Here is a 140,238-nt window from a genome sequence, read left to right as displayed (position 1 = left end):
CAGGGGTTCTGACCGAAACTGGGTCCACCCTGTCTCTGGAGCTGACCCCACTTCCCCTGCTCTGCTGAGGTCCCCATCTCCAAGGGGAACATGCCAGGAGGAAGCGCATCAAGGGACCTCACTTCCCTTGTCCCCTGCAGCCGAGAAGGTCAAGGTCAAGGAGAACATCCTGGGCTGCTGGACTTGGAAGCCAGGGGAGGTCTGGGGTCTCCAGAGTGGAGTGCCAGGTCCCCTCCAACATCAGCGTGCTTTTCCTGGCCTGACTCCGTGCCAGCCCACTGCTCCTACCTCCATCCCCGGTGGGGAAGAGAGCTGATGTGGCTGCCACATGTCAGAGGCCACCTCACAGCCAGTAGGCGCTCCCACCAGGGTAAGCTCTCGGGACTCCGGCCCGTGGTGCAGCCTCCCAACACATGGGCTCTGCCTCTTTCCCGTGGGGGAAGAACCAGGAGCCTGGAACTCCATCCAGGCCTCACACATGGGTGAGGGGCCCAAGCACAGCATCATCTTCTACCGGTTTCCCAGGTGCACCAGCAGGCAGCTGATCAGAACTGGGGCAGCTCGGAGTTGGACAGATGTCCACATGGGGTGGTGGAAATCCAGGCAACAACTCAACTTGCTGTGCCACATTTGTCATGGACACAATTAATCACACTTCCTGTAATCCCAACCTGTCTGCCCTGTCTGCCCTGCCTGCCCAGGCCCAGTCTCTGCACTGTGTAAGACTTGGCTCATGACCTCATCATGCAGGGTAAGCTGTGGCCATGACAGAGGTACAAGGACATCACACTGTCCACCCGTGTCCACTTGGCCAGGCCAGGAACTGGGCGGTGGGGCCTACAGTGTCAGGGTCTGGGCAGTGCCAGACTATGGCTGGAGCAAGACACACCACTAGGTTCCTGGAGCGGGCGTCACCACCAGCTTGGGGAAGGGCCGGCTCCTGTAACCTGAGGTTCAAGGAGACAGCGTGTCTTAGCACTGAGGAAGATGGGCACAATGCAGCCACTGGCCTGGGGGCCAGGCTCTCAGAGCCAGAGCTCCACAGGGCTTGGTCCACAGCCAGCGGGCACCCAGCTGGCCCAAAGCACCCAATCCAGTCTCCCTTTTCTGGCCCTGAGATGCCCGAGGGGCAGCCTCACACTCAGCCAGCTCTTGCCCTGGAGAGCCCTCCAAGCACCTGACCAGCTCTTAAACTTCCTTCTCCTAGGAAGCCTCCAGAAGGACACACGGTGCACCTGCTTCCCCCAGGCCTCCTCCAGGCTCGGGGTCCTCAGACCCCAGCTGGGACTCCTCATGCTCCCTGCAAGCTCCCAGGCTCACCCAGGAAACCCAGCTCAGGACATCACAGCACGGACTCAACAGCCACACTGCCCACTCAGGGTGGTCCTCTCAGCCGGTCCCCCAGGTCTGCTCAGACTGGGACCAACAGGCCTGGCAGGAGCGGCTCAGCACGCTCTTGAGCCTTCTGGGTCATTCCAGGCCTGCAGGAAGAATGCAAGGCCTCCTCCCCCAGCGCCCAGAACACAGACAAGCTCATTAGCGGTTTCTGGAGAGCCCAGCTGGTGTGGGCTGCCTCGGGGGACCAAGCGCTGGGAGCAGGTATGTGGGAGCAGGTACCGAGCCGCTACTTGAAGGCTGAGTCTGTGTGGCTCAGAGCAGTTCTCGCAATTTGAAAGGCACAAAGGGACTAATTGGAGGGGAGACAAATCCTGGCAGTGTCCAGCTCACTGTGGAATGATCGCCCATGGGTGCTTGGTAGGGAACCCTTGCAGGCGTCAGCCCACCCCCTCCGAAACTAGCTCTGGACGCCAGGGAGCAGACCAGGCACGGCTGGTCATGGGGTCCTCGGGGTGATGGCTAGACTAGAGTCACCCCTACTCCATCCTCCCTGAATTTCCCATCCCCACTCAGCTGACTGACGATCCCCACCAGAGCTCTGTCCAAGACCTCTGAGCAACGAGAAAGGCACAGCCACCCAGCTTGGAGGTCGCCTCCTTGGGAGCCTCCAACGGTTGGCCCCAGGGAGCTGTGGTCCACACACGCTCCACACGGGCTTGGGGCATCTCGCACGCAGGAGTCGAGGGTCCCTCCTGGAAGCCAAGTCCTGCTCAGCCCCTAGGGGCCACCTGCCCGGCTCACGTGCTCGGCCCACCTGTGCCTCAGGAGGCCTCACATGCAGTTTGGTATCCATTGGCTCCTGCAGCTCTTCATGCTTCTTGAACAGGTTGACGCAGGCACACTGGCAATGATCCCTGCTCACCAGCGACCTGGGTTCTGACAGTAACCACTCAGGCTGAGGGGCACCGTGCCCTGTGTCTGCGGGGTACCAGACCGTGCCCTGTGGGGTACCATGCCGAGGCACCGCTAGACCCTCCCCCTTGGGCCTCGCTGAGGGAGTCAGGCCCTGTCAGGGTGCAGCCAGGGCTGGCAGCCAGGGGGCAAGGGAGGCGGCATGGCTGTCCAGGTTGGAAGTCAGCTCCAGGCCTTCAGTCTCCCATGCTTTTACTTCCGTCTCTTGTTCCTGTGCCCCGTGAATGGCAGGAGAGCACAGTTTCCTGGAAAACCAACCACCTTCCACCTCGCTATCCTGCCTTCCCTCTGGCAATCACCCTACAAGTTTGTTCCCAGGACCCCAGGAGAAAAAGCCGTGCCAGTCCGGGGGGCCTGCCCACGCCATGTCCTGGAAACCCAGAGCCTTGAGCTAGAAGGTGAGTCACGGGCCATGGCAGCAAGGACCTTAGGATGGACAGCAAGGACCTTAGGATGGACAGCAAGGACCTTAGGATGGACAGCAAGGACCTTAGGATGGACAGGTTCCTGACGTGTGCAGTCCTGGGTTTGACATTGCGGAGACCAAGATGAAAGTCAAGGTTGGGAGACTCAGACCCTTCACCTACACACCCACAGTACCCCACGGAGCAGGCCCACGCAGCCCTGCACGCCCACAGTACCCCACGGAGCAGGCCCACGCAGCCCTGCACACCCACAATACCCCACGGAGCAGGCCCACACCAGCCAGCGCCCTTTCCATGGACGTGGTACAAGCGCTGGTCTGTGGTACTCGGACCAGCTGGCATCCCTGGCTGAAGCCCTGGGCAGGAAATGCCAGGAAATGGAAAGTCAACGTTGAACCAGAGCTCAGCTCCCCAGTGCCCTGGAAGGGAGGGGCATGGGCTTTTCACCGCAGGGGAGCAGCCAACGCAGGTCTGGGGATCTTGCCAGGCCAGAGGGCACCCGGTCACTGAGGGAAGCACTGGGTCTCCAGACGCCCCACAGTGTTTGCCTTCACTGGGCTCAACCACTGGCCCCAACTCCGACTGACAGGAGGCAGGTGGCAGGGTTCCCCTCCTCCACAGTGTGGGGGTGGGGGTGCAGGGTGCAGGGCAGAGGGGCTCCCAGCATCCCCTGCTGAAGAAAGAGGTGCCATAGAGAAGGTGGCCAGGTGGGGCGCCTCTCGGCCAACACCGCCAGCTCCCGCTGGAACCACCAGGGGTGCCCAGGCGGAGTGGCCCTCCGTGCTCTGGGAATCTTCAAGAGGATTTGAGGAGCGGCTCTGAGTCCGGCTGGTCCAACACGCAGGCCAGCCCAGCAGCTCGGGACACAGCGCTTCTCTTGCAGGCCGGGAAGGGAAGATGTCAGTAAAGCCCAGGTGAGTGGGGTTGACCGTGTGGCCTGGTGGCCTCTGCGCAGGAGGACCTCAGGCCTGAGTTAGGGGGTGGGCTCAGAAGGTAGGGGTGTGGTGTGTCACTGTTGTGCCTGAGTGTGTGGGTGGCTGTGTGTGGAATTGTGTGCTTGTGAATGTCTTCAGGTGTTACGCGTGTAGGGTGGATGTACAGGTGTGCCTGTATACCTGGGTGTGTCGGGGCAGAGGTGTGGACAGGAGACAAGCCCCTGCCCTCCGGCTGGAGGAGCCCACCTTTGAAAGCCTTCACAGGCCATGTCGAGCCCTGGGGCCAAACTGTGTGGGCAGGGGGCAGGGGAGGAGGTTTCCTGTGCCCACGGCAGTGTGGTGAGTTCCTGCCTATCCAGAGCTCAGAGCCAGCTGCGGCACCCCATCCTACCCACATCCTGGCAGAATGGCACACTCCTCAAATTTGCCAAATTACTACAAATCAGCCCATAATCACTTCTGTCTGCATTCCCAATTACACAGGAAGTGAGTTCCACCTACGAGAGTCAGAACTGCCCCGGAGCAAGGTCCTTGGCTGGCCTGTCTTACCCTCTGAGAGACCCAGGGCCAGCTGCTGCAGTCTGGGCTCTGCATCCCCGGGCCACAGGCGGCGGAATGAGGCCTCAGTTTCCCACAGGAACACTGGCTCCCTCTCGGGCCGGGCCACTGTAGCACCACCTCACGCCGGTGGACAGTGCCACCTTGCCCCCAGAACCCCTCAAGTCTCCCACTTTGGCTGCAAGTCCCTGTCTCGCCCCTGGCACCCGTGAGCCCTGCTGCCACCTGTGCACCTAGGAGCCCATTAGTGCCCAGCCTGGCACATCAACCACCCCGAGAGCCCCGGTGGTCCCTGTGTGCCCTTCTGCAGGAAGACCTGAGGATGGGCCAACCTGGACCAGCTCTTGGGGTGCTACTCACAGGAACTGCTTGTTTTCCCATTCTGCAGGTCAGAAGTTCAAAGCCAAGGGCTTGTTCCCCCAAGGGCCCCGGAGACGCCCTGCCTCTTGCCTGCTGTCTGGGCTTCTGGCAGTGCCTGGCCTTCCTGGCATAGCACTCATCCTGGGAAAGGCTGCCTAAGGAATACACATATTCCTTACGGGACCCCAGCCAGCCACTCTGCTCCATCGCAGCCCAGGCCCTCTGCAGCCCCCTCATGTGGAGGGGACAGTGTGCCCATTCCAGGCCAAGAGACTACTATGAGCCAAGGTTAGTGCCTCATTGTCCCCGTGCCACCAGCAGGTCCCACTGCAGAACCCACCCCCAATGGCACCACTGTGAGCCTCGGGGTCCCTAAGCCCAACTACCAGCACCCACTGCCCCTGCTCTGCTTGGCCTGCCAGGAGCCCAGATGCCCCAGGGTGGGGATGCAGGAGCCAGTGCTGGGAAGGTGCCGGGTGACAGACACTGCCTCCCCGCTCAGGCACACAGAACTGTTGCTGCAGGGAACGCTCCGGGCCCGGGGGCTCTGCACGAGCTGTCTGCCTCTGCCTGAGTCGGCAGCTCCTCCCCAAAAGCTTCTACCTCCCCTTCGCTGGCCTCCCCATTCATGGTGATGACAAACTCCTCGACCCTTGTGCCAACAGCTGTGCCAGACCTGAGCTTCTCACCTCCTCCGAGCCGGCTGAGCCCCGAGGGGCCCAGTTCCCGAGCTCTGCAAACCTCCTTTGGGGGCCTGGAGCCGAGACTCCCTCCAAGGTGCACCTGCAGCGTCTCAGAGGTCAGACAGCCAGGGCAGGTGTGCTAAAGTCAGGGAGGGGCCTTCTCCACGCTCCCCACCGGCTGGAGAGGCCCCAGCAGACTGTGCCCGAGTGCAGCTGACAGGGACAGGTAGCCTCCCGGGCTGGCCGCTCCCCAGTCGTGTCCATGTCACAGTAATGAGCAGGAGAGCCACGTGCAGCGGCGGCAGCGCTAATGGGCGTCCAGAGCCGCCCGCGCCGGGTGGACTGACTCTGCTCTTCTTCTGGTTACTGAGAAAATTTCCCTCTTAAAAAATTAAGAGTTGAAGGGAATTTGTCAAAAGCCATTACCTGCCGACATTTCCACCCAGCTGCCAGCCTGAGCGCTTGTGCATAATTAATTAGCAGGCACGGCACTTACTGTCCCCGCATAAAAGTTAAAAACCCATTTCACCGTGTTCCACGTCTGCTGCTCAGCATCACTGTCAGGCGCACGTCAAGGGAGACAGGCATTTGCATACAGTGCCAAGCTGGGGTTGCCATAGCAACAGGCTGCCACCCCCCACCCCTGCTGGATCCAGCCAATGGGCTTAGTCCTCACTTGGAGGTTCCGCCCCCACGTGAGGGTGGGGGTTGTTGCAGGGGGACCTGCCAGGAACCTTCCAGCACCTGCAGCTGCTGTGTCAGCGGCTGCCGACGTGAAAACAAACAAGGAGGTGTTCCTGGCTTTGGGCTAAGCAAGCCAAAGGAAGGAGCAGGAAGAGAGAGGAGGAGGAGGAGGAGGAGGAGGAGGAGGAGGAGGCAGCTCCTCTGACCTCCTGGCCAAGGAGATGGACGGCAGCCTTTCCTTTACCACTCCTCCGATGTGCAGGGGTGAGGCGGGGCTGAGGCGGGGGTGAGGGGAGGCGACTATGATGCTTGCCCCCACTCCAAGATGGGCAGGTGCTGGAGTCTCGGATCAGAGTAAAGGGGGAACCGATCCAATCCTGAGCCACGGAGCATGCCTGCAGGGCCAGGCTGGGAGCAGGGACCCCGGGGCCTCCCGGAGCATGAGGTAGGGGCCAGGCAGGCCCCTGGGAAGTGTGTGTCAGAGTCTGGACAGAGAGGGCCAGAGACAGGCTCTGTCCTGGGCACTCTCTCAGAGGTCCCACAGAAAGAGGATAGTGAGAAGAGAAACGCGTGGGCGCTGTCCAACCTTGGAAGCAGAGGGGCAGAACTAAATGCAACTCTGCCTTGCCACCTTGGAAACCCGCGGCACGCAAGCTGCTGCTGTGTCACGCGGTGCTGAGCACGGGGGCCGGAGCATCAGGAAACGAAGGGGAAGAAACGCCTTCCATGTACAGGCTACGTGCAGTTCACCAAAGAGCCAACGCACTCCCAAGGTCCCCTAAGCTCTCCCACAGTCAGGAGCTTCCTGAAGTGGGGGCTACACTGCACTTTCACAAGCGGCCGTGTCAAGCTCCAGAGGATGGACTGACTGCCCTCCACCACACGGCCTTCCCTGGCCTCACTGGCGCCAACTCTCCACCTTGAAGGCTAAATTCAGAGTTGATTCAAAACGCCAAGGTCAGCCAAGGTCACTGGACAATGTTACAAGAAGGGGCTCCAAAGCTCGGGGACTGCAGGCTGCCCTAGCAGTTCGCTGACTGAGGGCACAGGCTCCCACGCACCTGCTGCACACACCTCAGCAGAGTCCCTGGGAGGAGGGCAGGGAGACTGGCTGCTGGGCCAGCCCTGCCCCCGGCCCTCACCCAAGTGCCCAGGAATAACTGAGGGGCTCTCCGGACACCCCAGGACCCACGATAAATAGGAATTAGCTGGAACGTTCTGGGCTCCATGTGTGGGCTTCCAAGACAGGAAGTTTGGCAACACTTGCCTAACAAGGAGGGGGGCGCCAAAGTATCAAACCAAGGGTGGGCAGCACTGTGGGTCCCTGAGCACCGGTGCAGGCGGGACAGGTGCAGACACTGTTCCATGCGTCCTGGCAGCCCACCTGGGCTATGGGGGCAGCCTGCGGGCTCCTGCCTGCCTATGGCTGGTCCTGTTTAGTGCCGTGGAGTGTGCCAGGGCTCTGGCTCACCGAACCCCGCGGATAGCAGAATAGGGCCTGGAGAAATGGAAGCTTACGGTACCCAGCCCTGCAACATGGTATACGGTGCGTACACAGACCAGGCTGGTGTGGCCGGCCCAGGGGTGAGTGTGTGAGCACTAGGTGTGTGGCTAGTGAGTGTTTATTTTATGACACATCCAGGACACAGCCCATAACTTGATGGAAGTCCCTCTCCAACACACTGACCACCTCCTCACCCCTAAGATGTCCGCTCTTGACCTTCCCCGGGGAGCACTGCGCATGTCCAGCGTGTAGGGGCTGGGCGGCTGCGACCCTGAGGATGGGAGCATCAGCCCCCGCAGAGAGCTCTGGTCCCAGTCGCCACCGAGCTCGCTGTGAAAACACTCGGCACGCCTTTCAGATTCACTTGGAAACGCATTTGCAGGAAAATGGAATTGAAAGACAATTTTGTTTTGAAATCCACATGTGTCCTTTTCTATGAATTCTGATTTCAAATATCTGGAACTTTGTCTCAGTGTCTACGCATGACTACATCCAAGGGCAACCTGCCCAGACATGGTTCACGACGCTACATCCAACCCAGGTCATGTGAAGGAGGCGTGCCCTGCCTCTACCCACGTCACAGATCCACACCCACATTATGCAAATGTGGACACAGGTACAGACATGAGACCAAAGGCAGGTGTAGACAGAGGTGTGGAGGCCAGGGGGAGGTGTGGACGGAGGCGTGGAGGCCAGGGAGACATGTAGACAGAGGTGAAGAGGCCAGCGGGAGGTGTGGACGGAGGTGTGGAGGCCAGGGGGAGGTGTGGACGGAGGTGTGGAGGCCAGGGGGAGGTGTGGACGGAGGTGAGGAGGCCAGGGGGAGGTGTGGACGGAGGTGTGGAGGCCAGGGGGAGGTGTGGACAGAGGTGAGGAGGCCAGCGGGAGGTGTGGACGGAGGTGTGGAGGCCAGGGGGAGGTGTAGACAGAGGTGAGGAGGCCAGGGGGAGGTGTGGACGGAGGTGAGGAGGCCAGCGGGAGGTGTGGACGGAGGTGTGGAGGCCAGGGGGAGGTGTGGATGGAGGTGTGGAGGCCAGGGGGAGGTGTAGACAGAGGTGAGGAGGCCAGGGGGAGGTGTGGACGGAGGCGTGGAGGCCAGGGGGACATGTAGACAGAGGTGAGGAGGCCAGCGGGAGGTGTGGACGGAGGTGTGGAGGCCAGGGGGAGGTGTAGACAGAGGTGAGGAGGCCAGGGGGAGGTGTGGACGGAGGTGTGGAGGCCAGGGGGAGGTGTGGACAGACAGAGGTGTGTTCTCAGATACCCTGGCCAGATTAGCAGCCAGATCATGCCAGACCGTGCCAACCCCTTCAGTTGGAAGGCCGTGGGTGTGACCACCTCCTTGTGCCCTGGCAATGCCTTTGTCACTGCAAAAGCAGCATTAGTTGTTGAATGAAGCCCCAGGCCTGCCGGGGTCTGCAGGGGACCCTGCATATGGAGCCTGGGTGGTGGTCAGCAGGCAACAGCAGAACCAGCCCCTGTGTCCTGGCAGGAGGAAGTTGTCATGCTAGTTTGTAAGCAGGCAGGAGTTGGGGGTGAGGGACGCCCCAACTGCCACCAGTGTCAGTAAGACCCCACAGCAGGCCCAGGCCCCTATTGGTCAGTGCGTGAGTGGCAAGGAGCATGGTAGGCGGGAGGCCATGGCTGTGAACGGGTTCTGTCCACGCACTGTGCGGCCAAGCCCCAGCCCTCACGGATGCGTCCAGCAGGAAGGCCGTGGGTGTGGACGGAGGTCAGTGGAATGTGCTCAGGTTGGCCACACCCATTCTACACCCAGAGCCGGCCCGGTGGGGGCTGTGGCTCTGCAGTCCCCATCCCGCCCAGCCCCGGGAGGCACGGCTTGCATGCCTCGGTCAGCAAGCTCCCCAGGTGACACAGACGCCATGTCACAGCCCACTCCTCACATGTCAGGGTGAGGCTCTGAGGCAGGGCCTTGATTTTTTTTTTTCTTCATGGAAAGGAAGATTGGAAAATGCAGGGCATCAGTCCTGAAGGGCCTGTGGTGACAGTCCTGGGGCCTGTGGTGACAAGCCGCTTTCTCTCCATGCTTGATTGGTTGAGGCTGGGGTGGGAAACGTGCTGCTGGCGACTCTCCCAGCACCTTTTGAATGTCACACTGATGGCACCCACGGAGTATAGGAAGGGAATTTGACCCCAGTTTGGCCCCTGGGCCAGGAGAGTGGCATAGGGGGAGGGTGGCCGTGAGTTCAGAGCTTGCTCAGCAAGGAGGTGCTGATCTCAAAGGAGCTGCTGGTACCCCCGGGGCCAGGTATGCAGGGGCCTGGGAAAGGATCGCTTCCAAGTGTTCTTGCAGGGTTGTGGTGCCACCCCTGGGTTCACTGATCCCCCTGTGGAGAAAAGTGTTGGAGTCTGAAGAGAGAGGGAGCTGCGGGTTGACCCCGGGAGAGGACGTGACCGGGGAAGGTGCGGCCTGAGACTGGGCTGACTCGAGCAAGACGTGCAGTGCTGCTTGCTCCGAATGAGTGCATGAGCGAATGAATGAGGAGCGATTATTCCTAACTCAAGCTCAGGGAGGCATGAAATCCCATACGGTTACCGCATGCTGGGATCTGCTCTTGGCCGAGCCACTGCCGTACTTCCCTGGGTCCATTTCCCAGGCCAGTGAGGCAGAGCTGCGTCCCAGTCACAGATAAGAACGCAGGCGCCAGCTGTGACCTGACTTCCCTGCAGGAGCCGCTGGCTTGAAGTCCAGAGCCTGCGCCCCCACCTCCCCACCATGTGGTCCCCGTGGCCTAATTCCCGGAGGCGCGCTCCCAGGACACAAGCCAGGTGGCAAAGCAGGGAGCTGCCCTGCCATTGATCCTGACGCCTGCTGAGCCCCACAGCTCAGAGCAAACTGATGGGGGCTCCCCAACAGGAAGGCAGGCTCCAGGGAGCCAGACACGGTGGCACTCGTCAGCTGGAGAGTTCGGGGCGCAAGGTGTCTTTGTGGTTCACAGGATGATGGTGTGACGGCAGGAGGCGGTGAACCAGCACAGGTGCTGTAGTTCCCACCTGAGCACCTGAGCTGCTGACGGAGAAGAAGAACCGGCCCCCAACGTGTGTGGTGGAGCCCACACACAGCTAGCCGTGAGGACTGTGAGTCAGCGGGCAGGGGGTCTGCCCCTCCTTCTCGCTAGACCCAGGTGCTGTGCCAGAGCTAAGAATAGCCCCTGACCGTTCCACCTGCCCGGTGAGGCCCTTGAGCCCCCTGGCGAGCTTGCATGAGGCTCCTGCTCTGCCCTGTGCCCTTGGCCTGTACGTGTCTCCTGAGGCCTCACATCTCTCCCAGACAGGAAGCCTAGAGAGGTTTAGACTTGCCCCGGGACGCAGAGCAGGGACTCAGCTCAGGGAATCACCAGGAACTTGAGCTTCGGGCCCACACACAGCTAGATTCCCCCAAGGCAGTGCGGTCAGGGAGCAAGTGTCGGGCCATGCAGAAAACAACACTCACGTGTTCTCCCTCTCAGCCTCGTGTGAAGGCCTGGAGCTGTGTCCCCATGCAGCCAGCCCGAGAGGACAGCTGGCCCAGCCCGGTGCCTGCTGACGGTGGGACGCCGGAGCCGCGGCGAACATGCCGGGAACTGCACTTGCTCTCTCGGTTACAGTTCCGCCTTCAGCTGAACACAGCCCAAGATTCCCCCTCACACGAGCCAATGCATTCCTATTTTTTGCTTAAGACAGTTTGTGTCAAGTTTTGTCACTCTCAAAAAGAAGAAACATAACTGCTTCAATGTGTACTCGCTTTCTGCGACTTAAATAGAATGTAAAATCCAAAGATAAAGTCGGCATTTCAGAAAATCCAGAGACGCTGCGAATAAAGCAGCAAAGCTCTGTCAGCGGTTCCTCGCGGCCTTTCCCGTGTCAGAGGGAGGCAGTGAGCTGGCCACCAGTCTTGTGCTGGTGCTACGCCTTTGCCTCGGGTGTCAGCTTTGGGCCACCCCAGGTGGTGACACATCCCCGAGGCGGGATCCCCTGGACCCTCTCTGCTTCCAAGTTGAACTCTGTAACTTTCCACAGCATGGCACCTGAGAGGAACAGCTTTGGGCTTAGATGTGAGCAGGAGGCTGGGATAAATGAGAACTAGGCATCAAACATCGGCGCCGTGTGCAAGAGCCGAGCAGGTGCCAGCTATGAGGCTGTCCTGCCTCGAGGCAGCCAGGCCAGGCTGCCTGCTCCTAGCCACAGCTGCCAGCTGCCCCCCGCCCCCACCCAACCCGGGTGATGTGGTCTCGCAATGCGTTCATCCACAGCTGTTGAATGCGTTCTAGAATCTCCCTGACTCTCCACACAGATGAATGGATTTGCGCATTACAAGGCTCCTGCTCTCAGCAACTGCGACATCACATTTGTTTTACTTCATTGATTTAAATTAGAGATGGTCGCCCTCCAAGAACCTCGATTACTCCAAGAAAAATCATTTGAAAAGCTATTTATCTTAATGTCGATGAAGACGCGCTAATGAGACATAACTTTAGGGGTCTGGACTGGCTGAGCTGTAGCCCCAGGGGTCCGCCTTAGATGGGTTCTGAGTTTGGAGGGCCAGGAAGCAGGAGGAAGGAGCGTACACGCGCCCAGGCAGACCCCACCGCCCTCGGTGCAGGTGCATCGCCTTAGACCGGCTCATCTCTCTTCCTTGCTGTGACGTTGTCTTGTTCTGGCCACAGGCACACACGCAAGGAACCACGCTGCGACCTGATCCCGTGGGCCAGGCAGCAGGCCTGCCACTGGCCGGAGTGTTCATGCCACTTAAAAGAAAAAAAAGATTTATTTATTTTCATTTGAAAGTCAGATTTACAGAGAGGAAAGGCAGAGGAATTTTTCACCTGCAACAGCCAGAGCTGAGCTCAAGCCAGGAGCCAGGAGCCAGGAGCCAGGAGCGTCTTCTGGGCCTCCCCTATGGGGACAGGGCCTCAAGGCTTTGGGACGTCCTCCACTCCTTTCCCAGGCCACAAGCAGGGAGCTTGATCAAAAGCTGAACAGCCTGGACACAAACCTACGCCCATATGGGATGCTGGCACTTGCAAGTAGAGGCTCATTAACCAAATGAGCCACCGTGGCAACCTCCATTCACATCACCTTCAAACCCAGAGCCAACCTCTCCTTCCTGTGCAGGACAGGGTCTTGCAAGAGCCACTGTCAGCCCCTAGTCCCAGCAGAGCCCGCCTTCCCCTGAAGCCCTTGCTTCCCATGTCCACTGCCAGCCTCTCCCCTGCTGGAGCAGGGTCGTGAGGTGCAATCTGACTCTCCTGTGGAGAGCCCAGTGACCTTGTCTGTGAGGCCAGGGCCATGGTGCCGGCTGGGGAGGCTTTGGGAACCCCCAGGGGAATGCATGGGGAGACACGCAAGACCGAGGAGTGCACCCCACGTGGGAGTGTGATGGGCTCCACGGCAGGTGGAATGTGGATGAGGCCCAGTTCAGGTCCCTAACCTCTGAGTCAGTCAAAGGGGAGAGTGTGTTCAGTTGGTCTAGATAACAAGTAGGTGGGTGATAGGTAGATCGTAGAAAAGATGGTAGCTATGAAGACATGGTAGGGTTGGGCAGAGGACAGGAGCTGGACATAGAGCTACAGAGAGAATGCTAGGTAAGTACATTGATGGGCGGAGAAGAGGGTGCATAGGCAGAAAGGTAGGTGGTGGCTCTGTGGATTGGCAGAGGTGACAGCTGCCCAGACCATGCAGACAGACATCGGTGAGTTTACTGCAAACCAGCCTGCTACACCGTGTGTCAGCCTCCCGTAGTGGCATAAAAAGTTACTACCAACATGATCTGTTGTGTTGGCATCGAATCAACACTTCCTATAAGTGGGGAGGATGGTACAGTAGCTGCCTGGGGTCCCTACCAGGTCCCATGATGCCCCACAAACATTGTTGAGCTCATGCCTCCCCGAGGCCTGCCGTCGCCACACAGCTGGGAGAGGCCCAGTTCCTGCCCTAGTGGGCAGGGCATGGAGCAGTGGGAGCTGGCACAGCTTGCGGCCCACATCCGCGCTGTGACACTCAGCAGCCCCAGGACATGCACTGTGGCAGCAGAGAGGTGTGTGGACGTGCTGGCAGACCCTCCTCGTTCTACCAGACTGCGGAAAGGCAGTGCCGGGGAGGGCGCTGTGCACAGCTGATGCCCACAACCTGTGTCTGAGTGCCAGCGGTTGGTGCTGGCACAGCTGATGCCTATGGTCTGTGTCTGAGTGCCAGGCCCGAGTCCCGGCTGCATTTCCAATCCGGCTTCCTGCTAAGGCACCTGGGAGGCAGCAGAAGACAGGTCAAAGGCTTGGGTTTTTGTGAGATCTGGATGGAGATCGGGCTGTCAGCTTCGGCCTGACCCATGCCAACAGGTGCGGGCATCGCTGATGAACCAGTAGCTTTAAAGTAAAATGAAAAGGAATGAATGAACTTTCTTGAAAAGGAAGCAGGCTGGCTTTCTGTGGCATGTGCGGTTCCTCACTCCGAGGCCTCGTAGTGTGGCTGGCTGCCTTGTGCAGGTCCCCACTTCACAGATACACACACACACACACACACACACGCACACACACACACATGCACACAGCCCGGGGCAGCTGTGGGAGGGACTGGGGCTGCAGCTTCACGCACATCTGACTCAGTGGGACCAGTGTGGGCATGGCGGCCTGAGGGTGGGCTCACTCGGACCCGCCTCGGCTCCTTCTGCAAGATTCGCAGGGAGCTCAGGGTCCCCCTGCTCCCTACCTGTGTCTGCACCCCTGCATCCCAGCCGCCCCTGAACCCCTGCAGCCCTGCACCCCTGGCCTGCACCCCTGCATCCCGGCCACCGCTGCACCCTGGCCACCCCCGCACCCCTGGCCTACACCCCGCACTACCATTCTGCAGCCGATTTCCCAGGGCAGAGCCTGGTGCCGGGCCAGTGGTGCACACAGACAGATCCAGCTGAGCTCAGTGGCTGCCGGGCCATGGCCTTGCAGGTTGGCCGGCTACTGGCTTAGGGAAGGCGCCACTCACCCTCTTTGGCTCACACACCTTTTCCTCCTTCCCAGGCAGAGAGGGCTTCCCATGGGCAGGTGGGGGTGAAGGTGAAAGCACTCTCTCTCTCTCTGTCTCTCCCTCTCTCTCTGTCTCTCTCTCTCTCTCTCGCTCTCGCTCTCGCTCTCGCTCTCCTCTCCTCTCCTCTCCCTCTCTCACCTCCTATGAACTCCTGTGAAGGCAAGGGGAGTTGTCGGGTTCTCAACCTGACACCTTCAGATTCTTCTCTGTTAAGAACTTACAAAGGTATGCAAATGCTGTTCCAAGGCCAGGCTCACTGGTTCTGAAGGCAGTTTGCCACAATGTAACATCCTCTCCTAGGCTGCAGCCTGTCCCGGGGCACCAGCCTGGCTTCCACCCGTGCTGGGAGACAGCGGGTGGGCGGAGGCTCGTGGGCGAGGTGCCTTGACAGGTGCAATGTCCCAGCAGCTCTTCCCAGCAGCAGCCCACCCACCCACCCACCCAGCCGCCTGCTGGGGCAGCCCCGGGACCCAGTGCTGCAGTCACCCCTCGGCTTGCAGAGCGGACCTGCTTAGCAACTGCTGACCACAGTTCACGTGTCCACCCACTTGCAGCAGCACATACACAAGTGGCACACACTTGCCCGTGCTGTGTCCCTGCCCCTGTTCTCACGTCAGCCCCCAGTGTCACTGATAGGTGTCACCAAGCACGGCCTCCTGGCATGTCAAGGCTTCTGTGCAAGGGAAGGGCTCCCAGCTGCCCAGCTGCCTTGCTCCTCCCCCTCACTCTCACTCCCTCCTTTCCAGCCCCCCATCCACCCACCCCCTCCGTCCACATGCTCCTCCCCTTTCTCGCCCTCCTTCCTTCCTTTCACCTCCCCCTCCTCCTGTGTCTTCATTTCCACCTACCGCAACCTCTTCCAAGTGGGAGGGGGCCCAAGCTAACTCCATCCCCCCATGGGGGAAGCTGCCGCAGCCCCGGGCCCCTGAACACCGGAGGGTGTGCCTGACCCCTGGTCTGCGGCCTCCAGCTTTCCCCTGAAACCCATGTAAGGATCGAATTCTTTGCAAAGGCTGTGCCTGCATCAGAGATGTTCAAGGTCCAGAGCCTGGGGGTACCTAGCAGCTCTGTGCAAAGCTGCGTTCTCCTTGAACTCGGAGGATGAAATCCCAGACCTCTGGGTGATGCTGGGAGGTAATTAGGGCAGCTGTGGAGCCTCACAGACGGGGCCATGTGGAAACCAACCCCGGAAAGCAGCATTTCTCCCAGCAGCAAACAGGAAGTGATGTCACCCATAAGCCAGGAGCTAGGCCTCCCTGCTGGCATGTGGTTCTTTTTTTATGTGAAAGGGAAAGACAGAGAGAGAGAGAGAGAGAGAGAGAGAGCTGTGTCCACATGCTGATTCACTCCCCAGACCCTCTCGGGAGTCATCCATCACTGTATCCATGTGGGTAGCAGGAGCCAAAGTGCCTGACAGCCACCTGCTGCCTCGTGCATCTGCGAGCAGGAAGCTGCAGCCAGGCGATGCCGGAGACTGGACACAGACGCTGCCCGTAAGGGTGGCATGGGATCAAGCAGCATCATAATGACTAGGCCAAACGCACTGCTAATCCTAACCCTGACCCTAACCCTGACACTGACCCTAGCCCTAACCATAAACCCTAGCCCTCCAGCCTCCAGAATAATAAGAAATACACTGGGGCTTCTGTGACACCCCCAGTCATCGGTGTTCAGCATGCAGACTGGGCACAGAGAATGAACACTCACAATCATTTCTTAAGATCCCCCGGAAACAAGCCCAGCTTCTGCGCAGTGGATGTGGGTGTGTGTGGGGGTGAGGGGTTCTCACCAGATACGGATCTGCAAGGGGCACGGGGAGCCTGGCTCCTGCCAGCGGGCAGGGGGCCACAGGTGCAATGGTTCAGCCTTTCCCTGACACAGTGTTAATGACTCCTCTCCTTGTGCCCCCAGTCACAGGGGTGGAGCGACAGTGTGAAGGCGACAGACGCACGCTCCCACCCTCACAAGCTCAGCCTGCCTGGCAGCAGGACTTGCTCGGCAGAGCCTGTGCCAGGGGAGATCAGAGCAGGGAAGGGCCTCGGGGGAGCCCGAGGAGGGACGGGGGCCACCCAGGCTGGTCCAGGCAAACTTCCCGAGGGGTGCCATTGCAGGGGAGATGCCCTGAATCTCAGGACAGGGCTGCTGCCCCTGCCACTGGGGGTGTCCTTGCCTCCAGGCTCAGCCATTGGGCTGCTTTGAGCAACTGTGGCCAGAGCAGCCAAGACCATGGCTCTGCAAACCACTGTGCCCAGATGCAGCCTGGTGCTGTGGACACGGCTTCTCAGCTCCTGGCCTGCTGGAGGCTTTCTGCCATCTGCCTGATGCCAGGCAAATGTGGGCACTGGAGCGGCACAGCCAGACAGAGCCACCATGCCAGCAGTACGACAGGCAGAATGACAGAGAGCAGCTAGGGAGAGGACAAGGGTAGCAGATGCAGACAAGGTCCGGGAGGCCCCCTGGATGGCAAGGGCTCGAGCATTTGGTGCCCCCGGGGGGTATTAGCAGCGAGCTAGGTCAGAAGCCACGTAGCTGCACTTGAACCAATGCTTGGAGCCTTGCAAGCAGTGACTCGCCCGCTGGGCCACAGGTGCAACCCTTTCGCCTGCCTCGGATGCTCGAGTGCTCTTTGGAATGGCTCAGGCAACGGGTGCTGCAGCAGAGGAAGAAGCAGTGCCCTAGGGTGCACCCTGGGCGGCCCTTGCCTGCCTCTGGGGGGCCACACTTCTGGTGGCAAGCGAGGGCCCGGGATGAGAGTGTGCACACTGCAGCCCGCCCTGTTCCATCGATGGAGAAATCCAGGAGCCGCAGAGCAGTTAGACGACAGCCCCGTGCCATGTGGCTGGTCAACAGCAAGGGCGGGAACTGAGCCCTGGACCTACGGCCCGTGATCCTGGTGGTCAAGGCAGCCCCGGGCCCTGCAGCATGGCTGTCTGCCCCTCACTGTTGTCTGCAGACCCACGGGGCACTACCGGGACTCCCACAGGCGCTGTGGCCTGCAGACTCGCCATGGAGCTGGCCGAACACTGAGCTGGACTTGGAGATGAGTCCCTGGGGAAGTTGCTCCTTTTCACCCACTCAATGTCCTTGTCTGTGAGGCGCAGATGAAACAGCCTATATCTTGTGGTGCTTAGCTCGGCGATATAGGGTCATGCCAAGGAGGGCCTGGGGTGGCCTGCCTTGGGCAGAGTGGGTGACAGGCAGGTGACAGGCACTCCCCAGGGGCGGCTTCCTAGACACGCTGCCTGAGCAGCCACAGAGCCCCGCCCTGGGAAGCTGTGGCGAGAGTCTGTTGGCTGCTGTCATCGCTCTGAAATCATGATCTATCTGCACGAGGGGGCCGCTGCTGCTCCCCACCCCGGAACAACCTCCCAGGGAAAGGACGCCCGTGGCCCTCACAGCCATCGCCACTGTTGTCCCCAGCCTCGCCCAGGGCCGTGAAGATGTGGCTGAGGGGAAGGGGGCAGACCAAAAGAGCTGGGGGCACCGCTCCCCCACAGGAGGACGCGCTAAGGAGTGGGGAAGGGACGTGGCCGGTGAATGTTTGATTGTTTGGCTGTTGCGAGAGGCATGGCGCCTCCCGTGGGGCCAGCTGCTCAGGTAGGCAGCAGCGTTGGCCCCGATCAGCCTGGTGCATACAATACAGTAGCATGGGTGACTATTAGGGTGTCCAAGTCATAAATGCAGCGAGGGGAGCTCAGCCCCGACACCCAGTCCCGAGGCTGAGCCCACGTCGGCCACATGCAGGCCAGATCCCCATCTGCCCAGGATGGCACCGGCCTCTGTAAGGAGCAGCCTCAGCCCCCGCGGCACTCTGCAGAGAGAAAACCGTGGAAAAATAGGAACAAATTGAAAAGCCAGAAACCCCGAGCACTCATCGGAGAGGACTCCCAACACCTGATCCGGCCCTGCTCTCCTCCCCAAGGGCTTTGGAAGAGAGAGCGTGAGACAGTAGGAACAGACGTCGCTGCCGGTGCTAGGCGTTCACTCGGGAGACGTGTGACAGCTTCTTGGGGATGTTCACTGGCAGGATTATTTGAATCGGCTGGGATCGGAGAGCTGTCACGGAGACAGGAGGATGGCTGGTCGCCTGGGAATTCAGGTCCTGAGAGGTGGCCAGGGAGTGCCTTGTGGGTGCCGCGCTGGGAGCTGTGTGGGTGAGAGCAGCACAGCCTGGGGGAGTCAAGCCGTCTCACCGCTCCTCCCCCAGGGGCAGAACCCCAAACTTAGCCCCCACTCCTCCACACCTTCTCCCATCTCTCAGTAGCCACAGGTGCCGCTTGGGCTGCAGGTGGCAGTTTGCAGATGACCACACGGGATGTTGGTTGCACCTTCCTCCCGTCCAGGGGCAACCCTGGGCTCTGCCTTGGGGTCGCTGAGTGAGGGTTGAGCTGGGCCACTGTGGCTGGTCTCCACATGTGGCACTCTACTCGCCTTCCCAAACATAGCACGAATGGTGTCTAGAGGTGGTCTCACTGCCCAGGGCGCCTGCTCCCCAACGGCGTGACCGCAACATCAAGGCCTGTACAGTGTGCCTGTGGTCAGCAGCCCTGGAAGGACGTGTGCGGGAAGGCAGGCAGCTGCAGGTACATTCCAGCGGCGGCAGAGTGTGTGAAGCAGTGGGGGATGGGAGGCTCATTCGGAAGCGCTGAGTGTGTGGCCACAGCCACGCTGTGTGCTGTGTGCTGAGTGTGTGGTCGCAGCCACGCTGTGTGCTGTGTGCTGAATGTGTGGTCGCAGCCACGCTGTGTGCTGTGTGCTGAGTGTGTGGTCGCAGCCACGCTGTGTAATCAGCTCTTAGGATGTGTGTGTCACAGGGGCACAGACCATGGCAGGACCCCATCAGAACACCCAACTGCGACATCTCAGGACTTACACGGTTCCATATGTTGGATGAGGCCTGGGTACCCTTTGACGCCTCTCGTCTCGAGCCCCGCCTGGCCACCAGCAGCCCCTCGGCCACCGAGCTTTGCACTCCCCTGTGAACTAGTGCATGCCGTGGCAGGTTATTTGATCGCACAGGAATATTGCTCCACCAAACAGCAGAACTGTGCTGAGACATTGTTTTGTTATTAGTCATTAAAGCTCCCGCAGCATTAGGGGCCGTGTTAAAATTCTCACACACGAGAAAGAAGACCTCGACCAAAGGGAGATGCTGGCATTGTCCCTTGGGGGGATTCAGGGCCTGTGCAGTGATCTCTGGTAACGAATCAACTGCTCACTGTAGCTGCGATCCTGGGCTTGTCTCTGCCTTGTGATCCCAGGGCCCTGGCACTGGGTGTGTTTCTTGGCCCTGCCGTGGCTGGGAAAGGGCCCGTGGGCTCCAGGCTCTGCCGGTGAATGTGCCCATGGGGCTCTCCCCTGATCCAGCTGGGAGAGGGGCAGTGCGCTGTCTGCAGTGGGGCCTCCCAGCAGCACGCGCCACTGTGCAGGTTGGCAGGGGTGGGCGAGGGGCTGACTCCAGGCTCCAAGGGAGCGCAGGCCAGGGTGCTCACACAGGTCCTCGCGCTGCAGCCTTGTCCAGGGAGTCCAGGCCCCGCCTGCCTGTGCTCTAAGAACGTGTTCTGCTCCTGTCTCCGGCACCTCCTCTGGGGACGACAACTGCCAGGGTGACTTTTGTGGAAGGCACAGAAAGCCCAGGGCAGGGCTGCCACTTCCCGCTCCGTGGGCCTTCCCTGGGGCTCCACTTGCTGCCATTAAGCCCTGATGTCCTATTATCATGCAAATATGTTAATAGAATAACATTTCTACCACCAGGAACCATTAACAGGAGCTCATCTACCGAGTCAGAATGAGAAATGAGCAGGGCTGAGTCCTCTGGGAATAGCCCGACTTCTGAGAGGGCGAAACCCAGCCGGGCTGCCTCCCTGCGCCAGCCAGCTCAGCCCCTAACAAGCACTGTGGGGATCTGCTTCTTGCTTTCCGTCCACAGTGAGCTTGGGGCACCCTGGCTGGAGAGGTAGCCTGAGGCTCTGCACACCTCTCATCCAGGGTGGGCTCCCTCGGCCTCTCCCTGCACGCCTCTCATCCAGGGTGGGCCCCCTCGGCCTCGCCCCTGCACGCCTCTCATCCAGGGTGGGCTCCCTCGGCCTCTCCCCTGCACTGCAGTCCTTTTACTCTCCTAAGGACTGACTGCCCGGCTTCCCTTTCTGATGCCAGCTGCATCCTGCTAGGAGAGGCCTCGTCCTCTGCTGGTCTCCTGCCCAGCTGTGGGCACGGCCACCGGTTCACCCAGCTTGGTGTCTTCTCCATGAGGCACTGGCTCAGGCCGACACCTGGGCACTGTGTTTTTCCTTTTAGTTTTTTTTTAACATTTTTTTTTATTAGAAAGGCAGATTTTTACAGAGAAAAGGAGAGACAAAAAGATCTTCTATCCACTGGTTCACTCCCCAAGTGGCCACAACAGACAAAGCTGAGCCGATCCAAAGCTAGGAGTTTCTTGTGGATCACCCACAGGTGTGCAGGGTCCCAAGGACCTGGACCATCCTCCTCTGCTTTCCCAGGCCACCCCAGAGAGCTGGATGGGAAGTGGAGCAGCTGGGACCGGCTCTCATAAGGGAACCCAGCACACCCAAGTCAAGGAATTAACCATCAGTCCCCTTTCTTTGATTTTGCAAGAATTTATTTATGTATTTGCAAGTCAGAGTTACAGGAAGGAGAGAGGGAGAGGTTCTGCCGCTGGTTCACTCTCCAGCACGGACACAGGCTGAAGCCAGCAGCTTCCTCTGGGTCTCCCTCTCGGTGGCAGGGTCTGGGTACCTAGGCCGTCTTCTGCTGCTTTCCCAGGGGCGTTAACAGGGGAGTAGGTTGGAAGCGAAGCAAGCAGGACACTAACCGGTGCCCGTGCGGGGTGTGGGTGCCGCAGGCAGCCCCTGGCCTGCAGTGTCCCTGCCTCCATGCTGGCGTCGTTGGTGACTCCTGTGTCGTGGCCACGTGCAGCCTGACAGGTGGTTCTGTGCAAGTTCCTCCTTGCCTTGTTACTGGACACAGTTGTCAGGGCCAGGGGCTGGAGAGGGGTAGGGGGGCTAGAAAGAGTACAGCTAGGAGATGGAGGAGCAGGCAACATGCCAGGCCAGTTTCATGTCAGATGACGAAAACGGTGTCCCTGCCGGGGGGACAACAGAGAGTGGACTCAGGCAGACGGTCACCTTGACCAACGTGCCCACGGGCCTTTGCTTCTCTGTCCCTGCCCCTTCCTGGGGTGGGACCCCTCCCAGAACTTCCTAACAGGGCAGGTCGGAGTCCCATGTGCTGCCAAGGGCGGGGGCTGGGCCTTCCTGCCAGCAGGTGCCTGGACTTCCGGCTGGTGAACACCCTTCTGCTCCCCCAGCTGGCTCCCTGCTTCAGTCACACAGACACACCCACTCGCAAAGAATTCACATTTTCTTCGGCCCCACGGGCTTGCATGGGCTTATGTCTTAACCAGTTGCCTTCCCAGCGCGACCGCACTCCTGTTGCCAAGATCTTTTCCTCAAGTTAGGGAAGCACCCAATGCCTCCCTGCTCAGGTAGACATGCGCTCGGCTCCAAGGCACGAGCTCCCATCACCACCAGGCCGTGCAAACGTGGGGTGCTTCCAGACCTCGGCAGCTGTGCTCCCGTCCAAGATGTGCCTGGGAGTGAGTCAGCAGGCCTCAGGGGACCGAGGGCTGGTGTCGTGTCAGCGTGAGTGACTGTCACATCACTGCCTGGTTCTCCCACTCTGTCGGTGACATCAGCAGTGTGGGCCAGGGTGGTTTTCCAAAGCGCAGGTGCAGGGACGGGCTCTAGTTGGCGACACAGTGACATGAGCACACGCCCCCCACTTGCTGCTGGTCACACCTGACCCCCAGGGGATGCCCATGCTTTAAGGGACGGTTCACCTCCTCAAACCCTTCACCTCACCCTGTCCTATCTTCCTCAGGCTTGCTTACTCTCGCCCTGGGAACAAATCAATTTCTAAACCCACTCCGCTTCGGCTCGGCCTGATTTTTCTCAGCTCGTCCAACTTTTCTGTCCCTTTGGGTTCACTTCACCTCCGGGTCTCCTCGGTGGCCCCATCCGGCTCGTCACAAGTGCCAGACACAAGGACGGACAGCCGACTCAGCATTTAGTCCCTGCTGGAGAACCTTGCTAGCCAGTGCATCTGGGCTCTTGCCATCCGCTCTGCAGTGTGTCCTGCCACCTCTAACCCCCGGGCTCAGCAGGCTGCTGCCCCTGCAGGCGTGTGCCACGCACCAGGTGTAACAGGAATACCACTCACATCTGTGGAGTCAGTTGTGTAAGGGTTAATTCACAGCCAACCATTAGCCACTTCAAGTGTGGTCTTGCGTGAGTTTTGACAAGTAATCAGATGTGTGCCAGCTGTGGCCATACAACTCAGAAAGTACCCATTACTGCAGAATGAGGCTTTGGGCACCCTCGCTCCCAACCCCTGGCACCAGCAGGTTCTGATATGTCTGTGTTGTCCATGCAAGCCGAGGCCTCGGGTGCGCGTGCGCCCTGGGCTCCATGTTATTTTGCGGGACCGTGTTTGTTGTCTGCACACAGATCCCTTGCCCTGCGGTGTTCATGCTCACCCATGGGTGGGCACCTGGGCCTCCCCGGACGGCCCGGGTAGCCATGCGCTTTCATGCTGCCCAGTTGGTGCCTTGGGATGGGTGCTGGGTCGCACACCCAGCTCCCCGCCTTGTTTGCCTTCCTGGGCAACGACAAAGCTGCCTGCGACAGAGTTGGTTCCCACCGGTGACCAGGACTGGGCATGCTCACCGCTTCACATTCTCACCACACTTGATGTGCGCTCTTCCCTTCTCTGGAGTTGGGGGTGCCAGTGACCCTTGCCCATCCCCACGGGCAGTCATCCAATCTCTTACGTGAGCTGAGGGTTCAAATATTTTGCCATTTCTAAAACCAAGTTGTTTGCCTTCTATTCTTGAGTGGCTAAAACCAAACTTTACTGTCATGAAAACAAAACTTTTTCTTTGCCATGGTACGGGGCCACAGGAAGACGTGCGCTTGATGGACGGGGCATGTCTGCCACACGCCACGTGAGCTCTAAGCTGACCCAAGTGGTCTTGCGCGGAGAAGATGCGCACATGCCCCTCTGGACATATATCGGGGTGGACTTCAGCTGGGTTGTCGGGGTGATGGGGCGGGCACTCAGGGATGCCCTCCGACACTGGAGCCTAGGCCAAGTGCTCCGGGAAGGAAGCAGCCAGCGGAGTGCAGCCTCCTGCGGCCTAGGCTCCCAACAGGTGCGTGACTTCAAGCATCTGAGCAGGCAGGAATCCCAAGGCACACTTCCTTCAGTGCCCAACAAACAGAACTCCACTCACCGCCTCCCCACAACAGCATCTTCCACTAACTTCCTGAGGAACCCCCGTGGTCGGGGTGCAGCCGCCAAGGTCAGCCTCTCAGAGATGGGGTCTGACCCCACCTTCCCGTCAGCAGGTGCCCCGCCAAGCCACCCAGTAGATCGCTTGTTCCCACACCCGCAGAGCACGCCCCCTTTGCGGCACCTGAGACAAGCTGGGGCCAAGTTCCTCGTCAGGAACATCTGCTCTGTATTTTTCTCTCCACAGCTGACTGGACTTGTTTTTTATTTCAAGAATTTTTTTTTCAAACAGAATTTTTTGATGTTGAATCAAGTTCAGTTTGGAGCACGTCTTCTGGGGCCCCGTGAATCTTTGCTGACTTCCGGGTCATGAAGAGTTTTCCCACATCTTCTCAGAGATCAAACACTCAGCTCCCGCGTGTCAGTCTCGTACCGTCTCCAGCGGTTTCCCTGCACGCTGCTCAGCTCCCATGTGTCAGTCTCGTACCCGTCTCCAGCGGTTTCCCTGCTGCGTGGGAAGGACCAAAGTTCCCCGGTTTAGTTTGGGTATGTGGCAACGGGTGCAGTTGCTCCGCTTTTAAGGACCACCCTGACACCTTTGCCAAAAACGAAGTGTTGGACTCCACATAAGGGACACAAAATGTCCACGGTGGCTCTGGGGCACTCTGCATGCCAGGCAGCAGGGAAGCCCACTGTGGTGCCGTCCCAAAGGGACGGGACGCAGCTCAGCGTCCCTCTAGCCATCAGGCAGCTTAGCGGTTCCATATCACCTCGGCAGTTCTTAGCACCACTAAAATGCACCTACTTTGCTACCTCCGGAGCTGGCGAAGTCATTATGTCATTCCCTGGAGGCCCGGCTCCCCTCCCAACTCCAGCTTCCGGTTAGGACACAGCCTCGGAGACGCTTTGGTGCCAGCCACTACACTTCGCGGGGGCTCCTGGCTCAGGATGTCAGCTTGGCCAGGGTGCCAGCCACAACACTTCGCAGGCTTTATTATGCAAGGAGAAGTCCGTTCCTGGGGCGAAGGGGCCGGAGAAGCCAGCGAGGGCAGGTGCTGGTCTATTCTGAATTAGCTGAGCCGCTTTTAGCATTGCTTCATCCCCGTCTCAGCTGTGCCTGCTCATTTTACCCTCTGTTGATGCAGGATTGCCACAGGCATCCTGACTCATTCTAGTCGGACTTCAGCTAACATTCACTGTTCTTGGTGTGTCTTCGTAACCATCACTCACACATTTACAGCTCCTGCTCCCAGCATGTGTCGTCACGGCCATGTGTTTTACTGCTGCGGTTGTTAATTCCGCGGAAAGGGAGCGTCCTTGTCTTGAAGCGGAAGCGCCCGAGGGCAGATCCCACTGGGCACGGACTCCTGCTGAGCCGACCCTGGCCGCTCCTGCGTTGTTGGCTGCACGTGCAGCTCCTTTCCACTGCCGTTTTCGGCTTGGCAGAAGCACTGGAGGGTTCCGTGGTGTGGTTTCCCGGCCTGAATCAGTGAGCCGGCACAGCTCTGCCGTGTCTATAAAGTGCCCGCTCTGTGAGCAGAGGATGCTGGGCGAAGGCTGCTTCCTTCGGAATCATGACCACAGTGTCTCCCTGTCCCCGTCTCTGACTGCCCTAGTGAGACGCGGACATTGACGCTCGTCTATCTCCTGCCGGATGGCAGGTGTCCTTCCTGGTTCGGAGCATCCGTGAAGACTCCGTCTTGACTGCATGTGACCTCGGGTGGTTTTCAGTCTGCTTCTCCCGGTGGGTTCTGTTAAGATTTAAGTGTCACCGTTTTAGCCAACCAGACCTGCTCTGTTCAAGTCCTGTCTGTCGTGCTTGCAGGGCCTCCGGTTCCACCTGCGCCACAGGCTTGGCCTTGACCCTGTTGGCCACGAAGGCTTTCTAACTCTCATCACAGTTCTTTTCTCCGTCTGTCCGCATGCTTTGGGCAGGTTCTGCTTCTGTGCCTTCAAGTTCATGGACCTTCTCTTCAGCACGCCTCCTCTGCTGCTGAGCTGGGGGCAGGAATTCTTTCCTTCAGACACTTTATGTTTCAGAGTGCCTCCATGTCATCATTCTGCGACGTGTTTCCCTTTAAATGCTTGAGGTTTTCTGCTTGTCTGTTATCGGGCCTCTGTTAGCAAGCCTCCTTCAAAGGGCATCAGGATTGTCCTGGCTCCAGGTCAACGACTCCGGCTGACCTGCCTGGAATCTGTGACGTGTCTGATGACCAGTCTAACACCTCAAGCCTGTGGCTGGGGCCCGTGTGCCCCGAGGGTGCCAGCCTCATGTCAGCTCCTGCTCCCGCAGGTTCTTCACCACGCCTGGCAGTTGCACCCTGGGCCAGAGTCCTCGTCGGCCCCACGCGAACCTCCGGATCTCTTTCTGCAGCACGCCTCTCACTCTGCTCCGTGTTAGAGCCCAGTATGTCCGCCTCCGTTTCCCCAGGCTCTAGTCACTGTGCCTCGTGTCAGTGCTGCCGTCGGCTGGGTGCCTCCCTCTGAGTCACAGCACCAGTTGGGGACTGCCCGTCTGTGCTGCCCGCTGTCTGGCGCGTGGCCTCGCTCATCCCCACATGATGGACGCACAGGTCTCATTTCCTGCTGGCTTGGAGTAAGTGCAGCCCAGCGTCTCACTCACTGCCTGCATCTCCTGGGTAATTACCCAGAGGGCACTTCCTGTCCTGCTATTATCTCTGAGTCACTGTGGGCCTGCGAGAACCCCCTCCCCTGCCATTAGTTCTTCCTCCTGTCCCCCATGGCGGTCAAGCACAAACTCCTGATCATCTTTAAGCCCTAACTTAATTGTCCACCTGCTCTGTTTAGTCTAGTCTGCCTTGCGCAGCCTTGAACTCCACATCCTTCCCTCCGTGTCTTCCACCACCACACCCCCCTCTCGCTGGGATGGGTCCCAGACATGCTAGCAGCTTTCCAAGTGGGGGACAGTGGAGGAAGTCGGGCTGACAGCAAACACATGAGAGGCAGGAGAGAGCTCCCTGCCCAGCTGGCCACCCCACATCCTGTGCCTGCCGCGACCCGCAGCCTGTCTTCCTTCGCTTTCCGGTCCTAACCTGAGAACACGCTTTCTCCCTGCAGCCCCCCGTCAAGCCTGCCCCCTTGTCCCACCCAGCGGGCAGCCTCTCACTGCGGGTCCTGACCCTCCACCTCACCCAGCCTGAGGATCCTGCACCCACATGTTCACGGTGTCGCTACCATCACCATCCCTTCACCTTACACAGGCCCCAGCACACGCGGGATGCTGAGCGAGGAATGTCCCGACAAGGAAGTGAGGCTGGTGTGAACAGGGGTTCACACAAAGCCACACGCTTACAGGAAGTCACGGTGAGAAGACAAGGTTGATCAGCCTCATCATTCGCCTCGTGCAGACACATGCACGGCCAGCCAAGGCCAATGTCAGCCGTCCGCATCAGCGCCTCCACTGAGCAGGGACCTGCAGTCAGGAGTAACCCCTGATCCTCTCTCGCACACTCTGAGTGTAGGACACACACCCTGAGTACGGGGTTGGTCTCCCTCACGCACCCCAGGTGCGGGGCTGGTGTTTCCTCTGAACTGTGAGGACACGTGCCTCACAACACTGTCCCAAGCCTCTGGACAGAAACAATGGTGCTCACAGCGTCACCAGACACGAGGGGACATCAGGGGATTCCTTGTCCCCTCGTGTCAGACAGTGGTCCTGAGTGACAGCCCGTGGTGTTGTCATCCTGGAGGGGGACCCAGAGCGATGGTCTGCGTGTCTACGGTGCAGGCTGAGACCCAGGGCCCATCTCAGGAGGCCAGCCCTGGCCGCCACGTGGCTGCCCCGAAGGACTGTGTCCAGGGAGAGCCACCCAGGACAGCCCAGTCCACTCAGGGAAGAGCTGGAGACGAGCGACAAAGCAGTTGTCTTTATTTGAAGCCAAATTTGAGATGACTTATGAGCGGGAGCTGCCAGGAGGCCACCAGCCTGGTCTCACACTGTCCATTCATACAGGCCAGCTTGGGGAGCTGTAGGAGGTGACTCCACGGTGGCAGGCGACCCAGAGGCCACAGGAAGGGGGACCTACAGGAGAACCTCATCCCGTCAAGCGGACACAGGCGCCCCAAGAAGGACTCAGGTCCTCCATGCCACAGCCACGTCCACCTTTGCCTGGCTCCTTCGTTGTGCTGTGTGCAAACCCAGCCTGCCCAGGGGAGTTGAGAAAGCAGCAGGAGGCTTGGCCCGGCCACTGGAAGAGCTTCTGCGGAAAACATTTGGGGTCAGCAAGTGGGCCGAGAGAGAGGCGGTGCAGGTGGCCCAGACGCGGTCAGCGTGCCCTGTGTCTCTGTCCCTCTGCACTGGTGTGCGACCCCACAGCCCAGGTGACGGTCCCCCTTAGAGCGGCGAAGCTGGGAGGCCAAAACAAAAAGCCAGCACCTGCTCCCTGGGCAGGCCTGTGGCCAACTCTAAGGGAAGAAGGCAGAGGGGCAGGTACAGTGGGCTTGTACCACAGGAGGCAGAGGAGCAAAAGAGCCACTCCACTCCAGGGAGCCCCTCCAACCAGTGGGGGTGGGGGTAGTGAGACAGCAGCAGGGTGGGCTTCCTATGCTGGGCATCTCTCCAAAGGCCGCCTCCTAACACCCCCACGGTGAGGGCGCTGCTTCAGCTGATGGAGCAGGCAGAGGTGTTGGAGCCCTAGCCACGCAGGAGTGGCGAGGGAGGGAGAAGGGGCTAGAGTCACCACCCCACTGGTGCCTTGACTCCGGCTCCTGTTCCTCCACATTCATTCACCAGAAGCCACCTCCGAGGCCTCTGTACGCCCTAGCATGCGGCCCCACTCCCTCTCCTGCCACCTGCCTGCTTGGGTGGCTGCTGGTGTGCAATGGGTGTGGCCAGAGGAGGACACTCCCAGCCACTGTACTCCCCCAGCTCGCAGCGTGAGCCCATGGCCGCTGCCCAGCCCTGCTGTCACACCCACCACCTGCCCATTACGGGCATGCCCTGGCTGGGAGCAGCCACGTGTGGGTATTCACTTGACTCGTCAGAGAACACGCACTGAATTCTTCCCCCATGGGTCCTGCCCTCGGCCTCTGGCCGCCCCCAGTAGCTCACAGCGTGGCCGGCGGGACCCAGGCCTCTTCTGCAGACTCTGCTTTAGCGTTCTGTGTCCTCTCTCGCTTGCGCACAGACCCTGTCCACGACGTCCTTGTGCTCAGCCACACCGCTCCAGTCCAGCAGCCCCTTCTCCAGGCCGGGGCCAAACGACGGCTCCCTCAAGTGCAGGTTGAATTTGGCAGGAAAGCTAATCCATTTGTGTCCAGGAAAGCTAAAAATAACTGTGGAAATTGGGTTAGAGGAGCTCCATCTGTCACCTCTGCGTAGAGTCCTGTGCAAGGACGACAGGCAGCGGGGGAGCCGTGGGTGGTGGGCCCACGCCCCTCGGCCACCTTGCGGACACCTTCATCCCCAGGCATGGTGAGAACCGTGGAGGGAAGCCCTCACCTGGGACACTCGGTCCTTGGGGTGGGGAGATACTAGATTGCACTGGTCCGCCAAGGACCTGGGGGTGGCCATGGCCCCTCTGGAACTCGTGGAAGAGCTGCTGTCCCTGGCCCAGCAGGAAGAGGCAGGAGGTGACCTCTGGGAAGGGCAGGGATTGTGTGGGGGATGTCCTTCCCAATTCCTTCACTGCTCTCGGCCCTTGGGGAGACACCTCCAGAGACATCACATGACCCCTCCGCCACCAAGACCTGTGGACTTCCCCTGCACGGCCCCTCCAGCTCGCCTTGCTCTGGAGTTTAAATGCAGAGATAACCAACATCTGTCTTCCCAAGCGACTCCAGGATGAGGTGTTCATCTGCTCTTTGAAACCAGCGCTCAGCATCACCTCTCTCACTCCAGATAAACCGCAGGGTGTGGAGTGGGTGCCGGCTTACATTTCACTAAGAGGCACCTGCTTTCCCCGGCAAGCCCTAGGCTGCCCAGCTGAAAAGCCATCCCTCTCCACAAGCCCTGTGCTCCACCAGGCTGAGTGACATGGCAACACAAGCTTGGTCTCAGTCACGTCTCTCTGGGGATCTCATTGTGTATCTGTACAATGCTGTCACATGTAAGCTCTAGCCTGCACCCACGGTTCGTCTGATGTCACAACCAAACCTCACTCCCTATCTGATGACTTCAGATGTTACCATGTGCTTGAGCCATTGTCAGTCGTGCAGACCTGGAGACTTGATAAACTCATCAGGAAGTGCAGATATTGCTTCCAGAAAGAGTGAGAGAACAGTCTGCCCCTTCAGCACCAAGGAGAGCTCCGAGGGCCTGCGCCTTCGCCTGGGCGGCGCTGTGTGGGAGCAGGCAGACCAGGCCCTGCTGCCCTGCCTAACTCCCTCGTTTGCCTCACTTTTGCCTCCAGATTTGGGCCTTTAGCCTAACTCCCAGAAATGCCACAGGTCTGGAGAAGTCCAGGAAGTGGGGAGAGATTTGGAGACTTAGTGCACAGCAAATTAAACTACTGCCTGCAGTGCTCACATCCCGTCAGAGCGCAGTGGGTAAGCTGGCTGCTCGGCTTCCAATCCAGCTCCCTGCTGATGCTCCCAGGGAGGAGGCAGAAGAGGGCTAGAGTGCTTGGGTCCCCAGCACCTTCATGGGAGCCCTGGACGAAGTCCCCACCTCCTGCGTGGGAGCCCTGGACGGAGTCCCCACCTTCTGCCTGGGAGCCCTGGATGGAGTCTCCACCTCCTGCGTGGGAGCCCTGGACGGAGTCCCAGGAACCTGCGTGGGAGCCCTGGATGGAGTCCCTGGCACCTGCCTTTGGTCTGGTCTAGCCCTGGCCATTGAGGTCATCTGAGGAATGAACCAGCGGATGGGAGACCTCTCTCTCTCTGCCTTTCAAGTAAAGAATCACTAAATTTTTAAAGCTAAGAAAGGGACACGTGGGCACAGACACACCGAGAATGGTTGCCAGGGGCAACTGGCATCAGGAGGAGCAGCAGGACACTCCCCGGAGCAGGATCTTTCAGGGACAGCACTGGAGACACTCAGCACTGGGTCCGGCTTGTGGCGGGGCTGATCTGTGCTCGGGGACACACTTAGCCGCCTGCCTGGACTCCCCATCCCCAAGCCAGGAGCAGGAGCTGCTCTCCCCGGCCCTTCCCCGCCGCCTTCAACAACCTCAAGTGTCTGCAGATAGTGCCAGCTTGTGTGGGCAGAGGAGAGCCAGGGGCAAAGTGGCATCTGAGGCCTGCTGTGCTGCAGGCTCCCACAGCCACCCTGGCTCCCACAGCCACCCTGGCGGACTCTGTGGTCACCACCCATCAGCAGCTATGGAGAGCCTGCTTCTGTTACAGGCTCAGCAGCCAGCCTGCTCCGGGGCCTAGGCTCCAGCAGGCACAGCAGCCCTGTCCACTCCGGGGCCTAGGCTCCAGCAGGCACAGCAGCCCTGTCCACTCCGGGGCCTAGGCTCCAGCAGGCACAGCAGCCCTGTCCACTCCAGGGCCTAGGCTCCAGCAGTTTCCAGTCCACCCTGTGTTCCCTCCCCACAGCTCCCTTCAGCCTTGCTAGTTTCAGCCAATGTAGCCACTGGAGAGAGCCCAGAATATGTTCTAGCAGCCGCACTGGTTGCTGTAACAGGACCCCGGAGGCAGGCTTCTTTACGGAGAAGAGAGGTCTGTTTCGGATCCTGGTTCTGGAACTTGGAGGTGCAAACAGCAGGGTGCGTGTTTCGATGAGGGGCGCTCCCTGCTGTGCCCGTCCTGTGGCTGTGTCTGCATCCCTGTCCCGCCTCCTTACAAAGGCACTGCTACTCATTCGCACCCTGCCAATGCCCCAATCTCACTGAATTTCTGCCCGAATTCCCTACCAGTGAACTTCTCACCCACCTCAGTCTGTCAACTTTCAGCCTTGGGCTGTAAGATCCTGTGTGAATGTGGGGAACCCAGTGCTATTTCAGCTGCAGCCCCAGCATGCTCAGCTCATCTTCCTGGGTTGGAAGGGGCCCAGCCGTGGTGGGGGCCTTAGCTGTTGGTTCTGCCAGCAATGTCCTCCCTAGCCACAGTGAGGGCCATGACTGTCCATTGTACCGGCAGGGTCTGCCCCAGGCACAGTGAGGGCACGGCCGTCCATTGCACCGGCAGGTTGGACATCCGTCACGGCCGCTCTGACATGCATTCTGCTGTGTTGGGACCCCGTGTTTATTTTCTTGGCTTATGTTCAAAGCGAGAGCTCTATGCACTGGCAAACGGATGTGAGAGTCCCAATTTCCCCCCTCTTACTGGCAAGCAAATTGAGTTTACTTTAATGGTCTCCAGGCTGTTGATTTGTTTAAATCAGTTAAATGGCCAAAGTGGTATTGTTTGTTCTGCTTGTTAAAGGCAGTTCTGCTTCCCATTCATCAACATGTCTGAAGGCACCAAGTGCCTTTTGCTGGGTCAAGCACTTTCCCTGGGGAGCTGGGGTCACTTCCGCCACCTGCCAGCCAAATGCAGGCCCCCCAGCTCAGCCAGGGGAACAGACACCTGTTCAGGCTGCTGAAGCCAGCAGCAGGTGCTTGGTAGGGCTGGGAGGAGCTCCTGGGGCCCCCAAAGTGAGGCGAACACAAACACCTGCCAGGGCGTGCTCCTACTGTCCCCACTCTGCAGTTAAGGCTCTGCCTTCTGCTGGCCCACGATGACCACCGTGTGGCCTGGTGCCGCCTGACCCTCCGTCCCATTGGTCTGCTGCTGGACCTTGGCCATGGCTTTGCGTGGGAGACTCGGCAGCAGGACAGTAGGGCCTGGGGTGTCCAAGCCCTTGGCTGGAGCTGGGTGTATTCAGCAAGGCGCAGACCCCAGGCCCTGGGCGGGGCTTCCCACGGTGCTGCCAAGGAGGGTGGGCAGTCAGCAGCCTCCCGGGCCTCACTGCACCGGCTCAGGTGCTCATGGTCCTGGAGGCTGCCAGCCAGGGCAAGAACAGACTCGGGCACTGCCAGGGCTTACCTGGGGTGGACTCAGTGCCCCCTGGGCGCCTTGGAGACAGGGCCCAGCTCATCCCGGACCTGCCCCCTCAGAGCTGTTCTGGAAGTAGCCAGAACTCCCCTAGGCCTGAGGTAGCTGCTGCGTGTGCTGGATGTGGCTCTGGCTGTCTCTTAGAGACATTTCTTGCCACAAGCAAACATTTGGAAGGGCATTCAGAAAGTTTGAGCAGAGCGTGGGCGGTTTTGCTGTCTGCTGGTTTACTCCCTACACGGCTGCACTGGCCAGAGCTGGGCCGGGCTGCAGCCTGGAGCTGCCACAGAGACGCAGGAGCCCAAGGACTGTGCTCCAATGCCTTCCCAGGTGCACCAGCAGGGAGCTGGACCAGAAGTGGAGCAGTCAGGGCTCACACTACGGCCACACCCTGGGATCCTGGTGTCCAAAACGCCGGCTTTGCCTGCTGCGTCTCAGGGGCCCGTTGATTTTGGATCAAAGATCTTTTAAACCAGCGCACACGTGTCAGCTTCCCAGTGAACATGGGAAGTGCATGTGATAAAAGACTCGAAGGCCTGGCTGCATCTGCCCAGGCCCAGACCGGGACCCCAGTGGTGCCCAGCAGCCAGCGCGGCGACTGGCCCTGAAGGAGTCATTGCAGAGCCTGCACGTGGACGCCGGCAGCTGAACGCAGACGCAGCTGTCAACAGGCCCCAAGGTACACCCGGAGCCGGGGAGCCTCGGTGCAGGCAGGAGCATCCTGTTCTAGGGATGTCATTAACAAACAGGATCAAACGGAAAGAAAGTGCTGTGAGGTCACAGCCTGGACTCACGGCGATTCCTTCTTTTTATTCAGATTTATAGTTTTTTTTTCTTAAAAAATTAACTTTATTTTTATTGGAAAGTCAGACATAAAGAGAGGAGAGACAGAGAGAAAGATCTTCCATCCGATGATTCACTCCCCAAGCAGCCGCAGTAGCCGGACCTGAGCCAATCCGAAGCCAGGAGCCAGGAACCTCCTCCAGGTCTTCCACGCGGGGACAGGATCCAAAGACTCTGGGCCGTCCTCCACTGCTTTCCCAGGCCACAAGCAGGGAGCTGGGTGGGAACCAAGACCTCCAGGATTAGGGCCAGCATCCATGTGGGATTCCGGCACATGCAAGGCAAGGACTTTAACTGCTTGGTTACTGCGCTGGGCCCTAGTTTTTCCTTTTTAAATAGCAACATCAGAATGCTAAATATATACAGGAAAGTTAATATGGGGGTTGCATTTACAATATTTTCCACATACCAAAAGTTGAAATACAGCAATAACCAAAAGAAGAACTTGAATAAAAATTCCCCTGCCCCCCCCCCCACACCACCACACAAAGTAGCTTGTGTCATTTCTTGTACTAACACAATGGTGACGGGCATTGAAGTGACGATGGCTTCCCCTCCCAGCAGCTGGCAGAGACACCACTCCAGGGGCAGCTGGGTCGGCGGAGACCGCGCACAGGCTCTCCTCGTTCTTAAATCACAACAACAACACGTGCTCCGTGTAGAAGTCTGAATACACAGCTAATAGTTTATTATATAAGAAAAGTAACACAGGAATATCAACATGAACCAAAATCTCACTACACAGGAGCAAAGAAGAGAGCAAAGGGTTGAAACATTCAACTTGAAACCCGTGGGGAAACAGGCCGGCTGTGGCTGTGGCTGCCACAGGTTCATGGTCTGTGGGCTTCCCGTGCCGTGGGGGGTTGAGTCAGGCAGGCACGCAGCGGTAGCATCGGCGTGGTGAGGCAGCCGTCTGCTTCTTGGCCCCGTGGCACCAACCAGTTAGCCAGTTGCCCATGTGGACACGGCAGTCAGCCATCCAGCTGCGACAGGGCACCCGTGTGCTTCACCCTCGTGACCAGAGGGCCCAACAGCTGCCACCTGGCCTTGCTGCTTCCTGCTCAGCCCTGCAGGAACTTCCTGGCTCATGGCACCTTCACTCATCAGCAAGTTCAAGTGGCAGTGGGTCTCCTGCCGCCGGACTGGTCAGCAGGGCCGAGCTCGGGGCCTTGGCCCTCCCAGGGGCTCTGCCAGTAACTCTCCGCCACGCTGAGTGACCAATGACACGCCTCAAAACCCGCTTCCCGTTTGGTTCCTAACAGCTTGCAGTGAACCTGAAGGTTTATTTTGGCAAAGCCCAAGATCTTCAGCTACCGTGCAAGCATGGTCACGAACGTCCCCAGTGCTGAACACCTTCTGGGTCAGACTCAAATTCGAAGGGGCCAGGCTGGGCCCCCACTGCAAGCCCCCCACCCCAATGTCATGCTAAGCTAAGTGCTGCTCATCAGCAAGCTCACCACGCCCACGTCTGGCTTGCTCTGTCCTGCTGGCTACGGAAACAGTTTTCCCAGGAGGAACTCCTGCCCTGGGCTCCAACGTCTGCTGTCTGAAGGAAAGAGCCTAAAGGAGAGAGAGAGAGAGAGAGAGAGAGAGAGAGAGAGAGAGAGAATCCTGCATGTGCTGGCTCACTCCCCAATGGCTGCAGTGACTGTGGCTGGGCCAGGCCGGAGAACAAGCACCTAGATCCATCCTCCTGCTCTCCCAGACCCAGGAGCAGGGATCTGAACTGGAGGTGGAGCAGCCAGGACTCAAACCAGTGCCCGTCTGGGGTGCCAGCATCAACAGAGGGGGCTTAGCCACTATAGCACAGTGCTGCCCCCGAAACATGTTTCTTCAAAACACAATGCATCCGGGAACTGGCAACGTGTTCCCCTAGCCAGCCCCTGGTCCCTCTGCCTCACCCCACAGTGCCCAGTCCACACCGCTCCTGTTCACGGCTCTGTGGTCCCACCCAGCAAGCCGCATGCAATGGAGGAAAGGGTCCCCCAGCCCTGGCAGAGCCCGGGGTGTTGTCCGAGCCCGGGGTTCATGTTCCAGGAGCTGGGATGTCAGCATGTGGCTGGGAACTAACTCAGCCAGGCCTTCCCTTCCCTGCCAAATGGAAGTGGAAAACAACCCACGAAGAGATGTGTGGCCCAAGTGCCAGGGGTCACGTCCCACAGACCCTCCCAGCCCCACTGGGAGATTGTGGCTGACCATGCAGGAGACCACAGCAAGTCTGCTCCTGGGACATTCTAGGGCCGAGCTGATTTGCTGGACACCCTCGTGACCTTGAGACTCACGAACCTGTCTGTGAAGAGAGATGCCCACAGTGCATTTCTGAGCCCAGAGGCAGTGGCGGCCGTGCTGCCAGCCGCAGCAGCATCCTCTGTCACCCCAGAGGTGGGTAGGAATCGTCCCTGCTGCCGGTTCCCACCAGGGACAGTGGCCCCTGGATTGAAACAGTTTTGCCTCTTGCCCACACATTTTTCAGAAGCCCTTGCCCCAGGAGGCCTTGGAGGGTCTCCTGCGCGAGCCATTGACTGGCCATAGGCGCCTGGAAATGGACGGCAGGAGTGCAAGGTGTTCTTGTGTCACTCACAGCCAGAGCCATCCCTGCTGCTCCAGAAACAGCGACCTGTGAGTTGAGTAAGACCAACGTTCACCGAGAGTTGGCAAACAAAATCCTTCCACAACAGCACTCAGAAATCAGCAAGGTTTCCAAAGTCAGACGGAGGCGAGCCAGTGTGAGCGTGGGGCTGTGTCCTCGTAAGAAGATTCTGGCGAGGTGCTCATCGGTGCTGTAAACACGTCCACGTCGCATTTCACATGAAATGCCAGAGCCCTCCCTTGGCTTTCAGGGAGTCTCTGCGGGGTGCTAAGAGACTACTTGAGGCAAAGCTAATTAAGTTTTATGAAAGAGAATTCAGCACATCACAGCCTCTGCACCCATGGCTGCCCCACAGCGCTCATCAGGTGCAGCCATGGGCTTCGAGACATCAACAAGCATTTGTTCGGCCCCATGCAGGCATCTTTCCATCTTACTGGGCTTGGATGCTAACCCCTTTCAGGGAATGCTGTCTGAATGGCGCATGTGTGTTCTGGTCCCAAGCTACACAGGAGACATTTGCTGTTCGCAGGTGACCATGTCCCTGTGTGTCCCAGGCGAGTGAGCCGGCTCGTTGTTGGTGCTGTCCCTACATGACAGGGGTGGATGGGCACATTTAAGTCCACCCCCTCAACTCCATGCTCAGGGCCCTCAGAATGTTTAGCATGGAACCCTCTGGAAGAGAAGGCCGTGCAGCTCCTGGGAGGGGCGAAGGACACTTTCAGGGCCAAGGGGACCTTTCTCTCAGCTGTACGAGCTGGGTGCATACAGGTGGGTGTGAGCTGTGTACCTACAGGTGGGTGTGAACTGTGTACATACAGGTGGGTGTGAGCTGTGTACCTACAGGTGGGTGTGAGCTGTGTACATACAGGTGGGTGTGAGCTGTGTACCTACAGGTGGGTGTGAGCTGTGCACATACAGGTGGGTGTGAGCTGTGTACCTACAGGTGGGTGTGAGCTGTGTACATACCGGTGGGTGTGAGCTGTGCACCTACAAGTGGGTGTGAGCTGTGCCCATGCAGGTTGGTGTGAGCTGTGTACCTACAGGTGGGTGTGAGCTGTGTAGATACAGGTGGGTGTGAGCTGTGTAGATACAGGTGGGTGTGAGCTGTGCCCATGCAGGTTGGTGTGAGCTGTATACCTACATGTGGGTGTGAGCTGTGCACATACAGGTGGGTGTGAGCTGTGCACGTACAGGTGGGTGTGAGCTGTGTACATACAAGTGGGTGTGAGCTGTGTACCTACAGGTGGGTGTGAGCTGTGCACCTATAGGTGGGTGTGAGCTGTGCACCTACAAGTGGGTGTGAGCTATGTAGATACAGGTGGGTGTGAGCTGTGCCCATGCAGGTTGGTGTGAGCTGTGTACCTACAGGTGGGTGTGAGCTGTGTACCTACAGGTGGGTGTGAGCTGTGTAGATACAGGTGGGTGTGAGCTGTGCCCATGCAGGTTGGTGTGAACTGTGTACATACCGGTGGGTGTGAGCTGTGTACCTACAGGTGGGTGTGAGCTGTGTACCTACAGGTGGGTGTGAGCTGTGTACCTACAAGTGGGTGTGAGCTGTGCACGTACAGGTGGGTGTGAGCTGTGCACATACAGGTGGGTGTGAGCTGTGTACCTACAGGTGGGTGTGAGCTGTGCACATACAGGTTGGTGTGAGCTGTGTACATACAGGTGGGTGTGAGCTGTGTTGAGAGTTTGGAGGTCCATGAAGAGAAGCCCCGCCCCCACCTCAGGTGCACGACACGCCTGTCCCTTCTCCTGGACACTCTGTTTTCTGGGTTTCACAGGGCACGGCACCTCCAGTCAGCTGCTGCCTAAGACCAGAGCTAACGGGAGCAGACACTCTTGCCTTGGTGCTCCTCTGGTGGGTGGCTTCCTGCCCAGGGCCACCAGGAGACCGAGCTCCTCTGGTGAAGGCAGGCCTGGTCTGGACTGTGAGCTGTGCAGACTGGCTGCGGTATACGTGCTAGCTGAGCTCTTTCTAGAATGATCTGAAGCCAGAGGACCCTCAGTCCATGCGGTGGTCAGGACAGCACAAAGGTGGTGACCACTCCATTCACCCACAGCCGACTGCAAGCTGCAAAATGGCCCATGGCCACGCACGCTCCAAGAAGTCTGCAAGGAGGGGCTGGGGGACGCATTGCTTCGCGACAGGCAGGAGCCGTCGCCGGAACACTGAGTGTCAGTCACACAGAGCTCTCTTCATGGCAGGCAGAACGTCGATGTGAAACAAGCAAGAAATGAGATGCTCAGATGACGAGAGCTTTGCTCACTTATGTGGGCCACGCTGTTTACGCTAGAAAAACAAACCAACAATCCAAAAACAGTACGGCAGAGCGAACTGACAAACCACTCCAAAATTACGCGAATCACAGCATGGCTCACTTTAAAGCAGATGTTGTTGGCAAGGAGGTGGCAGAGTGAGCACCGTGGCGGAGGGGACTCCTGAGCCTGCAGCTGCCTCTGGCACCAGGTGGGACAGTGGCCCCGCGGCCGGCACCCTCCGTCTCTGCCCCCTCACCGGGCCCCTCACTGTGGTGCTATGTCCACTCCGCAGCCTGGGGGCTTGCGGGACAGTCAGGCAGGGCTGTCTGCCCTGATCGGGTGTCCTAGCCGGGACTCTCAGCGCCTCAGCTCCCAGAGGGAGGGGCAGTGCCACCCCTCTCTCTGCTCCTTCACTGGTTTCCCGCCTCCTCTCACAGTGGAACGCAAATCCAGCCCAGGGAGGCTGAGCCCGCCCTGTTTCCTACCACACCGCGACGTGCAGGAGGCCAGGCAAGCAGGTGCCACACAGGGCGAGGAGTGAGAGCTTGCTCCTGCGGGTTGGCCAGAAGAGCCCTCGCTCCTCCAACTCCTGAGCAGGCAGTGTCCTGAGCCTCACAGCTGACAAGAATGACCCAGGAATCAGGTTCTTGGCGTTCCCAGGAAGGTTCGAGGGGCACCCAGGCTCAGTCATGCTGAAACACCCCATGAAAGAGGAAGCGGGCGTTCACAGACAGACTGAGTGTCCCTCTGAGGTGGACAGTGGAAGGACCATGCTGGCTCACCTCCCCACAGATGGTCCTGAGCTCCGGGGCCCCATGGCCCCGTCGGGGAGGAACGTCGGGCGACAGAGTCTCTCTCGTGGGCAAAGGTTCCAGCAGAGACAACATAGACTGTGCAGACCCCCGATGTGCTGTGCACTCCCAGCTCTGCAGCCCGGAGCCCAGGAGTGTGGCTAGGAGCGAACCCTACTCTCACGAGAAGACACACAGATGCAAGGCCAGCCGAGGCCCACGGGAGAAACGAGTGGCTAAACTTGGGATGCTGAAGGCTACCTGCTGCCCAGGCCGTCCCCACACCCCCACTCTGGTTGCAATGGAGGAAGGTTAGGCTGAGAAGCCAGAGCCTAGGGACACACGGCTTTTGCCCTGGACGTGGTGCAAGTCAGGCCTGGCAGGATGTGGGCAGGAAACGTGCCTCTCCTTGCCCAGAAAACCATGCCTTATACACTCAGAATTTATGCAGCCAGCCACATTTCAGCATGAACGTGACACGGAGCGCTTGTTGACGAGCAATGGCTAAGCCCCAAACCAGGCTTGACCCAGCAGAAGGAACGCTCGGTCCCCTTGAAGTAAGTCGAGTCCTTGCTAAGGCTCGAGGGCTCTACGGGCAGCAGGGGAGAGTACCAGTGCTGGCCGGGGAATTTAGTGCCCCTGGGGAATGAAGGTGCAAGTAGGCCAAGCCATGGCACCTTGCTTAAGTTAGCAGCCTGCAGCAGGGGGCAGGACCAGGCCCCCAAGGACGGGGTGCTGTCCGTGAGTGGACTGTGGACTCAAGCAGAGCAGACATACCACAAAGGGGCAGGAGCAGACCAGGTGGGCACTACAGCCCTGGTCAGACTCGCCAGGGACCAGCACCTGGACCACTGTTGGCCAGGGGGGGTTCTGAGGCACATCGACTGGGTTCCCACCACTGTGCCTGAGAAGAGCTGCTCTCGGGGGAGCCAGCAGCCCTCGTCCCCTCGAAGGCTCCAGGGCAAAGTCCTGGGCACCCACGGGGCAGCCGCGGCCTGCAGCTGGGGCCAGGCCATGGGCAAGGACAGGAATCATGGCTCCCTGTGGCTGCCCCCTCCGTCCCTGGGTCACTGGCCAGGGCAGCCTACTCCTCCAGTTACAGAAGCCCCAGTCCTCACACTGTGTCCACGCCCAGCTGCCATCAAGAAAGCCCCCACCTCCACCAAGCGGACAAACGGAGAGGGCTGGAAGACACAGAGGAGGGAACGAGCGTGACCACCACGCAGGTGGACCTTGGGACCTGGTGGTGCCCGGAGCCGATCCAGGCACTGGCGGGGAGAAGGGTGGAGAATGACAAAACCGAAAGCGTAAGGATCAGTGAATTCCCAGTGCGTGATGACGCATGGATGCGGACGTCAGCGCCGTAGTGCCTCCAAGCTCCTCCCCAGGTACCAGGAGCTACCAATTCGGGCTTGGCCAGCACACGCCTAGGGAGCCAGAGCGGGGGCAAGCCAGGACCCCATCCGCCCTGACCTTTCACCTTCGGTTGACTCGGTCTGCGGCACCTCCCCGCCTTGTTCACTCACCTCACTGTAGAACTGTCGCACCTGGACCTCGCGCAGGACACAGCTTCCCCAGGGGCAAGCTTGGCCTGTCGCTGGAGGGAGGGACGTCCCTCAGGGACCCCCACAGCACCCCCTGCTGACAGTCACCAGGAGCCCCCCAACCTCCGCAGGCCTGGCACTGTTGTCAACTCACTCAGCGGGGATTCCCTGTCCTCAGGTCCCAGGGCCCTGAATCCCCAAGGGGAGATGCTGTTGTAGGAACCCTGGGGGCAGAACATAGCAGAGGTGGACACAGGACAGGCCAGACAGCTGTGCCAGAGTTCCTGCCAGCGCTGGGATTCCCGCTGGGGTCCCAGAAAGCCAGGTCCCCACTCCCGGCCCTGGGAACCCAGCCCAGAACATGCCAGACACTGCCGGAGGGGGCAGCCCAGGCAGCTGGCACACTCCCATTTCAGAGCAGCTGGAGCCCCGTGCCAGCCCGTGCTCTCCCTGACGCACGCACACACAGGCTAAGGATATATTCCTTTAATGTTTGAATGTGGAAATCTTCAAACTTCAGTCTCTGCTTGTATAACACCAAGGCCCCAGGCCCCACCCACCCCCAGCCCGGGCTGCCTGGCGCTGGGGCCCGGGCAGCAGCAGGGGTCGCTGGGTAGCATCCACAGGACGATGACATGGGAGAGGCTCTGCGAGACATGGGCGTGGGGACACAGCATTCTCGACTCGGGCCCAGGAACAGGATTCTCCCACTCGGGGCCACTCACCACGCACCACGAGGCCGACACGGCAAGGGCCACGCAAGGACCTCACGGTCTGGGTCGAGACTGTCCCCTAGGGCAGATGACGATGTGACACCATGTCACCAGAAATGGACAAATGTGCTCACCTGCGGAACTGGCTTTCCAAGATAGGAGTATATATGCAGGTGTGGTGTGCAAGTCTGTGTGTGTGGACATGTGTGGCCAAGGTAGAAATCACCGGTTTATTCTGTTCGTACTAAGCATGTTAAATAAATCAGATTTGGGTGACCTATAACACAACTCTTTTTTTAAAAAGGAACATTTAAGATCTTCAAAAATTGCTACAGTACAAAAAAAGCGTGTGTGTGTCTGTTGGCATTTATATATTTATAGATGTATATTAACCAGAAATAGCGACTCTGTCGGAAGACAGTCCCACCCCTGTGTTCTGGAAGATTCCTTAGCGTGGTTGGCACGGCTGCAGCCGGCAGCCAAGCCTTCGGGTCAGTACATGGCACATAATGGTATTATTGGCACAAGTTCAGATCCTGGAGCCAGTCCCGGCCTGGGCTGTGTCCTCCTGGCCCATCCGCCAGGCCTCCTTCCTCTCGGCTTCAGGTCCTGCCGGGCACTGCTCCTTCCTGCTCTCCAGAGAAAACGCTGGGACAAGGCAGTCACCCTCAGGCAGGGGCACGTGTACAAAAATAGATTTGGCCTAGAGCGTGCTGCTCCGCGGGATTCCCAGCGTGGACACGAGTGGCAGGTGCTGGGACCCTCCCCTGTTGAGTTTCAGATTTTGTGGGTTTTGTTGTTGTTGTTGGTTTGTTTTTACAGGTTCACCAACGTGTTCCTGTGTGGAGAGAAAGCAAGAGGAAATTAAATTGCAGCAGGTCCTGGGCGCCACGAGCCGGGGATGGCGGCGGCCTCTGCTCGGTCAGCAGGTGCCTGGCGTCCGCTCAGGAGAACCAACCGTGGGCAATGGGAGCATGCACTGGTACTCGTGGGTGGTGACCGTCATTTGTGTGGGGGACACCCCCCTTGCCCACAGGACACTGCAGCCCACAGAGGTGCCCCACAGGAGCATCCCACTGGCCCACGCCCAGCCAGCTCCTTCCCCTTGCTCCGGCACCATAAGAGGGACTAGAGTCCATGTCAGCCTGAGCTGGGGATGGACCGAGAGCTTGCGGCAGGGAAATCTCCCATGCTTTGCCAGGTGAACTTGCCAAAAGGGGTCAGGTCTGTTGGCCATGGTGGCCATGGTCAGCTGTCAGGCAGCTGGAGCACCGGCATTTGCCAGCAGCTCCAGCGGGCCATGTAGGGGGCACCCCACCGGCTCCATAGCATTTCAGAAATGCTGACTGCCAAGCCCAGCTCTGCAGTTGTAGCCATAGGGCAGCTGGGTGAGGCCTATGCGTGCTTTAGAAGTTGCCCAGTGAGTCTATCCGCTGGCCAGCTTATCCCTGCAAGTGGGAACGCCTCCTTTGCAGCTGCAGCCCAGGCTGGCATCGGGGAGGGTACTGAGAGATGAGCACCTGCAGGCTGGCAGTGCCCGAGGAACTCCTTCTACTGGGCCCTGGCACCTCCCCCATGGCAAGGGCCTCCAGGGCCAAGGTTGGTTCTTCTCAGGTTGCTGGAGAAGGACGGGTCCTTCCTTGAGGTTGTCCTCTGTACTCAGGGTGACAGAGGCGAGACCCATGGCACCCCAGCAGGTGCCTCCCCACAGCACCCAGGAGGCAGCGCTGTGAGAGTCCGGAGATGAAGCCAGGTGTCGGCATCTTGGGGGCCCCAGCCTGGTCCAGCTCCAGCACGTGCCCAGGAGCTGGCAGACAGAATCACTGCTGTCTACCCCGAGCGTTTGCAGGGCTCGTCTAAGGACACATCCCATGACCTGGGACGGAGTGAAGCAGCTGGGAGTGTGGGTTCAGCGGGGACAGGAACATGAACGCCAACACCAGGTGACATGAGACATGGAGGTGGATGGGGCTTCCACTCACACAGCCACATGTCTGACCCGAGCGTCTTCGCAGGGGTGCCCACGGTCAACTTTACACACCAGTCACTCAGGGCTGGGCCTGGTGACCTTCCACCTGGTCCGGTGGCCAGGGACAGTCTCCAGCCTGAGTGAGTGTCCTTGGTCTCCCTACTTCTTGATTAACGGAGCTGTCTGCATTCTCAGGCATTCATGCTGGAGTGGGGGGAGCCAGCCCTGGCCTGCATGCGTCAACCATGGTGAATCAGGAGCGCCTGCCCAGGTGTCCCCAGGGACACTACCCCGGGGAGCACCTGCCTGCTGCTCACGCTGCCTCCCCCTGCCTCCCCTCTGCCTCACCTCTCCTCCTCTGCCCCGCTATGTTCTAGGCGATTCTCTGACCTCACCCCTGAGGGATGGGGGTGGACCCTGGAGTCTGTCCAGCTTTTTCCCCAGGACCACACACCTAGCTGTTGCGCTGGGCAGCTGGGAGGCGGCCCCCACAGGCTCCACAGCCTCCTTGCCCAGGTTACCTGGCACCCACCCAGGTTCCAACTCCAGACCTGGCCTGGAAAGGAAGCCGAAGAGTGAGGCTCAGGGAGGAGGCATGACCCAGCACACAGCTCTGTCTCCTAGCCGAGCCATCACAGCCTGAGAGAGACCCCGCAGACACAGCCTATTGACGAATGTCAAGGACGAGCCTGGCACCAGGGAGGGCTGGCAGACACCAAGTCCCCTACAGCAGCAGCCCGCAGGAAGGAACAAAAGCGACTCATCCAGACCCACAATGTGGCTCTCCCCAGCGTGACGGAACAGACAGGATGCTCAGAGACACGGCTCCCACCTGCACCTTGAGTGCCCCACTGGAAGCAATGCTGGCTCCTGGCAGTGGGCACACCAGGGCAGGGCTGAGGCCCAGTGTCAGGAGGGCCCTGAGGCTGCCACACAGCCTCCCAGGCACACGCGCAGCTTCTGTCCACAGGGGAGAACTGAGACAGGTTCTGCCATGAAGGTGAACACCTATGCCCCAAGCCTGCAGAAGGACCCAGGAGCCGAGGAGCTGAGCCTGCAGAAGGACCCAGGAGCCAAGGCATTGAGCCTGCAGGAGGACCCAGGAGCCAAGGCGCTGAGCCTGCAGGAGGACCCAGGAGCCAAGGCGTTGAGCCTGCAGGAGGACCCAGCAGCCGAGGAGCTGAGCCTGCAGAAGGACCCAGGAGCCGAGGAGCTGAGCCTGCAGAAGGACCCAGGAGCCAAGGCGTTGAGCCTGCAGGAGGACCCAGGTGCCAAGGCGCTGCGTCTGCAGAAGGACCCAGGAGCCAAGGCGTTGAGCCTGCAGGAGGACCCAGCAGCCGAGGAGCTGAGCCTGCAGAAGGACCCAGGAGCCGAGGCCCTGAGCCTGCAGGAGGACCCAGCAGCCGAGGCCCTGAGCCTGCAGGAGGACCCAGCAGCCGAGGCCCTGAGCCTGCAGGAGGACCCAGCAGCCGAGGCCCTGAGCCTGCAGGAGGACCCAGCAGCCGAGGCCCTGAGCCTGCAGGAGGACCCAGCAGCCGAGGCCCTGAGCCTGCAGGAGGACCCAGCAGCCGAGGCCCTGAGCCTGCAGGAGGACCCAGCAGCCGAGGCCGGCTGCAGGAGGTGGCTGGGGCAGGTTCTGCTCCCACCCCAACTCCAGTGAAGGCCGGCACCCAGTCGAGGCTCCTGGAGCTAGGACACTGGGAGAGGTGGGGGCTGCCAAGTGGTCTGGGAGACCCTCTGCTGGCTGCACACCTGGCATGGCAGGCCGCAGGGTGTTACCATCAGGGTGGGACTCTGGCCTGTCCAACCCATGGCCGGGCTGCTTCCCCCAACGTCTCCTTGAGCCTGGGCCCCTGAGAGGGTGGCTGCCAGAGGGCTGGGTCCTCCTCCCATCACTTGTTTCAGAGCATCCTCCGCGAGCAGCAGAGCCAAGGCCAATGAGTCAAGGCCCAGCAAGTGCCTGAGGCCCTTCCTCAGGTCAAGAAAGGTGTCTTTGCTGTGTTCCAGGTCCCCTGCTTGGGTCTAGAGCTATGCAGCTGTAGGCAGGAGGCAGTTAGCTGGGACAGGAACTGGGGCTGGGACCCGCCAGTGGCAAAGCCCAAGGAGTCGGGCTGCCTGCCTGTTCAGGAGCCGCGGGCATCACTGACATGGCCTGCAGAGCAGTGGACTTGACTGTGACTGAATCCCAAAAGGGAGTACAGGGCTGTGTGAGCCAGCCACACCCACTGCAACACCGACGGCTGCATCACCAGTAGACGTGCATCTGGAGACACTGGCACGGGGCGAGACAGCGTGTCCAGCCCTTCACTTGACGGACAATGAGTCCTGGTGAACGGCATCTCCCTGCTGTCCATCCGGGCATGAGGTCTGGGTGGCAGGAACCCGGAGACGCACAGAACCCAGCGCTTCCATCGGGACAGCCACGGAGCCCCCCAGCACGTGGCGCGGCATACCAGGCTTCTGGCCTGGTCCTCCTGTCCGAAGGCAGCCGGCTCCACATTCACGGACATGGCACCCGAGTCCAGCTGGTCTGTGGGCCTGGGTGCTCTCACAGCCCCGGACAGCCCACCTGAGGCCACAGGGAGGGGAGGGCAGCCTCTCTGGGCGTGGTCCTAGAACCGCCCCTGGAGCAGAAGTGGGGGGAGCAGGACAGTGGGGTCTTTAGGGGCCTCAGTGTCGCAGGGAAAGGCTTTGGGGACAGAGGAGTGTAGAGACACTGCCTAGGACCGCAGCTCCCTGCTCCATGTGCAGGAAGGGTACCAGGGCCCCGCAGTCCAGTGCGGAGCCTGCTGGACCTCACCCCTCCTCCCCAGCTGCTCTCTCCCTTGGGGCTGGGCTGGAGCAACAGGGAGCTTGCCATGCAGGGGCTTGATCCAGAACCTTCTGTGCGAGTGGCAGGCAGGCCCAGTAGGGACTGAGCACGGAGCCACCCTTGGCCCAGGCAGCCTGGGGATCATCGCCAGGACAACCCAGCGCCCCAAGCTTCATGCCCCTGTCTGCGAGGACCCAGGAGGTTCGTCTGTGCCCCTGGGGTATCTGTGCCTGGGAGTTCGCTGGGGCCCTGTTGAGGGGCTCCAGTCCTGAGGGTGCAACCAGCCTCACTCAGGTCGAGTGCTGCTGTCCTGGCTTTGCCGATGGCTGCAGAGGTTCTACAGCCAGGCCCTGGTAGCTGTCGGGGCTTTGCAAGGTGGCTGGGACTCCAGGGCGTCCTGCTGTCCTGCCCTAGAGCTGAGCAGGGTTAGGGCAGCCAGGTGCATTCCCGGGGGCCACACCATGCCCCGCGCACATCTCGTCTGTCTTGGCCACACAGCCTGGGCAGAAGAGGGCTAGCAGGCAGCTCGGGATCCAGCCCAATCTAACTGCTCTCCGGCGCCTGCTGGAGGAACGGCTCCGGGACGGGAAGTGAGGCTGCAGATTTGATTTGGAGCAAACACACGATTCATTACCTCAAATGAGTAGCCGGCCCGCCCTCCTACCCCCACACCACCACAGGCCACAAGCAGAGTGTGAGAGCCCTCTGCCCACCTCCCACCAGGCCTGTGTCTGCAGAAGAGGGTGAGGAAGACACGCGGGCAGGAGTGCCCTGAAATCAGCACCCCAGCCTGGTGTGGGGCTCCCTTGGGAGGCGGGCAAAGCTGATGGCAGTGTGGGAAGAAAATTCTGGAAGGTGGAGGGTGGAGCTCATCTCCATTGGAGATGGTCCTTGGAGAACCTCCCACGTTAGCAAGCCAAGCCAGCAGCCCCCAGCCATGGCTGTCTGTGGGTGTGGCCTCCAAGCCTGCAGCCCAGACCACGGCTGTCCGTGGCGCGTGGCCTCCAAGCCCGAAGCCTGGGCCATGGCTGTCTGTGGTGCGTGGCCTCCAAGCCCGCAGCCCAGACCACGGCTGTCTGTGGGTGTGGAGAGCACGCGGCTGTCACTGGCAGCCGAGGCAGAGTGGATTCAAATGCAGAAGAAAGCAATTTAGGGTTAGCATTCAAGTTAATATTGTCGTGAGCCAATGGCATGTTCCTGTCTAGCAGAGCGTGGAAAATTCATCCTGTTTCGGCGGCAGTCCCTGGCTCCAAATTAGCAGACGTCTCAACTCCTCATGGTCTTTCTCTTCATGTCTTTTCTTATCTTTTTCTATATTTCAAAATCGTGCCTTCACCCTGCCTGGCACCCTCCCCATCACACAGGTGTGGGATCCCTGGCCTCAGGGTGGAACAGAGCTGGCCGGGGCACTCCATCCAGGCCCCACCCACGCTGGCTAGCCGTGCAGGGCATCCTGGGCACCTGCTGCTCACCCACTGGGCCAGGGGCTTGGGGCAAGGTCGAGGGGTCACTCACAGCCAGCAGGGCCCCCATTATCTGCACGCGTGGGTGTGGGAAAGCGGGGTGGGGAGGGCGGATTCCCTCCTCCAAAGGCAGTACGTACCGTGAAACAGACACAAGGCATCTGCCCTGCTCCCCGGAGGTAAAGAAGACGCGGGCCAGTCAGCAGGAGATTTCAAACCATTTCTCAGACACGAAGGCCACAGGAATGAGATGCCGGTCAGAAGAGGAGGGTCTGGTGGGCAGAGAAGTGGGATTGTGGGCGCCTGGGGTGAGGCCAGGGAGGAAAAGACCCCCACCCCAACAGCAGGCAGAGCCCGCCACCCCACCAGCGCTCGTTTTTGCTTGGGTGGGCCGTGGTGGCCACGCACGGGGGACTTGCACCCCCAGGAGGACCTTGCTGTCCACTGCTTGAGCCTGGCCAGCCCCCACACCCGGGTCACTTCCAGAGCCCAGGTTCCGGATTCCCACACTGCCACGGCAGGCCCGGCTCCCGCCACAGCACTGCAGCCTTTGAGGCTGAGCCGGCGCTGGCCAAGCCCATGAGGTCACAAGGATTACGTCCTGGGCCAGGACCCGTGCCACGCTGGGATTCACACCTGAGCCCCGTGGTGCTCACAAAAACCAGGTAGAGAGAGGAAGAGTACGACCTGCCCCAGCACCCCAGCCCCCCAGCCCCGAGGACCACTGTGCACACCCTCAATGACATGGCTTGAACATCCTCCTGACAGGCTCGGATGAACAGGGCCTCTGGGTGCCTGCAGTGGTCCCCGGATGCGAGCTTAGGGTCCCCCATGTCCTCCTGGAAGGGGAAGGAGTCTGTGGGGAGCACAGGAGGTTACAGGAAAGCTGTGTTGGAGCTTCACCAACGCTTGCGATGAAATACACTTGCCATTTCATTTCCTTTGACATGGATTGATTCCTGTCACACTTGAAACAGAGACCCTGTTTAGGATCTCCCCGAATGCCTGCTGTCAGCAAAGCCCTGGCCTGGAACATTCTCCTTCCAGGCCGCAAGCTAAAGCTATGTGAACACACAGCTGGCCCCAGCGACCCTCACGGGCCAGCGTCCCTGACAAGACCAGGCACAGCCTCTTCCCTGCGAGTGACCCTCACGGAGACCTGGGCCCTGGGCCAGGCAGGCCCTTCCGGGGTCCTTGGGCAGCGGCTGTGGCCCCTGGGCCGCAGGGCAGCCTGGAGGCCTCCCCTAAGATTCTTCCAGACGCTGGAGGATGATGCCTGAGCACTTAGAAAAACAAAACAAAAGCAAAAGCAGCCTCTCGGTCCTTCCGTTCCGGACGAGGCTCCCGGAGCTGAGCACGGCAGGCAGGGCCGCGTCTGCTCTGCGCGTCTGGTCGGCACTTCGGGTTCTTACTAGACAGACACGGCAGGTCTTTCCAGGGGCTCAGCGATGCTGGCGCTGGGAGGACCTGCTGCTGGTTACTGGTGTTTAGGAGCCAGGGACGGCAGTGCGTGGCATTTGACCCCGGGGTGCAGGGGCTGCCCGCGGCCGTGCAGGCTGCTGGGTCTGCGGTGCCCTCACTGCACTCACCGACACCCACTGTGTCCCTCCTGCCAGGTGAGCTGCCCGGCTTTGCTGAGCCCTCTGATGACCCTCAGCCTGGCTCTGGCCCAAACTGGAGCTTACCGGTTTCCGTTAAACGTGGACTTGAACTCCCCCGCCGAGTGCAGCGTCTCGTCGGTGAACACGGGCACGGGCGCCCGCACGCACTCGTGTGAGCACTGCAGGGTCTCGTTGTAGGCTGTGAAGATGTCCACCGTGCTGGGCACGCGCGCCGCTGGGAAGTCCGTCAGGTTCTGGCAGCTCTCCTCCTGCTGGTTGACCTTGCGCTGGTGGCTGCTCCGACGCGCGCGCCCGCTCTGGGCACAGCTGGGGAGACAGGGGCAGGTGGGGGCAGGCCCTGCGCACGCCACCCAGCACAAGGGGGCAGCTCCCGGGCTCTGCTTCACCATTTGACAGCTTTAACGGCAGCATTACTGTGGGCAGAGCTATGGAGGACAAGGCTGAGGCGCAGCCGCGCAGAAAGGCCTTGGTGGCTGTGTGGTGACTTGGTTTCCCCAGCAGGAGACGATCACTCGCTGCCACGCTGAGCCTGGACCAACCCCTCTTCCCCAGGAGAGTGTATACAGGAAGCTGCCCGAGTCCATGGGTTTCTAGGGGCCACCACAGGAACTCCACCCTCAGCAGCCTGCTGTCAGAGACCCCGCCCCCACTACCTGGATGACAAGTTCAAGTTCATGGACATGTGGTTAGCTGGGCGAGGTCTACTTTAGCCTGAGGAGTTAAGCCCCCACCCCACAGGGACACATCTCCCCTCCCTCGCTTCTGCTCACTGCAGGACCCTGCTCAGGGAGGGGGCTGGCTCGGGACTCCAGGCTCCTACAGGAGCAGCCCCACCTCACAACAGGGGAGTGGGGGACAAAGCCAGACAGCCAGGACCCCCTGACGTCTCCACTCCGGCAGGCCTCTCTGTGGGCTCACTACACTCCCTTAAACATGAAGGCAAGCACCCAGCACAGCACAGGCTCCCAAGGGTGGCCTCTTCTTGGGCCTGCAGTTCCTCACGAGGCGGCATGGGCAGGGGTCTGGAGTGGGGAGCCACTGTGAGCACCCCATAGGAGCTGCCAAGGTCTCCTTGTCACCACCTCCAGGAACCACCCGGAGTCTCGGCTTGCTGGTAACCAGGAGGTGGCCAGGAGGCCTCCCCGGTGAGGTGGCAGGCCTGCCCGGAGGCTGCCCCGTGCTGCCTCCCATCTTGGCCAGAGTCCCACAGTGTGCTACCTCCCAGCTATGTGTGCTTCTCAGCCAGCCGCAGACTCCGCACCTGTCCCCGCAGTGACCCTGTGCTTACTGAGGACGCCTTGGGGAGGTGCCTACGCTTTGATGTTGACAGCAGCTGAGGTTGCTGGAGGGAGGCTGCGGGCAGGCAGGCACAGGGTCACCCCACATTTTCCCTGAATTTCCCAGGTGCGGGTCAGGTGCACACCCCTCAAGGCAGCCTCTCAAAGTAGGCCAGTTTCCAGAGAAAAGTGGCACAGACAGGCTGCCCGGAGCAAGGCGCTAACCTAGTTGAGCAGACACACAGGGCCGTGGAGTGAGACAGCAGGGAGAGGGCACCGAGTGAGTACAGGTTCCCACCCGCTCCGCCTCGCCAGCAGAGTCCAGGGGGAGCTAAAACAGAGGCCTGCTCTCGGGGGGACTGCCAGAGGGGCGCTCAGACCCACAGAGAAGCCGGGAGCAGCTGCTGCCTGGTGTGGTGTGGTGTGGTGTGGTGTGGTGCGGTGCGGTGCGGTGTGGTGTGGTGCAGTGTGATGTGGTGTGGTGTGGTGTGGTGTGGTGTGGTGTTGTGTGGTGCGGTGCGGTGTGGTGTGGTGTGGTGTGGTGTGGTGTGGTGCGGTGCGGTGCGGTGCGGTGTGGTGTGGTGTGGTGTGGTGCGGTGTGGTGCAGTGCGGTGTGGTGCAGTGTGGTGTGGTGTGGTGTGGTGTGGTGCGGTGTGGTGTGGTGTGGTGTTGTGTGGTGCGGTGCGGTGTGGTGTGGTGTGGTGTGGCGGAGGCCACGGCGAGGGGAGGAGGCCGTGCCCCAGGGCTGGGGTGGGGCACCTCTGGGGACCCCCCAGTTCCGGGCCTTACCAGTTTTTTAAGACAAGAGTTGTGATGAGAGCAGCGATGACCATGATGAGCGAGACGGTGATCGTGATGACCTGGTGCACGGCCAGACCTGCAGGGGAGAGGTGGGAGGGCGCAGTGAGCAGGGCCTGGCGCGGGAGGGGCACGGCTCTTCCGGCCCTGCAGAGGTCGTTCTCCCCGGGGTCCTCTCCGTGCCCATGACCAGCTGCTGTCCTTCCTCCCCCTGCTGTCTGTGGGCTCGGCCCCTCTGTTCCAGGTCTGCGAGCAGCGAGGCAGTGGGCAGGGGCAGAGCAGCTCCAGGAGGAGCCAGGAGAGCCCAGAATTTTCTGAGGATGGCAGAGGAGGGAGGTGTCGCACAAACTCTCTTAAGCCCCTAGAGGGTCCTCGGGTCACTGGTGGGGACCTGAGATCCATGATCAGGGCTTCTGGCCTCCCCCTAAAGGAGGGTTCCCAGTTCCTGGAGGGGCTAGCGAGCAGGCACAGAAGGACTGAGCCGGCCAGAGCACGTGCTGCCCTTGGCCCTTCCTCTGTCCCCCTGCTCACCATAGGTGGTGGGCTGGCTACAGTTCCCACTTCTGCCCCCTCTTCCAGAACCATCCTTCCTGAGCCCTGGACGTGAGGGACAGCCTGGGTAAATTTTTCTGAATGGTCTGAACCACCTGGGATGCCCAGGGACTCTGCTGTGTCCCCCGAGCAGCAGTGAGGACCCCCGGAGAGTTTGCAGAGCCAGCAGCAGGGGTGCCACCCTCCTGAGATGTTCATGTTGTTCTGAGATCCAGGCCCCACCTGGGCCCCGACCCTGCCCTGGACGACCTGGCAGCTGCCGGGCACGCTGCCGTGTGTGCCTGCTACGAAGCAGCAGACCTCAAAGTGGAGACTGTGCTGGCAGCTGCCCAAGGACACAGTGTCGCACACAGATGTCACCTCTCTGCTGAATAGGATGCTCGTGGGGGAATTGCCTGATGTATGAGAACAAGTTGGCATGAGCAGAAAGCAAGTGTGGCCTCCCAATACTCAGGGATGCCATGCTCCTCGAGAGGGGTTCCCACCTCACGCCCTGCAGGACCACGGGCCCACCTCAGAAGGCAGGCCACTGAGCCCAGGGCAGCAGACACACGGGAACCGCACGGGTGTCCTTCTTCATGACCAGGCCAGCAGGGACCCGCCAGCCACGGCACTCACTCTTGGGAGCAGTCACAATGGGCCTATAAGCGGTAGCACTCATTGCTGGCTCGGCCAGTGGCCTCCCCTACCCCTGTGCTACAGACCTGCAGGCCAGTTTCCCATCTCTCCCAGAGCTGTCAAGCCATGCAGCCAGTGGTAATGAAAACAACATTGTGGCCCAGAGACCACGCTGAGGCACACTGGCAATGGAGGGTCTGGCAGATCCATGTCTATACCTAACCCCAGCCTCTCCCTGGTGGGCAGAGGGAGGTGGGAGAGCCCGTCCATTCTCGGCACAGTCACGACGAGTGGGTGTCTGCTCAGTCCCCTCTCCAACTGCACCGGCACACTCCCCTGGGGTCCTCGGGAGATAGTGTGCTGCTGTGCAAAGCGATGATGGTGACGGTGATGAGGATGGTGATGATAGTTATGGTTGTTATGGTGGTGATGGTGATGGTGATGAGGATGGTGATGAGGATGGTGATGGTTGTTATGGTGATAATGGTGGTGATGGTGATGGTAGTGGTTGTTATGGTAATGATGGTGGTGACGGTAGTGACAGTGATGGTGATGACAGTGATGTTTTTATGGTGATGATGATGGTGGTGGTTATGGTTGTTATGGTGATGATGGTGATGATGGTGGTGGTGGTGATGGTGATGGTGATGATGATGATGGTGATGGTGATGATGGTTATGGTTGTTATGGTGATGATGGTGATGGTGGTGGTGGTGTTGATGGTGGTGATGGTATTGATGGTGGTGATGGTGTTGATGGTGTTGATGGTGGTGTTGATGGTGTTGGTGGTGATGGTGGTGGTGATGATGGTGGTGACAGTAGTGACAATGATGATGATGATGATGACGGCTGTGATGGTGGCAGGGATGGTTTGGAGAAGGGAGAAAAATACAGTGTGAGCATGTTCAGCAAGCGGGAGGCTTGCCAGGTGTGTGATCCTGTTTACTTCCAACAACGCTGAAGGCAGACCCTGGCATTACTGCTTGTGGGAGCAGAAGTCTCTGGGGAGTGTGTGCCAGCTCCGTGCATCACCCAGGGTGCCCACCACCAGAAGCAGCCACCCTGTTCACTCTGAGCCAGAGCCTGCACCCCTTTCTCCTCTTTCCCTGGCCTCTGAAGTCAGGGGGTCAGGCACTCAGACCCACTCCACGTTCTAAAAAGGCCCCTCGGGAGTGCTGATTGGTAAGCCACATATCCCTCCCCGTGGAGACAGCTGGAATGGACCTGCCACCTTCTAGGCTGGCACCTCGACACCTGAGGAGATGGGAGGGGGGGGCAGAGGTGAGTCACAAGGGGGCAGCAGCACAGCGTCAGCCGAGAGAGAGACCTGCTCCCCGAAGGCCCTGAGAGTCAGCCCAGGGCACTGGGTTCTGCCCCTGGGTTCTGACCCCTTAGATCTTGTCTCAGAGAATTCTCCAGTAGGGTTGAACCTCTGTGGTGGCCAACATGCTGGGACTGGCAGCAGGTCCACTGCCAGTGGGGCTTGTCTGCTTAACTCCCCATGGGATAGGATGGTGGGCAGAAGAGCCCGGAGCAAGGAACAGTTGCCCACTGATGCCAGCTCAGCCCTGCCTCTGCAGCACCCTACAGATAAGAACCAACTGCTCATCGGTTTCATAGCAAATGTTCAGGAAATTATATTTAAAGGCACAGAGACAAAGATGGATCCGGTTTGCTCACCAAATGCCCAAAGCAGGTGGGGTTGAACCAGACGGAAGCCAGTCTCCCTCACAGCTAAGTCACTTCCTGCTGCCTGCCAGGGTGCCCATGGCAGGATGCTGGGGCAGCACCCCAAGTGGGGCCAAATGGCCACCCTTCACCCTCTTTATGCCCCCTGCATCCATGCGGACAGCCGTGTAACGTGCCCCGAAGCTCAGGACCGGGGCATCCAGAACACGTGCTCAGAGAGCAGGCGCAGGGCCAGGATGCTTCGCGGCATCTGCCTGCACCTGCAGGCCCTTCCTCTGCCTCCTGAGCCAAAGCCTTCCACCAGCCTCCCCACTCTGAGACTCACAGGGAGCTCTATGTGTCAGTAATGAGCTGAGAAACTCCCGGCAGGAACACCACCCCAGTTGCACTTTCCCAAGCAATGTCCTGACGGCAGTCACCTTGCTAAGCCGTCACACGCACGATTGATCCAATCCATTCGCAGCCTGCACTTTCTGCACCTGTCTGAACAGCCGGGCACCTGGCACTGAAAGCAGTGAAACACCGATGCCCTGGGCCCTGGCAGGGCAGGGACGAAAGCAGACATTTCTCTGAAGTCCCTGCAAGTAAACCCAACATCTCGAAGCCAATCCAGACTCTGCAGCCACGTCCCAGCTACAATTGGCAAGAGACGAACACTTCCCTCCTCCCCCTTACAGGCTCGGCTTGTGCTTCAAAGCCCTGCCACCTAGCTCCTGTGCTGGGCTCTGCTGCTATGCCAACCCCTGCAGACCTCCCTGACACAACGGTCAGACAGGTCCAGGCCCTGATGTGTGCGAGCCAAATAATATCTGTGGGGAGCAGGCGGGAAAGTGGAAAGTGTGAGAGGACAACGCACGGCTTCCTCTGTGTGATGCTGGGAGGTGCCTCGAGCCTCGCACCTGCCACCGTGTCCTCCCCAGACGCCAGTGGTCACCTGCTTCGGTCTAGGTGAGGCCCTGGAGGCTTGCCTCACAGCCAGGGTAGGCACGCCTTGTCTTCAGAGCTGTCCACTAACTGCTTAGGTTCTGTGTACACCGTGACCCGGGTCACAACCATGTGACAACTCTGTGTGAGCCCACCACCACAGACTACAGCAGCCAGGCCGGCCAGCGAGCGGGACTGGCTGCATCCCAATTAAACTTTGTTTACAAAATTCGACAGTGGCTGCACCTGGGGGAGAGCTGAGGCGGCCTCCCTCATGAATTTCATCAAGGCGCACTGATTCCCAGCAACTGGTTAAAGCTGGGTCTCAAGCTACAATTTTCTGCCTCAAAAGAGAAGTGTCCCAACGCCAGCAGGCACGCTAGGTCGGCTTCCAGGTGGCTGCGGGGTGGTTCCCGTCAGCCCCCGTCTGCCACCGTCTGCCCGACGGGCCAGCAACAGGTGGACTTGCTCGCTGGTGTCCAGCAACAGGTGGACTTGCTCGCTGTGTGTCCAGGAAAAGCAGCTCCTGTTTTTTGTGTTGGCAGGAAACTGCGTCTTGTCAAAGACAGGAAGCCCAGATCCCGGGACGGTCACCTTCTGACGGACTGCCCACCACATGCGGCCCTCGCCTTCTTCCCAGCCGGCCTCACTAGCGCCTCCCACAGTCCCCGCTGGGTCTCAAGGACAAGCAGGAACATCTGCCCCATAGCCCATCTGACCCCAAGGAAGGCAGCCCCAGCAGTCTGCTCATCGGCGTGGAGGGGGCTGGCAATGTCACCAAACGGGATCCCCAGAAGGGAGGAAGCACCCAAGTTTCTCCTCTGCCTTCCCCCAAGGTCACAATGGAGTCCAGCCTTTGAACTCTGGAATCCAGGAGCTGTGCTGCCTCCCCTAGCAGTACTGGTGTACCTGCTAATGTATGGGTTCCTGCTGCTTTTGGTAATTGCCACCATATACTAACGTGCTAGGAATCAGCTGCCATCCCAGTAATGAAAAATTATACCAGCTTAATAGATGGGGTAGACAGATCCCCTGGCTCTGCATTCATCAACAGGGCTTCATGGCTGTATTTGTGCTGCGTCGTAGTAGAACCAACCCTGAAGACAGATGGGGAAGGAGGTGATCCATCTCTGAGCCCGAACAAGGTCTTACAGAACGCTGGATGAAGCCATGGTCCCCGGGAAACTCACCCGTGGAGAGCCTGACACCGCCGCACGTGCCCGTGGGGGCTGGTGTGCAGCGCACAAGGCCTGCGTACTGGCAGGAGCTGCTGCTCTAGGACTTGCCAAGGCACAGGGGACGCGTCTGTCCTTCCAACACTGGGATCTCACACACCTGTCATACTGCAGCAAGGACCCATGGCCCTGGAAGGCACCTGGGGGTCATGGCCTGCGACGAGCACAGCACCCACGGCCTCAAGGGGCCCTGGAGCTGCTCCTGGGAGCCGAGAGCTGAGCCTGAGCCCTCTTCAGGGATGCACCCAGGGAGGGAGGAGGAACATGCTCCACGCAGTGGGCAGCACGGCCCCTGACCTATCTGTCCTACCATCCCAGTCACATGTGTCACCCCCAAATGGAAGTCACTGAGCTCTGGTCCTTGGCCTGAGTTTGTGAACAATTTTGTGGGGACTCAGTCAAGCCCACTGGTTTGCACATCGGGCCTGGCCTTCATGCCACAGGGGCGCAACAGAGCGGTGACGACAAGCCTGATTGGCCACGGTTGGCTCTTGCAGGACAAGTTCATGACCCCTGGCAGGAGGACCCCAGAGACCCCGAGGGGGTTCTATGGCATGTAGCACCATGTGGGGCAGAGGTGAGGGGGCCGTTGTCGCCCTGTGTCGCTCCCGCTGCGTGAGAGCCCGGGCAGTGGCAGGTGGGGCCAGCAGGCCTCCTTGGCGGACAACAGGAAGGCACTGCTAAGCAATTTCTGAATTGAATTTAATGGCTGTGAAAATGGGTAACAAATGGATGCCAGCGCCGTCCATCTGGCCGCCGTGACTCACACGGAACACCGTCCAGCTGTCAGCGCTGACCAAGACGCCGAGCGGGCAGGGTGAGCGCGGATCCAGGCTGGAGAGCCCAGGGGCCTGGCCGGGGGGGACAGCAGCAGCTTCCGGGCAGGGGGCTCCGGGGCTGGTGCGGTCTGACCTTGCCCCTCCCCTCCCCGAGCACCCTGCTCCCCTCATTTCAGGACATGAGTGACATGCAATGACTGGCCACTCTCCTGGTTCCCTGCAGCCTGTGACAATCTCCATGAAGGACAGTACCTCGGGAAATGTGCTAGGGCAGGCTTGCCTTCCCAGGGCCAAGGGGCGGTCAGGGCGTCTGGCGGGGACACCACGTGGGCTCTGAGTGGACTTGCCAGAAAGCGGCTCCCAAACTCCGGGTTCTGTGTTCCCGGCACAGGTGATGGCTGGGAAGTTGGAGGCCTGTTCCAGCAGGGCTGTCGGAGCCACGCCCTCTGGGAGATGACTGACCCCATGAGCATGCTTGGGGTGGTGGTCACCTAGCCAGAACAGGACACTTTCTAAGGGAGGGCTGCCAGAGGGGGGAGTGTGGTCCTAAAGCTCTCTGCTCCTGGTTCCCCTGCACTCCCCCTCCCCAGGAGCAGCCCCCTCCAGCAGCTCCCCTCCCCAGGCTCCTTGCCCTTACCCTTCTCCTCGCCCTTTGAGCCGATGGGGCTGCCCGGTCTTCGACTCCGGTCCTGCGGTCCTGCGGCCCTGGACATAGAGTCAAGTCTTCACCTGCCTGAGTCTCCTCTTCAGGAGACATGCCGGCTCCCAGGAGCAGCTCAGCTCTCAGAGCAAGAAGCCCTGAGCTGCTGGTGTCTGCAGGCAGGGGTTGGCATGGCATGGCCAGGACACAGCCTCAGTCCCTCTCCCAAATCACTCTTGGATTCCACCGGGAACAGCGTGCGGGGCCAGAGCCTCTGGGAGGTGGTGAGGGTCAGATGGGGTGGCCATCAGTGGCTCTGCTGGATAGGAAGTGGGATACAGTTGGCTGCTCATCCCATGTGGCAACAGGACACCCCCTAAAGGCCAAGCCCGGGTCACAGGCTCCCCCCGCTGTGAGCTGACAGTGTCTCTCTTGTACAGGTCTCAGCCCAGGGTGGTTTGTGGCTCAGTCAGCAGGCCTGAAGGAGCCGGCCGCGTTCCGAGCTGGCTGGCCCTGACTCCCATCGGAGCTGTTCTTCCAGCTAACTGCTCCGCAGTGCGCAGACCAAGCACAAAATCTGTGAGTGTGGCACAGTGCTCCCAGCAGGTGAGCAGCCTCTGCTCGGCCCTGGCATCTGGGGCAGGGGGAAGCGGCGCCCAGGACTGCGTGTCCGGAGCAAGCAGGGACCCGGGTCAGGGGCCTCGGGCCTGGACGTGCACACGGAGGGACAGGGCAGGCACGGGGCTCAGGCTTTGAGGGTGAGAGGAGGGAGACTGCGGGGGGGCCAGGAGTCCCCCAACCCGGGAAGGCCATGGGACTGCAGCCTCTGGCCCCGCCAAAGACCCTTCCAGCACCCTGGTTTGGCCTGGAGTCAGCAGGGGCCACCCGGGCCCCTGGCCCAGTTCCCTGCAACACATTCGCCGGCCTGGCCGGCAGCAAAGGGCCCAGAGCAGGAAGGGGAGGCCAGCGTCCTCCCTTGGCAACTGCGTCGGCACTCTTCTCCCACAGAACACGCCAGGACACTCCCAAGGTTCGTGTAAAGTAAACTAGAAACAATGTTAGCTCCACACAGGAATGCATCAGGAAAGTATGGAAGACCCTTGGAGGTTGTTTGCTCTAAAGTCAACTTCCTCTTTCAGCCATGTTTCCAAGGCCCCGCCTGTGTCTGATCCGCTGGCTATAGGAGCACCCTCGAGCCAGCAGGAGGCCAGCCTGGAGGAGGGGCCGTCTGCCCTCTCTCACTTCTGCAGCCAACGCCCCAGCAGGGGCTGAGAAAGGAGCCGCAGGCAGGTTCTGCCGGCCCAGGAGGGCACTGCTCGCTGCTGGCCAGCGCCTTGCAGGAGCTCCTTCTCTGAGCAGAGCTGGGCCGGCAGGACAGCCATGGCGTCCCTCGTGCCAGCGCGGGGCTCCAGCTGTCCTGCCCGCTGTGTCCACAGGGATCCCTCCCACAGGGCTGAGGGCCGCCTTCCTTCCCCGACCACCTGGGCCAGCTCCCAGGCCGGAACGGAGGCCTCGGTACTGCATCCATGTGGAGACAAACTGGCTCACCCACGCTCCATCAGGAACCAAGGTCGACGGCAGCGCAGTCCACAACCTCCCCTGCCTCCCCCTGCACGTGCCCTGTGGAACTCGGGTCAGTGGCACACTCCCTCAGTCCACTCACACAGCCCTGCCCCACGTTCTGTCTGCCCAGGCGGCTGCGACTACCACCCAGCTGAGGTGGGACCACCGCTGGTCCCCTGCCAGCACCCCCTCTGCCAGGGCTCCCCCTGAGTTCATTTCTCCCCATCAGTCTCGGCCCTGCTCCTCGCTGTCTTCAGAAGCCACCCACTCGCCACACAGGAGTCCCCACACCTGTCCGGGGCTATCACTTCACCCACCCACCTCACTGCCAGCTGAGACAGGACTCCAAGGCTAGAAGGAGCCGAGGGGCAGAGTGGCCTAATCCTGCCCCCACTCGGGGTCAAGGCCCCAAGCTGCCCCCAGGGACTCAGGGGTGGGGCAGGCAGGGGGTGAGCTCCCAGGAGTCTCTGAAAATCTCTAGCCAGATGGCCAGGAAATTGCAAGCAGCCGTTCAGGCTGGGAGCTGGAAGGGGTGGAAGAGGCCAGCTTCCCAGGGCCCTCGGGGCACACCTGAGGTGGGGGGGCAGGGAGAGTGGAGTGGCCGGCTTCCGGGGTCCCCAGGGAGCTGGAAGAGGGGGAAGTAGCTGGCTTCCGGGGTCCTCGGGGCACTCCTGAGCAGCTTCCTGGTGATGACACCCTTACAGTCACAGCATCTTTTGCTAGCCCTAATTCTAACCATGGACACAGGGAGGCAGGTGCAGGCCCGAGCGCCTCCTCTCAATCCCCCGTGGCTCCTCAGCAGGCCTCGGAGGCATCCTCCTCCAGGGCATGGAACTGAGCAGTGCCAGCCCCAGGTGGCCAGTGGCCTGTGGGGTGGACACAGGAGGAGCAGCTGAGAGCCCCCAGCCCCGCTTTCCACAGCTCTGAGGTCACCGGGCAAGGGCCTGGCCCAGCACAGCTGTGCCCCCTGCACCTGGTATACCACACAGCAACTGCAGCTGGACAGGCAGGCGACCCTGGGCACTGCCATCCTGCAATGCCAGATCTGGGCTCAGCTAAGCATCGAGAAGGGCCATGGGCTGGGTCCCAGGAGAGGTGGGTACTGGGGGGAAGGGGCAGGCCCACGCGAGAGGAGCTGCTCTTTGCTTTACTCAGGCCCTGTGACGTCCCAACCCGAGTCCCCACAGCTCAAGGCAGCCCCCGGGACAGACGCTGGCCCACAGACGGTCCAGCCAGCCTGGACCTTGCTGCAAGCTGGGGACACGGGGACAGAACAACAGCCACCTTCCCACCCCCAACGGGACTACCTGGAGGGCTCCAGGGCTGGGGAGATGAGAGGAGGCTGGGCCTCCAGTCCAGGACGGGCGTCCCTAGAGGATACATGGCCTCTTCTAGTGCGCAGAGCGCTCACACTGCAGCTGGCCAGGCCACGGGCTGCAGGGTCGGGAAGGGGCGCTAGAGCGAGGGTCAGCAAGCTCCAGTGAAGGGCCCCACTGGGGACAGCGTGGCCCCATGGTGGACGTGGGGCTTGTTCAGGCCCTGCGATTCCTACTTTAACCAGCAGCCCTGCCTTGGCAACTGGGAGGGAGGCAGAGGCCCCCACGGAGAGGGACTTGGAGTCACCCACAGGAGACCCTGAATAGGCCAGAGCCTGTGCCGGGAGGGGGCTCGGTGCGACCATGAGGACAGTAACGTAGGTCGGAGAGCTGAGGACAGGTGTGGCTGGGGCCACAGGGACCGCCACCTGCACACCAACGTTCATGTTAGCAAGAACACCTGGCTTCTGCCACGCTTAGCTCTGGCTCAGAGAACCCGGCACGCCACACAAGATGGCCAGGCCCAGCACGGGGAGTGACCCAGTGAAGGAAATTCAGGGGAACAGAAAAGGGGGACAGTCTCGGAGCTGACCACCGGGTACCCACCCTGTGGTGATAGGGACGACACAGCAGACACAGAGGAAAGGCCGGTACCCGCAGGTGGACCGGGATGGGGGCGGGACCCGCAGGTGGACCCGGACGGGGGCGGGACCCGCAGGTGGACCGGGATGGGGGCGCGACCTGCAGGTGGACCCGGACGGGGGCCAGCCCAGGGCTCTCACATGCAGGAAGCGTCAGTGTTCTGGACAGAAAACCTCCAGGAATGGTTTATAACTGAATGGAGTCATTCCTGATCCGCCCTGCTGCTAGACCTGGGCAGTCTCCTTCAACGCTGAGTCCACACCAGGGGCCCAGGGAACCAGGAGTCCAGGGAACCAGGCCCCTCTCTCCCGGCCAGCGGCCTCCAACCAGACGCCGTGACTTCCAGGGCCGGAGCAGAAGCCACGACTTGCGGGGCTGGAGTAGAAGCCGCGTACCACCCTCTGTCCTTTCACTTGGTTCTCCCCAGTGAGCACGTGATGCCACAGCTAAAAATAGACCTCGGGACGTCTGCATTGATCAGGGCAGCGATGCCACGAGATCACGCAGAGCAGGAGGGGGTGCCAGCCAGCAAGTCGGCAGTGACGAGAGGAGGGTGGGAGAAGAGGGTGTGTTTCACGCTACAGCCCTCTAGCCCACGTCCCGTGCCAGTCTCCTCTGAGCCCACACCTGCGATGGAAGAAATCTTTGGGTGTTCCTTATTGTCTACTTGAAAGAAGGGGAGGTGAGGGGACTGGAGGAAGAGAGGGGGTGGCCTTCCGCCTACCCATTCACCCCAAAAGACTGCAACAGCCAGGGGTAGGCCAGGCCCCAGGCAGGAGCTGGGAGCTCCACACATCTCCCATGTGGGCTGCTTGGGCTGCCCCTGTTCCTTGAGGCTGGAGGGAGAGCCACGCTCCCAGAGGCTGCCTGACACGGGGCACAGGCTTCCCAAGCAACGTTTGCAACCAACTATGTCCAAGCAATGCCACTTCTGCTGCTTCAAGCCACCTAGGCTGTGGCCTGTGGCGGTGGCAGCCGCAGGAACTCCCACCCGATGTGGACTTGGCTCTGGGGGATCAGGCAGCTGGCTGCTCATGGAAGGGGTCCCCTACAGAGACGTGTACTGAGGAGAAACCATGGGCTCGTCACTCACTAGCACCTGTCACGGCCCCACTCACAGCCGCAGCACTGCACCCCGCATCCGCGCCCCGTTGTGTAGCTCTGGCCAGAGTGAGCCTCAGGGCGCCTGGCTACCCATCACAGCAAGTGCTCGCTCTAAGCCACCAATGCTATTTTTCAACTTGATGTAGAGCGAGCCTTAGAACGGGTTCTAGGGCACCGTTGTGCCCAGCGTGGGCCTAGTCACAGCACGCTTTCCCATCCGTCTGCTTCTTCTCTTGTTGTCACTGTCACCATGCTATTATGAGCTACGTGCAGGAGGCTGAACTGGGCGCCTCGCAGCACTCCACGACGTCTCGTTTCTGGCCTCTGGCGCCAGTGAACAGGACCATCTTCACAACTCCTGCCTCTGTGTGGTCAATGTTGAAGGCCAGGGATGATGGTGGGGGACTACTCCCCCTGGGGGGAGTAGACTGCTTCCCTGGGGCCCCCGGAGGGAGCTGGGCCCTGCTGACAGTGTCAGCCAAGACTTCCGGCCTCCAGACCTGGGCGGGCACATGCCACTGGGCTGCCAACGCCCTGCAGGTGACACTTCACTGCGGGAGCCACGTGAAATGGACACCATTGATGCTGCCGCCAAGAGGCTGAGGGAGGCTGGGAGATGCGCCGGGGCCCCTGCAGGCCACTAAGCAGCACACCCTATCCCCAGGCCCAGGCGGCTCCCTGCTGCAGCCCTGTGCCCCTGCCACAGAGGGAGCTGGGGGAGGCCTCGGCCCTCGGTGGCCTCCCTTGGCCAGATGCCACCCAGCCCCTTCAGCCACTCCCGTGGACACAGCAAGATGTACCAGCTGTTCTTGCTTCCTTTGTCTCCCATCTGCCCGCGACGGGGAACTCCAGGACATGGAAAAATCAACCTGGACGCTCAGCCGGGCTGAGACACAGGTACACGGCTGGCGGGTGAGGGCGACATGCTCCCAGTGGGCCAACTTGGTGTACCCAGAGTCTGCTCAGACTCCAAGCCCCATCCCGCACACCGTCCCGCACACCGTCCCAAGCTTCACTGCATCCTCCTCAAAGCCCCGGAGCTGCACCTGCTGTGTGTGCGTCAGAGGGAGGCATCCTCGCACAGAGACGCCCCAAGGAGCTGGGCCTCCTGGAGCAGTAGGGCAGCCCCAGATGCCTGCCCCCGGCCCAGGACACAGCCTGGCCCAGGCCACACACGCGGCTGTCGCACAAGGCCCAGCAGCAGCTCGTTGAGGAGATCATCGCACGGAAGCTAAGCCCCAGGCCTGTCTGGCTAGCCCTGGTGACCGCTTGTCACTATGCTGTGTTATTTAGCTTGACTGCGTATTGCTCCGGCGACTGCAGTTCTAGCCCTGGAAGGGGGAGTTCCAGGCCCTAGGCTCCACCTCTCACTTGTGGCCCAAGAGGCGCTGTCCGCGGGGTCTCTCCCGCTGCCTTGGTCCAGGGCTTTGAGCAGGGTCTGAATTGTTGGCCCCTCGAGCACTGCCCAGCCCGGGCTCAAGCCACTGTGGACTCTGAAACGCAAGTGGGCTCTGCTTCCTCTGCTGGCCTGTCACTCGCCAGGGGCCCCTCCCACGGACAGCTCATCACTGCAGCGTGTTCTGCACAGCCGGGCTGCGTGTGTGCTGTGTGTGCATGGCTTGGCATGAGGTTGTAAGTGTGTGACGTTGTGTGTGGATGTTCCGCGCATCCATGTGGACGTATACCAGGACCAGCCGAGTGCATGTGGGTGGGTGTGAGGGTGTGCACGCATAGGTGTGCGTGTGGGTCCATGTGTTGTATGCAGACGTGTGTGTGAGAGCAGGTATAGCAGAACGTGTGTGTGGTGTGAACAAGGCTGCAGGAGGGTATGTGCCTAAGTGTGCGTGTGTGTGCCGTGCAGCACAGCTGGCATGAGCCTGGGTGCACAAGCCGCCCCCCCTGCTGGGTCAGGCAGGTTCCGTCTCCCCTGGCCGCTCCCGGGGCCTGAGCAGCACGCAGTCTAGTACGGTCAATAATTGCTCCGCTGATGGATTCATTGACCTTGGACCAATCGCTTAAGTTCTCAGCCCACTCGTCTGCCAAAGGGAGAATGGTGTGAGAGTCCTTTAAAAATCAGGGCGTACCGCACAAGTGGACGGCTGGGGAGGGGGCAGCTCACGAACAGCACGGAAGGCCTCACGCGCCAAACGCAAACCTTGTGCTGCCAAACCCGCTCACCAGTGGCTGGCCTCACTGCCCTTAACAATGACAGAGGCCCCCAAGGGCCTGGGTGAGCCACACCAGCAGGTGTCCCTTAAGGCCAGCGTGACACTGCTCAGTGTCCACACGCTGTGCCTCCCACAGCCCTTCAGCTCCCCAGGGACCCGTCATGTGGATCCCAGCCCTTCCCTGTGTAAAATCACTCCATCCCTGCCAGCCTTAGTCAGCACAGAAGCCTAGGCTGTGACCGCCGGGGCCACAGCCCCTCCTTCTCCAGCAATTATATCATCAAGACTGAGTCAGCGCGCAGCATTATTGAAGTCAGGAGGCCAATTACCCCCCAGGCAATCCTGAGAAGGTGAGTCAGGAGCCTCTCAGGCAGACCTCCTGGAGATGGGGTTGGGCCAACCTGACCTTCACTTTGCCGATCCCTCCCAGCTGCACAGAGCACTCAACAGTTCAGGTCAAAATGTAACAGACTCAGCAGGCTGGGGAGAGGAGGAACTCAGAGACCCAGCTCCGCCCACAGGACGCTGAGCTGCGGGCAACCACAGCATCTCCTCGCTGGGCCGCTGAATGTGGGCTTTGGGCACACAAGGCTGTGTGCATACATGGGCGCAGGGGCTCGAGGGGCAGCGGAGGGGAGTAGGCATTGGCACAGGCATCAAGTTGCTGCTTGGGACTCCTGCATCAGAGTTCTGGGTTCGAGTCCTGATGACTCCACCTCCAATCCAGCTCAAGCACTTGGGTCCCTGCCATCCTCATGGGAGACCAGACTGCGCCCCGACCACCACTTTCAGCATGGCGCAGGATGTGGGGAGTGAACCGACAGATGGGAGACCTGTGTATGCAGCTACCTCTTTGTGTGTCTGTTTCAGGCAAAAGTGAAAGTGGATGCCGGTTTAAAATAGTAGGAACCTGCACTCAGAGCCACCTTGGTCTCGGGAGCCCTCTCACCCATTGCAGACCAGACCCATGCTTCCGCCCTCATTTGTCCCCCCAGCTAAACCCATTTCCCAGGCTGCCACCACCCTGACATTCTGGGAAATATCCCCCAACAGCGAGTTCCCTGAGCCCCCTCCAGAGCGGGCTGGAAGCAGGCTGTGCTCTGTGTGGCTCCCACCAGGGGTGTACGGACAGCCCAGGTCACCATGCTCACGTGTGTCCACTAGGATGGTCACAGCGTGAGCATGGCCTCTGCGAGCCCCGATGAACTTGCGCCAAGTCCCCTGCCTCACCCAGAACTCATCCGCCACCGCCACCTGGTCACTGGCTGAGGTCACAGCCCAAGGTCACTGGAACCTGGCTGAGGTCACAGCCCAAGGTCATCAGAGCCCAGGCTGAGGTCACAGCCCAAGGTCACTGCAACCTGGCTGAGGTCACAGCCCGAGGTCATCAGAGTCCAGGCTGAGGTCGCAGCCCGAGGTCATCAGAATCCAGGCTGAGGTCACAGCCCAAGGTCACTGCAACCTGGCTGAGGTCACAGTCCAAGGTCATCAGAACCCAGGATGAGGTCGCAGCCCAAGGTCACTGCAACCTGGCTGAGGTCACAGCCCAAGGTCATCAGAGCCCAGGCTGAGGTCACAGCCCAAGGTCACTGCACCTGGCTGAGGTCACAGCCCAAGGTCATCAGAGCCCAGGTTGTCGCAGCCCAACGTCATCAGAGTCCAGGCTGAGGTCGCAGCCCAGGGTCATCAGAGTCCAGGCTGAGGTCACAGCCCAGGGACACCAGAGTCCAGGCTGTCTAGAGTCATCCCAAGTTCCATCCCTCAAAGGAATATTGCTGTGGCTTTTCTCACCCAGGGAAGGGATATGATGGCTGCTTTCATTCTAGATTCTTCTGTGTTGCTGTTGCTTGGGACCTAGAGCGAGAGCATTGTCTGACGGACTCCTGGATTCTGCAGTGGAGCAAGCTCTGGAGCCGGCTCTCCCGTGAGGCTGGCGGGCCCCGTCAGTTGGGCACTCACTACCTCCCAAGGGAAGCTGCACTCAGGAGCTGGAGCTGGCACTCTGCACCGGGCCACATGCCTGCCTGTGCCTCACTGGCTCCAGCCCTCATCATCACCCTGCCATGCTGCCCCCTGTCTCCTGGGAGACGACCTTCCAAGGTGCACTGCGGGTGCCCCAGTCCAACCATCAACCACTCCTACGGAGCTCTGACTTCTTTCATGGGAATGCCACGCCCAGGTGCTTGGGTGTACTCCTGGCCCTGGAGCAGGCAGGGTGGCTCCAAAAAGAGGGCCGGGACCAGTGCCGAGCACCCACAGGTATCAAGTCCTCTGTGTGGAGCTGAGCAGAGCCACGCCATGGCTCTGTGTAGCAGGACCCGGCGAGGAGACCTTCCTTTGGGAGGAGAGCAGGCCAAGGCAGGAGCCAACCCAAGGCAGGGGAGGTTGGAGGAGGCCTCCCATACCTGGGTGTGGACGAGTGGCCACCTGACTGTGAGCCCTGTGTAACGCTTGTCCCTGCCCTGTCAAGACCCTCCTGGTGTCCTGCACCACGCTCCGCTCGGGGTAACCATGCCTGTTGTCCCCCGCTGAGCCCCACTGCGTCAGGCTGTGCCCCACTGTGCCAGGCCAAGCTCCACTGTCCCCAATGTGTCAGGTTATGCACACTGTGCCAGGCAGTGCCCCCATTGTGCCATGCTGAGCCCCACTGTGCCAGGCCATGCCCCCAATGTGCCATGCTGAGCTCCAGTGTGCCAGGCCATGCCCCCAATGTGCCATGCTGAGCCCCAGTGTGACAGGCCATGCCCCCAATGTGCCATGCTGAGCCCCAGTGTGCCAGGCCATGCCCCCAATGTGCCATGCTGAGCCCCAGTGTGCCAGGCCATGCCCCCAATGTGCCAGGCTGAGCCCCAGTGTGACAGGCTGTATCCCCACTGTGCAGGTTGTGTCCCACTATGCCAGGCTGTGCCCACTGTGCCAGGCTATGCCACACTGAGCCTCACATTGCCACGCTAAGCCCTACTGTGTCAGGATTTGCCCCAGTGTGCCGCATTGCGCCAGGTTGTGCCTCAGTGTGCCAGGCTGTGTCACACTGACTCCCACTGTGCCCAGCCGTGAAACAATTTACCGCATCAAGCCTCACACTGCCAGGCTGTGCTACATGACACAGAACAGAAACACAGCCACCAGAGCAGGCAGAGTCTGCGCCCCTCCCCTCCTCGGGTGGAGGGTCACGTCTGTGCAGGAGGGGACACGGAGCGTCCCAGCAGTGCGGGGAACCACAGCCAAGATGACTAAGGCAGAGAAGTAGCAATGCAAATGAGGCACTGCCTCTCGGGGACTGATTTAAGGATCTGTTCAAAATCAAATTAACTTTTTGACTTATTTCCCCAGAAAGCACAGGAGGCAGCAAGCAGGCCTGGCACTCACTCTCCCAGCAACAGGGGACATGGGCGGCTCGGGGGACGGAGTCATACTCGCAGTCCCCAGGTGGGCTCCCGCAGGGGCAGCTACACAGGGTGGGCAGGCAGGGCCAGGTCTCCAGGAACAATGGAGAATGAGGCTCCTGGAAAGGGTGGGAAGCAGAGAAGGTGGCCCTCTACCCTGGCCACAGGCCCACGCCTCCACCAGACATGGCCATGGCTACCCAGTCCTGAGCCATGATCACCTTGCTGCGGGCCGGGCCGAGTCTACAGCTGGCCCCGCCCCCAGTGCGCATCTCACAGCTGGCCCCACCCCCAGTACACCTCTCACAGCTGGCCCCGCCCTCCAGTGCACCTGTCACAGCTGGCCACGCTCCCCAGTACACCTCTCACAGCTGGCCCCGCCCCCCAGTACACCTCTCACAGCTGGCCCCGCCCCCCAGTGCACCTGTCACAGCTGGCCCCGCCCCCCAGTACACCTCTCACAGCTGGCCCCACCCCCCAGTGCACCTCTCACAGCTGGCCCTGCCCCCTCCAGTGGTGCTTCTCCCCTTCCACTCCTGACCACCTGCCCTTCCTTTAGACCCCCCTCCTGGATCAGGACCCCATGGTGCCCTGAGTGCACACTTGCCATGGTTTGCTGATCTGTTAGAATCACGCTGGCTGGCCAGGTATCCCCAAGAGCACAGGGCCTGGCCATGTCCATGGCATGCCCTGAGGGCAAGAGGTCAGCACAGGCCTGGGGATGGATGGGCACATCCCCTGAGCTCTGGGTCATGACCCAGTCCCTGGGGGGGAGTGGGCAGGGCTGGGGGGCTCATGGCTCCTGCCTTGCACAGGGAGGCAGCAGCTCTGTTGCTGGAGAGGGAGGGGTGCAATCTGAGCTCCATCCCAGGAAAGTCAAGACGGGGGAGGGGGGTTCTGGTACCCCCAGCAGGTGTACTGCACTGGGAAGGCCCTGCCTCAGCCCTCAGGAGCCAAGGTGCAGCCACTCCACGAACACACACAGATACACACACAGCCCACACATGCACACACACATACATGTGTGAGCAGGCATTCCAGATGAAGGCTGAGGGCCTCATGGACAGGGCAGGCAGCTGGGCCGTTGTGGCTTTGACCTGTATGACCAGGAGGACAGGGCCTCCATCCAAGGGCCTTGGTCCCTGATCCTACTGTGTAGTGCCAGCTAGATCATGTAGCTGGTTGGTTCAGTAAATGAATGATTGGACACGCAGACTAGTGAATGGGACGCTCTGGGACCACACCTCCCAGCTGCAGGAGTGGCCTCTGCTGGTCCCCCGCAGGTGGGAAGGCGAGGCTGGGGCAGGCGCAGACCACAGCTCCCGCAGGGCAGGCTCAGGATGGCCTGAAGGGGGTGCCAGTCCCTGCATGGAACCCAACACCTCCCCACCCCTCTGTCTACAAAGAGTGTGCAGTGGGGCAAACCCCACAGGGACCCTCAAGGGCCAAGTGTTGTGCCTTAGCAGCCTCTGAGTCTCCCCACTACACACAGATCCTGAGATGGGGCAGGGCCAGAGCAAGTCCCCCGGGGGCCAGGTCTGCCTCTGACTGCTCGCCAGGCATGGCTGTGTGTGCTCAGCAGTCACGGGGGCGGGGAGCTTGGCCTCACACAGCCTGGAGCCACCAGCTCGTGCCTTCTCTGTCCCTATTACTCCGAAGGTTGGGGGTCCTCCCCTGCAGGCAGCCACTGTAGGTCACTTGGCCTTGCACCTGCCTGCCTGCCTGCCAGTGCCTGCCTGCCCGTCCCTGTCCTGCCCTGGGCCTCCTTGAATGCCCCGAGGCGATCCCCAGGAGCAGAGAGCAGAGCTACCAGTGTGCGCCAAGCAGACCTCTGCTCTGAGAAGTTCAAACCAAACCCAGAGCACAAGCAGCTCTCACGGCGAGAGTCCTGGTGCCGAGTCTGGAGTGACACTGAGCAGACGCGTCCAAGGTGGCGGACACACACCTGCAGCGAAGGAGGAAAGGAAGGGGGGGCTGCAGCCCAAGTTTGACCTGGCCGGGCAGACGGGGTGGAGGCAGTGCCCAGGCCAGAGCCCCACATGAGTCAGCTGAGCTGGATGTGGGTGCCCAGCTCCACGCCGCTCCCGGCAGGGGCTCCAAGAACGCCAGCTTGGGCAGGGAGGTGGGACTGCTCCTCCAGCAGACACATCCACACTAAACAACACACCAGGTGGCTTTCCCGCCAGAGCTTCTGCAAAGCAGCCTAGGTAGAAGTGTCTTCTCCAGGCGCAGACAGGGAGGCCCTGCAGCTTCAGGTATCCGGGTGAACAAGAGGCGGGCACACCTTCCAGCAACCGATCACTGTAAACCCCACATCCAGCAGGAGAGGCGGCTGCTGTCTGCTTTGCCTGAAGACTTGTAGGAACCAGAGACCAAGGGGAAGGCAGCGGCTCCCGCAGGGGCTCCTTCCCCAGGCAGCAGGCCGGCTGAGCTGTGGATGAATCCTGGCTTCTGGAACAGCTGCTCCAAGCTGCTCACCCAGAATTCTGCTCCTGAGGCCGTGTGCTCCCCCATTCCCATCCAAAGTTCATAATAAAATTCACAAAGACACCTTGCTATGTGATGCAGCAAGCTCACTAACACCCATTTCCTCCTCTGACGGGGCGTTAAGTCACTTCTGTGGAGCCAGAAGTCACCATGGCACGGCCTCCCTCCCCTCCCATCCGCACACAAACCCTGCCCTATGCCGCAGTGTGGCCACTCGCTGGGGACTCAGTCACGCCCTCACTGCTGTGTGAGCTGCCTGAGTCAGGTCTGACTCTGCCCAGTGTGCCCATCTGCGGGGTCTGGGCAGGGAGGGTCCAGGGCTCCGCCGGGCTGGGCTCCCAGCACCTGTCGTTTGCCTGGCAGCTGGACTGGGCAGAGCACCCCGTGTCCATGGCCGCAGGCTGGGAGCCCAGCTCTCTGCTGGCTGTGCTGGGGCTGCCCGTTGCTCCTGGAAGCCACATGGGGCTCCAAGACCCTCCCCAGGCCAGCTCCAGGCCAGCGAGGGAGGTCCTCCAGAGAGGCCAGCAGCAAGGAACCAGGAAAACAGGCTGGCATCTCACCCCGTCTGCCAGGGACAAGGCCACACGCCCCCCCAGCCCCCCACACACGGCTGGCAGAGCTGGGGACTCCCATAGGCTTGAGCACCTATGGGTGGGCATGGCAGGGCCACCTCCTGGTGTGCCCAGGTCCCATATCGGACAGAGGGCTTGAGCTGGATGGCAGGTGGCTTGTGTGCAGCCCCAGGGAAGGATGGCAGGCATTGGATCAGGGACAGAAGTGACCCAGGGTGACAGGTGAGGTCAGGGCAGAGTGACTGTGCAGTCAGAGCCATTTAAGGCCCACCAGGTGGAGTGAGGACTGAGGGGCGGGCCACGGGCTGGCAGCACTGGGGCCAGGGCAGGGACGGGAAATGGGGGCACAGGGACCAGCAGTCACACCAGGACTACTGGCCACAGCTGTGCTGCCCTCCAGCGACCAAAGGAGCCAGGAGCTCAGCCACTTGTGCTGGGGGCACCTGGGCCCACGCTCAGAGCCCGTAATTCACACAGAAACAGATGTCACTCTAGTAGGAACCCCTGCAAACAGCTTCCCAGGGGACAGGTGCCCCAAAACCCCAGGGACGAAGACCAAGGGCTCAGGGTGCCCTGGGCCCCCTGGAAGCTGTGCCCAGCTGTTCCCTGGGCTGTGGCGTCCTGCTCAGGTCCTGGCACGGCCTCGGCTCTGGCCGGCAGCACCCGTTTGATGACGTCTGAACTTCTGAACACAGCAGCCAGCTCCCCGCCTGCGTCAGCACCGCCACAGTAGAACCAGACACACGCCCTCCGATCCCAGGCCACGGCCGGGGTGACTATCATAGACACGAAACTGTATCATCAATGCTGTTTCCCTGGGCAGGCTGAAGCCAGCCACCTCCCCGTGCCCAGCACCTTGGCCAGCCCCACGCCTAACATCCCTGCAGGCCTTGCCCCGTGCCCTCCAGGACGAGACTAAGGCAGCTGACTGGCTTGGGGTGGCGGGGATATCTGGGTGAGTCATGTCCCTTCCACATGCAAAGCCACATGGGAAGGCCAAGGTGGACATCTAACACATAAGGGGGGGACAGTAGGGGTGGGGCAGAGTGGCAGCACCTGCCGGTGATCCACCCAGCTGGCAGGGGGCTCTAGGACGGCCCTGCACCTGTAGGGGGAGGTGAACTCCACTTCTGCCCACCCCACCCCCAGTGGGTCCAGCTCCCAGAGAGCCTGTCTCCACGCAGGGACAGTCTGGGCCCCTCGGAGTGGGCTCTGTGTAGCCTCAGAGTTCTCATCCCACAATGACCACAGGTGGACACAGGACCTCCCAGGAGCCACAGGCCAGTGGCCTGCCAGGGCACGGTGAATCTTAGGTGTGGCGAGAAGGCTGCCAGGATGTGGGGCTCGCCGAGACCAAATGGTGGGTGCACCCACGCATCCTCTCCTTACTGAAGACCCCACAAGCATATCCTAGATTCTGTCCAGTTCCTGTAACACCGTCCCCACACGGCCATGGCTCCTGAGCCCTTTCAAGGCCCCCTTGGCGCCCAGGCATGCCCTCGTGGGGGAGCAGACAGGCCAGCACAGGGTCTCACCCCTGACCAGCAGTGTGGCACTCACACCAGACAGTCCCCGTAAAACCGCACGGGGATGGGCTCCCCGAGGTTCCTCAGGGCGGGATGTGTGGGGGTGCCTGAGGGGCTGGTGCTCCGGACCCCTGCCCACCCCCACCCTCGGCCCCTCCCCGTCACAGACTCCTCACTGCAGCAAGAAAATGACCCGAGCCCCGATGTCACCTGCTGGTCACCCAGGAACAGTAGCCTCGGTCCAATTGGCGTTTGAACGGTGTCAGTCCTGGGGACCCAGCTCAGGTCAGAGGCCCCAGGAGAAGGAGCCAGGCTGCCAACAGCCTGAGAGTCAGTTCCCACGGCTCAGGCCACGAGGCCTGCTGTCCTTGCTGTGGCAGCCCCATGAGTCGCACAGAGCCAGATGAGGGCTGGCAGGAGGAGCTGGGTGCAGCGTGAGCCTGGGCCTTGGAGGCCCAGCATCCTCCCCGGACGCTCTGGCCACCACCCAAGGGCTCGGTCCCTCCTGACCCACCACAGGGTCCTCAGCCATGCCCACTCCCCCCCTGGGGTGTCGGCATGACTGGTCCCAACCTCCCTGGCCCAGTGCCACGTCTCCACGGACACCCGGAAGCTTCATGCAGGCTGGAGAGCTTGGTGACACTCTGAGTTACCCACCCAGGCAGCCTGGATCACCTGGTAGCTGTGGCCACTGGCAGGACTCGATGCTAGCCAACAGAGACACAACCATTCCCCTGCAGGGACACTTACCCTGCAGCGCCACCCGGTTGGGACCCCATGGCCTCCTGCGGCCTCTCACCTCACCCCTCCCATTGCCTTCCTCCCCTGCGCCTTGCCCCGACACAAGCCGGCCAGGGCCCCTTCCCTCATGCCCAGCGCCTGCGCCCTCTCCCTCGGGGCTGGCTCAGGGCACCACTCTCCCGGGAGTGGCCGCAGTGAGGACCCTGATTTGATGTCCCTGCTGTCTGTGCCACAGCTCCAACTCAGCCACGACAAGGTGGCAGGTACAGAATGAAGTGAATGATCTGCCCCAGTAACTTAATTTACGAAAGCCAGTATTCAGGGCGTGGGGCAGGGCTGCAGCGTACCTGAGACGCCAGCACCCCACATGGGCGCCGGCTTGAGTTCCGGCCTTGCTCAGAAGGGACCCATCTTTCCAGCAGTACTACAGACCCAGCGTGTCCCCACAGCATGGACGCAGCAGGAATTCTCCATGCAAGTTCTGCAGGGACCCACCCCAGTGCGACCCAGCAATGCAACCCCAGCTGGCAGAACACAGCGTCTCCCGGGAGGTGGGTGCCACCATGGCTCTGCCAAGGAGGTGACCTCTCTCTCTGGTCTGCTGGGTTCCACACCCAGCCCAGAAGGCCCAAGCCATCAGGTGCCGCTGTGGGTGGTGGGTGGGCACTGCTCACTCTGGCTGGGAGCTCTGACTGTCCTGAGCACCCCACAGAACAGCGCCCTCTAGAGGCACAGAGCATCCGCAACCCAGCAGTCCTCACATCCTTTCTCCGCCACCTGAAGACCCAGAGCCAAGGGCTTCTGCCACCTGGCAGCCCATCTTTGTCAGGGTCTCCAAGCCCTGTGGCGGCAGCACAGAAGCTGGGGTGCAGGCTTGTTACCGTCCCTCCTCTGGGAGACCAGTGAGCCACAGGTCGTCGCACCCTCCAGCAACACTGCCACGGCGGGCGCCTGTGGGGACGGGGACACCGCATGTCAGGGCAAGTGCCTCCAGGTGTCAGGGTGAATCCCAAGGGTGAAGGAGGGAGGCCAGAGGGGCTCCAGTCCAAGAAAGAGCAGAGAAGGCCCCGAGACTGACCTGGGGGGCCCGGGGAGGCCTCCCTCTTAAACATTCCTGGTGACATCCACAGGTAGGGAAGCAGGAAACACGGCTGCCGGGAGGAGCTAGTGGTGGCGCACGTCCAGGAGAGCTCAGGAAATACAACCTGCAGGCCTCGCCCCCGCTCCAGCTTGGCGGCAAGCGGCCCCCACATCTGGGCGCTCAGGGCTGCGGCAGGGCCATGCCTGGGAGTTTCGCCCCATCCCAGCATCAAGGCCCAGGACACCTAAGGCCTCCCGCACTCTGGGTGATGGCCATGGTGTCAGCCCCCACTGGCTCTGGGGCCATCTGCACCCTGGGGCTGATGTTTCGCATAGCCCCAAGCTGGCCCTGGGTCTGCAAGCCACATAGCAAGAACCGAACACGCTGTCTGCATTCCCAGGAACAGGCCTCGGCGTGGAGCTGCAGGCGCGGCCAACTTCAGGCGTCTCGGTCACGCCTGACCCGTGTGCTTCCGGGAGCCGTCAGTCCCACTGGGTACCCTGACCCGTGTGCTGCTGGGAGCCGTCAGTCCCACCGGGCACCCTGTGCCAGGAGCCGTCAGTCCCACCGGGTACCCTGACCCGTGTGCTGCCGGGAGCCGTCAGTCCCACCGGGTACCCTGACCTGTGTGTTGCCGGGAGCCGTCAGTCCCACCAGGTACCCTGACCCGTGTGCTGCTGGGAGCCGTCAGTCCCACCGGGTACCCTGTGCCAGGAGCCGTCAGTCCCACCGGGTACCCTGACCTGTGTGCTGCCGGGAGCCGTCAGTCCCACCGGGTACCCTGACCCGTGTGCTGCTGGGAGCCGTCAGTCCCGCTGGGTACCCTGTGCCAGGAGCCGTCAGTCCCACCGGGTACCCTGACCCGTGTGCTGCTGGGAGCCGTCAGTCCCACCGGGTACCCTGTGCCAGGAGCTGTCAGTCCCACCGGGTACCCTGACTCATGTGCTGCCGGGAGCATAGTCAGTACTGGCCGTCAGTCCCACCGGGTACCCTGACCTGTGTGCTGCTGGGAGCCGTCAGTCCCACCGGGTACCCTATGCCAGGAGCATAGTCAGTACTGGCCGTCAGTCCCACCGGGCGCTGAGTGAAGGCTGCCGCAGGGGTGACAACCCACTCCGCACTGGGCAGAAGTGAATGCGGCTCCCAGGTGTTCTGGGCCTCATCCCCAAGAACCAACTATGGCCTGGCAGGTGGAGATGCAGGCCCTAGGAAGGAAAGTGTGGGTGCAGCGAGGGGGTCGGGGCTGCCTTCTAGTCCCGCTGACCACCTGGGGAGGGACAGGGTGGTTGGGATGTTGCCAAGGCTGTGGGGGGCAGAGAGGGGACACAGCTGGCACTCTAGCCCTTCCCTGTCCTCTGCAGCCCCTCCCCACCTGCCTCCTCCTCTCTGTCCTTCTGGTCAGCCTGGGCACCCCAGGGAGCTCCACCTCCCTTCCCAGCAGGACTCACACAGGGTAGCCTGGCCTCACTGCTGGGCTGTCTTCCTGGTCACCCAGGCCATGGAACCAGCCTCGGTGTGTCCTACCTGGGGACTCCGGCCAGTGTGGCAAGGCCTGTCCTGTGCTGGCCAGTAAGTCTCCGCCTCACCGCATGAGGGAGCCACAGAGGGAGCGGAGATCCCCAGAGGACAGCAGGCCCCTGAACCACCTGAGTCCAACCTGTGCTCCACTCAGCAGCAGGGCCGACACACCTGGTCCCAGACCCCATCCACCCCTCATCAGCACGCATGCTCTAGGAATCTGCTTCCTAAACATGCGAAACGTCAGCCACGCTCGAGGTCAGCTGTCCGCTCAGCTCCAGGCTCAGCTCCAGGCTCAGCTCCAGGCTCCGTGGGACAGTCAGCAAACCCACAGCCCTTCCAGCTGCTCCCTCCTCCCTGACAGTGCAAGGAGACCAGCTGCCAAGCTCTGCTCCGCAGCAGAGACCCGCCCCATCACACACAGCCCCACCCTGTGACTGCCCCCTACTGCAGCAAACCAGCAGCCAGTAAGAGGAGGGAGCAGCGTCCTGGCAGCACCCCAGGGCCGGTGCTGGGACCCATGGACCCTGTCCCAGCCCAAGGGCCTATGGGTGGGAGCTGACCTGGACTCAGGGTCTGTGCCCAGGTGACTGTCCAAGGACCTGGAGCTGGGACCACCCTGGGTCACCCGGGAAGGCCTGGGTCCACTGACATGCTCCTTGTAACCCAGGCACTGGGGCGGCTCCATCACGTCAGAGGCAGAGGTCAGGGCACGAGGCCACGAGCCAAGGACTGTTGGGCCACCAGACACCGGAAAAGCCTAGGTCGAGGGTGGGACAGGTCCTCCCAGAGCCCTCAGGGGGACAGGGGCCTGCCCCACCCCCAATGTCCAACATCTGACCCCCAGCCTAGAAAAACCATCCCTGCACCCGCGTGTCACTGGTACCGCCAGCCCTCCTGGGCCACCCACACAGGACACCAGGGAGGGGCCTGGCCCTGGGCGAAAGGTTACCTGAGGGGCAGCTGTCCCAGGGCAGGGAGGGACCCTGGGGCATGCACTGCACCAGCACACGTGACACACTGCATGTCCACCAGGCCTGGGGCTCCCCTCCCTCAGGCTGATCGGGCCCAGAGGCCTCAGCGGCCCCACACACAGGGCCCGGGGCGTGGGCTCTGCAGGGCTGTAGTGAGCCAAGAACACAGCTGCTGCGAGTGACCCAAGGAGACTGTCCTGCGTCCATCCCGAAGTCCCCCTTCTGGAAAGCCGCTCGTCCTCACACGTGCCGCGGCTGCCGTGGCTGTCACCTTCCCGGCACGGCTGCCCAGAGGGGCAAGCCTCGGGCTGCCACCACTCTGCCCCTGCTAACAATGTGCATCTCGCCTTGGCGTTTTCTCGTCACCTTCTGCGCTTTAAACAAGCCCCGGGAGCCGCAGGCGCCACGGGACAGTCGGCTAAGGAGCCGCTTGGGGTGTCAGCGCCCCGTGTCAGAGGCGGCCACAGTGCTGGCTATGCCAGCTCCGGCCGAGCTGCGGAAGCAGCAGCTGACGGTTCAAGGCCCCGTGTCAGACAGCGGGATGGAGCTACAGGCTCGGGCTTCAGCCTGGCCCCGCCCAGGCCTTGGTAGCCACTGAGGGAACCAATCCGTGAACAGAACCTTTCACCCTGCCTCTCCCTCCATTGCCCTGCCTATCAAGTCAATAAATTTTAGGAAAGCTTTTTACGATTAATTTTTTACTGGGAAGTCAGATGTACAGAGAGGAGGAGAGGCAGAGAAGATCTTCTGTCTGCTGATTCACTCATCAAGTGACGGTAACGGCCAGAGCTGAACCAGTTCGAAGCCAGGAGCCAGGAACTTCCTCTGAGTCTCCTGTATGGGTGCAGGGTCCCAAGGCTTTGGGCCGTCCTCCACTGCTTCCCCAGCCACAAGCAGGGAGCTGGATGGGAAGTGGGGTCGCCAGGATTAGAACCGGTGCCCATATGGGATCCTGGCGCATGCAAGGCGAGGACTTTACCTGCTAGGCTACCACGCCAGGCCCCAATCTTTATTTATTTATCTATTTTCAAATTGGTGGGGGTGGAGTCTGCTCACGGCAGGTGCACTGAAAGGGAGTGAATGAGGACTCGGTCATTCGAGACAAACCTGGGCATCAGCTGTTCTCCCTGTCCCTGGATCGGGACGCCTCATGACAGTGCCCACCCAGACCACACACGGGGCTAGCTTCACGGCTCCTGGGCTGGGTCAGCCCTCCACAGCCAACGCGAGGGCTGCTGGGACAGAGGGAGCCACGCATGGACAGAAGGGCGTGGAGCAGCCACCGAGCATCCTGACAGCTACCGAAGGAGAGAGAAAACAGCGAGTGCTTTCTGGACACCAGCACCGTGCAGTTTCCCCGCCGGGCCAGCAGGCGGGGTGACGGCCCGTGGACGGCGTGGATCTCCGGACTGGACTGGCGTTGTCCAAATGCCTGCATGCCCTCTCTAGCACACACAGCCGTCTCCAGCTGGGGTCAGGATGACCTTGTGAGATGGAAATGACTTGCCACTGTGCAGCCAGGAGGCTGAGAGCCACCAGGTCATCAGGCACCATCCGGGACACGGCGTCGGCAACAGTGACAGTCGAGGCTTGGACTCACGCTCTGCCCCGGGGACTGTTCCCCCTGCCACGACCCTCACTCTGCCTCCACGGCAAGCCTGGCCATCCTGCTGCTGAAGGAGCATTCTGGAAGCTCCTCTCCGATCTCTGGTCCTCACAGCCTGGCAGCAGAGGGTGGGGGCAGGGTTGTGACATTCACTGATCCCGCTGCGGCAAGCCCGAAGCCTCGTCTTCATGCCAGCCACACAGATGCACCTGCCCACGATACGTGGGTCACCATGCTTCGGGCTGTTTCAAAACCGGGTGGCTGCCCCCAGCTGGGGAGCCCCCGAGCAGCCCTGGGAGCTCAGCTGCTGGGACTGGTCACCCCCAAGCGGTAGCATCAATGCCTAGTGCACAGCCATGGGTGGCCTGGTCCCAGACGGCCCCAGGCAGCCAAACGGCTGCGTACACATCCTAGTCCCCCTAAAAGAGCTGCCTCTGGCCAGCAGAGAGGGAGCGTGGGGGCCAAGGTCCCTGGCATTCTCGTCTGATGGGCAAAGGGAGTCCCCACAAGGCTGCTGCCCGGTAGTGGGCAGGGGGAGCTCTGCAAGGGAGCCACTTGTAGGGGGATGCAGAGCTGCCGGAAGGGCCTGCTGTCATCTCCACGCCTGCTCCTGGCCCTGTCCAGGTCCGCCCACCCTCTCCCACCTCCCTGGTCTCCTGCAGGCATGGCCTGGCCCCTTCCCCTCAGGCGCCGCCTCCTGGGACCCCACACTGCCAGAATAAGGATCAGGCGACCGAGGCAGCTGTGTCCCTGACATTCCGGCTCCCGGGCTTGCTGCCACCTCTCCCGGGTGCAGGGAGGTGCCCTTGTTATCCTGCTGTCCTGAACAGATTTCCCAGCACCTCGCAAAGAGGGCAAGGGGGCTCCCCACTTCCTGCCTCCTCCCCCTCCCCCACCGAGGTACTGCGTTTTCCACATCAGCTAAGTATAGACCTGATGGCTCATTGGGTAATTGATCAAAAAGCCGGAAATTCTGAAACCAGTCCGCTTGACACACTTGAATAAGAACTCTAAAAATGGTTTTCGGTCTAATATTTAATCTTGACGCTCAGAACCATTCCTGAGAGTGGATGGAAACCATCAATTCAATTCACCGTGAATGAGACAGATCTGTCATTGGTTCGGTATTTTGTGCTATGCACGAGGTGAAGGCGAGACCAACTCCACCAAAGATGCCCCCTTTAAAGAGGGGTGTTCCAGCTCGAAGGGGTCAGTCAGGGCCCCTTCCCTCTGCACACCCCCAGTGAGGATGCCAGGCAGCTCTGGGCACACAGATATTGGCATGGGCTCCACAACACACAGGCGTGAGGCTGTCAGTGCCCTGCCTGCTCCTAGGAGGAGAGCCAGGTCCTCGGGCACCGAGACCTCTGAGACGCCCGGCGTCCAGGGAAGCCAGGGGCAGTGGGCGGGAGCTGAAGGGAAGCCAGGGATGGAGCTATGCTTAACAGAGGCGTTAAGCAGCCCAGCCTCATTGCAAGTATAGCTCTGCTGAGCGGAGAGCAACCCCATGGCCTCAGCCCATGGCTCGGCCATGCCACCCCCATCGACTGGCAGGGTCACCGTGAAGACCCGGAGGCGGCCTCGCCGTCCAGCGGTCCAGGGTGCTGGGCGTGGCTCTGAGCGCTTCCTGACTCCTGGATGCTTTTATCCTAATTAAGCCGCCCCAAACTTTGAAGTTCATGAGTCATTGGCTTCAAATATCTTTAAATTAAGGACAGATTCACTTCCCTGGCAGTAAACACGCGGCAACTTAATTAAAAGGGGCTCTGCGTTTAACCCGCTGTGGCGGCGTCTCCAGGAACAGGGAGGAGCCCGTCTCTCCCATCACGTCCACTCCTGAGTCGCTTCCACTCCCATTCTGATCTTTAGAAGACGCTCCAGGACGCGGCGTGGCTGGTGCAGCCTGTGCCACCAGCATCCCACACGGGCAGCGCCTTGGCTGCTCTGCTCCCAGTCCAGCTCCCTGCTAGTACACCTGGGGAAAGCCCGAGCCATTCGCGTGGGAGACCTGGGTGAAGCCCCCGGCCCCTGGCCTTGACCTGGCCCAGCCCTCGCCTTTGTGCCTCCTTAGGCAACCAGCATAGAGATCTTTCCTTCCTTGCTTCTTTCTCTCTCATTCTCTCTCTCCCTCTCTCTCTCTCTTTCATTTTCTGTGTGTGTGTGTGTCCCTCTCTCTCCATAACTCTGACTTTCAAAAGTAAACACATACATCTCAGGAGAGTGAGGAGGAGGAGGAGGGAGAGGAGGAAGAACTCCTGGCTCCTGGGGCGGAGGTTGGCCGGCCTGTGTCCCTGCTGGGTCAGCTGCCAGAATGCAGGGACACAGACACAGCCTGGCCTGGTGACGAGGATGAGGGACTCGGAACTCCTGGCTCCTGGGGCGGAGGTTGGCCGGCCTGTGTCCCTGCTGGGTCAGCTGCCAGAATGCAGGGACACAGACACAGCCTGGCCTGGTGACGAGGATGAGGGACTCGGAACTCCTGGCTCCTGGGGCGGAGGTTGGCCGGCCTGTGTCCCTGCTGGGTCAGCTGCCAGAATGCAGGGACACAGACACAGCCTGGCCTGGTGACGAGGATGAGGGACTCGGAACTCCTGGCTCCTGGGGCGGAGGTTGGCCGGCCTGTGTCCCTGCTGGGTCAGCTGCCAGAATGCAGGGACACAGACACAGCCTGGCCTGGTGACGAGGATGAGGGACTCGGAACTCCTGGCTCCTGGGGCGGAGGTTGGCCGGCCTGTGTCCCTGCTGGGTCAGCTGCCAGAATGCAGGGACACAGACACAGCCTGGCCTGGTGACGAGGATGAGGGACTCGGAACTCCTGGCTCCTGGGGCGGAGGTTGGCCGGCCTGTGTCCCTGCTGGGTCAGCTGCCAGAATGCAGGGACACAGACACAGCCTGGCCTGGTGACGAGGATGAGGGACTCGGAACTCCTGGCTCCTGGGGCGGAGGTTGGCCGGCCTGTGTCCCTGCTGGGTCAGCTGCCAGAATGCAGGGACACAGACACAGCCTGGCCTGGTGACGAGGATGAGGGACTCGGAACTCCTGGCTCCTGGGGCGGAGGTTGGCCGGCCTGTGTCCCTGCTGGGTCAGCTGCCAGAATGCAGGGACACAGACACAGCCTGGCCTGGTGACGAGGATGAGGGACTCGGAACTCCTGGCTCCTGGGGCGGAGGTTGGCCGGCCTGTGTCCCTGCTGGGTCAGCTGCCAGAATGCAGGGACACAGACACAGCCTGGCCTGGTGACGAGGATGAGGGACTCGGAACTCCTGGCTCCTGGGGCGGAGGTTGGCCGGCCTGTGTCCCTGCTGGGTCAGCTGCCAGAATGCAGGGACACAGACACCAGCCTGGCCTGGTGACGAGGATGAGGGACTCGGAACTCCTGGCTCCTGGGGCGGAGGTTGGCCGGCCTGTGTCCCTGCTGGGTCAGCTGCCAGAATGCAGGGACACAGACACCAGCCTGGCCTGGTGACGAGGATGAGGGACTCGGAACTCATTCCTGAACAGTGTAACAATGACCAGGCCAGGCACCCTGAGCCGCCGGTGTCCTGGACATGCCAGGTGACAAACAGCGATGTGAGCGCTACGGGCCTCCTGCTCTCCTCCTGGAGGCCCCCACTGCACACTGCGGGCACAAGCAGCTGTGACCAGATGTGAGCAGCTGGCGGGCACCGGCCCAGGCTGGACCCTCAGCCCCGAGGCCTGCCGACCCTGGGCAGGCTCCAGTCGGCTGCAGCTCCCAGCATCTCCCCGTGAAGTTTCCACATAAAAGCTCAGGAAATGACTGTGTGCCTCTCCTCCAGGGAGCCCTGGTGACTCTGCATTGGGAACATGACCCACAGGGGAGCCGTTCCAGGAGGACAGAGCTGAGCGCGGGCCGCCTCGGCCTCCCGTGCACGTGACACAGCGTGCCTGGGGACCTGCGCTATGTGACTTCCCACCCCGAGCGTGCGACAAGGGCCCCCCACACCTTAGAGGGACCCTAAACGCTCATCAAATGAACCCATCAAATGACCCCCAAAGTTGCTGGCAACAGCAAACGGCACATGAGCCATCAGCGTCAGCATTATCACCCTCGTCTTCCTACAAACACCATCATCATCACCACCATCTTCTGCTCCTGTGCTCCATCAACTACCACCACCGTCACCACCACCATCTCCATCACTATTACCACCATCACCACGACCAACACCACCACCCTCACCACCACCACCATCATCACCACCACCACCACCACCACCACCATCATCACCAACACCACCAACAACAACACCACCACCATCATCACCAACACCACCATCATCACCACCACCACCACCACCATCACCACCACCACCACCATTATCACCACCAACACCATCATCACCACCATCATCACCACCATCACCATCATCACCACCATCATCACCACCACCACCATCACCACGACCACCACCACCATCATCACCAACACTACCATCATCACCACCACCACCACCACCATCATCACCACCACGACCATCATCACCACCATCATCACCAACACCACCACCCTCACCACCATCATCACCAACACTACCACCCTCACCACCATCATCACCAACACCACCATCATCACCACCACCACCACCACCATCACCACCACGACCATCATCACCACCATCACCATCATCACCACCATCATCACCACCACCATCATCACCACCACCACCACCATCATCACCAACACCACCACCAACACCTCCATCTCCATCACCACCACCAACACCATCGTCTCTGTCCCCACCACCCTCCACAACATCCCCACCATCTCTATCACCATCGTCCCTGTCCCCACCGTCCTCCACATCACAATGTGCCCCAGCACTGAGCACCCACTTGCACCGTCTCCTTGAATTTTGGCAACAAGGTTAGCAGATGACTGACTCGTTATTCCCATGGAGGCCCCGAGGACACGAGCAGGCTGCCCAAGTCAGCCCAGCTCATGGGATGGGAAGCCAGGAAAGGGAGGGCAGTGGGGACCTGAGCTCTCCCCTGAGGCACAGGCTGACTGCCCGGCTGCCTCCTCCACAGGACCCCCTCTCTGGCCAGACCCACCTACCGAGGGTAAGCCCCCAACCAAAGCCCTCCCACCAGACCCCACTTCCAGATGTCACATTCAGGTCACGTCTACACCCTAAACCATCCACTTTAACCACGACCCTTCAATACTAAAGTGAGACTGAAGTGCTAAACATTTGCAGGGGGCAGCAGGGGGCAGCAGGGGGTAGCAGGGGTCGGGGCAAATGCTACTGCCATCCTAGCAGGCTCTGGACACGCACCACGTAACTGCAGCTGGATCCCTCAGAGTGTCCTGACTCGCCTCCAGCCAGGCCTTCCCACGAGGCCTGCACTACAGACCCACGGCCCAGGACAGTGACGCACTCCACGCCTCCCCAGACACAAGCCTGCGACCCAGCCTGGCTCCGGGGTTCCCAGCTGGACACTTCCCCAAACCCTCGCAGGATTCCAGGCTGGCTGGCAAGGCTGGCAGCGCCTGGAACCTCTGGCACTGCAGTCCTGTCCCCAGAACCACATCTGCTGGATACATGACAACAGATGTCCTTAGCGGCTGCTCAGGGACACTGCGGGGCCTGGGCACATCATCTACACAGTGGCTGCCCAGGACAAGCTGTGCCAAGCTTCCACTTGGAAGAAGACAGAGAGCAAAGACCACGCGGGTGCCACGCGGGTGCATGCAGCCGAGCCCGGGAGCCACCTCGGACCCTCAGCCTCAAAGCACAATCAGGCACCCAGGCCTCTCTGGGTGACTGCTGCTCTCTGCCCCACCCAGGAAGCTTCAACTGCTCGTTCTCTCGCCCATGCCTAACCCCTGCGCCTCCCAGAGAAGGAGACGGATCGCACGGCCTGTTGGAAGGAGCCCAGGGGAGAGCTGGCCTCTGCGTCACCAGCCAGTTCTTTGTGGCGTCTAACCGGAATAGCATTTCTACAGCACCCGTGGGGCTGGGATGCACCAGCTATGCGAATTATCTCAGCACTTCCTACTTCCTGGTGGCTGGGGACCCTGCTCAGCTCCTCCCGGGGGCGGCCGCACACCAGCTCCCCCTTCTCTGCAGGTTGGCCACCCACTTCTGGAGCCAACATCCCTCCGTGATGAAAGCTAGAGCACGTATTTCCCCCTTTTGAATTTGTTTTGCTAAACAAACTAATCTAGCACCAGATTATATCATGGAGGACCGTAACTCTTTTCCAAGATGAGCATCTGTCGGGTTGGGTTAGCGGCGTCCAATGTGCTGTGAATTCATTTGCTGAGTCTTAGAATGCTGTCCCGGGCGTTTAACTTTTGTAATAACAAATGTAACTTGCAATAAACAGGAACTTGTTTTCTCATCCGTGTCTCTATAGCAAGTGACGTGTACAGAGAGGTAACAGTCAGGGAGGGAGCCCTATTCTCCCTTACAACCAAGGCTTGTGAGCTCACTGTGGCAAAAACAAGTGCTCGGTGAAATGTCCACGAGCACCTGCCACAGGCACTGTATCGCACACCGATTCCTCCAGGGTCTGACGGCGACATGGCCTGAGCTGCACCCGCCCTTGCAGCCCCTCCCAGGCAGCAGGCTCTGCCATCAGGACACGGTGCTGTCAGGGTGGAGGACAACGGGCAGGTGCAAGGAGCCAATCCCGGGCTGGAGGACGAATGTCATCCATCCCAGAAAAGCAATGTGGCTCCCAACAGCTGCCGACCTGACCGGCTGCAGGCAGAGCTCGGCCAGAGCACGGGATGCTATGCAGCCACAAAGCAGGTAGATGCAGGAAAGAGGTTTGCCTCCTGGTCCCCCGGACTCTGCCACAGAGGCCCAGCCTGGAGGCCACACAGGATGGCTGGCCCTGAAATGCAGAAGCCCCCAGGGGACATCGTAGTCCCTGGAGGCAGGCCACACGGCCGTGTCTATGACACATAGGCTCAGGCTGTCGGTGGACGTCTGGATCACAGAGTACCCCGCATGGCCAGCAGAGGCCCAGGAAGCTGGAGGTGGGGACAGTGGCAAGGTGCCAGGCTCTGAGCTCTCTCCCCACGGCTACCCAGGCAGGGACAAGCTCCAGCTGGGTAATAAGAAGGAGGCGAAGAACCAGATTCCACACAAGGGGATACTTCAGAGCCAGGCCAGGACGACTGCTCCCAGGTGGCAGGATCACAACAGCAGAACTGAAGCTGGCACAAGCTGCATCCACAGCCCAGCCCAGCACAGCCCCAGGCACAGCCCAGCCGAGCCCCAGGCACAGCCCAGCCCAGCCCCAGGCACAGCCCAGCACAGCCCCAGGCACACCCCAGCCCAGCCCCAGGCACAGCCCAGCCCAGCCCAGCCCAACCCCAGGCACACTCCAGCACAGCCCCAGGCACACCCCAGCCCAGCCCCAGGCACAGCCCAGCCCAGCCCCAGGCACAGCCCAGCACAGCCCCAGGCACACCCCAGCCCAGCCCCAGGCACAGCCCAGCCCAGCCCAGCCCAACCCCAGGCACACTCCAGCACAGCCCCAGGCACAGCCCAGCCCAGCCCCAGGCACAGCCCAGCCCAGCCCCAGGCATACCCCAGCCCAGCACAGCACAGCCCCAGGCACACCCCAGCCCAGCCCAGCCCAGCCCCAGGCACAGCCCACCACAGCCCCAGGCACACCCCAGCACAGCCCAGCCCCAGGCACACCCCAGCCCAGCTCAGCCCAGCCCAGCCCAGCCCAGCCCAGCCACACCCCAGCCCAGCCCCAGGCACAGCCCCAGGCACAGCCCAGCCCAGCCCAGCCCAGCCCAGAGAAGCTCCTATTTGAAGTCAGACAACTCCCTCTCCCCCGTTACCTCCTGCCCTGCACCGAGGCCACATCCTGCCTGGCCTCCAAGGCCCATCAGGCCATTCCTCTGCACCCCAGAGCTCACAAATGCAGGGGTGTGGGCATCTGAAGACCCCACCAGAGCCCTTAACTCCCTCACAAAATTCTGATTCCCGAGTCGCAGCAGTGGCCCGGGAGTTCTGGGCCTTCTCTCACTCACCCTTTCGTTGGAGCTCCAGCTGCACCTGCTGGCTCAGTCATGCCCCAAGCCCCGCGGCCTGAGTATCCTGCCCCACCCAGCCTGGGGTCCTACCTGACGTGTCCCCCAGGATCCGAGGTGTCTGGATGTCTTTGCCGTTGTTGCCAGGACTGGTAGGAAGTTCCGTTGTGCTAAGCCCGAAGGGGATCCTTTTCCCTGGATCCAGGGGCTCGGTTATCCCCTTAGTCTGTAGTGTCAACGAGGTGGCCGTGGTGGTGACGGTGGTGGTGGTGGTGGCGGCCGCTGTCGTCTTCCGTGTTTGCAAGACGGAGACTGTGGTGGGGCCAAAGAGGCCCGGGAACGTGTTAGATTCCAGGGCCTCCTCATCCCCCGTGGGTCCCCAGGCGATGAACTCGGGCTCTGTGGTGGGCCGGCTGCCCTGGAAGTCAAAGTTGTTGAAGCCTTGCCCCTGCACCTGCCTCTTGGCCCTGGCCAGGCTGTTCCGCTCTGAGCTGCTGCTTCCGCTTGCAGCCGCTGGGGCTGAGGCTGAGGCTGAGGCGGGGGAGGCAAGTGAGGGGCTGGAACTGCCGGCAGCTGGGGGCTTGGCGAGCCCCGCTTTGGGCACAAGAGCAGTCACCTGGTCCCTGGGCCTGTGGGCCCGCTTGGCACGGGCAGCTTGCATGGGCCCGTGCAGGCGCTCCCCGCGGGGTGGCCGGGGGCTCCACACCGGGGTGGCGGCGGGCCTGGCTGGCTGTCCACTTTTCAAACTCCACAGCCGAGGTGGCCGGGGCGGTGGCCGGGGTAGCAGTCGGAAGTCAGAGCCAGGGCCCCGCGACTCGCAGGATGGGAGATCCACAGCAAGCTGCAGCATGGCCATCAGGATCCACGCATGGCTTCCCAGGGAGCGGCGGATGGACATGGAGCTGTGTGGGAGAGAGAGAGGAGTGGTCACCACAGGAGCTGCGGAGAGGGGACACGGGCTGGGAGCCGGCTCACGTGTTCTTGTGGCCCCTCTAGGCCAGCCCCAGCTGCGTGGTGATCAAGAGCTCTGACCCATTCCAGGGGAGGGAAGACTGAGCCCCAGACACCCTCCAGGGTCAGCTCTGACACAGGGCAACAAAAGCAGGCCAGATGGAGGGTGAGGGGATGGCTCGGCCCCGGGCCCCAGGCCCCAGGTGGGCTTCCAGGCCAGGCACCTTCCTGTGTGGGTCACGAGAGGCCAATGCCACCCCTGGGACCTGGGCAGAACTGAGCTGCGGACCCCCAGACGCTTGCCTGTGCCCCCCACCCTGCACGTGGTCTTCTGGCTGAGCGTGTGTCCCTGCGTGAGGTGCTACCCGGCCTGCCGCGCTCAGGGAGCTGCTTAGTCCAGCCAGGTCGGGTGTCCCCCGGGGAAGTGAGATTCACTTGGGGTAAGCTGAACCGCACAGGCGGATGCTTGTTCTGTTGACATTTTCGCTGTTTATCTGCAGTGCAAGTGCCCTTTGCAACCCCCCCTCTACCTCAGCTTGCGCAGGGAGGAAGGGCCAACTCTACCCAGCTTGGCAAGGGAGGGGGCCGGCGGTGGGGGTGGGGGTGGGAAGACAGAGCTGGAGCTGCCCGGTCCCCACCCCTCCCCCAGGGCTGGGGTGCCTCCAGACTGGCTGAGATGCTCACACAGGAGCCAAGCCACATCCTTGCTCCCTTAGCAGGGATAAATGAGAGGTGATTACGGTTGCTATTCAAAGTCGGTTGCCGTCACCAGCCTGGTATCTGAAAGTTAGGGCAGCTCCAAAAACTAGCTGACAGTGGCAAGGGCGTCAGGTGCACCAGCCCCCACCTGAAGCGCAGCCCAGCCAGGCACACGCACACAGCGGGCAGTTCTGTGTGTGTGTGGGAGTTCAGCAGGTACAGCGGTGTGCTGGGTGTCAGTGTGGGTGCGCACATGCCAACACGCGTGTGTCGGCATGCCACAGCGTCTCTGAGACTGAGCTGTGTGTGTCCGTGGGAAGGTCGGTGCATGGGTGTGTCAGGGCCGGCCCATGTGCCACGTGAGGGCATGCAGCTGTGTGCTGAGCCTCCCTCACCTCCTCCTGCGCGGCACGCCCGGGGCTGACACTGGCTGCTGTCGGAACAAGCTACTCTCCCAGGGTCACAGGGATGATGAGAGAAAGAAACGCGTGTTAATGAGCGCTAATTACCAAGAAGGACTAATCTCCAGATAATAAGGCCTCAGTTTTTAATCAGACTGCCAGTGCTTCGCTGCAGAAACAGGCCTGCTCATTATGCTAATGCCTGCACAGGGCGCCCGGCTGGGGCTTTCAGCATCAGCCACCCTGCCATGCAGCGACCTGGCTCAGCACAATGATCGGACCATCCCGACGCCCGGAAACAGAGGGTAGAGCACAGCTCCCACAAGGTACCCTGCACCTTTGGGTGGCTCGTCCAACCTGTACAGCCAGCTGAGAATCAGGCCCCAGAGGAAGGAGACACTGCTCTGAGATGACGCTGGGGACATGAACACCCACCAGACCCCACCAATTCACACCAGACCCCACCAGCTCACACCAGACCCCACCACCTCACACCAGACCCCACCACCTCACACCAGACCCCACCACCTCACACCAGACCCCACCAATTCACACCAGACCCCACCAGCTCACACCAGACCCCACCAGCTCACACCAGACCCCACCACCTCACACCAGACCCCATCAACTCACACCAGACCCCACCAATTCACACCAGACCCCATCAACTCACACCAGACCCCACCAGCTCACACCAGACCCCACCAGCTCACACCAGACCCCACCACCTCACACCAGACCCCACCAGCTCACACCAGACCCCACCAGCTCACAACAGACCCCACCACCTCACAACAGACCCCACCAACTCACACCAGACCCCACCACCTCACACCAGACCCCACCAGCTCACACCAGACCCCACCAACTCACACCAGACCCCACCACCTCACAACAGACCCCACCACCTCACACCAGACCCCACCACCTCACAACAGACCCCACCACCTCACACCAGACCCCACCAACTCACACCAGACCCCACCAACTCACACCAGACTCCACCATGCTTCCGCAGGCCTCAGTAACATCCCCACTAGCACCCTTCCTCCAACGCCAAAGCACCAACAAGCACTCCCCAGCCACTGGAACTTGAAAGGAAACCCACGGCTCCTACGTGCATGCTGGGTGCCCAGCATCACTTCACATACGGGATGTTTTTGTGATGTTTTCCCCAATCATGGGTTGTAATTGGTTACCATAGAAACTCTCACTCCCAGGCACCCAGCTGTTACGCAGGAAACAACAGCAGCAGTGGGCAGGGCCGAGCTGTCTTGTTCTTCCTCTCTAGGTCCCAGGCCTTCTGCTCTGCCCACCCCACGGGAGCCTTTGGGCCTCAAGGTTTCTGTGTCTTCACTGCATCACTGGGCAACCCTGGGTCCCTGTCCCCTCCTCCTTCCAGCTCCGAGACCAGCAGACCCCAGAGGCGCCTCCCCATGACCTACTCGCTCAATATGGGGCCTCACCCCAGGAAAGTGCCACAGCGCTCTAAGTTATTCAATGGGCAGGGGTGCCCACCTGGCCAGCAGCTCCAACCTTCCTGCAGAGAGCTGAGCAGAGCAACTGAAGGAACCTTAAGGTCCCTTCTCCGCGTGGCCAGGGAGAAAGTTACCTGCAAAGGACGCTGGTGGCACGGAGACCTCGTCACAGCTGTGGGAGGTCGGCAGCGCCTCAACACAGAGCCGGGTGACTGAGGGCTCCGCTGTCCACACCAAGTCCTGCAGGTCAAAGGGCATGAAACCCAAGGTCAAAAGTGCACACAGCCCAAGGGCTCGGGGCAGGTTTGCATGTCCCCCCAGGCCTCCCGTTGCGGGGTTCAATCCCACACTGAGTCTGACGGCAGTGTTCAGAGGGGCCCAGGAGGACGAGGTAGGGGAAGCAGGTCGGAGACCCTGTGTTGCAGTCCTGGGGACTACAGGAACAACCAGGCAGACTCAGCCCACCTCCCGTCCTTCGTCATGTGACGCTCCGCACCCCTGGAGCCTGCCCACAAGGACAGCCCCGAGTGGCCCTGGACCTTGGACATGCAGGGACAGCCCCGAGTGGCCCTGGACCTTGGACATGCAGGGACAGCCCCGAGTGGCCCTGGACCTTGGACATGCAGGGACAGCCCCGAGTGGCCCTGGACCTTGGACATGCAGGGCACCTGACTTTTTTTACAGAGCAGTGGCCTCAAGCCCCACGAGAGACAGGAAAGGGACATCACAGCAGACAGCGGGACGCACGGCGTGGGGTCAGCTCCTGCAGTGGGCACTGCTGGACACAGATGGCAAGGCCAATGCCTCGCAGTCCATGCCAGACCTCACGGACTGCCCTCAAGGTGAAAGAGGTGACACAGGAGACCACGTGGTGTCCGTGGGCCTGGTGCCTGCCAAGCCTGGATGCTGCAGGGAGCCTGGGGGCTGCAGAGGCCTGGAGGCTCTGTGGGCCTCTCGGGCAGAGGAAGAGGAGCTATCTAAGATCCGGGCTCGACAGCCCTGTCTCCATTTATTTTCCGGTTTGCAGGCTTCTGGCTACTTCCCTCTCTGGTACATTTTTATTGAAATCTGTTCTCCTGAAAACCAGTTTAATAAAGATGCAGAGAACTGAGATGCCATTGGCCACTTTCCGAGGGTTTTCTACATGTCAATTAAAGGAAACCAACTACCTCCTCAGCCAAGGTGCACCTGACGCACTCGGGCACCTGGCCGGGGCCCTGGGAGTGTGTAGCCCAGAGGTCAGGCTTTCAGGTCTGTCCGGCAGGTGGCCACCCCTGAGACCACGGGACCACTGGGCTCCTGGCTTCACACTGCAAGCCCAGCCTCTCCATCGTCCCCTGAGACCACGGGACCACTGGGCTCCTGGCTTCACACTGCAAGCCCAGCCTCTCCATCGTCCCCTGAGACCACGGGACCACTGGGCTCCTGGCTTCACACTGCAAGCCCAGCCTCTCCATCGTCCCCTGAGACCACGGGACCACTGGGCTCCTGGCTTCACACTGCAAGCCCAGCCTCTCCATCGTCCCCTGAGACCACGGGACCACTGGGCTCCTGGCTTCACACTGCAAGCCCAGCCTCTCCATCGTCCCCTGAGACCACGGGACCACTGGGCTCCTGGCTTCACACTGCAAGCCCAGCCTCTCCATCGTCCCCTGAGACCACGGGACCACTGGGCTCCTGGCTTCACACTGCAAGCCCAGCCTCTCCATCGTCCCCTGAGACCATGGGACCACTGGGCTCCTGGCTTCACACTGCAAGCCCAGCCTCTCCATCATCCCCTGAGACCATGGGACCACTGGGCTCCTGACCCTGGGCTCCTGGCTTCACACTGCAAGCCCAGCCTCTCCATCATCCCCTGAGACCATGGGACCACTGGGCTCCTGACCCTGGGCTCCTGGCTTCACACTGCAAGCCCAGCCTCTCCATCATCCCCTGAGACCATGGGACCATTGGGCTCCTGACCCTGGGCTCCTGGCTTCACACTGCAAGCCCAGCCTCTCCATCGTCCCCTGAGACTACAGGGCTGCTGGGCTCCTGAGAGCTCCTACTCGGCTTCAGAGATGAGCCAGGGCTCTGTGATCAATAATTCACTGGGCACACCAAGATGCTGCCCAGGAAGCCAGCACGCAGGCATGAAGGCTCCATCCAGGAGGGCACGCTGCTGCTGGCTGCTTGCAGGTGCCTCCCCCAGCTAAGTCCCAGCCCTGGGGCCCCATCCTGCACCGGGCAACCAGGCTCCCCCCGGGGCCTGGCTCTCCAGCTCTGAAGCTCCCCCCTCCACCCCGCACACCTGCAGCCCAGACACAGCCGCTGGCACCCCGCTTCAGTTACTTTGCTGAATCAATTGTTCCTTTCAGGATAATTTCAGTTTCCCTGTAAAACTAGAGACTGGTGCTGCGACCTGCAAAATTAATAAAGACCTCACTTCACTTGGTACACCCAGACCTGTGATCTCTGACGTCATGTGGTGACCTCGCACATCATGAGGTGCACTTGACCCCGTGACCTCTGACAGTGCCATCCTGTCCTGATGAAAGGTATGTTTCACCCACAGAAGAAACTTGACACTGAGTGGGAAGTGACACGTGGTGCCTGGTGCAGAATCAACCGCACTGTCTCCAAATCCTCCTGCAAGTCCCAAGGGCCGCTAGGACTCCAGCTACATCCATGAGAGAGACGCGGGACCCTTCCCCATGCACCACATCCTCTGGCTGTCCAGCCCAGCGCAGGCCTGGTACCCCCAGAGTGGCTTCCCACAGTGTTCCAGAGCAGCGACAGCCCTCCCACCACCTGACTCGGGAAGCAGAGCAGCTCTGCGGCTCAGCAAGGAGCGGAGCACCCACTCTCCCCATCTCTTGACTCGCACTCGAGACCCCGGCCTGACGTCAAGGCCTGTCCAGTCCCAGCCACTCCCCACATGCCCTGAGACTTCACAGGGCGGAAACACCCACTGGGCCATCCCCATCGCCTGTGCCACTGCGGGTCAGGTGTACAAACACGTCTGACTTGCAGCAAGCCATCGACCTGGGAATGACTCAGGCTGGAAGCAAACCTTGGGATGAGAAGGCTCTGTGGCTCCTCTCCTCCCCCAACAGGGAAGCTGGGGCTTCTGGGGTCCCCCTTGGCCCCTTCTCTGAGTCCACAGGGCTCTGTGATCCCCTGCCCCAGCTCAAGGGGGTTGCCCTGAGGCAGGTGGGGAGGAAGAACCAGCAAGGGCTGCTCTCCCTGCTCTAGTTCACAGGCAGCGTCTGCACCGGATGCACTTGCTGGGACCCTTCGACCCTGCCCCAGGGCTCATGGACGTCTCCAGGAAGGGACAGGGCCTGGGCCGGCAGAGAGGGAGGTTCTGGTACAGTGGTGGGGCCGGCAGGTGCCTCGGGGCTTCTCGCTCTGCCACTGGAAGCTGCATGAGTTCTGCTGATGTGCCTGGCAGCTCTATGGCTATCTCCCCACCCTCAATGGAGGGACCCCAGGCATGCCCCATTGCAAGGGTATCCAGGGACAACACAATGCATGCACCAAGCCTGGTTTCTTGTAAGAGCCCTGGGGAGGGGAAAGAGGGAGCCCCCTGACACCTCCACCCTCTTGCTGGCTGTCAGGGGAGCTCACAGCTACTCCGTGAGCTGGGGGCTGGGGCTGGGGCGTTTTCACAGGTGCTGGAGGGAGACGGAAGGAACGCAACTCTGGTGGCGGCATTCTGGTTGCCTGGGCAACGTGCCCACGAGCATTCCGGAGGAGGGAAGTGGTGACAAGCGTGGGCGGGCAGGACGGTGGGTGGTAATGTTCTTGTCCTGGGCGTGGCAAGCCTGGCTCCGTGTAGCGGAACCCCTGCTGCTGAAGCCTGGTGCCCCTCAGCTGGGCAGAGGGCCCCCCGGGGCAGTGCCCACAGCCCAGGGCCATACCCCTCACTCAGCCACTGCCTCTGTTGTGCCCCAGGTCACACTGCTGATCCCATTGAGCAGCACCCAGCACAGGAGCAGCAGCTGTCCCGGCCCATTCACCAGGCTCCTGGACAGGTGCCCCAGGCACACCCCCTGTGGTGGCCCTGTAGGTGGGGGCTGCAGCAGGAGCTTGCCCAGCCAGGTGCCCATCTCCACCCCTGCTAAGCAAAGAAGCAGACACAGATCAAGGCTGGCTCAGAGCCCAGGGGTACTCTGAGCAGCCTGGCAATCTGCTCGGAGCCAGGACGTTCAGGGCCCTGAAGAGGCCCGGCCCGCTCTGCACATGTGGCAGGGATTCAGAGTTCCACTCACCCTGAGGCCCACCCCCGCGCCTGCCGGACATGCTAGGAACAGCCAAAGCTGGGAACAGAGCCTCTCCTATTCCTCACCCCAGCCTCACTGAGCCCCACTGTGAGTCCACTGTCAAGGTGAGACGACCCCACAACAGCCAAGAAAGGGTGGAACTGGGGTGCCGGAAGCTTTGCAAGCAGGGTACAGACCTCTCACACACCATGTGCGGGGCTGTGTGGTCAAGAGGCCACGCAGGGAAGAGTCAGACATGACAGCAGGAAGACCCGAAACCAAGGCACAGCTGTGTCCTGAATGGTGCAGGGGCAGGGTGGGGAGGGCACACACGAACCGAATGCCAGGAGAGGCAGCTGGATCTCCGGGTGGCACCTCACAGAGTGAGCGCCAGGCAGCCCTCTCATCTCACACAAGCAGACGCACGGCAACAGTGGCCACCAAGTTCCCGCCTTCCAGAGGCCAGCACATGCAGGGGGTGAGACTGCCAAAACAGAGCCTTCCGGCCCGACTCCAGGAGCCTGCAGTGGCCCCTACCCCGGGGCATCCGTGGCCTCCACCCCGGGAACCACACACCCTCCCCAGGGGCTCTCCCACCTCGCCCTGATCTCAGCATGGTGCCTGCCCACGGAGCCCATGGCACCCACAGAGCCTAGGGTGCCCATGGCCTCTACCCTCCAGGAACTGCGCGCCCTCACCAGGGGCTCTCCCGCCTCGCCCTGATCTCAACATGGTGCCTGCCCACAGAGCCCATGGAGCTCAGAGAGCCCGCAGCCCCTGCCCCAGGGAAACACACCCTGCCCGTGTCATCCCGGTGCCAGCACTGCGCTCACCTCGGAACCTCGGGGGGAGAGTCGGCTTGCGTGGGCTGCCACAGCCCCCACCTCAGCACTGCATCTTCACAGCCAACGCCGGTTCTGTGCAACTGTGCCCTTGATGTTCTGGAAACTCATTCCCGGGCCAGGCACTGGCCCGCATAACTGCAGGTGCACCCCGCACCACCCAGGGACACACAGGTACACACACAGAAAGCCAGCCACACACACACCCCGACACCTAGAGGTGGACCACACACTTTCAGGCACCCCTGCTCAGCCCCTCGCAGACCTCCTCTCCACACACAGCCAGGCTCTGGTGCTCTGGGAGGCAAATTTCACCTAAATTTGATGAGCATGCACACTGGGAGAAAAGCCTTATGGAGCGGGAAGGCCGTGACCGTGGCTCCTACGGCCCCCTCAGCTTCTTGGTGGTGTCTGCGGGTGGAGACCAGGGCGGCCGGTCAGCAGAGCAGTCTGACCACGCCATGCACCCCCATGCCTGTGGAGGGGGCGGGGGAGCAGGGCGGCCTCAGTGGCCGCAGGGGGACCAGGGACCAGGGTTTCCAGCATCTGGGAGTGAAGCAGGCAGCTGCAGGCTCCAGCAGCAGAAGGTGAGGGGCTGGGCCTGAAGCTGCCCGCCCAGCCCCGCCCAGCCCCGCCCAGCCCTGCCCATTCCTTCTGCTCTGGGCCACGATCCCGCCTGGCTATGACCGCTCCTCCAACACCAGCTCTGCCCAAGTGACACTGGCCCCAAGGGACACCCCATCCATATACCAGCCCTCCAGCTGCAGGCTGTCCTGGGGCTGCCCACTGCAGCAGCTATTCAAACACCAGGCCCAGGACGTGGTACCCCAGCTGGGACGCTGGCACCCCATGCCCCCACCCCGGCCCTCGGCCCCAAGGAGGCCCCGTGTGACCTGAGCTCACGCACACGCCCCACCCCGGTCCTCGGGTGATGTGAGCTCACACACGCCCCCCATCCCGGCCCTCGGGGTCAACATGAGGAGGCCCCGGGTGACCTGAGCTCACTTCCTGGCCAGTGTGACGAGCTGTTTCCCTTGCCGTGCACCTCAGGCTCTGGACATCTGTTACAGTTCTGCATTTATCATCTCATCCACCTGCTGACTCTGCATCCCCCATGTCCATCATCGATCCCTCCCCACGCCGTCTCCTTATCTGATGAGCCATCCATCACTGCGATGCTCAGAAGCACAGACCCCTCTGAAGGGCAGCCCCAGGGCTGCGGCCACCTTGGGAAACAACTGCCCGTCCACCTGCACCCCCGCCTCAAGCTCACAAGATGCTGGCTCGCTGGCCTCCTTGAGCCAGAAATGCGGATGGGCAGGTTCTCTCCCTCGGGCACGCGGCATTTCCCTCTCCAAGGAAAGCAGGGAAGGAGGCCCTCAGCTGGCCCTGCCAGGCTCCCTCCTGGGAGGGGACAGGTGGGACATGAAGCACGAGGTTACCCCAGAGCCACACGGCTCAGCCCTATCCCTGGGGCTCACAGGGCCCCGGCTGCCCTTCACCTGTGCCACAGTCCCCGTGGCTGGAGGGCATGTCCATGCTCATGGGCACGCTCACCCCGGACTCAGTCCCTGGAACCAGAGGCCAGCCTCACCATCCGTGCCTCGAGGTTGAGCAAACAGACACACAAAGTCAGGTGATCGGGAGCTGAGGCCGAGCCAGGTCCCATGGGTGCCTCCCCCGTCAGCACCCCATCCCCGCTGCACCTGCCCTTGCTTCCAGCCTGCAGCCACACACTCCCACCAGGAAAGCCTTCCAACCCCTGGGCCCTGGGGTCTGCCTCCTGCCTGCCCAGCGTCCTGCTGTGCCCACCCTGACGACCCACGACTGTCCCTGTAAGCTCTCCCGGGGCAGGGCTGTCTGTCTCTCCCTCTGATCTGCCAAACGGTGCTGGTTCCCCGTTGCCTGGACACACGCAAGGGATGCTTTGTGAGTGACACACAGCAGCCCGGGGCACAACCACCGGGAAGTGTCTGCCGCTGGCGAGGGGCTTACACTTGCTGGCCTCAGCGAGCCATCTGATGTGGGGGCAAGGTCAGCCCACTCTGCCTCAGAAGCCAGCCCCATGTGCAGGGACCTCCCACGACCTCAGGTGAGCTGAGCGGGGCTGTGGATAATCCCACAGCAAGAACAAGGAGACAAACAGCCAGCCGGGGCCTTTTCCACAGGAGTTCTATTTTCAAGCTAATCACTTGTTTCCGAGTGAGAAACTGCACCTTGCGTGTTTTCACTGAAGCGAGTCCCATCTGGAGGTGGTCAGGCCCAGGGCTCTCCAGGGGCCGGCTGGGTCACCTGAGGACTCCCCGCCTCGGCCCTCCTCCCCTCATCCCCTCCTGTTTCTGCTCTCAGGCAGCTCAGAGATCAGCCAGGCTTCATCCCTGCCCTGGGCCCTGGACTTAGCAGACAGGGAGCTGCCTGCCCACAGTGGCAGGGAGTGCCCTGGGCGGCCCTGAGTGTCCACAGTGTGACACAGCACAGCATCCATGGGAACCCTGGGAGACAGGGAAAAGGGGGGTGTGCAGCCCCAGCCAGGCTGCCCACGTGTGGGGTCAGTGTGGGCACTCACCGCATCACTGACGGCCTAGCCCGTGGCCCCAGACTCCTCTGAGCTCTGCAGCGTGGCCTTGAGTCTCCCAGTCTCCCCCAGCCTCACACTCACCCCTGCATCAGGCTCCAAAGGAGGCACTTCCCCCAGGCCCTCGGAGCCCCGAGAGCACTCAGGCCCAGATGCTCTCGTGGGAGGCCCCGGTCAGCCCCTTGAGCCGCAGCCCTCTTGTAAACCCCTCGGTGTGGCTCTGCCCCGGCACACCCCAAGACTGCGGGTCTCACTTCACCGGGTGTCCCAGGCCCCGCACAGCCAGGCCGGGCGCTGGGTGAGACCAGAGCCACGCATGTGCGTGAGTGGCCGTTACGTGTGACTGACCGCAGTGCGAGTGAATGAATGCAGGAATAGAGACAGAAAGCCTCCCCTTGGGCCCGGCGGCGTGGCCTAGCGGCTAAAGTCCTCGCCTCGAAAGCCCCGGGACGACGGTTCTAATCCCAGCAGCTCCACTTCCCATCCAGCTCCCTGCTTGTGGCCTGGGAAAGCAGTTGAGGACGGCCCAATGCATTGGGACACTGCACCCGCGTGGGAGACCCGAAGAGGTTCCAGGTTCCCGGCTTCGGATCGGCGTTGCGGCTCACTTGGGGAGTGAATCATCGGACGGAAGATCTTCCTCTCTGTCTCTCCTCCTCTGTGTATATCTGGCTGTAATAAAATGAATAAATCTTAAAAAAAAAAAAAAAAAGAAAGCCTCCCCTGGCAATGCTGATGACCCCAGCTCGGAGCTCTTTCGCCCCTTGGTGACAGAGCCCAGCATCAGGCAGCTACACCTCCAACAGATACCTTCGCTTTTCCTGCAGGAACCATAACTCACACCCACCACATCTACTGCTGCTGACCCTCGCCTGTCCATCGGAGCCCCAAGGCTTCCAGCTGCAGTGCCCAGGATGCCCCCAGACGGCCACTCCCTGGGCATCGCCTTGCAGGCCAGAGGGCTGCAGCCAGGGCTCAGCGAGAGGAAAGGCCATTTGCAAATAGCACGGGGGTGACAGGTAGGACTGGGAACCCACGCCCGGGATTCTGGTGAGCGGCGAGGGCCCAGGAGGGACCTCAAGATGCCCTCAGATCTGACCTACACTGTAAGGACGGCCGGACTTATGCAATCAGGTGTGCAGAGAGAGCAGGGCAGACGTGCGGCAGACTTGGGGCAGAACGGAGCCAACGCAAGGGTCAGGAAGGGGGCGGGGCTCCTGCCAGTCACCCTCCACCTGCAGGGGTGAGCTGTGCATGTGGCCGCTGTTGGCAAACATGGCTGGCACACAGGACACCGGCCACACTGGGGTCCTGGGTCTGCTCTGAGCCATGCCGAAGTGGCTCAGAGACAAAGCAAAAAGCAGAACTGGAGCAAGCATTGCATCAGGGCACCGGGGGCCACATGGACAGGGCAGAGACCTGGCACCTGCAACCCCAAGACGCCACAAGGCTCCCCGGGCAGAGCAAAAGGCAGGGCCAGGCTGGCACCCTGCGCACAGCAGGAACAGCCAGAGAGCCCAGGAAGATGCGGCTGCTCACCTGAGTGCCCCGGCCATCCTCCTTTTGGGGTGACAAGTCAGCCGGCAGGCAGAGAGGGGCCACGCTACCCCTTGGGATGAGGAAGGTGCTGGAGGCTTGGCCTCGGCTCAGCCGCGCTCGGGACCCAGGGAGCCTCGTTCCAGGCTGCACTCTGCGGCACTCACTTGCTGAAGCTTTTAGAGATGGGGTCTCTGGAAGCATGGGGATTGTGGGGACTCCCTGCACTCCCAGGGAACAGCAAGAACTTGAACCCAGCTCTCTGCACCCAGGTCCAGCTGGGGAGAAGGAAGCCCAGTGACCCGAGAAAGGGCCCCCAGGTGTGGCACACGTCCCAGGTACGGTGCCCGACCTCAGCCTCAGCAGCACCCTCTGCGGGAACTTTAGAAAGAACAGGGACAATGGTGACAAAGCCACTGCAGTGGCCTCCAAAAGCCACATCCAACTTCGCAAACCCGACCCCATGAAGGGGACATGGCACAGAAGATGGCTCTCGGGGGGCAGTGCCATGGTACAGTGGGTAAAGCTGTGGGCTGTGGGGCCAGCATCCCAGCTGAATGCCAATTTGAGTCCCAGCTGCCCCAGTTCCAACCCAGCTCTCTGCTAACGCTCCTGGGAAAACTTGCTATCTCTCTCTCTGTAACTCCTCCGTTCACAGAAACAAAATGTCTTTAAGAAACAACAGGAGAAAAGCAAGAAAGTTGGCTGCTGGCAGGTGTCAACAGCGTTTGCTGTACTTCCGGGCACTGCCTCACCAGCGGCACCTGAAATCCAAAGACAGAGTCAAGGTACACACCACACACGGGCAGGTGCCAACGGAACAACGAGGCGCAACCCACACGCAACGGCGGCCACCAAGAGTGGAAGGGGCCCATGCCAATGTGGCTCTGTCCCCTGGCACGGGTACTGAAAGCAAAGAGCAGGGCATCAGAGCACAGGGCCACATGGACAGGGCAGGGACGTGGCACCTGCAGCCATGGCTCGCTAGGCTCATCGGGGGTACTTTGCCCTGCCAGGGTCTTCCTGGGGTGTCCGGCCTGAGATGGGGAGGGAGGGTAAGCCTGCTGCTCTGAGCCGCCCGCAGGCTGCTGCAGGAAGAGGACTCCACGGGCTCCGAGGAGGAGAGTCATGGAGTCACGGGATCAAGGGTCGGCTAGGGTCAGCCACCTGCTACCTGGCGCCTGCTGATGACTGCGGAGGGCTTTGGCCATTGAGGCTACAACTGGGATTTGCCCAGTGGGAATAGGAGGCAACCCTCCCCAAAGGAATCCTTTCAGAGTTGTCTTCCAATGGCTGCCCCACCCCTGCACCACCTGACACTTCCTGCCATCCCCAGCACTGGCAGAGCGCTGAATGAACAGGGCCACAGCCCCCAGGCACAGATGGCTGGTCATGGGCTTGTCCACTCCTGCCTGGAAAAGCAGCAGCCCAGAGTGGGCTCTGGGCCCCCGGGCGCCCAAAGCAGCCTCTGCCAACACTGACAGCCTCAGCACAGAACACGCGCCTGGTAACCTGTTGCCATCCTGCATGACACAGATCTTGGCATGCAACACGGGCGTTACAGTGGGCAGAAGACCCCCAAACAAACATCCCCAGCAGGGGAGGACGCACAGCTTGACCCGGCCTCCTGGCCAGTCCCCCTGGGGAGGCTGTGCAGGTGGCTTTTAAAATGTAAGGATGTGCTGTCTTCCCACGCGGGATTAGACAATGGAGCCACTCTGTAGCTACATGGTCAGATTAAGCCCTGTGTCCGCAAAGCAGAGAACCAAGGTAGTGCCTTCTTGTGCCTGATGCCAAGCTCCCGGGCTCCAGACGCGATCCTGCGTGCCCTGCTGTTGCCATGCATTTGCCGGACACTGGACACTCCGGGCAGTCCCCAGCCTTCGCCACGTCTCCCGGCGAGCAGCACGCCCTCGCCTCCACCCGTGACGATGCCCAACGGCACCGGGCTGAGTCACTGGGAGCCAATCCGTGGGCTCCTCCTCATGGGGCGGCTGAGGCCTGCTGTCTGCCCAACAGAGGCCCTGGGAACCCTCTTGGCAAGCGTGTCAGAGCAGGGCTGGGCACAGCCAAGACCCGGGTTTAATGGACCATTTGTGCCTGCCTCCCTTCAATCTGAATTAACCAGAAGCCCGTGACCAAGCAGTTTCCATGTGAAACGGACACATGCCATCATCAACACATCTCTCGCTGGGATCAGGCAAGGGGTTAGGGGTGCCACCAAAACCTCCCACCCAGGACACCCACCCCCAGCAAGGCAGTGTCAGAGATGGCCTGACAGGCAGGGAGGCCAGGCGTCCACACCGTCTGGCAGTGCCCCAGGGCGGCCAGGCCAGTCTCCCATGACCTCCCCAACTGCCTCTCACCAAGCAGTGGTTCCAAAGTGGTCCTGCGAAAGGTGGGCGCACGCTGGGGGGCTCATGCCCACTGCCCAACCTGCCCGGAGAGAGTCACTGAGCCAGGACCCGTGGGAAGGAACTCGGCTTCCCCAGAAGTGGGAGCTGCGAATCCGAAGCCACCTCCCCCACCAAGGGTGGCACACCTGCTCTGGGGCTTTATACAGGGCCAGGACACTAAGCCCAGCCGGGACGGCGGCGGAGGGAGGAAGCCTGGGCCAGTGGGCATTCCGTCTGTCCTTTGATAATGCCCACAGGCTGCCCAGGAAGCCCCTAACCCCAGCCAGTCCTTCTCACCCTGCACCTGCTCTGGTCCCACCACAGGTGCTCAAGTGGTACAGAAACAAAATGAATGGGGAGGGGGTAGTGCGTCAGGGACTTCACCCCAGCCTGCTGAGGCGGGCAGACCTTCCAGAGTGTGCCCCCTGCATCCAGCCACCTGGGCCAGGAAGCCACACCCCTGGGACCTGCCCGGGAGCTGTGAGATCCGGCCGGCCTTCCCAGGCGGGACCTCCAGGGATGTGACCAGGCGCCACAGAGCAGGGGATCCTGGGTCACCTCCCCACTCCAGAGCACCTTTGACCGGTCCACAAGGGTGAGGCTGTGACGGATTCAAACTTCAGGTGAGCAGACACAGCACCAGGAGAGTGAGGGACCGCCCACGGCCACGCAGCAGGTCCGAGTAGCAGCCGGCCAGCCGTGCCAGCTCTCATCTGTGAACAGCGGGGCCTGCACACCGTGTGGCTGGACTCCCGGGGGCCTGGACGGCCACACGGCCCTGCTTGGGACACAATCGATATCACTGCCATCACACTCCAAGGAGACCCCAGGAGGGGAGAGTGTGACCCCAGCAGGCAGGCCTCCAGAGGGGTGTGAGGGGAGCGCCAGGGGCCAGAAAGACCCCAACGGGCACATCACGGGGTGGAAGTGAGCGCACCTGGGAGGAGGGGCACGTGGGCGGCCAAGCTGAAGGGCCTGGGTCTCCATGGACTGGAGCAGAGCAGTCCTGTCCCAGCAGCGTCCACAGTGCTGGAGGGTGGGAAACGGGCTCCGAGGGGCAGGGTCCTGCGGCCCCACCACACACAGAGCGCCTCTGGAGCCCCAAGTCCACGTGCAGGTTTCTCAGGCATAGAAAGGTGACTGGGGGGCCCGGCGGCGTGGCCTAGCGGCTAAAGTCCTCACCTTGAAAGCCCCGGGATCCCATATGGGCGCCGGTTCTAAGCCCGGCAGCTCCACTTCCCATCCAGCTCCCTGCTTGTGGCCTGGGAAAGCAGTCGAGGACGGCCCAATGCACTGGGAACCTGCACCCGCGTGGGAGACCCGGAAGAGGTTCCAGGTTCCCGGCATCAGATCAGCGCGCATCGGCCCGTTGCAGCTCACTTGGGGAGTGAATCATCGGACGGAAGATCTTCCTCTCTGTCTCTCCTCCTCTGTGTATATCTGGCTGTAATAAAATGAATAAATCTTTAAAAAAAAAAAAAAAAGAAAGGTGACTGGGGCTTAGGTGCCTTTTGGGGGCGGAGGGCTCACAGGCCAAGGCCAGGCAGCTCTCCTAGCCGGGTGGCAGCGGCAAGCACGGAGGGCAGGGACAACAGCATGATACAGCTGTGTGCTTCAGGCTGGAACCACCGTGCCCAGGACCTCTCAGGGACACACCAGAACCGGATCAACGCCCCACTCAGTCCATCAGCCACCCACAGCAGACGTCAGCACGAGGCAGGGGACTGAAGACCCAGGGGTCTCAGCACCCATGGGCCATGCTGCCCTCCGTGGCCTGAGGCAGACACCCACTGCCTGGCTGTGCAGTCCCTGACCCTCTCTGGGCCTGGGGGTGCATGGGCACGCAGCGCGTCTTTGAGTGGTCTTTGCTCTCAGTGGGCAAAGGTGACCGAGAACACAAGAAGGCTGCCCTAGTCACGGAGCTGCCTGGGAGCCCATGCTTCCTCTGAAACAGACAGGGCCTGGCCTGTGGCTGGCCCAGAGACGCCTCGCCCCGTCCAGTACCTGCCAACCTCGCCTGCTTTGTGGGGCCCAGCACAGCCTCTGCCCCAGCTGGCTTTGGGCTGAAGTGAGTGGAAATGCCCTGAGCCTATGCAGGACCCAGCCCTGGTGCCAGCCAGCAGCCGCCCATTCAGCTGGGTGTGGCTGGGGGAGCTGGCCAGTGCCCAGCAGGGTGGCTCCGCCAACCCACCTCCCCGTGGCATGCAGTCTGCGCTGCCGAAAACATGGGCTCCCCGAGGATTCTGCCAAACACTGCGGGCATTTAGCGGCCTGCGGGTTAACAGTGGGGCATTTCATCAAACTGTCTGAAATAACACTTGATGTTTGTCCTGTCCAGACAAAGGGATTCTGTACAAGTTTGGCTGTTTCATCTCAAAGCTGCACCTGTTTCTGACTTACTTAACTCTTCGCCCTCTGGGATGTTAAGCCAACAGCCAGTGTGAGAGAACACTCCGCTCAACAGAACTTGCTCAGAAGTTTATCTTTGCTTTATTTCCAAATCTGCCCCACTCTGGATGCCAGGGAGCTGCTATTTAGCCGTCTGCCCCCAGGTTAGACCCTGGGAGGAAATCTTGGCCAAAACGTGCTCTCGACTCCCTTCGGCTGAGAACCAGTGGAAATCTATTCCAAGACAGGAACGAGCGGAACCCAGAAGTCCTAGATGGTAATCTCATGGGCCCGGGAGCATTTTGACGGGGACGGTCATGAGTCATGCATCTACACACGGATGCTAGGTGCCACCTGTTCAGGGACGTGGCCCAAAACATCTACACGACAGAGATGTGGACACCAGCGGCCTAGGCAGTGGCCAGAGACGGGCCCGAGGGTGTCCAGATGGTCACTCAGTCCCACACCCCGAGTCCCGCATGACTCGGGCCCACCCAGATGCTCAGCTGGAGTTGTCATGGAAACGGGGTCTTAGAGAGGAGTGTGGGTCAGCCGAGCGCACAGAGACCCCATGAACCTATAAGCCCATGGCCGCGGTGAGGATCCGGTGAGGGGGTGACGAGTACCCGACACTTGCCCATGCTGGCTCTGGGCGTCTGGGTCATTTCCCATGGGTCTATGTGTGTGTGTTATGTACGTGACAGGCATATGCGCATGTGTGAATGTGTGTATATGTATGTGTAAGTCTGTGTGTGTCTATATGTGAATGCAGGGATGTGTGTTAGGTGTGTCTGTTTCTACACCTGCATGTGTGTGTGTCCGTGTGCACACATGTGTACATACACAGATGCCCCTTAACTTACCCGGGGTGGGTTCCCAACGAGCCTCCTGAGTGGAGCTGTGCCCGCTACACCTGCCTCCCGCCCACTGCCGCTCAGCGACACGGCCCGCAGCGGGCCGCCGTGAGTCACCAGGCGCCGACGGCGATGGGAAGCTGGCATCGCGCATCACCAGCCCAGGAAAAGATCAAAAATGAAGCTGGAAGCAGTTTCCAGCAAGTGTACAAACTTCACACCATCGTGAAGTCAAAATACCGTCGACGGAGCCCTCACATCGCACCGTCTGTGTGTGCGCTTACACCCCCTCGGTGAACACCTGTGTGTGCAGAAGGAGAGACGCGCCGAGCCAGCGGTGGGGGCTGGGCTCGCCAGCCCAGGAATGTCACCGAGTGAGAGGAGGAAGGATTCCCCCACAGGGAAACCCCTGGGAGGAACGGGGGGACACGGGGTCCTACACGCTGCCCACAGAGATCTGAACTCCAGGGAGAGGTGACGAGCATGACCAGAGGCGACAGGCCACACCTGCAGCCCAGCAGGCGTGCCCCACTGACACAAAAGACCTCCCTGCATCAGGAAGTGGGTCTGCCGAGTGTCAGGACTCAGGCAGAGAAGCAGCTGCAAGGCACGGAGCTGCCCAAGAGCCCTGGCTTTGCTGTGCCCACGATTCTGCTACATGGGTGAACCTTAGTGACACAGCGTGGCAGCGGTCAGTCTGTGGGTCCCGCTTCTCTGGGCACAGGCAGGTCCTGCGCAGTCCACTCCTTCAAGCGCAGATGGGCCCTGTGACTCCCAGGTGAGCAGCCGGACACAGGGACACAGCAACGGCAACAAAGCCTCCTGGATGATAATGATAGTATAACGTGTGTCCACCTTCCTGGGACGTCCCCAGCTAGTGTCACAGAAGCAGCCACTTACAGTGAGCCACAGGGCAGCCCCCAGGACCCAAGGCTGCCAACCACTCCGAGAGCTCCCAGACCCTTCCCCAGGCAAGCCTCCGAAGAGACCACAGCCCTAGCCGTTGAGGACAGCAGCCTTGCCCGCACACAGCTGAGCCCCAGCATGCAGGCCGCTGGCCTGGCGAAACTGCTGTGTCTTGGGGGTTTGTTAAGCAGAATTAGCCATGGATGCCTGGCATCACCTGGGCCAGCTCCCTGGTGCCAGGGCTCCCAAGTGCATCACAAACAGGCTTCCTCCAACCGGACGGGGCAGTATTCCAGGCCCTGCATCGGCTGTGGGAAAGGTTCCACAGCAAGCCAGAGACCACCACAGCATAGAGCTGGAGGACAGGTGTTCCCTAGGCTCTGGCTGGCAAGGCGGCCCCTCCTGTGTGCCCCCACAACTTGCCCACACCAGGGATTACCTGCTGTCACCAAGCCATGAGGAAATCACCCTGACTGCCCCCCCCACCCTGACATTTAGATGTCTCAGGATGACCTACAATTGGCAGGGCGTTCGGAGCCCACGCTCGGCTCCGAGGGTGACCCGTGGGCCGGCAGGGCGCTCGGAGCCCACGCTCGGCTCCGAGGGTGACCCGTGGCCCGGCAGGGCGCTCGGAGCCCACGCTCGGCTCCGAGGGTGACCCGTGGCCCGGCAGGGCGCTCGGAGCCCACGCTCGGCTCCCAGGGAGAGAGGAAAGCTTTGTCACTGTCCTCACTCACAGGACACCCAAATGCCTGGTGCCCGACAGCCTGTGTGCACAAACACAGGCCCACACTCGCCTAGGTTCTCTCTCAGGCACTCACAGATTCTCACACTCTCTCACACTCACACACACTCTCACAGGAACACCAGGCACCCACTCACACCCTGACTCACACATTCTCACATCCACACAGACTCACACACTCACATACATCCCCTCTCACACGCATGCACACCGTCCCAGAGTCCCAGCTTTCCCACCCACACCAAGGTCCCAGGGCAGCAGGGCCAGTCTGGGTCAGGGTGAGGCGGCAGTAACTCCCTCCCTCCTGAGCTACCGGCGTCTGGCGCTGGGTGAAGCAGGTGGGCCAACCTCGGGGAAGAAGAGAGAAAAGCCACCAGCCAGCTCTCACCCAGTCCCCATCCAGGCTGTCCCCCACTGGCTCCGGCTCAGTGGGACTGCTGCACGGCCGACTGCCTCCTGGCCAGGGGGCACCTTGCGAACCTCCCCTCACCTGGAGGACAAGGTCCCAGCCACAACAAGCTGCAGCCACAGGTCGCCGTCTTGGACTTCTACGACCTCTCCCATGGGACACTCTGGGCACCGGCAGCTGAGGACCCCCTGGTGGACGCGTCTCAACATCACTGCTTCCCACCACACCACGCCCACGGCTCCCCTGGCCGGCCGTCGGAGGGCACATACCACACCCATGGCTCCCCTGGCTGTCGGAGGGCGCACACCTTGCCCATGGACCCTCACTGTGGGAGGGTGCACACCACACCCATGGCTCCCCTGGCTGTCAAAAGGCGCATACCTCGCCCATGGCCCCTTCACTGTAGGAGGACGCACACCTCGCCCATGGCCCCCTCACTGTGGGAGGGCACACACCACAGCCACAGCTCCCCTGGCCTTTGGAGGACGCACACCTCGCCCATGGCCCCCTCACTGTGGGAGGGCACACACCACAGCCACAGCCTCCCTCACTGTGGGAGGGCGCACACCACACCTACAGCCTCCCTCACTGTGGGAGGGCGCACACCACGCCCATGGCCCCCCTTGCTGTCAGAGGGCCCATGCGGCTATTTCACCCTCCTGACCGGGGAGGTGACTACTCACGACCATGGCCAAGGGGCAGCAGCCCCACTACATCCGCACTTTCAGTTTCTTGGTCATTATCATCCACACATGGGTCAACACGTCCTGTCGGGAGACACAGCGAGCCTGGCTAAGTGCTGGACCCCAGAACCTGCAGCCAGCCAAGGTGCCTGCACCCCCGGGGCAGCTGGCCCAGCAGGAGACCCAGGTGGGGCTGGTGCCCAGTCTGCTGTGCCCACCAACACTCATCACCCAGAAATGTGGACAGGGCAGACGGAGCCTGCTGCCAGAGGGCCAGCACCATGCTTGGGAACAGAGACCTGTGTGATCCAAGTGAGATGGGTGTGAACCGGGAAGACGCCAGGCAGCGGCAGGGGCATGCCGGGTGTCTCACTGTGTTTGCGGGCGTTCGGTGCACGTCCAAGCTGGGCAGGCAAGAGCACAGCAGTGCCTCTGACCCGCCCTGGGAGGGACCACACAGGCCTGGCGAGATCGGTAACCTCAGCTGGCCATTTCTGTGCCATTCCCTAGCCGCGGGAGCTGGACAGCTGCGTACCTGCCTCCCCAGGCCCCTCGCCACCGTCCCCTCCTCAGCGCGTAGCCAGAGTTCCAAGTCTGCGCTTCCCAGGGTGCCTGAGGCAGGAGGTGCGGAGGGCACGGACGGGAGCCAGGGTCAGCATTTCGGCCAGCCAGCTGGACCGGAAGCCGCAGGCTCCATGACGCCAGCAGACACACACAGCGCACCAGCCAGCGGCCTGTTCTGGATTGTGTTGCCAAAGTTTGGATTCCACTGATTTGTCGTAAATAAACCCAATTTTCACTCCCTTCACACAAATCATCTTTTTTTGGAACTGGTTTTTAAAAAGGAGAAGCAGCAGAATGAACATGCGCTCGGGTGGCGAGGACATGGGAGGAGCGTGACGGAGGCGCTTGAACCAGAACGAAACGGAGGTGCCACTGGGCCGACCATCTCCATGGCAATGGACGCCAGCACCTCCACGGGCGCTCGGTCAATGGGTGCCGAGCGTCCAGCAGAGAAGGGCTACGAGACGGGGAGCAGGCAAGCTCCCGGGGCAGCTGGCCCTGCCAGGGACTCTGGACTCAACCAATCCCATCACTATCGACTGGGACACCCCCCCATGTGCACACAGGATCCCTCCCTCTCCACGGCTCTGCCCGTGGGATTCTCTAGCCCGGACTCTGGGCCATCTGCTGGGTCAGCAGTGTGATGCAACATGGTCCTCATGTGACTTACTGAGGGACAGCCCACCAGGTTGCTGTCCTCACTGCTCAAGAGAGGAGGGCTGGGGACCCTACCTGCAGCCTCCCCTCCACTGACTGAGTCTGTAGCCAGTGATCCCCACAGGCTGGGCAGGTCAGTAATGGGAGTGGTCCCAGGACCCCTGAACAATGCAGCTGGTGTCAGGTTCAGCCCCCTGCCCCCAAGGGGTCCAGGACAGAAAGGGTGACACAGGAGTCACGGCCATCTGCCCGTGCCTCTCTCAGGCCTCACAGCACAGGGCCCTTCCAGGCCCTGGCAGAAGCCGACACTTGGCGCCTCAGCCAACGTTCCCCTCACCCCCATCATGTGGCAACGTGACTCAGGCGGAACGCGTGCAGACCTGTGTTTGAAAACGCTGAATGTCAAAAGGAAGAGCACAGGCAGGCAGCGCGACGGAAATAGGCACGCGTGGAAGAGAAGAGCCTGGCGCCTGCACACGGCTTTCTGCTAGAACCAGGAGGGGGAGGCCGTGCAGGGCGGGGCCTGCTGGCTGCACCGGCCATGTCACCAGGAGCAGGCGTGCAGCCACGCCCCAGCCTCAGCCCCTCGTGGGGGGCCTGCTGGCTGCACCGGCCACGTCCACCAGGAGCAGGCACACAGACACGCCCCAGCCTCAGCCCCTCGTGGGGGGCCTGCTGGCTCCACCGGCCACGTCCACCAGGAGCAGGCACACAGACACGCCCCAGCCTCAGCCCCTCGTGGGGGGCCTGCTGGCTCCACCGGCCACGTCCACCAGGAGCAGGCACACAGACACGCCCCAGCCTCAGCCCCTCGTGGGGGGCCTGCTGGCTCCACCCGGGCCACGTCCACCAGGAGCAGGCACACAGACACGCCCCAGCCTCAGCCCCTCGTGGGGGGCCTGCTGGCTCTGCCCAGGGCCACGTCCACCAGGAGCAGGCACACAACCACACCTCAGCCTCAGCCCCTCGTGGGGGGGCCTGCTGGCTCCACCCGGGCCACGTCCACCAGGAGCAGGCGCGCAGCCACACCCCAGCCTCAGCCCCTCGTGGGGGGCCTGCTGGCTCCATCCCAGGCCACGTCCACCAGGAGCAGGCGCGCAGCCACACCCCAGCCTCAGCCCCGGCTGTCCCTTGTGGGGGACCCGGCAGGTGTCAGATCACCTGGGCAGGTAGGGCTGCAGGTTGGGCTCCCAGTTCTGTGGATGGGGGTGAGAAAGGCAGGCTGCACAGTTCTTAGCACATCGCTCGGGAAGCTGGTCACACCCACAGCCCCACGTACTAGCCCTTCTGTGGAGACGACCAGAGAACACTTGCATCTGGGAGCTGCCATTGTGGTACGAGTGAAGCCAGCACCTGCAACCCCGGAATCCTACACGGGCACTCGTCCATGTCCTGGCTGCTTCCCGTCCAGCTCCCAGCCGGGGAGAAACAGTGGGGAATGGCCCATGACCCTGCACCCACGAGGGAGCCCTGGCCCAGCCCTGGTCATACCGCCATCTTGGGAGTGAACCAGCAGAGGGAAGACTGGCCGCACCCTCTCACCGCAACTCAGCTTTTCAAGTCAATCAACCAATCGTTCAAGACAAAACCCTTGCACCTGCCAAGCAACGCCCATCTCCGGCTGCGGGGGGGGGGGGGGGGGGGGGGGGGGTCCCTGCCAAGGCCACCTGGGGCCTGGAGACTCAGGAACTCACGGCCACACCCAGAGCCTTGGACAAAGGCAGAAACCATCCCCTCTCATTGGAAGGAAGCTCATGCTGTCACTGCTACCCACTGTTGTCCGGCAGGCAAGACAGAATGGTGGGATGGCACCCAGGTCTGGCGCTCCGCTCTGTGTTCTCCGAGACAAGGGTGTGCGCAGGTCTGTGGGCTACACTGCCTGCTCCAAACAGCCACAACCCAGGGTCCAGGGAGCTCAGAGCCGCTGGGCGGCATGTGAAGTCCAGCCAGCCGAGGAAGACACATGAGCCCCCCATAACCCGCATGCTTTGTGAGGTCTTTCTGGGCCCCACAGTGATGTCCCAAGTCTGTCAGCAAGCACGGCTCCTACAGTGGGGGCGGGCAGGAGTGGGGACCCCCCACGCCCAGGCAGGGTTCCCGCTCTTCACATTTCGTCGTCCCCAGGGATTCCACTTCACTCAGCTCCTGGATTTACAAAAACCAGGGGAAACAGTGGGCCAACACCTTTTAGATTAGAAAAGGCACTAACACATTTCCAAGCCTCCTGCTGACTGGGGACCCGACGGGGTGCAGAATCTAGAGGGGCACTTGGGGCAGGACCACGAGCCCAGGGAGGCCCCTCTCCCCTAACCTGCCAGGGTGAGCACTTGGGACAAGCAGAGTGCTTTCTGGGGCTGAGGTTGGCGGGTGGGTGCACGCACTGCAGGCCACATCAGCGTGCCCTCCCACCAGGCAATGGCCGCTCCTGTGCGTAGGAAGACTGTTCACGATGCTAACCACAACGATGTTTGAGACCTCAACACTCACAACACAAGCAAAACCACCCAGGGCCACCTACCATCACGGACGGAAGCGTGCATGGGGACGTGAGAGGCAGACAGGAACAATCACAGATGCTCCCATCACCTTTCCAATAAGTTCCAGTACATTCTGGAACATTCCAAAGCACCCAGAACGTTCTGATCTGCTCTTCTTGCTGTCAACGTTCTCCTGTACCTGGTTCCAGGTGAGTTCCTGGAAGAGCACACTGCAGACAAGTGAGTGGGTGCTGAGCGGTTTACGCACGGGCAGCACGCTGGGCAGTGCCCCTCTGAGCCACACGGATGCGAAGAAGGGGTGGACGGCATGGCGCAGGGGTTACATCACTGCTTCGGTCGAGTCCCAGCTACTCTGATCCAGCTCCCTGCCAATGCCCCCGGGGGGCCCTGCCACCCACGTGGGAGACAGGGATGAAGACATGGAAATGAAGCATGACAGGCCAGGGAAGGCCCAGGCTCCCTGCACACAGGGAGCTCACAGGTGTCGGTCACTGGACATGCAAACTATGGCTCAGGTCAGCCTCAGGGCCACAGTACACAGCTCCAAGTACCAGGACGACGGGGAAGTGAGACACAGCCCATGTGGAGCCTGGCCTGAGTACTAGTTCCCACTCGAGTCCCACCCGGGCCGTGAGCGGTGCAGAGAGCAGCAGCTGCTCGGTGCCCTGCCCCCTGTAAAGTGTGCACAGTGGCCAGGCGCTGCCTCTGTCCTGTGAGGGGGACAGCCCTGCACAGCAAGGGGGAGGGAGGGTCTCCCTGTTGGCTGAGCCTGGGTCCACCCTGTTGAGTGGGCCTGGGCTGCCCCTGCCCACGGTGGCTGAGCCTGAGTCCCCCTGCTAACTGAGCCTGGGTTCCTCCCTTTTGCTGGGTCCAAGTCCCTCTGGTGAAATTCAGATCTGCCTGACCGAGGTCTCTGCCATGGGCAAGGTCCTCCCGGGGTCTTCAGGCACTGCCCCGCTGACGTCCCATGACCCTGAAGAAACCACTTTCCTCATTCTGCCTCAGTTTGCCCATCTGTGAGCTCAGGCACTTCCTGACCATGGAGAGTTGTTTGGCAGCCAGAGGAAAAGACAGGCAAGGAGACTCCTGGGTCCCCCTCCCTCGCACAGCCCTGACAGACCCCACATACAACCCGGGCACGCACGCACCCGCACACCCACACACTGGCACGCGGTCTGTGCACACACTCCTGTTACACATCCCCCACACACACCTGCACACGTTCACTCACATACACCCTGTGCATGCGTTCACTTACATACACACCCACACACCCACACTGAGGGTGGGCAGGAAGGAGGGGAGGACAGCAGCTCCCCTACAGGAACTGTGAGTAGAAACAGCCAGAAAATGGGGCTGCTCCCAGAGGCGTGGCCAGGCTGCCCAAGACCCCTCCCCTCTAGCCCCTCCCTCCAGGCCCCTCCCCCAGGCTCCTCCTTCCTCGGCCCCTCCCCCTCCAACCCCCTCTTCTGCAAGTCCCTGCCCCTCCAGCCCCTTCCCTCGGGCCACTCCCCCTCAAGTCCCACCCCTCCTCTCCAAGCTCCTCCCCTTCAAGGCTCCTCCCAATTCCCCGCCCCCTCCAGGCTCCTCCTCCCCCAGGCCCCTCCCCAGGGTTTGCCTTCCTGGCAGACACAGAGGTGGAGACCTAGGACAGCTCAGCCTCCAGGGTATAGTCCCCAGCCCCCACAGGCCTTCACAGCCCCTGTCACTGCCAGCTCCTGGGCCTGACCACCTCACCCCTACCCTCACACCTGTGCTCCCCAGGGGCTGGGCCAATGCCTGGGCTCCAATGCCAGGAGCTGCCTAAAGCCAGAGCCTCTGCTTGGACCCCCCAACTGGCTTCCTTCTCCCCATCGCATGAGCCCTGTCAAGCAACACCTCCTCCAGGAAGCCTTCCTGCTGCTCTCGGCAGACCCCTGCCTCTGCCCTCAGCTTGCCTGCCCCAGCTCTGAGCTCCTGTCATCCCCAAAGAGGACTGTGTGCACCTGAGCCCAGCACCGTGCCTGCCTCACTCACGTTGGATCTGGGCGTCAGGCCCTCCTGCAAGGGGCTGGCAGACCCTTGAGATCCTACCTGGTGAGTGGGGCTCTGAAACCAGGGCTGTGAGCTCTCCAGGGACCCCAGGGGCACGAATTGAAGACACAGACTCCAGCTGAGTCAGCCCCCAGCCAGTTTTCCCAGCACAGCAAGCTCTGGAGAGAATCAAGTTGGTGGGCAAACATTGCCGAGGGTGGGCACCTGGGCCCCGGGGGCCTGGAGCAGCCCTTGGGCGTGGAGGTGACAGACCCAAAGTGCTGTGCTCGGGCCTCCTGAGAAGCCAGCAGCCTGAGGCAGAAGCAACATTAGGCACTGGGGACGCTGGGCCTCAGGGGGCCACTCCATCAACGTTTTCTGCGATTTTGAGACGCACTGTCAGAAAAATAAACATGCTTACTCTTGTCTTGCATAATTGGCTCCCCAAAGAGCCCCAGCGCTGTGCGGGCCGCATGTCCCTCTGCAGGAAGCCCGGGCTCGCCCAGCATCTGGGTGCAGGCTGGAGTTTGCACTTCACAAGGTGGGGGGAGGGGCGTGAGCTGAGATGGCCCCCTCCCCAGGGCAGGGGGACGTCTGCAGTCTCCTTCCCAAGCTGTAAGGCGCGGCCAGGGTATCCTGAGCACGAGCAGCTCTTGGGGGTCCAGGAAACTGACCTGAGGCACAGTCGCCCCTGCACGGCTAGCACGCCTGGCTGCTGCCTGCCTGGCCCCAGGGCGGGTCCACAGCCACCCACGAGGGCAGCATTACTCCTTCCTCCGCGTGGGAGCCGGGAGCCAGTGCGGTGTCCCCTGGTGGACACCCTGCCCCTCAAACACATGCCAACCCAAGGTGCTGCCTTCCAGACTAGGAAGGGCAGGGTGCCAGGGTCAGAGGTCAGGCACTGGGGCACACAGCCTGGGCTTGCTTGCTCTTTGTGTCCCCTCTGGCAACTGGAGACAGTGACAGCACCCAGGCCAAAGGAGCGCTGTAAGGGACAAGCCAAACAGGCCAGCACTCAGAACTGTGTCTGGTACACAGCCAGCCCAGCATGGTGCCCAGTGTGCATCACACGCGCCTTCATGAGGGTGCCCACCCAAAGCTCCCACAAGGCCTGCACCATTGCACTGCACTGCAGGGGAACAAGACATTGGGACCCTGGGACAGCCCACTGCCAGGAGACAAGACACCAGGTCCCGGGGACAGCCCACTGCAAGGACAGGACGCCAGGTCCCAGGACAGCCCACTGCAAGGACAAGGCGCTGGGCCCCGGGACAGCCCACTGCAAGGACAAGGCACTGGGCCCCGGGGCAGCCCACTGCAAGGACAGGACGCCAGGTCCCGGACAGCCCACTGCAAGGACAGGACGCCAGGTCCCGGGACAGCCCACTGCAAGGACAGGACGCCAGGTCCCGGACAGCCCACTGCAAGGACAGGACGCCAGGTCCCGGACAGCCCACTGCAAGGACAGGACGCCAGGTCCCGGGACAGCCCACTGCAAAGAGACAAGACGCCAGGTCCTGGGACAGCCCACTGCAAGGACAAGGCGCTGGGCCCCGGGACAGCCCACTGCAAGGAGACAAGACGCCAGGTCCCGGGGACAGCCCACTGCAAGGATAGGACGCCAGGTCCTGGACAGCCCACTGCAAGGACAGGACGCCAGGTCCCGGACAGCCCACTGCAAGGACAGGACGCCAGGTCCCGGACAGCCCACTGCAAGGACAAGGCGCTGGGCCCGGGACAGCCCACTGCAAGGACAGGACGCCAGGTCCCGGGACAGCCCACTGCAAGGACAGGACGCCAGGTCCCGGGACAGCCCACTGCAAGGACAAGGCGCTGGGCCCGGGGCAGCCGTGTTTGCATCCCCAGCCCAGCCCACAGCCCATGGTGTTTCTCCCTCTCAAAGCACCAAAAACCCTGAATGCTTCCCCTACCAGCAAACTGCCCTCGTGGTCAACAGCTTGGGCATTGCCCTTCCCACCCAGAGACTTCTTGGGGAGCCCAGCGATGCCCAGGAGGACTGGCTGCGCCGTGCAACAGGAGCGGCCCAGGACAAAGCGGGGAGGCACGTGCACAGGCCTCCAACGGCATGGCGGTCCCCCAGGCCAGTCAGCACTGGTGGCCTGGATCCCTTGGGCGGACACAGGGGGCTCAGAGTCCATGTTCCCCCAGGAACACGTGATGTAGACATGTGCAGCCCACCCAGCCCTGCACTTCCTGGAACCAGCTGTGTTCTCCTTCTCTGGCACCCGGCAGCCCTGGCTAGCACGTGGCCCCCAGACCATGCACGCCCTACGCCAGCCCCTACGCCAGCCCCTACGCCAGCCCCGGGGACACAGCAGCCATCCTGACAGCCTCCACAACCCCAGTCGGAGTCCTGGGAAAGTGCACTGCCATGCCCAGCCCTGCCCGTCTGCTCGTGTCTGCCAAGCAGCCCTTGGGCACAGGGTCAGGTCCCTTAACAGCTGGCAGTGCCCAGGAGGGAGCCTTTATGTCACCAAGACACAACAGTATCTACCAGACAAGCAGTGTTTACTGAACAGGAAGTGAGCGAGCTGACTGTGGTGTGGTCAGCTCCTCTGGGGGCTGGGAGGCAGGACCCCTGGTCCCCGCTGTTCTACAGGGCTCAATCCCCACGGGGGCTCGGGAGGCCCCTGGAGCATCAATGTTGTGGCCATAGAGCAGGAAGACACCTGCTGCGGCCTCCTTAATTAGCCCAAAGAACATGTAGCCTCGCGTGCCTGAGCAGGCCACAGCACCAGCCAACCACAGGGCAGCCGCGTCACGGAGGAGGGCAGCCAAGGGCCGCCTCGCAGCCTAGCCACAGGGCACCATGCTGCATGACTCCGCGTGGCAGATAGAATGAATTCACACCGACAATCTCCACTTCCTGGAGAGCCCAGGACAGGCAAATCGGCCGAGACAACACCAGCGTGTGTATCGCTGCTGTATCTTCCCCCGTGGCACCTGTGGGCCAGGGCACTCTCAGGAGTGGGTTCTGCGATCCACTCGGGGACAGTGCTGGCCACGTGTGTTCCTGGTAGCATCAGGAGCCAGGACGAGCAGCTGGGCACACCCGGTACCACACCCGACAAGGGCCTTCACTGGGCCTTCGCTGGGCCCCCACCTCCCAGACCCCCGCTGGACCCCACCTGCAGCCAGCCTCCTCCTCGTCCACTGTGGGGCCTGGACGTATGCCTGAGTTCTGCTCACTCCACAGCAGCACGGGACCAGCCTGAGCCTCTGCCCACAGGCAGGACTTGATTGGGGTGCATTTTCTACGTCCCCCAGGGCCGAGCCTCCTCCCACCACAGCCAGCCTCAGCAAGGCAGCCAGTCCTCAACTTCCACGAGGTAAGGCAGCCAGCGCTCCCCCGTGGGCTCCCAGGCTCAGAGACACACTTCTTTCTAATTGAGGACAAGCCTGACGGATGCCGAGCGCGTCGCAGGCATGTCTTAGTCTCCCCGGAACACTCACTGTGCAACAGCCTTCCCCTGCTCACCAGGTCTCTTGCTTGAAATCCCGGGAACAGACACGGGCTGGGCAGCCGGGCTGGGCACGGGCACTGCCCATGTCACACCCCCTGCAGAATCTTCATCCTGCTTGTGTGTTCTGGTCATGTTTATTTAACTTGGAAGGCAGAGTCACAGAGACCCGGGAGAGTGTGACTTCACTCCCCAGAGGGCCAGGGTGGGACCAGGGCGGAACCAGGCCGGGGCCAGGTGGGGCCAGGTGGGACCAGGGCGGGGCCAATCTGACCCCCCCCAAGCCAAGTGCTTCTTCTGGGTCTCCCACAAGATTTCAAGGCCCCAAGCGCTCAGGCCATCCCCCACTGCTTTCCCGGGTGCGTTAACGGAGAGCGGGATTGAAAGTGGAGCAGCCAGGACCCAGCACGGTGGCTCAATGGCGAAGTCCTCTCCTTGCAAGCGCTGCATCCCATATGGGGGCTGGTTCACATCCTGGCTGCTCCACTTGCCATTCAGCTCCCTGTCTGCGGCTTGGAAGAGCAGTGTGTGTGGTGGCAGGGGGACAGTGTTCAAAGCCTTAGGACCCTGCACCCATGTGGGAAACCAGGAAGAAACTCCTGGCTTCGGATTGGCTCAGTTCTGTCAGTTGTGAACAGCATATATATATATATTCGGAAAAAATAAAGTGGAGCAGCCTGGACTGAACCGGTACCCACACGGGATGCCAGGGTCTCAGATGTTACCTTAGCTTACGGTGCCACCTTACCAGCCCCTGTCCATTTTCTTAAATTTTGCTTTATTTCTCCCAAGAGGGCAACATGGAATTTAATGAAGACATTGCTCACCGGATTTCAAACACAACACAGGAACTCGGGGAACCATGGCAACAGTAAGGAGAGACCTTGGGATTCCCCAAACCCAGGTTCGAGTCCCAGCTACCTGCAGGTGTGGCACTGGGGGAAGCCCTTCTCCTCTCTGAGCCTCAGTGGTTCTGTGTGTAAACCTGGAGCTGCAGGGCGCTGCCCGCAGAACGGACAGCAGCAGTCACAGCGGCGGGCGGTGAGCGTGCAGCGGCCCAACGTCGTGGGGCCTTCCCGCGCTCCGGGGCCGTGTCCCACTGCTCTAGAAACAGGCAGGTTTCTGTGTGCGGCTCCCAGCCCTCCACGCTCCGAGGCCGCCCCACGAGCCAGCGCAGCCGAGCGGGCTGACCCCAAAAGGGCTGCTCTATTTTCAGAGCTGACCTGATTCACGTCAGGCGCTGGACAGCTCCCTCGGCCCACGGCGGCCAGCAGCTCTGTGTGCTGGCCTCACACGGTGCTCCCACGGCATCAGCCACGCCTCCCGTGTGCACGCGGTGGCTGCCGGCACCCCGGGACACTGGCAGGCACACCGTGCAGCAAATTCCATGCCCGAAACCTCTGCTGACCAGGGAGACAAGCCTCCTTCGCTTCCTTCATAAATGATCTATTTACCTGAAAGTCAGACAGAGAGCAGGGTAGACACAAAGCAGAGAGAGATCTTCCAACCACTGGTTCACTCCCCAAGATGGCCCCGTCAGTCAGGACGGGACCAGGTCAGTCAGGAGCCTCCTGCAGGTCTTCCACATGGGTACAAGCACTTGAGCCACCTTCCGCTACTCCCCAGGACCATCAGTGGGGAGCTGGACTAAGTGGAGCCTCCAGGACATGAGCCAGTGCCCCTGTGGGATGCCGGCACCACACGCAGCGGTTTTACTCACTCTGCCATAACACCGGCCCCAAGTGTGCCCTTCTGTATTCACTCAGAGTGCCACACACTGTGAGCTGTAACACAGGCATGCTGTGTGCCCTCCCCCCACATGGCACCACAGTGCCAGGGCTTAATCACAGATGCTCACAGGGTGAAAGCGGAAGCGTTCCACCCCCAGGGCGGTCCTCTTACCACCAGCCCCGTCCGTCTCTCCCCCATCTCCTTTCCTCACTCCCCGCAGAGTGGCAGACAGGAGCAAGCCAAGTCTTGGTCTTTGTGGCTGTTCCTGGAAAGGGACACACCAGGTCCTCTTCCCCCCTGCCTGCTCAGGGCACCGGGGGCTGTGGTGGACACCTGTCACCATTCAGGGAACAGCTTCTGTACCAACGAAAATCTCATTTCTCTGACACGAATTTCAGGAATGGAAACGCTCAGGTGTGGCAGTCACCTTGGAATTCCCTAGGTAACGTTTGGGAAAACTCGAATGCTGCGCCTTCCCCGGAAGCATGCGGCCACTCTAGTTCCTGCACAGCCCAGCCAACATCTGGGGTGCCGGGGTTTCGATCTGAGCTGTTCTGACAGGTGGGCAGTGTTGTCTCACCAGAGTTCCAACGGGTGTTTCTCAAATGACTAATGATGGGGGACATCCGTCCATGCGTCTTTAAAAAGTACTTTTTTAATTAGAGAGACAGACAGAGCCAGCCTCCAACCACAGCTCACTCTCCGAACGGCGGGGACATTGGCTCCAGCTGCCCCCATGGGCCGCAGGGACCCGTTGGCTTGAGCCATCACAGCTGCCCCCATGGGCCGCAGGGACCCGTTGGCTTGAGCCATCACAGCTGCCTCCCGTGGGGAGCTGAAGTTGGGCACACTCAGGACTCACCCCCAGACCCTCCACGGTGGGAAGCGGGTGTTCTGGCTGGCAGCCTGACCACAGGGACAGACACCCTCCCCCAACACACCCTGGCTGGCAGAAGTCCCTCCCACCGCTCTCCATGCAAAACTGGACTTGGCCGTTTTTATTGTTGAGTTTCCTGAGTTGTTCACATGTTCTAGGTACTAATCCCGGGTCAGATTTTCACTTGCAAGCATTACCACCCACACTGCAGCTGGTCTTCCCTTCCTCTTGGGAGGGTCGTTCATGGAGCAGGTTTTAAAGTGTCTGGTTTTTCTGTTGCTGCGTCACAATTGGAGAGCCACACTTCCCAAGGCTTCACCTGGACCTATATCTATCAGAGCCTCCATTTCCTCCATGAGTTTCCCCACACTCCCCTGGATTCTGGGATGGCTTTTGAAGGGAGTGGGCCGTGCAGGTCCAGCAGCAGGGCACCTTGTCCCAAAGCAGCTGAGTACCCCCTTTTTAAAGCTTTATTTATTCTTTATCTGAAAGGCGGAGTTACATGCATTGGTTCACGCCCCACACAGCCACAACAGCCAACACTGGGCCGATCTGGGGCGGGGGGACTTCTACCGGGTCTCCCATATGTAGGGATGCAAGGCCATTAGCAGAGAGCTGGAAGCAAAGCTGCCAGGACTCGAACTGATAACCACGTGGGTTGCTGGTGCCTCCGTCAGAGACTTAGCCTGCTGCACCACAGCCCCCGTCCTTAACGGGACACTTTCGGGGGGCTTCCTGCAATGTCTGCTCTCCCGTTGATCTGTGTGCGACTCCTACCCCATTCCTACACACCCCTGTGGCTAGGGAATAAGTTTTACACTCAGCTAGTCTACTGCCCTGCCCTTGCATGTAGATTTTAGAATAGTCACTGCTCGGAAAAAGCATTGCAAAGGGGTCTGATAAGAACGGCATGAGGGTGGTGCACTGTGGGGCATGCGACTGAGCCCAGCCTCTGCTTCTGACCCACTCGGGTAAGCTGCTGGTGATGGCTTGCAGACACGCATGGGCATCACCCACATTACCCAGCCGCAGCTGCTGCACGGAGTGAATAGAAGCTGTTGGGCTCTCTTCTGTCTCTCTCCCCTTTTAAATAAGCTGTCTCTGGTGGAGCTGGAGGAGTACGAGTGCATGAACATGTAAGAAGAACCTTGAGGGCCTGGTGCAATAGCATAGCGGCTAAAGTCCTCGCCTAGAATGTGCAGGGATCCCATATGGGCACCGGTTCTAATCCCGGCAGCCCCACTTCCCATCCAGCTCACTGCCTGTGGCCTGGGAGAGCAGTCGAGGACGGCCCAAAGCCTTGGGACCCTGCACCCGTGTGGGAGACCCAGAGGAAGTTCCTGGCTCCTGGCTTCAGATTGGCTCAGCTCTGGCCGTTGCGGTCACTTGGGGAATGAATCATCGGATGGAAGATCTTCCTCTGTCTCTCCTCCTCTCTCTATGTCTGACTTTCCAATGAGAATAAATAAATCTTTAAAAAGAAGAACCTTGAAGACTTTTGACTGTTCTGATCCATGGACATGGTATGCCTGCCCAAGATATGTCTTTAATTTTCTTTTCTTTCTTTCTTCTTTTTTGAAATCAGCACTGAGTAGTTCTGAGCAGCCTTCAGGATTTACATCTTAACTCTGTTTCTTGAGGGGCTGGTTTTGTGCTTTCAACCCTCGTGGTGCGCATGTTCATTGTTAGCAGACAGGATTGCAACCGACTTCTGTGCATCTATCTCCATTTTAGTGGCGGAGCAGAATCCACCGGTCACTCTGGGAGGGTCTCTGCACCACTGCCAGCCCAAAGCATCACCACTGCCAGCCCAAAGCATCACCACTGCCAGCCCAAAGCAGAAGTTTCGTCTCCTCCTCCCGGGGTGGCTTTTCCTTCCTCTCCTTCCTGCCGTGTGGTGGCTTGAGGTCCTGCTACCACGTCACGGGACAGTGGTGACGACAGTGAGCCTGCACGTGTCCTGATCCGGGGTGTGCAGGGCCTCCGAGGTGCGGAGAATGAGTCTGTGTGAAGCAGTGGCCGCACTGCCTGCGCCTGGGGCCACGCGCTCCTGCCAGACGCCAAGGCCCATGAGCCACGCAGGACTCCTTCCGCCGGGAGCAAGGAGGCGCTCAAACCATGACTGCATCACCGGGAGAAGCAGCTCCTGAAACACTCAGCTCAGCTTGAAGACCAACCTCCTCCGACACAATGTGCACAACCACACATACGGACGTGACACACACATGCACCGAATGACGCACCCACACACACAGCCACACAACGCACACAGGCGTATAACCACATGTATGCACACACCTGCACATGACCACGTACTTACACACACAGTACACACAGCACCTAGGCTTCCTGGTGGGGAGAGCTTTCTCAGCCAGCTCCTGCAACCCTGCCTCACTCTGGGAGCCTCAGGCGGCTGTCCTCCACACCCTGGCCTCAGCCAGCTCACTCTGATGTGTCCTGCTGTGTCCTTACAATCAGGTGTGGGAGCTCCTGCCGGCATGAGTGCCCTAGAGCCCCAGCCCAGCCACCCAGCTGAGAAGGGGCCAGGTTTCCATAGGAAACATGCTGGCTTCGGTCCCTCGTGGCCACTGGACACTAGAAACAAGAGACGAGACTGGTACAAGCTCGGAGGGCTTGAGGGTGGAGGAGGCAGACACACGTGATGACCACGCCCAGCTGCTCTGGGCCACCTTGAAACCGCCACGTTTCAGGCGATTGTGTTACATTCCAAGTGCTCCTGAAACCCGTTTCATCTTCCCTCAGTATTCCTACAGGAAATTTCTAGGACACAGATGTAGGGGGGTGTGGTGCTGGTCTCTGCCCTGGACAGGGTACACCCCTACCCCGCTTGGCACTGGGGCAGAAACGAACGAATGCACTCCCGACCCGGCTGCAAGCTCGGGCAACCCTGCCTGCGCAGCCAGAAACCAAGGGACAAAGCGGGCAAGCGGCTATGGCCATCAGGGCCTCTGCTCTGGTGACAAGGCACACAGTGTGTGGTGCTGTGTCCATGTACAGCTGGATCCTGCCCCCCCACCCGGGACAGCAGCAAACCTGCTCCCCACAGGGCCCCCACCTTGACCCTAACACTTCTGAGCTCACACACCACAGCCCTGCTTCCAAGAAGCCTTTCCCAAAGCAAAGAGCTTCCAGCGCCCGGAGACAGCGAGCAAAGTGGGAACTCAGCCCTCCGCAAATCCCATCACAGCTGCTCTCAGGCCCCGTCTCCTCCTCTTCCTCTGTGGTCCTCCCCCCATTGCCACTACTGACCCCTGCCTTCTCAACCCTCCCCCTCCTGTGACAGCCACAAGCCAGACACTCCAACCTGTGCTGCAGTGGGAGGCAGGAGGAGCACAATCAGACGTCCCCACACATGTCCACTCGGACAGAGGCTTCGAACCAAAGAAATGATTCTAACAGTAGAATGGAGCCATGGCGGAAGGCAGTGTGGGCCCAGTGAAGGGGGCGTGTATTGGGGGTGGCACAGGGCCCCACTGTTTCTGAGTCTCGTGTGGAGTCTGGAAGCAGTGGCCACAGTGGGTGGGGCTCTGTGCAGGGTGGCACAGGTGTGCTGCTGTCCCAGGTGGGTGGCAGGACTGGCCGTGCGTGGACACAACACCACACTCATGGCACAGGCACTGGCCCTGAAGAACCACAGCGTCTTCAGCATGCCAGGCAGGCTCCTCAGGGCTGGATGCCACAGGGGCTCTGCCCACAGGGGCTCTGAGGCCCCAGACCCCTGGACGCACGGACAGGCTAAGGGACAGGCTGAGGAGCAGCCCCTGGCAAGCCAGGTGGCCTCTGTCCTCACAGTCAGCTCTCATTTCACTGCTGGCCCCACCCCTGTCTGACGGGCACATAAGTGGGCAGGGCAGCATCAGGACTGCTGGGAGGCATGAGCAAGGGATGGCAACAGTGGGAAAACAGAGGACAAAGACACGCAGGCGGAGCTAGGGATGGGGGCTGGTATCGCCACAGGGGCACCCGGCTAAGCCCAGCACAGCTCTGGCCACTCTGTCCTGGGGGCAGGGCTACAGACACCCCGGACACAGGCCCCTCCCTTGTGCACCTGCTGACCTGGCCACAGGCCCTGTCCCTGCAAGCACTCCCCCCCGCTCTGGCAGCTGCTGCTGCCACACAGACCCAGCAGTCCGAGCAGCTCGCAGACACACGGGGTCTCAGGCCTCCCCCCGGTCCAGTTCTCCTGTCCCTTCCCCTTGCCCGGCAGCCCAATTAGCTCAGATCCAGTCCAGGGGCTCCTGGGAAACAATTAAAGCAGGGAGCCACCACCGCCAACGCCACCCCCAGCAGCAGGAGCCCAGGGCTGGGCAGACCTCGGCAGGGACCCGGCACCGATGCAGGCCCCCAGCCTGCAGCCAGCTGGACGAGGGGTCCTCCTGCTGGCAGCTAGTGTGGGAGACCTGGGGACCAGCCCCCAGCCTGACTGTGTGTTCACGCAGATTAGCTGGGACTTCATCTCGTTACGTAACTGGTGCTCCCCCCTTGGCTGCCTCCTGGGCCAAGGCCCCTTGCATATGGGAGGGGTCTTAAAGAAAGCAGGCAGCAGGCACCCCCGCTGCCGGCTCTGGCCCAGGGCAGCCCCCTCGCCCGCCTGCCCCTGCTGTCTGCCTGGCACCAGGCGGAGAAACCCTGGTAGGCCTGACTTCAAACGTGGAATCTAGATCAAGGATATATTTGGCTGCCCTGCTCATCTGTTCGTCAGCTTGGTCTCTGCTGACTCGTAACCCTTTGAAGAAGACTTGGCCACGGCACACTGAAGACCGAGGACTCTCACACAACCCCCCACCAAGAGCCCACGCCCACTCCCACCCCCATGGGGGTCTGCAGGGTGGGGTGGGGCTGCCCACTTCACCATGACCCCAGGGGCAGGCCACCCAGCTCCCCTGTGGGTTTCCAACAAAACATGCCAAGTTCTGGTGGCCAAACACCTTGTGGGCATCTGAGTCGGAGGCCCTGGGGGGAGTTGAGGGGACCAGGATGGAATGAGGCTTCCTCACAGAAGCAGAGCTGACCCCTGCTCCAGGGGTGCCCAGGCCCTGGAAGCTGAGAAGGGAGCTGCCCTGCCCCCACGCCCCTCCCCAGAAGTCACACCCTGGACAAGCTGGGAGGTCCCCCCTCCACCTGCACAGCACACCCACCACCGGAGGGCAGGGCCCACCTGGGGTGGGGAGCAGCTGGCCAACCCCAGAGCAACCCTGTCCCTGTATCACTGCTGCTGACGGGAGATTGATCTGCCACCAACTGAGGGGCAGCCGCGGAGCCGGGCCCGCGAGAGGCAGGATTCTCTGTACGATGCACGGCCAAGGCTCCGTGGCCGGTCCACCTGCGTGGGGACTTCTCAGCGGGAACAGCCCTGGACACAGCAGGCGTGCTCCTTGAGGGCACAGGTGGGCTGTGAGTCCAGGGCTTACATACCCAGGGCCTGTCCTGGAGCAGGGTCCGGGACACTCAGTCCCAGGCACAGCCTCGCCAACACCCTGATCGGGGGGCGGGGAGCCGCTCCAGGACCCTGAGAGCTTGGGCAGCCGAGCTGCAGCTTCAGCGGCGACCACGCGCTGCCAGGCGGCCCAGCTCTGGATGCCCTGCTGCTTGCTGAGTAAGCAGCTGCTCCCGGGGAACGTGTGAACCCCGCGAGCATGCCAAGTGGCAGGGTCCCCAGCAAGGGCGGCCCTGCTCCGAGAGCTTCTTGAAGCCGTGGTGCGCTCCCCTCCACCACCATCCAGGAAATGCACCAGCAGCTCCCTGAGACCCCAGCTGCTTCCTCCGTCTGCAAAGAAAAGGGTCCCGAGGCAGAAGCAAGTCACCAAGCTCCAGGCTTCAGGCTTTGAGAGTCTGAGCTGACAAGCCCCTTCCCCAGTCACAGAAACCTCTCTCCAGGAGCAGCCGGCTGCCTGCTGACCCATTAGGCTTCGGGCTCAGCATCCACCTGGCCCTCCCAGGTGAACCTTCTCAACACCAGCAGGACCCGTGGACCTTTAAAGTGCATTCCCAGCCCGGGAGCCCTCAAGGCCTCGGGATCTTCTCCCAGAGGGTGTGCCTGCCCGCTCTTTGTAATGCAAAACCAAGGGACACTCAGGGGGCTGGGCCACCTCCTCCTCTCCCGCCTCCACAAAAGCTGGGACAGCAGATCTCCCAGACTGACCCGAGCGCGGACACCCAGAAGGTCAAACTCCAAAGTCACCAAGGAAACTACTTCCCAAAGCCCAGTGCCAGGACCTGCCAGGGGATGTGGGAGAGGGCCGGGCGCAGCGAATCTCCAGTGACAAGGCCATCTGCCTCCCTGAGCACCTCTTATCAAAATGTTCTCATCTTTCAATCTCACCGCCACTTAGCAACAACCACAACAAAAGAACCTTCCAGAGCGCATCCAGGCGCCCTGCCCCCTCCCCGGGGTTTGGTCCAGCCCAGACCGCGGCAGCGGAGCAGGATGGCACCTGGGGCCAGGGTCAACAGCCACGCAAGCAGGCGGAGGCTAGGTTCCCGAGGCTGAGGTCCAGCCAGTGCCCCTCATCCTATACTCCTCCCCCTCAGCCCTCAGGCTAACCAGGCAGCGGGCAGCGCGAAGGTGCCCGATTTTCAGTCCCGAGCTCAACTGCATTTGCCCCTGGGTGCCGACTCCTCCATAAATCACGCGAAGCCTGGCAACACTCGGAGCCGTCCCCTGCCGACTTCTCAAAATCAGGCCGCGCATCAGCCTCCCTTCTGGGCCCCGCTCCCCGCCCCCTCCCCGCCTCATCGGGGGGTGGGGGCGGCGCGGGCAGCCCGACCGGCCCCTGCGCCTCGCAGCCCCTTCCTTCCCCTGTGCGTGAGCGCAGTGCAGCCCAGTGGACAAACTCGAGAAACGCACGCGGGCTCCCTCTGCCCCCCACCTATGTCCTCCCCGCTGTCGCTCTCGCTTCAAGCCCGGGACCTGGACGGTGGCACCGGACCCGCGGAGCCCGCTGCCAAGAGCACGGCCTCTCGGAGAAAGCCTGAGCGGCCAGCGGGACGCTGCGCCCCGGTCGCCCAAAAACACTGTTGAAGAAGCCCTGGCGGCCGCTGGCAGGCAAAGTTTTCCTCGAGAAGGGTCTCTGTGGACACCCCTGCCACAGGCTCTGGGCCGCGACCCCGTTCCCGCGGGCCCCAAGTGCGGGGCACAAACACTCCCGGGCGAGCTCGCGGCTGGGCGCGCCTCTGTGTATGGGAGAGTGCCGGACGACGCTACCCCACAGCCCCAACTCCCCCGCCCCAGCTGCCAGCCAGCTGTGCGCGTTCCTCCACCCGGAGGTCACCCGAAAACAGCTGGTCGCCGGCTGGAAACCTGGGAGGAGGGTGTTCCACCGCGGCGCCCCGAAGACGGATTGGGGTGGGCAGAGCGACCGCTTGGGTCTCGTGTCCTCCAAGTCTGCCTGCAAAGCTCTTTCTGGGAGCCAGGCGTCCTGGCTTTCCCCGCTCACCACCTCCATCCCGGAGCCCCGGCCCCCGCGCCCGCCGCGCCCAACTGCCCGCGCCTCGCCTCGCCCAGGACCAGGAGTGGAGGCGCGCTGGGGCGGCCGGCCAGGACACTGCGCTGCTGGTGCCGGGAGCCGCGGGCGCGCCCGGCCGGCCCCGCTGCCCGAGCTGCCGGGGCGGGCGCCCCTGCCTTAATCTCGGACGCGCGGAGCCCAGGCGAGCCCGCCGCTCCCGGCGGGATCACGGATTCGGGAGCTCCGGGAGGGCGCCCTTCCCCGGCCCCGGCGCACCCCGCTGGCGGCTCGCGAGCGGCAGGGAGCACGGGGTCCCTTCATTCGCAACACTGAGGAAATGGTTGTTAGGTCGCTGCCCCGCAGCTACGCACCCGGCGCCAGCCTGGTCGCTCACCTGAGTCCTAAAAGCTGTTGAATCCACATGGTCACGTTTCGGGGAGCCGAGCCTCAGACCTTGCTCGCCCCGGCCATCTGCGTGGCGCCCGCGCCCGCTCGCTTCCGTCCCGCGGCGCGGATCTCCGGCTCTCGGTCCGCCGCCGCCCGCCGCCCGCCGCCCGCCGGCCGCGGGGCGCACAGCGAGTCAGAGCGCGGCCGCGCGGGGCTCCATGTCGGCCGGCGCGCCGCCGCCGTTGGGGCGCATGGCTCAAGCCGGGCGACCCGCGGGGGCGCACATCCTCTGGCTGGGGCGCGGGGCTGGCGGGCCCCTCCAGGAGCCACACAGCGAAGGCGGCGGCGGCGCGGGGCGCGCTCCGGGGCTGTCGCCGCGCGCGAGGGTCCGAGGGGCTGCGGCTTCGCCCTCCGGGGCGGCGGGGAGGGAGGCCCGCGGCGCCGCCGCGCACCGGTGCGTGTCTGGCGGCGCGCGGTTCTTGCCTCCAGCGGGAGACCCACGGCGAGGGGGCGATGCCGTCCCGGGCTTTGGGCGGCAGCAACACAAGCGGGCTCGGGTCTCCGCGCGCCGCCGGGTCCCGGAGCTCCACTGGGGACTCCGCTGCCACTCGGCGCCGCTTAACTTGCCCGGGAGCTCCGTCTGAGCGTTCGCTCTGCAGACGGCCGCGGCCAGGAGGCTGGCAGGAGGCTGGCACTGGAGGCGCGCAGGGCGAGGGCGCGGGGAGCGCGGGGCGTGGGGACGCGCGGCGGCGGCGCCGCGCGGAGGAGGCGCGCGGGGATCCCGGGGCTCCGCCGCCCGCGCCCACCGCGCCCACCGCAGAGCCGCCCGCGCCGCCCGGCCGCCTCCCTCCGCGCGTCTGCCTCTCGCCCGCTCGCCCCCGCCTCCTCGAACGGGTCCCAACTCCGCCCGCCCGGCCCCGGCTCACGTCACCCGCCTTCCCCGCCCCTCGAACCGGAGCCTGGGCCCCCGGCCCCGGCCCCGCTCCTGCTCGCCGCTCTGCCTCGCTGTAGCCCGGCCCGCCGCGAGGGGGCTGCGCCGGGCCTGGGCGACGCCTCAGGCTGGGACTCTGTGCGCCCCAACCCCTGGCCCATCCCCATCCTCGTCCCGGTCCCCACCTTGGGAAAGGCTCCGGAGAGGCCGCGGGCTCCGATTGGACCGCCGGGCGCCGCCGGATGGTGTTGCCACGGTAACCGGGTGGCTTGCGAAGCAGTTCGAGGTTCCGTCCTGGTAGCTCGGGTGCGCCGCGCCGGCCCGGAGTCCTGATCCGGGGGAGGAGGCGTTCCCGAGGGAGGGCTCGGGCGGGGGGCGCGCGGGACACCGGCTGCACCCAAAGTTCGCTAGCGGCAGAGCTCTGCGCGGCAAAGACTGCGGGAGGCCCGGGCGGGGGTCCTCACTTCACCTGGGAACCCTTCCCTTCACTTCCCTTGTCACTGCGAGGGCCACAGAGTCACCTCTGCGTTGCTGGACAAAGCTTCCTCGTGCCAGCCTAGACCCAGGCGGGCGACTTGTGGTGCTTCCCGGCCTGGCCCGGCCCAGAGGCCTCGGTGCCAAATTCCAAGCACCTGTGCCTCTTGGGCTTCCCCGCCAGCACCTGCGCCCCTGCTGCACCTTGCTAGGCCAAGCACCGGAAGGGCAGGAGCCAGCCCAGCCCCAGGGAGAGCTGCGCGCACCCCTTTCCTGCCTGGGCCCCAGGACCAACCCTCTGTTTGCCTAGACTCCCAGGAGCGGGCAGGGGCAGGCAGGGCCTGCTGGGCAGGATGTGCCCGCTGGCTCACTTGGGGCTCTGGGGCGCGTTCCTGGCCTCCCTGGCCCTCCGTCTGCTCGTGTGTGAAATGGGTTTCACAGTCCCTCCCTCCCAGGGATGCTGGTGAAGACAGAAGGCCTGGGCCTCACTCGCAGTGGACTCTTAGGAGCCAGGCGGGCCCTGGGTGAGCGAGTGCGCCGCCTGCTCAGCCCTCGTGGTCCTCTGCTTCCAGGGCCCTGTAGCCCCCCGGGGGGTGTGGGGAGAATGAGGGGCAGATGGACACCCCAGAGGAGCCAGGGAGCAGAAAGTCCTGGACTGACCGCCTGGCCCAGCGGCCGGCTGTCCTGCAGGCCTGCGCGCTGCTACCACCTAGCGGGAAGAAGGGGAGGTGCTGCAGCGCCCTGGCCCTCCTGAGGCAGACACCCTGCCAGGGGCAGCGGGTGGCACTCCCCACTGGCGACGGGGTGGGGGTGGACCACTGGGAAACCCGCCGGCCCCTCTGGGGAGGCTTTCGGGCTCGCGACAACAACATGAAAGCTGATTTGCAGCCATCCCCAACCCTGGCAGTGTCTATTCACAAATACATCCACGAGGCTGTGGCAGGTGCATGAATGCCACAGCTCTAACACAGAGATGTGCATGGCTCTGGGGACGGCCGTGTGTGCCATGTCTGCCTTGTGTCCATCAGACATAGGCGCCGCAGACGCCTGTGTGCTAGAAGGAGCCTCCCAGCGCTGAGTTTGAAGCCCTTGTAAATCCCATCCTGGTGCCCGTGGGGCTCCTGGTGGGGCTTCAGCCTGGCTCAGCCCCCCTCTCGCTCTCTGGCTCTGCCTTTCAAGTATATAAAAATACATTTAAAGTAAACATTTTGAACATGTGACAGAGCAATGTGTCCTGACTGCAAAGACATGAAAGACATGAGCAGGCAAGGACAGCCGTCGCTAGGCTGGACGGAGCCAAGCATCCGCAGCCGAGGCCCAGGGAGCAGGGGCCCAGCCTGTCCTGGGGGAGAGGTGTCCCTTGCTCGTCCACCCCAGCCGTTAAAGTTCCAAGACCAGGGCATCCACTCAGCTTTGCCCAGGATCGTGCTGGTCCGTCGCGCTCTCTCACGCAGGTCCAACTGGTCCAGCTCTCTCAGGGCACAAGCACGGATGGGTGCGTCTTGTGTAAAGACACGAAGCCACGGCTGCACCCCACCTTGCACGTGACTGCTTGCCAGGGCTAGGAGGCCTACCAGTTGCATTTGTCTCCCCTGGGGAACTCGGGGGCTGTCGGCATTCCCCCACCCCATGCCTACCCCCCAAAGCATGGTACACACAGGTGTACCCAAACTGCAGTATGTGCAGAAGGGAAACCCTCAGAGCTGTGCCCTGGGACTTGGCCCGGCTCTCTGGTCTCTCCCGGCCAGGAAGCCGCGCCCCGGGCTGGTCCCCCTGCCCTCTCTCTTTGCCATTACCTCCGCCAGGCACTGCGGGAGGCCCTTCTTGAAGTTCTCCAAGCCCATTTACCTAATGGCCTGCCCAGACCTGCCTATTTTTAAAACCCGTCCACAGCCCAATTGAGCTGCCACTGCTCGTTCTGCTCCCAAGGAGGTAAATGTGACTTAAGCATGACACTTGATTAAGTAGCCGAGTCCGTGAGTTTAAACGGAAGGGAAAATGCTCCTGTGAATGACTTCTGTGGAGTCTGCACCATCCAGTCCCCTCCGCCTGCCCCGCGGACCCCGCAGGGGACAACCCACCACGGGGGACCTCAGAACCACTCTTACTCTCCAGGAGGAGGTCCTGCTGCCCCGCCACCTGCTCCAGGTGGTTGAGGGCAGGGCACAGGCCGGCAGGCAGGAGCAGAGCCGCACGTCTGTCCCCAGGTAACCTCAGGACACTGCTCCCACAGCCCAGCGCCACTCAGGTCTCTGCCGTCGCTCCAACTTTGTGCCCCAAAGAGGGCCTGGCCAGGACAGGGGAAAACCCGCCTCATGGCACTTCTCAGGGTGCCTGGTGCAGGTTAGCCTCAACTGTCGGGGTGGGAGGGGACACAGAGACTAAGGGCTGCTTCCCACGGCGAAGGGAGTGACCGACTGGAAAGTGGGCCTCGGGAGGACTAGGGAGTAGGGACTTGGAGGAGGGAGTAGGGCCAGGCAGAGAGGCGCCTGCAGGGGCTGGGGCTGATCCCGAAGGAGGGCTGGAGATGAGATCTGGGAGCTGCCCACAGCATGCAGACATCCTCCCTGCTGGCGGACTGCAGGATGCGCCTCCGGGTGTCCGCCCCGGGGGCTTCATCAGCTCCAGGGCCCGCTGGGACTAGTCATGTCCACTGCAGCCCCGAGCTCGCAGCCTCGAGTCACCAGGCGCGACAGTTGGCATCAGCCCCACCCTGCGCCATCTTGGCTCTTTGAATTAAGGATGGAGCTGGTCCTACCCCGGTGTCTGTGAGCACAGGGCAGGGAGTGGTGTGACCCTCCTCCTCCTCCTGGTTGAAGCAGGGCGTTTTGACACTTCATTCCCATTGAACAGATGCAAGCCATGAGGCAGAGCAAGCAGATGTGGGCCGCGTGCATCTACGCTGCAGACGCGGGAGCAGGGCGCTGGGGTCCTGCCCTCTGCCCACTGCCGAGGTGGCGGCTGTGCTGGGTCCACCCTGCAAATGCACATGGCTGCCCTGTATTCTCCATGTGCCTCCTTCCCCTGGGGACCCTGACACGGGTTCCTGAGGCTCCACGCTGGGAGGGTGCTGGACCGGACTCCGTCACCCACCCCTGACAGCGTCTACTGGAAACACACAGACCGTGCTGGCCATGGACCACCGGGTGGTAGGGGAGCCTGGCTGTGCTCTAAGGCGCTCAGGTGACAGATCTGTGAGGCTGGGCTTCTGTCCTGAGGGTCACTGACACTTGTCAGCCAAAATTACCCCATCACTACCACGACCACCCTCTTCCTCCTCACCCTCACCACCCTCCTCATCCTGTGAGCAACACCTTTTCAAGTTTACTGGAGGGCAGGTGTGCCGAGAGAAGCGCTGTTCCCGGGCTGGCGAGCAGCTGGTCCTCCATTGGCCTCCGTTGAGGGCAGCAGAGGTCGAGCCGGTCATCCCCAAGCTGGAGTGTCAGAGCTGCCAGCCTAGGAAGTGACTGAGCAGAAAAGCCACTTCCGATGACACCAACATCCGGCCACCATCCTAGGCTTGGACAGCCGTGGGAGCCTGCTGTAGAGAGGGAGCCGGGTCCTCGGCCCAGCAGCCGGGCACGCGGATCCTCGACTCACTGGAACCTACCAGCACACGCACCAGCCAGCATGGGGTGCATCAGACGGCAGGGGAGGGGGAGTGAGGACCTCGGCGGGCCTGTGCTCAGTCCATATGTGCTCCAGGGAGCCTCGGCCATGGCCATGGCCTGCTCAGGAGCCAAGTGGAGACCGCCCGTCCTCAAAGCAGCTGCCGGAGCCACACAGACACAGAGATTCCAGGCGAGCCGAGTGCTGAGCCACCTCCTCCCGGAGAGCCTGCAGCAATGTGGCTGCTCCTCAGTGTCCGTCCTTCGTCTAACCCCTTTTGTTCCTTCTCTGGTGCCAGGGTATTTCCTTCTAGCGAGTTCTGTAACAGTCCCGACACACATTGACGAAAGACTGGAGCGCTCCGAGGAAACCCTTCGCAGCCTGCTCTTGGGGTGAGGCACTACCGAGACGGTTATTTCTCCAAGTCCAGACGCCGCTGGTCAAATCCTGAACTCCAGGCGTCTAGGGGGAGAAGTTCGCAGACTTTCCGCACTGGACTTGCTCAGTCTCGCTGGAGATGGGGAGACACACAGGTGGCCTCCCCTGCATGGTTTTAGGAAGAGGGATTTTAGCAGCACGGGCTGCAGCCAGCCAGGGGCTTGTGTGCGGGAGTGGGTTTCCCAGGAGCCACGGCCAGCTCCAGGCACAGCCCAGCTTGGAAGAGGGGTCCGAAGGCGCTGGCATCACCTGCCACAGAGGCAGCGACAGGCCACTGCTGGCATCACCTGCCACAGAGGGCATGACAGGCCACCACAGACCCTGGGTATGTGCTCTCACAGCACTGCCCCCTTCCCGCGGGGCACCCGGTGGCCCTTCTGTCTGGGCCGCTTCCTTCTGGCCCCGCCCACTTAGGGCCGTGCCGCTTTCAATGACCCGCTGAAGACCTCCAGCCGCAGTGGGGAGACTGGCTATCACGGACCCCCACACTGAGCACAGCGCACGACGCAACCCCAAGTTGAGATGAAAACACAGATGCGCGTGTCCCTCAGCAGCCCCAGGAGGCATAGCCCAAGTGCCCGCCACCAGAGGGACAGGGAGACAGGTGTGCTGTGGTTATACCAGGCTTGTTACCTGCCTGGTCACAGAGACGGAGTCGGCCAGGTGCTCCAAGGGGGACGAGCCTTGGACACTGCGGTAGGGGCAGCCAGGAGCTTCGGGGCAGAGAACTCTCCAGAGGCGGGAGCAGGAGGGGGACAGGCAGGTCACTACTGCTGTCACTTCTGTCAGAGATGGACCCTGGCGATGACCACACTGTGAGCAGGTTCAGTCGGGCTGCAGAGCTTGTGCCGCCCTACTGAGCGGCACGCATGCGCTGGCTGTTGGAACGCGACAACTCACAGCGCTGAGTAGCATGCTCCCCAGTAGCCAAGAGTGCCATCGTCGCTGTGGGACAGTACCCATTCCACTGCTGAACGGCCCACGTATGTGGCAGGGTTAGGCGGTACCCACCGTGGATCTTAGTGAAGCTACAAAGGCGCCTGTACTGGAGAGCTCTGCCGGAAATCCAGCAGCCCGAGAAATGTAGAAAGAGCCAGACTTCTGTCCTGCAGCTGGTGCGTAAGAAGCCATGACTGGTGACACTGATGTGTAAGACGCCAGGACTCGGGGACCACGGCCTAGAGAACAGGCGGACAAGGTGCTGCCCGACCCGTGTGGCACACGGCGAGTCCCCGTCACACCTGCAGCGCCTTCACAGGGCTTGTCCATGCGCACACAGATTTCACACACCTTTGCTCCATTTTCCACCAACTTTTTGAAGTGTCCCAGAAGGACAGGCTGCGGCAGACTGAGCAAAGAAGCCAAGATGCATTCATTCGTTTGGAAGGAGAGAGTTACAGAGAGAGAGAGAGAGAGAGAGAGAAAGGCCTCCCACCCTGCTTCACTCTCCAAATGGCTGCAGCAGCCAGGGCTGGGCCAGGGCTGGGCCAGGGCCGGGTCAGGGCTGGGCCAGGGCTGGGTCAGGCTGAAGCCAGAAGACCAGAGCTTCATCTGGGACTCTCCTGAAGGTGCAGGGCTCCAAGCGCTCACATCATCCCTCCGATGCTGTCCCAGCAACACCAGCAGGGAACTGAAGTGGAAGTTGAATAACTGGGACTTGAACCTGTGCCTTATGGCATATCAGCACTACAACCAGTGGCTTGATTTGCTGCACCGCAAGGCCAGCCAAGTAAATACATCTTTCAAAAGATAATCTCCTTGGTTGCTGAAATGCCACGCCAGCCGTGTCCTGAGGCCACGTCCTCTCCACTCGCACATGGGTACAGGCGGTTAGTAAGGCCCAGCCTGGACTGCCTCTCGGCTCACGCGTGTGGACAGTGCGCCCAGGGCCGGAGGCATCTCCTTCCGGCCCGTGTGGAGTCAGAATGACAGTCGCGGGCGAGGGGACAGCACGGACACTGCTCACAGCTGCTCTCCCCGCTCTGAGACCAGCAGGCACACACAAGAGGAAACCCGAGGCAGCTCCCACTTCTCTCGGGGTCACCAGATGAGAGGGTACAGCAGCCGGGAGGGTGACCCATGACTGACCTGGGCTCTGGTGAGAAACCAAGTGGGCTTTGCTGCTGGACGCAGAGCCGTGGAAGTGCTGGCTGCACGGCCATCGTGTGGTGTGTTGTCCATCCCTTTATCTGTCCACTCCGCTCTCCATTATCACTGTCATCCCTGTATCCAGGCAGCCATCCGTCCATCCGTGTACCCGTCCACTCATGTATCCGTCTGTTACTCTGTCCACCTGTCCTGTGATGTGTACCAGGTGTCCTCAGTAAGTCCAGGAGGCTCCAGCAGCACCAAGGAGGGAAGGCCGTCAAGGGTGCTGCCCAGGCACGAGGGAGGGGATGCCCTGGGCTCAGCCATTTCGCCAGTGACCCCACTATTCCTAAACTTGGCCTCTGCAGAGCTGCCTGCTCTCAGTCCCAGGCCACAGCCACACACAGGCAAGCGCTTGCTCAGCCTGCCTCCTGCTGGCCTGCAGCACAGCGGGCTCCGGCCACGTCCACTTGGGCTGACCGCAGCCCCCAGGCTTCCTACTTAGCGAGGCCTGCATGTCCCCGCCTGCCACATTCATGCGGCTTCCTGCAGGATGGGCCACTGTGATCGAGCAGGGCAAGTCCACTTGGGCTCCCCACTCCTCAGTGCCAGGGGCCTGGGCTCCAGCCCACAGGGCAGCTAAGGCAGAAGCCAAAACCAGGCGGCTGACAGGACTATGCTTTGGAAAGCTCTGAAAATACGCACTTCATGGCGGCAGCTCTGACGTGTAGTGGACCCTGTTTGCTATTTGGGAACCTTGCACAGCGCCAGGCTGCTGTGGACTGACTGGCTCTGACTCAAAGCCCCAACCCTGGCTACCGGGGTCCCCAGGCCCCGCTTAACTGCTCGCATGCCGGGAGGCTGCAGCCGGACGGCTGGACCAGGATCTGGCCCATGAGAGCAAAGGCAGAAAGGAGCGACCCAGCCCTGCCTGAGTTGCTGCTTCACGCCACACACAAGGTCGCCCGGCTTGCTCACAGTGTGAACACGACCAGCAGTGAGCAAGCCGTCGGGTGCTAAGCACTTTCCGTCCCATTTCCCACAGTCTTGTGGAAACCATACTTGTGTCTCCTGCTCAGCAAACGCCAGGGCCGACCCCCAGCGGCATGATGAGCCTGCAGGAACAGGCTCCCTGAGGGACACCCAGTGCTCACAGTGGCTGGGAGTCCTCCCACACTCTGTGTTTGCGATGGCACTGCTCAGGTGGGACCTTCAAGAGGCAGGGCTAAGTGGGGGTCAGCCCCCCCTTCCTGCAGCTTCCTCTGGGTGACCTGACCACCAGCACTCCCTGCCCCCACTGCCACAGCCCTCAGCTAAACACGACACCCGCCCCCACTTTTTTTAAAGATGTTTTTATTTGAAAGGCAGATTCACAAAGAGAAAGAGAGACAGAGTTCTCACATCTGCTGATTCACTCCCCAAGTGGCCGCAACGCCAGAGCTGAGCTGAACCAAAGCCAGGAGCCAGGAGCTTCTTCTGGCTGTCCCACATGGGCCCAGGGGCCCCAGGCTTTGGTCCACCAGCCACTGCTTTCCCAGGCACATTAGCAGAGAGCTGGATGGGGAGCTGCCGGTGAAGAGCCTGGAAGTTTTCTGCCCTTTGTGATCCCGCCTTGATGGCTTGGCTGGGGGCTGTGTGGATTCTAGGCCTGACACCCAGCAGGACACCTGGCAGGTCACGTAGGCAGACCACTCCTCAGGAAGGAGGTACCTGGTGTTTGATAAGATCCACCGCCCCATACTTTTTGAAAGTTGCTAGTTTCAAACCCACCAATAGAAGCCTGCTAGATCATGACTGTATAATTAATAGTCTGAAATGTATAAAAACTGGGGAGCTTGGGCTCTCGGGGTCTTTCTTTTCTCTCGGGCTCTCTCTCTCTCTGGCTCACAGGCTTGCTGCGGATCCTGCAGCGGCTGCCCCTCCCCCGCCCGGCCATGCTGGGCTGGGGGAGGTGGCTGGGAGACCTAGGTTAGTTTGAATAAACCACCTTTTTGCCTTAACACGAACTTCAGGCTTGATGATTATCTGGGGATTTCAGAAACCGGCACAACACCGGGACTCGAACCAGTACCCACATGCATCCAACACCACAGGTAGAAGCTTAGCCTGCTGTGCCACAATACCAGCCTCTACAAACCTGTCTCTTCATCAGATACCCAGCAGGAAATGGACTGATGGACCCAGCCAATAAATGTTTGAAGAAAAGCCTGACCTCGTTAATAAATGAAAAAAAAAGCAAACATGAGAAGCTTACATACAGTTATTAAAAGGAGGAAACATTAGGTATCAAAAATCTCAGCAGGGGCTGACACAGTCGGCATAAAGAGTCCAGCGGTCACCGGTGACCCATGTCCTGTGTGGGTGCTGGTTCTAGTCCCCGCTGCTCCACTGCCCGCCCAGCTCCCTGCTCGTGGCCTGAGGAGGCGGTGGAGGATGGCCCCTGTAGTTGGGTTGGAGATCCAGAGGCGGCTCCTGGCTCTGACCGGCCCATGACCAGCCGCTGGTCCTATGGAGAGTGAACCAGTGGGTGGCACATCTCTCTGTGCGTCTCTCCTCCCCGTACAAACAAGAAATGACAAAAATAACCCATCCGTGGGCAGCCGCAGATCCCACACCACTGGGAGAAGGAGGCGTGGTCCCGGAGGCGAGCAGAGGCCCAGGCGCAGGGCGGCTGCACCGCTGCGTGGGCGGAGTCGAGAGCAAGCCTGTGCTACCGCCAACACGGGGACAAATCCAACACTACAGCCGCATCACCGAGGGCCACGAGCAAGGAGGGCCACGGGGCCAGCGCACAGCCAGCCACGCCCAGGCTCCCAGGCTCGGGCCTCGGCTCTTCCCGAGTCCCCACCAGCAGCCCCAGGGTGTCGTTCCTGGGGGCAGAGGTCAGGGCCTGAGGGTTCTTGAAGGATCTGCTGTGGGGCCTCCTCACCTTGTTTTTTGTGGAGCAGAATACCCCGAAGGCAACGTTCCCAGACTTTGACATTTCCATGCTTGGTGCCCCCAGGGGCAGGGTGGGAGCTTGGGAGCCCTTTTAGCTAGCCCCTCTGGAGCCCCAGGGCTGGTGGGGGGCGGCAGGTGCTGTCGCCAGGACCCCACTGCCCCACTGTCCCTGCCCCCATGAGGGGCATGTCTCAGTCCCTTAGCATGAAGTGGGCGGGTGCTAATTAGCTATCCTCCAACTTCAGAACTGCCTCATGGTGATTGCATTGTGCTGGCCTCCCCGCCTCCGCCGGCCTTTCATCGCAGAATTTCAAAGCTGGGCTCCAGCAGTGGACGGCTGCTCATTTGTGCCTGGAGAGGCTCCTTTGAAAACGCGGCATTCAGACTGTGGATGGGAAAAGCAGTGACGTCCCCCAACGGGACGAGTAGGACGAGGAGGGCCCCAAGGATGGCGAGAGGGGAGGACCCCAAGTGTGGCAGAGACAGGAGCTAGGGTGGCCAGCTAGTGGCACCGTGAGGCCAGCCCTGCCCCTCTCGTGTCCAGAGGGTCAGATAAACTCACAGGCAGGCAGGATCCGGCGCCCGAGGCATGGGCTCTGTCAGGCTGCTGCTCTCAGGTCGCAGCCCTGCACGGCCGAGCCCAGCTGTGCGTCCCTAGCGGGCCACTTCACCTTTTAGGAGTGCTTGTCGCGGTACAGTACGTTAAATCATCACTTGCAAAGCCCACTGCCCACACTGGGTGCCAGTTTGAACACTGGGTGTGTCTCTTACAATCTAGAAAGCGGAGGAAATGGCCCAAGAGTTGGAGTACCCACCCCACCCTCTCCAGGAAAGCCGGTCCGGACTCTGCCTGGCCTGACCCCAGCTCTTGCAGCCAATGGAGGGGCGGATCGCTGTTGGACAATCTCTCTCTCTGTCATTCAGTCTTTCAAATAAATGAAGGTTTGTGTGAGGTGACATAGCGATGCGTGCCCCACAACAGAATGGCTTCACAAATGTCTGACTCCAGGACCACAGTGCTCAGTGCAGTCCCACGCATGAGCCGACACCACAGCAGTGCACCCTGGTGGGATTCAGCATTGCCTCCCCCTTGTGCTGGTCCCACCGCGCCCCAGGCTCAGCAAGGGCCAGGTCACTGCCCAAAGCCCCTCTCCCAGCCCACCACACCCCAGGCTCAGCAAGGGCCAGGTCGCTGTCCACCACCCCTCTCCCAGCCCACCACTGCCCACCACGCTCCACTCTCAGCAAGGGCCAGGTCGCTGCCCACCACCCCTCTCCCAGCCCACCACTGCCCACCACGCCCCACGCTCAGCAAGGGCCAGGTCACTGCCCACCACCCCTGTCCCAGCCCACCACGCCCCACACTCAGCAAGGGCCAGGTTGCTGCCCACCGCCTCTCTCCCAGCCCACCACAGCCCACCGCCCCAGCCTTCCTGCAGGTCCCAGGCAGCCTGACCATCATCCAGTCCCAGGTCTTTGTGCTGGCCACGGGTCCCTGTGTTGTAGGGTTTTTGAACCCCGAACACTGCAGCAACCTCAAATTCTTGTCTCGCAGGAAAGAAGAATTTTCATGCGGACACAGTTTAGTTTTAAAGTAAGATTTATTAGAAAAGCTGAGAAAAGAGACTCCCGTCCTAGTGACGAGAGGGGGTTCTGAGATAGAAAAAGACCCCTACCATCGTGGCAGGAGGAAAAGCTAAAAGACCCTAGTCCCCTGCCATAGTGGCAGGAGGAAAAGCTAGAGAGAAAAACCCTAGTCCCCTGCCATAGTGGCAGGAGGAAAAGCTAAAGAGAAAAAAACCCTAGTCCCCTGCCATAGTGGCAGGAGGAAAAGCTGAGAGAAAAAAAACCCTAGTCCCCTGCCATAATGGCAGGAGGAAAAGCTAAAGAGAAAAACCCTAGTTCCCTGCCATGGTGGCAGGAGGAAAAGCTAAGAGAAAAAAACCCATATCAATGGTGGGGAAAGCATCTTTTAAAGGTTCCCCTCAAAGATGTTTCTCCATTAAACAAAGGAAATTCCTGGTTTCCATGGTACCTGGCCTTGGGACAAAAGGCCAGCAAGGTGTCACTGGCCAACTTCCTTGGTCCCTTTCTAATGATAAAGAGGCCAGTCTGAAGCCCTCCCTCTTGGCAATGGCTGGAGACAGAATTGGGTGGAGGCTTCAGGTGGGGAATAGATATGTTAATGTCACCCTTGTCTCCTGGGGGAAGCACTCCTGATAAGATATGCATTTGTCTTGGGAGAGACTGCTCTGGTGAATCCAAGACATGGTGGGGAAAATAACCCTTTATATTTGGGAAGAAAAATGACTTGGGGACCCAGAATACCCTAACTGCCTACCACCCAGTCTAACTCCTCTCACACCTGTGAGACACCCTGTCCTCCTGTCCCTCCTGGCCCTCAGCCCAGTTACTCTGGTCCTTCAGGC

General features: G+C 61.3%; 1 protein-coding gene across 2 annotated transcripts; it reads right to left on the bottom strand.

Moving 5' to 3' along the window:
* Positions 1–41,253: 41,253 nt before the first annotated feature.
* AJAP1 (adherens junctions associated protein 1) lies at positions 41,254–128,515 on the bottom strand. Of its 2 annotated transcripts, none has more exons than XM_058660773.1 (6): positions 128,446–128,515; positions 86,641–87,449; positions 51,398–51,485; positions 49,395–49,637; positions 47,850–47,981; positions 41,254–42,303 (listed from the first exon to the last, which is right to left on the bottom strand). In XM_058660773.1, the coding sequence occupies exons 2-5, from the start codon at positions 87,443–87,445 to the stop codon at positions 47,909–47,911; spliced, it is 1,209 nt and encodes a 402-aa protein (XP_058516756.1). In that variant the 5' UTR covers positions 87,446–87,449; positions 128,446–128,515; the 3' UTR covers positions 41,254–42,303; positions 47,850–47,908. The 2 variants fall into 2 exon arrangements, with proteins under 2 accessions (XP_058516756.1, XP_058516755.1); XM_058660772.1 differs by lacking the exon at positions 128,446–128,515 and adding an exon at positions 127,337–127,476.
* Positions 128,516–140,238: the final 11,723 nt, after the last annotated feature.

This window comes from Ochotona princeps, chromosome 2 (assembly GCF_030435755.1).
Source record: "Ochotona princeps isolate mOchPri1 chromosome 2, mOchPri1.hap1, whole genome shotgun sequence".
Lineage (NCBI taxonomy): Eukaryota > Metazoa > Chordata > Mammalia > Lagomorpha > Ochotonidae > Ochotona > Ochotona princeps.
The sequence above is the reverse complement of the archived record's forward strand: the minus strand, read 5'-3'. Positions and strand labels throughout refer to the sequence as shown.

Bases quoted from the DNA above. Each gene is read 5' to 3' on its own strand.
- AJAP1 (XM_058660772.1), bottom strand. From the start codon at position 127,365: ATGTGGATTCAACAGCTTTTAGGACTCAG. The intron at 87,450-127,336 runs GTGAGCGACCAG...TCTCCCACACAG, and splicing joins CAACAGCTTTTAGGACTCAG to CTCCATGTCCATCCGCCGCT. The intron at 51,486-86,640 runs GTAGGACCCCAG...TCTCCCCTGCAG, and splicing joins GATCCTGGGGGACACGTCAG to GTCTGGCCGTGCACCAGGTC.